This window comes from Balaenoptera borealis (assembly GCF_965194805.1).
Source record: "Balaenoptera borealis genome assembly, chromosome: 2".
NCBI classification, from domain to species: Eukaryota; Metazoa; Chordata; class Mammalia; order Artiodactyla; family Balaenopteridae; genus Balaenoptera; species Balaenoptera borealis.
This window is the reverse complement of record NC_138867.1, coordinates 162,245,047-162,389,225: the sequence shown is the minus strand read 5'-3', so window position 1 is coordinate 162,389,225 and position 144,179 is coordinate 162,245,047. Positions and strand designations below refer to the sequence as shown.

Below are 144,179 nucleotides of genomic sequence, written 5' to 3'. Positions count from 1 at the left end.
CCTTGCATTCCCAATTTCAAAGCTCTATCCATGCTGCCCTGAAGATACCTAAATAACACTGTTTTCGACTGGCCTCTAGTCACTGTAGGCAGCCCTCTGGAAACAAAAGGAGTTTTCTCTAAGGAAACACGGTGCTTCCATAGCATGGGTGGGGGCTCATTCTGTCATGCTCTAGAGCTACAGGGATACTTGACATGAGAACTTGCCCCAAGCTAAGGCCTGAAGAGCCCTGCTGAAGCGAAAGCGTGTAGCAGTTTCCATTAGGTCGTATTCGCAGTTCTGCTTTACTTTAACGTTATTTCACTTATCCAACACTTAGCACCCTCGTGTAGGCACCCTTTTGCCTACAAATGCAGTGAGTACCAGCAGGCTCCTCTGCCCTTCAAAGAAACATCCAAAGGCAGAAGCCTCACCCAGTCACTCTATGTATTCTGACATTAGAGCAACACACTGCACCTTTTCTTTGGAAAGCTACATGTCCTCAGTTCTCCAGCAGCTCCAGGGTTTTTGTTCTCTCACGTCCTACATGCCATGGAAGTCTGCCTCATTGCCCTCATTGGAGCAGCACTTAGAAACACAATCTGCTTCGCCTTCCTTCTAGGAAGTCTTACCCAAGGACCCCGTACTTACAGGAGAAAGGAGGCTTGCATTCCTACTGGAACGAAAGCACAGTTTTTCCTGTTACACAGGAGGACTGTAAAATAGGATTATCCGGAGAGCACACATAGAGCGTTCCAAGGAAGAGGGAATACGCTACATGCAGAGCACCCTGTGAAAAAAAGTTGATTCAGCAAGGGACCAGAGTGTAGCTATAGTCTCTTTTGACTTGTTAGAAATCAGAAGGGTTTCGGCTGCAGGTTCACCGGAAAAGAAGACCTGATGGCACAGCCTTGCATTCCCATTTTAAAAGCTCTATCCATGCTGCCCTGAAGATACCTAAATAATGCTGTTTTCGACTGGCCTCTAGTCACTGTAGGCAGCCGTCAGGAAAGAAAAGGAGTTTTCTCTAAGGAAACACGGTGCTTCCATAGCATGGATGGGGGCTCATTGTGTCATGCTCTAGAGCTACATGGAAGCTTGACGTGAGAACTTGCCCCTAGCTAAGGCCTGAAGAGCCCTGCTGAAGCCAAAGCGTGTAGCAGTTTCCATTAGGTCGTATTCGCAGTTCTGCTTTACTTTAACGTTATTTCACTTATCCAACACTTAGCACCCTCGTGTAGGCACCCTTTTGCCTACAAATGCAGTGAGTACCAGCAGGCCCCTCTGCCCTTCTAAGAAACATCCAGAGCCAGAAGTCTCTCCCAGTCACTCTGTGTATTCAGACATTAGAGCAACACACCGCACCCTTCCTTTGGAAAGCTAGGTATCCTCAGCTCTCCAACAGCTCCAGGGTTTTAGTTCTCTCACGTCCTACATGCCATGGAAGTCTGCCTCATTGCCCTCATTGGAGCAGCACTTAGAAACACAATCTGCTTCGCCTTCCTTCTAGGAAGTATTACCCAAGGACCCTGTACTTACAGGAGAAAGGAGGCTTGCATTCCTACTGGAAGGAAAGCACAGTTTTTCCTCTTACACAGGAGGACTGTAGAATAGGATTAGGCCGATAGCACACATAGAGCGTTCCAAGGAAGAGGGAATACGCTACATGCAGAGCACCCTGTGAAGAAAAGTTGATTCAGCAACGGACCAGGGTGTAGCTATAGTCTCTTTTGACTTGTTAGAAATCAGAAGGGTTTCGGCTGCAGGTTCACCGGTAAAGAAGACCTGATGGCACAGACTTGCATTCCCATTTTAAAAGCTCTATCCATGCTGCCCTGAAGATTCCTAAATAACACTGTTTTCGACTGGCCTCTACTCACTGAAGGCAGCCCTCTGGAAAGAAAAGGAGTTTCCTCTAAGGAAACACGATGCTTCCATAGCATGGGTGGGGACTCATTCTGTCATGCTCTAGAGCTACAGGGAAGCTTGACGTGAGAACTTGCCCCTAGCTAAGGCCTGAAGAGCCCTGCTGAAGCGAAAGCGTGTAGAAGTTTCCATTAGGTCGTATTCGCAGTTCTGCTTTACTTTAACGTTATTTCACTTATCCAACACTTAGCACCCTCGTGTAGGCACCCTTTTGCCTACAAATGCAGTGAGTACCAGCAGGCCCCTCTGCCCTTCTAAGAAACATCCAGAGGCCGAAGTCTCTCCCAGTCACTCTATGTTTTCTGACATTAGAGCAACACAGTGCACTTTTCCTTTGGAAAGCTACATATCCTCGGGTCTCCAGGAGCTCCAGGGTTTTTGTTCTCTCACGTCCTACATGCCATGGAAGTCTGCCTCATTGCCCTCATTGGAGCAGCACTTAGAAACACAATCTGCTTCGCCTTCCTTCTAGGAAGTCTTACCCAAGGACCCCGTACTTACAGGAGAAAGGAGGCTTGCATTCCTACTGGAACGAAAGCACAGTTTTTCCTGTTACACAGGAGGACTGTAAAATAGGATTATCCCGATAGCACACATAGAGCGTTCCAAGGAAGAGGCAATACGCTACATGCAGAGCACCCTGTGAAGAAAAGTTGATTCAGCAAGGGACCAGGGTGTAGCTATATTCTCTTTTGACTTGTTAGAAATCAGAAGGGTTTCGGCTGCAAGTTCACCGGAAAAGAAGACCTGATGGCACAGCCTTGCATTCCCATTTTAAAAGCTCTATCCATGCTGCCCTGAAGATTCCTAAATAACACTGTTTTCGACTGGCCTCTAGTCACTGTAGGCCGCCCTCTGGAAAGAAAGAGTTTTCTCTAAGGAAACACGGTGCTTCCATAGCATGGGTGGGGGCTCATTCTGTCCTGCTCTAGAGCTACAGGGAAGCTTGACATGAGAACTTGCCCCAAGCTAAGGCCTGAAGAGCCCTGCTGAAGCCAAAGCGTGTAGCAGTTTCCATTAGGTCGTATTCGCAGTTCTGCTTTACTTTAACGTTATTTCACTTATCCAAAACTTAGCACCCTCGTGTAGGCACCCTTTTGCCTACAAATGCAGTGAGTACCAGCAGGCTCCTCTTCCCTTCAAAGAAACATCCAGAGCCAGAAGTCTCTCCCAGTCACTCTGTGTATTCTGACATTAGAGCAACACACTGCACCCTTCCTTTGGAAAGCTAGATATCCTCAGCTCTCCAACAACTCCAGGGATTTTGTTCTCTCACGTCCTACATGCCATGGAAGTCTGCCTCATTGCCCTCATTGGAGCAGCACTTAGAAACACAATCTGCTTCGCCTTCCTTCTAGGAAGTCTTACCCAAGGACCCAATACCGACAGGAGAAAGGAAGCTGGAATTCCTACTGGAACCAAAGCACAGTTTTTAGTTTTACACTGCAGGATTTTAGAATAGGCTTAGGACCGATACCACACATAGAGCATTCCAAGGATGAGGGAATTCACTACATGCAGAACACCCTGTGAAGAAAAGTTGATTCAGCAAGGGACCAGGGTGTAGCTATAGTCTCTTTTGACTTGTTAGAAATCAGAAGGGTTTCGGCTACAGGTACACCGGAAAAGGAGACCTGATGGCACAGCTTTGCATTCCCAATTTCAAAGCTCTATCCATGCTGCCCTGAAGATACCTAAATAACACTGTTTTCGACTGGCCTCTAGTCACTGTAGGCAGCCGTCAGGAAAGAAAAGGAGTTTTCTCTAAGGAAACACGGTGCTTCCATAGCATGGGTGGGGGCTCATTCTGTCCTGCTCTAGAGCTACAGGGAAACTTGACCTGAGAACTTGCCCCCACCTAAGGCCTGAAGAGCCCCGCTGAAGCGAGAGCGTGTAGCAGTTTCCATTAGGTCGTATTCGCAGTTCTGCTTTACATTAACGTTTCTTCACTTATCCAGACACTTAGCACCCTCAAGTAGGCACCCTTTGCCTACAAATACAGTGAGTACCAGCAGGCTCCTCTGCCCTTCTAAGAAACATCCAGACCCAGAAGCCTTTCCAAGGCACTGTATATATTCAGAGATTAGGGTAACACACTGCACCTTTCCTTTGGAAATCTAGATGTCCTCAACACTGCAACAGCTCCGGGGATTCTGTGCTCTCACGTCCTACATGCCTTGGAAGTCTGCCTCATGGCCTTCATTGGAGCCGCACATTGAAACACAATCTGCTTCCCCTTCCTTCTACGAAGTCTTACCCAAGGACCCAATACCTACAGGAGAAAGGAAGCTGGAATTCCTACTGGAACCAAAGCACAGTTTTTAGTTTTACACTGCAGGATTTTAGAATAGGCTTAGGACCGATACCACACATAGAGCATTCCAAGGATGAGGGAATTCGCTACATGCAGAACACCCTGTGAAGAAAAGTTGATTCAGCAAGGGACCAGGGTGTAGCTATAGTCTCTTTTGACTTGTTAGAAATCAGAAGGGTTTCGGCTGCAGGTACACCGGAAAAGAAGACCTGATGGCACAGCCTTGCATTCCCAATTTCAAAGCTCTATCCATGCTGCCCTGAAGATACCTAAATAACACTGTTTTCGACTGGCCTCTAGTCACTGTAGGCAGCCCTCTGAAAAGAAAAGGAGTTTTCTCTAAGGAAACACGGTGCTTCCATAGCATGGGTGGGGGCTCATTGTGTCATGCTCTAGAGCTACATGGAAGCTTGACGTGAGAACTTGCCCCAAGCTAAGGCCTGAAGAGCCCTGCTGAAGCGAAAGCGTGTAGCAGTTTCCATTAGGTCGTATTCGCAGTTCTGCTTTACTTTAACGTTATTTCACTTATCCAACACTTAGCACCCTCGTGTAGGCACCCTTTTGCCTACAAATGCAGTGAGTACCAGCAGGCTCCTCTTCCCTTCACAGAAACATCCAGAGCCAGAAGTCTCTCCCAGTCACTCTGTGTATTCTGACATTAGAGCAACACACTGCACCCTTCCTTTGGAAAGCTAGATATCCTCAGCTCTCCAACAGCTCCAGGGTTTTTGTTCTCTCACGTCCTACATGCCATGGAAGTCTGCCTCATTGCCCTCATTGGAGCAGCACTTAGAAACACAATCTGCTTCGCCTTCCTTCTAGGAAGTCTTACCCAAGGACCCCGTACTTACAGGAGAAAGGAGTCTTGCCTTCTTACTGGAACGAAAGCACAGTTTTTCCTGTTACACAGGAGGACTGTAAAATAGGATTAGCCCGATAGCACACATAGAGCGTTCCAAGGAAGAGGGAATACGCTATATGCAGAGCACCCTGTGAAGAAATGTTGATTCAGCAAGGGACCAGGGTGTAGCTATAGTCTCTTTAGACTTGTTAGAAATCAGAAGGGTTTCGGCTGCAGGTTCACCGGTAAAGAAGACCTGATGGCACAGACTTGCATTCCCATTTTAAAAGCTCTATCCATGCTGCACTGAAGATACCTAAATAACTCTGTTTTCGACTGGCCTCTAGTCACTGTAGGCAGCCGTCAGGAAAGAAAAGGAGTTTTCTCTAAGGAAACACGGTGCTTCCATAGCATGGATGGGGGCTCATTGTGTCATGCTCTAGAGCTACATGGAAGCTTGACGTGAGAACTTCCCCCTAGCTAAGGCCTGAAGAGCCCTGCTGAAGCGAAAGCGTGTAGCAGTTTCCATTAGGTCGTATTCGCAGTTCTGCTTTACTTTAACATTATTTCACTTATCCAACACTTAGCACCCTCGTGTAGGCACCCTTTTGCCTACAAATGCAGTGAGTACCAGCAGGCTCCTCTGCCCTTCAAAGAAACATCCAGAGGCAGAAGCCTCACCCAGTCACTCTATGTATTCTGACATTAGAGCAACACACTGCACCTTTCCTTTGGAAAGCTACATGTCCTCAGTTCTCCAGCAGCTCCAGGGTTTTTGTTCTCTCACGTCCTACATGCCATGGAAGTCTGCCTCATTGCCCTCATTGGAGCAGCACTTAGAAACACAATCTGCTTCGCCTTCCTTCTAGGAAGTCTTACCCAAGGACCCCGTACTTACAGGAGAAAGGAGGCTTGCATTCCTACTGGAACGAAAGCACAGTTTTTCCTGTTACACACGAGGACTGTAAAATAGGATTAGCCGAAGAGCACACATAGAGCGTTCCAAGGAAGAGGGAATACGCTACATGCAGAGCACCCTGTGAAGAAAAGTTGATTCAGCAAGGGACCAGGGTGTAGCTATAGTCTCTTTTGACTTGTTAGAAATCAGAAGGGTTTCGGCTGCAGGTTCACCGGAAAAGAAGACCTGATGGCAAAGCCTTGCATTCCCATTTTAAAAGCTCTATCCATGCTGCCCTGAAGATACCTAAATAACACTGTTTTCGACTGGCCTCTAGTCACTGTAGGCCGCCCTCTGGAAAGAAAAAGAGTTTTCTCTAAGGAAACACGGTGCTTCCATAGCATGGGTGGGGGCTCATTCTGTCCTGCTCTAGAGCTACAGGGAAACTTGACCTGAGAACTTGCCCCTACCTAAGGCCTGAAGAGCCCCGCTGAAGCGAGAGCGTGTAGCAGTTTCCATTAGGTCGTATTCGCAGTTCTGCTTTACATTAACGTTTCTTCACTTATCCAGACACTTAGCACCCTCAAGTAGGCACCCTTTGCCTACAAATACAGTGAGTACCAGCAGGCTCCTCTGCCCTTCTAAGAAACATCCAGACCCAGAAGCCTTTCCAAGGCACTGTATATATTCAGAGATTAGGGTAACACACTGCACCTTTCCTTTGGAAATCTAGATGTCCTCAACACTGCAACAGCTCCGGGGATTCTGTGCTCTCACGTCCTACATGCCTTGGAAGTCTGCCTCATGGCCTTCATTGGAGCCGCACATTGAAACACAATCTGCTTCCCCTTCCTTCTACGAAGTCTTACCCAAGGACCCAATACCGACAGGAGAAAGGAAGCTGGAATTCCTACTGGAACCAAAGCACAGTTTTTAGTTTTACACTGCAGGATTTTAGAATAGGCTTAGGACCGATACCACACATAGAGCATTCCAAGGATGAGGGAATTCGCTACATGCAGAACACCCTGTGAAGAAAAGTTGATTCAGCAAGGGACCAGGGTGTAGCTATAGTCTCTTTTGACTTGTTAGAAATCAGAAGGGTTTCGGCTGCAGGTACACCGGAAAAGGAGACCTGATGGCACAGCCTTGCATTCCCAATTTCAAAGCTCTATCCATGCTGCCCTGAAGATACCTAAATAACACTGTTTTCGACTGGCCACTAGTCACTGTAGGCAGCCGAAGGAAAGAAAAGGAGTTTTCTCTAAGGAAACACGGTGCTTCCATAGCATGGATGGGGGCTCATTGTGTCATGCTCTTGAGCTACATGGAAGCTTGACGTGAGAACTTGCCCCTAGCTAAGGCCTGAAGAGCCCTGCTGAAGCCAAAGCGTGTAGCAGTTTCCATTAGGTCGTATTCGCAGTTCTGCTTTACTTTAACGTTATTTCACTTATCCAACACTTAGCACCCTCGTGTAGGCACCCTTTTGCCTACAAATGCAGTGAGTACCAGCAGGCCCCTCTGCCCTTCTAAGAAACATCCAGAGTCAGAAGTCTCTCCCAGTCACTCTGTGTATTCAGACATTAGAGCAACACACTGCACCCTTCCTTTGGAAAGCTAGGTATCCTCAGCTCTCCAACAGCTCCAGGGTTTTAGTTCTCTCACGTCCTACATGCCATGGAAGTCTGCCTCATTGCCCTCATTGGAGCAGCACTTAGAAACACAATCTGCTTCGCCTTCCTTCTAGGAAGTCTTACCCAAGGACCCCGTACTTACAGGAGAAAGGCGGCTTGCATTCCTACTGGAACGAAAGCACAGTTTTTCCTGTTACACACGAGGACTGTAAAATAGGATTAGCCGAAGAGCACACATAGAGCGTTCCAAGGAAGAGGGAATACGCTACATGCAGAGCACCCTGTGAAGAAAAGTTGATTCAGCAAGGGACCAGGGTGTAGCTATAGTCTCTTTTGACTTGTTAGAAATCAGAAGGGTTTCGGCTGCAGGTTCACCGGAAAAGAAGACCTGATGGCAAAGCCTTGCATTCCCATTTTAAAAGCTCTATCCATGCTGCCCTGAAGATACCTAAATAACACTGTTTTCGACTGGCCTCTAGTCACTGTAGGCCGCCCTCTGGAAAGAAAAAGAGTTTTCTCTAAGGAAACACGGTGCTTCCATAGCATGGGTGGGGGCTCATTCTGTCCTGCTCTAGAGCTACAGGGAAACTTGACCTGAGAACTTGCCCCTACCTAAGGCCTGAAGAGCCCCGCTGAAGCGAGAGCGTGTAGCAGTTTCCATTAGGTCGTATTCGCAGTTCTGCTTTACATTAACGTTTCTTCACTTATCCAGACACTTAGCACCCTCAAGTAGGCACCCTTTGCCTACAAATACAGTGAGTACCAGCAGGCTCCTCTGCCCTTCTAAGAAACATCCAGACCCAGAAGCCTTTCCAAGGCACTGTATATATTCAGAGATTAGGGTAACACACTGCACCTTTCCTTTGGAAATCTAGATGTCCTCAACACTGCAACAGCTCCGGGGATTCTGTGCTCTCACGTCCTACATGCCTTGGAAGTCTGCCTCATGGCCTTCATTGGAGCCGCACATTGAAACACAATCTGCTTCCCCTTCCTTCTACGAAGTCTTACCCAAGGACCCAATACCTACAGGAGAAAGGAAGCTGGAATTCCTACTGGAACCAAAGCACAGTTTTTAGTTTTACACTGCAGGATTTTAGAATAGGCTTAGGACCGATACCACACATAGAGCATTCCAAGGATGAGGGAATTCGCTACATGCAGAACACCCTGTGAAGAAAAGTTGATTCAGCAAGGGACCAGGGTGTAGCTATAGTCTCTTTTGACTTGTTAGAAATCAGAAGGGTTTCGGCTGCAGGTACACCGGAAAAGGAGACCTGATGGCACAGCCTTGCATTCCCAATTTCAAAGCTCTATCCATGCTGCCCTGAAGATACCTAAATAACACTGTTTTCGACTGGCCTCTAGTCACTGTAGGCAGCCCTCTGGAAACAAAAGGAGTTTTCTCTAAGGAAACACGGTGCTTCCATAGCATGGGTGGGGGCTCATTCTGTCATGCTCTAGAGCTACAGGGAAGCTTGACATGAGAACTTGCCCCAAGCTAAGGCCTGAAGAGCCCTGCTGAAGCCAAAGCGTGTAGCAGTTTCCATTAGGTCGTATTCGCAGTTCTGCTTTACTTTAACGTTATTTCACTTATCCAACACTTAGCACCCTCGTGTAGGCACCCTTTTGCCTACAAATGCAGTGAGTACCAGCAGGCTCCTCTGCCCTTCAAAGAAACATCCAGAGGCAGAAGCCTCACCCAGTCACTCTATGTATTCTGACATTAGAGCAACACACTGCACCTTTCCTTTGGAAAGCTACATGTCCTCAGTTCTCCAGCAGCTCCAGAGTTTTTGTTCTCTCACGTCCTACATGCCATGGAAGTCTGCCTCATTGCCCTCATTGGAGCAGCACTTAGAAACACAATCTGCTTCGCCTTCCTTCTAGGAAGTCTTACCCAAGGACCCCGTACTTACAGGAGAAAGGAGGCTTGCATTCCTACTGGAACGAAAGCACAGTTTTTCCTGTTACACACGAGGACTGTAAAATAGGATTAGCCGAAGAGCACACATAGAGCGTTCCAAGGAAGAGGGAATACGCTACATGCAGAGCACCCTGTGAAGAAAAGTTGATTCAGCAAGGGACCAGGGTGTAGCTATAGTCTCTTTTGACTTGTTAGAAATCAGAAGGGTTTCGGCTGCAGGTTCACCGGAAAAGAAGACCTGATGGCAAAGCCTTGCATTCCCATTTTAAAAGCTCTATCCATGCTGCCCTGAAGATACCTAAATAACACTGTTTTCGACTGGCCTCTAGTCACTGTAGGCCGCCCTCTGGAAAGAAAAAGAGTTTTCTCTAAGGAAACACGGTGCTTCCATAGCATGGGTGGGGGCTCATTCTGTCCTGCTCTAGAGCTACAGGGAAACTTGACCTGAGAACTTGCCCCTACCTAAGGCCTGAAGAGCCCCGCTGAAGCGAGAGCGTGTAGCAGTTTCCATTAGGTCGTATTCGCAGTTCTGCTTTACATTAACGTTTCTTCACTTATCCAGACACTTAGCACCCTCAAGTAGGCACCCTTTGCCTACAAATACAGTGAGTACCAGCAGGCTCCTCTGCCCTTCTAAGAAACATCCAGACCCAGAAGCCTTTCCAAGGCACTGTATATATTCAGAGATTAGGGTAACACACTGCACCTTTCCTTTGGAAATCTAGATGTCCTCAACACTGCAACAGCTCCGGGGATTCTGTGCTCTCACGTCCTACATGCCTTGGAAGTCTGCCTCATGGCCTTCATTGGAGCCGCACATTGAAACACAATCTGCTTCCCCTTCCTTCTACGAAGTCTTACCCAAGGACCCAATACCGACAGGAGAAAGGAAGCTGGAATTCCTACTGGAACCAAAAGCAAGTTTTTAGTTTTACACTGCAGGATTTTAGAATAGGCTTAGGACCGATACCACACATAGAGCATTCCAAGGAAGAGGGAATTCGCTACATGCAGAACACCCTGTGAAGAAAAGTTGATTCAGCAAGGGACCAGGGTGTAGCTATAGTCTCTTTTGACTTGTTAGAAATCAGAAGGGTTTCGGCTGCAGGTACACCGGAAAAGGAGACCTGATGGCACAGCCTTGCATTCCCAATTTCAAAGCTCTATCCATGCTGCCCTGAAGATACCTAAATAACACTGTTTTCGACTGGCCACTAGTCACTGTAGGCAGCCGAAGGAAAGAAAAGGAGTTTTCTCTAAGGAAACACGGTGCTTCCATAGCATGGATGGGGGCTCATTGTGTCATGCTCTTGAGCTACATGGAAGCTTGACGTGAGAACTTGCCCCTAGCTAAGGCCTGAAGAGCCCTGCTGAAGCCAAAAGCGTGTAGCAGTTTCCATTAGGTCGTATTCGCAGTTCTGCTTTACTTTAACGTTATTTCACTTATCCAACACTTAGCACCCTCGTGTAGGCACCCTTTTGCCTACAAATGCAGTGAGTACCAGCAGGCCCCTCTGCCCTTCTAAGAAACATCCAGAGCCAGAAGTCTCTCCCAGTCACTCTGTGTATTCAGACATTAGAGCAACACACTGCACCCTTCCTTTGGAAAGCTAGGTATCCTCAGCTCTCCAACAGCTCCAGGGTTTTAGTTCTCTCACGTCCTACATGCCATGGAAGTCTGCCTCATTGCCCTCATTGGAGCAGCACTTAGAAACACAATCTGCTTCGCCTTCCTTCTAGGAAGTCTTACCCAAGGACCCCGTACTTACAGGAGAAAGGCGGCTTGCATTCCTACTGGAACGAAAGCACAGTTTTTCCTGTTACACACGAGGACTGTAAAATAGGATTAGCCGAAGAGCACACATAGAGCGTTCCAAGGAAGAGGGAATACGCTACATGCAGAGCACCCTGTGAAGAAAAGTTGATTCAGCAAGGGACCAGGGTGTAGCTATAGTCTCTTTTGACTTGTTAGAAATCAGAAGGGTTTCGGCTGCAGGTTCACCGGAAAAGAAGACCTGATGGCAAAGCCTTGCATTCCCATTTTAAAAGCTCTATCCATGCTGCCCTGAAGATACCTAAATAACACTGTTTTCGACTGGCCTCTAGTCACTGTAGGCCGCCCTCTGGAAAGAAAAAGAGTTTTCTCTAAGGAAACACGGTGCTTCCATAGCATGGGTGGGGGCTCATTCTGTCCTGCTCTAGAGCTACAGGGAAACTTGACCTGAGAACTTGCCCCTACCTAAGGCCTGAAGAGCCCCGCTGAAGCGAGAGCGTGTAGCAGTTTCCATTAGGTCGTATTCGCAGTTCTGCTTTACATTAACGTTTCTTCACTTATCCAGACACTTAGCACCCTCAAGTAGGCACCCTTTGCCTACAAATACAGTGAGTACCAGCAGGCTCCTCTGCCCTTCTAAGAAACATCCAGACCCAGAAGCCTTTCCAAGGCACTGTATATATTCAGAGATTAGGGTAACACACTGCACCTTTCCTTTGGAAATCTAGATGTCCTCAACACTGCAACAGCTCCGGGGATTCTGTGCTCTCACGTCCTACATGCCTTGGAAGTCTGCCTCATGGCCTTCATTGGAGCCGCACATTGAAACACAATCTGCTTCCCCTTCCTTCTACGAAGTCTTACCCAAGGACCCAATACCTACAGGAGAAAGGAAGCTGGAATTCCTACTGGAACCAAAGCACAGTTTTTAGTTTTACACTGCAGGATTTTAGAATAGGTTTAGGACCGATACCACACATAGAGCATTCCAAGGATGAGGGAATTCGCTACATGCAGAACACCCTGTGAAGAAAAGTTGATTCAGCAAGGGACCAGGGTGTAGCTATAGTCTCTTTTGACTTGTTAGAAATCAGAAGGGTTTCGGCTGCAGGTACACCGGAAAAGGAGACCTGATGGCACAGCCTTGCATTCCCAATTTCAAAGCTCTATCCATGCTGCCCTGAAGATACCTAAATAACACTGTTTTCGACTGGCCTCTAGTCACTGTAGGCAGCCCTCTGGAAACAAAAGGAGTTTTCTCTAAGGAAACACGGTGCTTCCATAGCATGGGTGGGGGCTCATTCTGTCATGCTCTAGAGCTACAGGGAAGCTTGACATGAGAACTTGCCCCAAGCTAAGGCCTGAAGAGCCCTGCTGAAGCCAAAGCGTGTAGCAGTTTCCATTAGGTCGTATTCGCAGTTCTGCTTTACTTTAACGTTATTTCACTTATCCAACACTTAGCACCCTCGTGTAGGCACCCTTTTGCCTACAAATGCAGTGAGTACCAGCAGGCTCCTCTGCCCTTCAAAGAAACATCCAGAGGCAGAAGCCTCACCCAGTCACTCTATGTATTCTGACATTAGAGCAACACACTGCACCTTTCCTTTGGAAAGCTACATGTCCTCAGTTCTCCAGCAGCTCCAGAGTTTTTGTTCTCTCACGTCCTACATGCCATGGAAGTCTGCCTCATTGCCCTCATTGGAGCAGCACTTAGAAACACAATCTGCTTCGCCTTCCTTCTAGGAAGTCTTACCCAAGGACCCCGTACTTACAGGAGAAAGGAGGCTTGCATTCCTACTGGAACGAAAGCACAGTTTTTCCTGTTACACACGAGGACTGTAAAATAGGATTAGCCGAAGAGCACACATAGAGCGTTCCAAGGAAGAGGGAATACGCTACATGCAGAGCACCCTGTGAAGAAAAGTTGATTCAGCAAGGGACCAGGGTGTAGCTATAGTCTCTTTTGACTTGTTAGAAATCAGAAGGGTTTCGGCTGCAGGTTCACCGGAAAAGAAGACCTGATGGCAAAGCCTTGCATTCCCATTTTAAAAGCTCTATCCATGCTGCCCTGAAGATACCTAAATAACACTGTTTTCGACTGGCCTCTAGTCACTGTAGGCCGCCCTCTGGAAAGAAAAAGAGTTTTCTCTAAGGAAACACGGTGCTTCCATAGCATGGGTGGGGGCTCATTCTGTCCTGCTCTAGAGCTACAGGGAAACTTGACCTGAGAACTTGCCCCTACCTAAGGCCTGAAGAGCCCCGCTGAAGCGAGAGCGTGTAGCAGTTTCCATTAGGTCGTATTCGCAGTTCTGCTTTACATTAACGTTTCTTCACTTATCCAGACACTTAGCACCCTCAAGTAGGCACCCTTTGCCTACAAATACAGTGAGTACCAGCAGGCTCCTCTGCCCTTCTAAGAAACATCCAGACCCAGAAGCCTTTCCAAGGCACTGTATATATTCAGAGATTAGGGTAACACACTGCACCTTTCCTTTGGAAATCTAGATGTCCTCAACACTGCAACAGCTCCGGGGATTCTGTGCTCTCACGTCCTACATGCCTTGGAAGTCTGCCTCATGGCCTTCATTGGAGCCGCACATTGAAACACAATCTGCTTCCCCTTCCTTCTACGAAGTCTTACCCAAGGACCCAATACCGACAGGAGAAAGGAAGCTGGAATTCCTACTGGAACCAAAGCACAGTTTTTAGTTTTACACTGCAGGATTTTAGAATAGGCTTAGGACCGATACCACACATAGAGCATTCCAAGGATGAGGGAATTCGCTACATGCAGAACACCCTGTGAAGAAAAGTTGATTCAGCAAGGGACCAGGGTGTAGCTATAGTCTCTTTTGACTTGTTAGAAATCAGAAGGGTTTCGGCTGCAGGTACACCGGAAAAGAAGACCTGATGGCACAGCCTTGCATTCCCAATTTCAAAGCTCTATCCATGCTGCCCTGAAGATACCTAAATAACACTGTTTTCGACTGGCCACTAGTCACTGTAGGCAGCCGAAGGAAAGAAAAGGAGTTTTCTCCAAGGAAACACGGTGCTTCCATAGCATGGATGGGGGCTCATTGTGTCATGCTCTTGAGCTACATGGAAGCTTGACGTGAGAACTTGCCCCTAGCTAAGGCCTGAAGAGCCCTGCTGAAGCGAAAGCGTGTAGCAGTTTCCATTAGGTCGTATTCGCAGTTCTGCTTTACTTTAACGCTATTTCACTTATCCAACACTTAGCACCCTCGTGTAGGCACCCTTTTGCCTACAAATGCAGTGAGTACCAGCAGGCCCCTCTGCCCTTCTAAGAAACATCCAGAGCCAGAAGTCTCTCCCAGTCACTCTGTGTATTCAGACATTAGAGCAACACACTGCACCCTTCCTTTGGAAAGCTAGGTATCCTCAGCTCTCCAACAGCTCCAGGGTTTTAGTTCTCTCACGTCCTACATGCCATGGAAGTCTGCCTCATTGCCCTCATTGGAGCAGCACTTAGAAACACAATCTGCTTCGCCTTCCTTCTAGGAAGTCTTACCCAAGGACCCCGTAGTCACAGGAGAAAGGAGGCTTGCATTCCTACTGGAACGAAAGCACAGTTTTTCCTGTTACACAGGAGGACTGTAAAATAGGATTAGCCCGATAGCACACATAGAGCATTCCAAGGAAGAGGGAATATGCTACATGCAGAGCACCCTGTGAAGAAAAGTTGATTCAGCAAGGGACCAGGGTGTAGCTATAGTCTCTTTTGACTTGTTAGAAATCAGAAGGGTTTCGGCTGCAGGTTCACCGGAAAAGAAGACCTGATGGCACAGCCTTGCAATCCCATTTTAAAAGATCTATCCATGCTGCCCTGAAGATACCTAAATAACACTGTTTTCGACTGGCCTCTATTCACTGTAGGCAGCCCTCTGGAAAGAAAAGGAGTTTTCTCTAAGGAAACACGGTGCTTCCATAGCATGGGTGGGGGCTCATTCTGTCCTGCTCTAGAGCTACAGGGAAACTTGACCTGAGAACTTGCCCCTACCTAAGGCCTGAAAAGCCCCGCTGAAGCGAGAGCGTGTAGCACTTTCCATTAGGTCGTATTCGCAGTTCTGCTTTACTTTAACGTTATTTCACTTATCCAACACTTAGCACCCTCGTGTAGGCACCCTTTTGCCTACACATGCAGTGAGTACCAGCAGGCCCCTCTGCCCTTCTAAGAAACATCCAGAGCCAGAAGTCTCTCCCAGTCACTCTATGTGTTCTGACATTAGAGCAACACAGTGCACTTTTCCTTTGTAAAGCTACATATCCTCGGGTCTCCAGGAGCTCCAGGGTTTTTGTTCTCTCACGTCCTACATGCCATGGAAGTCTGCCTCATTGCCCTCATTGGAGCAGCACTTAGAAACACAATCTGCTTCGCCTTCCTTCTAGGAAGTCTTACCCAAGGACCCAATACCGACAGGAGAAAGGAAGCTGGAATTCCTACTGGAACCAAAGCACAGTTTTTAGTTTTACACTGCAGGATTTTAGAATAGGCTTAGGACCGATACCACACATAGAGCATTCCAAGGATGAGGGAATTCGCTACATGCAGAACACCCTGTGAAGAAAAGTTGATTCAGCAAGGGACCAGGGTGTAGCTATAGTCTCTTTTGACTTGTTAGAAATCAGAAGGGTTTCGGCTGCAGGTTCACCGGAAAAGAAGACCTGATGGCACAGCCTTGCATTCCCATTTTAAAAGCTCTATCCATGCTGCCCTGAAGATTCCTAAATAACACTGTTTTCGACTGGCCTCTACTCACTGTAGGCAGCCCTCTGGAAAGAAAAGGAGTTTTCTCTAAGGAAACACGATGCTTCCATAGCATGGGTGGGGGCTCATTCTGTCATGCTCTAGAGGTACAGGGAAGCTTGACATGAGAACTTGCCCCAAGCTAAGGCCTGAAGAGCCCTGCTGAAGCCAAAGCGTGTAGCAGTTTCCATTAGGTCGTATTCGCAGTTCTGCTTTACTTTAACGTTATTTCACTTATCCAACACTTAGCACCCTCGTGTAGGCACCCTTTTGCCTACAAATGCAGTGAGTACCAGCAGGCTCCTCTTCCCTTCAAAGAAACATCCAGAGCCAGAAGTCTCTCCCAGTCACTCTGTGTATTCTGACATTAGAGCAACACACTGCACCCTTCCTTTGGAAAGCTAGATATCCTCAGCTCTCCAACAACTCCAGGGATTTTGTTCTCTCACGTCCTACATGCCATGGAAGTCTGCCTCATTGCCCTCATTGGAGCAGCACTTAGAAACACAATCTGCTTCGCCTTCCTTCTAGGAAGTCTTACCCAAGGACCCAATACCGACAGGAGAAAGGAAGCTGGAATTCCTACTGGAACCAAAGCACAGTTTTTAGTTTTACACTGCAGGATTTTAGAATAGGCTTAGGACCGATACCACACATAGAGCATTCCAAGGATGAGGGAATTCGCTACATGCAGAACACCCTGTGAAGAAAAGTTGATTCAGCAAGGGACCAGGGTGTAGCTATAGTCTCTTTTGACTTGTTAGAAATCAGAAGGGTTTCGGCTGCAGGTACACCGGAAAAGGAGACCTGATGGCACAGCCTTGCATTCCCAATTTCAAAGCTCTATCCATGCTGCCCTGAAGATACCTAAATAACACTGTTTTCGACTGGCCTCTAGTCACTGTAGGCAGCCCTCTGGAAACAAAAGGAGTTTTCTCTAAGGAAACACGGTGCTTCCATAGCATGGGTGGGGGCTCATTCTGTCATGCTCTAGAGCTACAGGGAAGCTTGACATGAGAACTTGCCCCAAGCTAAGGCCTGAAGAGCCCTGCTGAAGCCAAAGCGTGTAGCAGTTTCCATTAGGTCGTATTCGCAGTTCTGCTTTACTTTAACGTTATTTCACTTATCCAACACTTAGCACCCTCGTGTAGGCACCCTTTTGCCTACAAATGCAGTGAGTACCAGCAGGCTCCTCTTCCCTTCAAAGAAACATCCAGAGCCAGAAGTCTCTCCCAGTCACTCTGTGTATTCTGACATTAGAGCAACACACTGCACCCTTCCTTTGGAAAGCTAGATATCCTCAGCTCTCCAACAACTCCAGGGATTTTGTTCTCTCACGTCCTACATGCCATGGAAGTCTGCCTCATTGCCCTCATTGGAGCAGCACTTAGAAACACAATCTGCTTCGCCTTCCTTCTAGGAAGTCTTACCCAAGGACCCAATACCGACAGGAGAAAGGAAGCTGGAATTCCTACTGGAACCAAAGCACAGTTTTTAGTTTTACACTGCAGGATTTTAGAATAGGCTTAGGACCGATACCACACATAGAGCATTCCAAGGATGAGGGAATTCGCTACATGCAGAACACCCTGTGAAGAAAAGTTGATTCAGCAAGGGACCAGGGTGTAGCTATAGTCTCTTTTGACTTGTTAGAAATCAGAAGGGTTTCGGCTGCAGGTACACCGGAAAAGGAGACCTGATGGCACAGCCTTGCATTCCCAATTTCAAAGCTCTATCCATGCTGCCCTGAAGATACCTAAATAACACTGTTTTCGACTGGCCTCTAGTCACTGTAGGCAGCCCTCTGGAAACAAAAGGAGTTTTCTCTAAGGAAACACGGTGCTTCCATAGCATGGGTGGGGGCTCATTCTGTCATGCTCTAGAGCTACAGGGAAGCTTGACATGAGAACTTGCCCCAAGCTAAGGCCTGAAGAGCCCTGCTGAAGCCAAAGCGTGTAGCAGTTTCCATTAGGTCGTATTCGCAGTTCTGCTTTACTTTAACGTTATTTCACTTATCCAACACTTAGCACCCTCGTGTAGGCACCCTTTTGCCTACAAATGCAGTGAGTACCAGCAGGCTCCTCTGCCCTTCAAAGAAACATCCAGAGGCAGAAGCCTCACCCAGTCACTCTATGTATTCTGACATTAGAGCAACACACTGCACCTTTCCTTTGGAAAGCTACATGTCCTCAGTTCTCCAGCAGCTCCAGAGTTTTTGTTCTCTCACGTCCTACATGCCATGGAAGTCTGCCTCATTGCCCTCATTGGAGCAGCACTTAGAAACACAATCTGCTTCGCCTTCCTTCTAGGAAGTCTTACCCAAGGACCCCGTACTTACAGGAGAAAGGAGGCTTGCATTCCTACTGGAACGAAAGCACAGTTTTTCCTGTTACACACGAGGACTGTAAAATAGGATTAGCCGAAGAGCACACATAGAGCGTTCCAAGGAAGAGGGAATACGCTACATGCAGAGCACCCTGTGAAGAAAAGTTGATTCAGCAAGGGACCAGGGTGTAGCTATAGTCTCTTTTGACTTGTTAGAAATCAGAAGGGTTTCGGCTGCAGGTTCACCGGAAAAGAAGACCTGATGGCAAAGCCTTGCATTCCCATTTTAAAAGCTCTATCCATGCTGCCCTGAAGATACCTAAATAACACTGTTTTCGACTGGCCTCTAGTCACTGTAGGCCGCCCTCTGGAAAGAAAAAGAGTTTTCTCTAAGGAAACACGGTGCTTCCATAGCATGGGTGGGGGCTCATTCTGTCCTGCTCTAGAGCTACAGGGAAACTTGACCTGAGAACTTGCCCCTACCTAAGGCCTGAAGAGCCCCGCTGAAGCGAGAGCGTGTAGCAGTTTCCATTAGGTCGTATTCGCAGTTCTGCTTTACATTAACGTTTCTTCACTTATCCAGACACTTAGCACCCTCAAGTAGGCACCCTTTGCCTACAAATACAGTGAGTACCAGCAGGCTCCTCTGCCCTTCTAAGAAACATCCAGACCCAGAAGCCTTTCCAAGGCACTGTATATATTCAGAGATTAGGGTAACACACTGCACCTTTCCTTTGGAAATCTAGATGTCCTCAACACTGCAACAGCTCCGGGGATTCTGTGCTCTCACGTCCTACATGCCTTGGAAGTCTGCCTCATGGCCTTCATTGGAGCCGCACATTGAAACACAATCTGCTTCGCCTTCCTTCTACGAAGTCTTACCCAAGGACCCAATACCGACAGGAGAAAGGAAGCTGGAATTCCTACTGGAACCAAAGCACAGTTTTTAGTTTTACACTGCAGGATTTTAGAATAGGCTTAGGACCGATACCACACATAGAGCATTCCAAGGATGAGGGAATTCGCTACATGCAGAACACCCTGTGAAGAAAAGTTGATTCAGCAAGGGACCAGGGTGTAGCTATAGTCTCTTTTGACTTGTTAGAAATCAGAAGGGTTTCGGCTGCAGGTACACCGGAAAAGGAGACCTGATGGCACAGCCTTGCATTCCCAATTTCAAAGCTCTATCCATGCTGCCCTGAAGATACCTAAATAACACTGTTTTCGACTGGCCTCTAGTCACTGTAGGCAGCCCTCTGGAAACAAAAGGAGTTTTCTCTAAGGAAACACGGTGCTTCCATAGCATGGGTGGGGGCTCATTCTGTCATGCTCTAGAGCTACAGGGAAGCTTGACATGAGAACTTGCCCCAAGCTAAGGCCTGAAGAGCCCTGCTGAAGCCAAAGCGTGTAGCAGTTTCCATTAGGTCGTATTCGCAGTTCTGCTTTACTTTAACGTTATTTCACTTATCCAACACTTAGCACCCTCGTGTAGGCACCCTTTTGCCTACAAATGCAGTGAGTACCAGCAGGCTCCTCTTCCCTTCAAAGAAACATCCAGAGCCAGAAGTCTCTCCCAGTCACTCTGTGTATTCTGACATTAGAGCAACACACTGCACCCTTCCTTTGGAAAGCTAGATATCCTCAGCTCTCCAACAACTCCAGGGATTTTGTTCTCTCACGTCCTACATGCCATGGAAGTCTGCCTCATTGCCCTCATTGGAGCAGCACTTAGAAACACAATCTGCTTCGCCTTCCTTCTAGGAAGTCTTACCCAAGGACCCAATACCGACAGGAGAAAGGAAGCTGGAATTCCTACTGGAACCAAAGCACAGTTTTTAGTTTTACACTGCAGGATTTTAGAATAGGCTTAGGACCGATACCACACATAGAGCATTCCAAGGATGAGGGAATTCGCTACATGCAGAACACCCTGTGAAGAAAAGTTGATTCAGCAAGGGACCAGGGTGTAGCTATAGTCTCTTTTGACTTGTTAGAAATCAGAAGGGTTTCGGCTGCAGGTACACCGGAAAAGGAGACCTGATGGCACAGCCTTGCATTCCCAATTTCAAAGCTCTATCCATGCTGCCCTGAAGATACCTAAATAACACTGTTTTCGACTGGCCTCTAGTCACTGTAGGCAGCCCTCTGGAAACAAAAGGAGTTTTCTCTAAGGAAACACGGTGCTTCCATAGCATGGGTGGGGGCTCATTCTGTCATGCTCTAGAGCTACAGGGAAGCTTGACATGAGAACTTGCCCCAAGCTAAGGCCTGAAGAGCCCTGCTGAAGCCAAAGCGTGTAGCAGTTTCCATTAGGTCGTATTCGCAGTTCTGCTTTACTTTAACGTTATTTCACTTATCCAACACTTAGCACCCTCGTGTAGGCACCCTTTTGCCTACAAATGCAGTGAGTACCAGCAGGCTCCTCTGCCCTTCAAAGAAACATCCAGAGGCAGAAGCCTCACCCAGTCACTCTATGTATTCTGACATTAGAGCAACACACTGCACCTTTCCTTTGGAAAGCTACATGTCCTCAGTTCTCCAGCAGCTCCAGAGTTTTTGTTCTCTCACGTCCTACATGCCATGGAAGTCTGCCTCATTGCCCTCATTGGAGCAGCACTTAGAAACACAATCTGCTTCGCCTTCCTTCTAGGAAGTCTTACCCAAGGACCCCGTACTTACAGGAGAAAGGAGGCTTGCATTCCTACTGGAACGAAAGCACAGTTTTTCCTGTTACACACGAGGACTGTAAAATAGGATTAGCCGAAGAGCACACATAGAGCGTTCCAAGGAAGAGGGAATACGCTACATGCAGAGCACCCTGTGAAGAAAAGTTGATTCAGCAAGGGACCAGGGTGTAGCTATAGTCTCTTTTGACTTGTTAGAAATCAGAAGGGTTTCGGCTGCAGGTTCACCGGAAAAGAAGACCTGATGGCAAAGCCTTGCATTCCCATTTTAAAAGCTCTATCCATGCTGCCCTGAAGATACCTAAATAACACTGTTTTCGACTGGCCTCTAGTCACTGTAGGCCGCCCTCTGGAAAGAAAAAGAGTTTTCTCTAAGGAAACACGGTGCTTCCATAGCATGGGTGGGGGCTCATTCTGTCCTGCTCTAGAGCTACAGGGAAACTTGACCTGAGAACTTGCCCCTACCTAAGGCCTGAAGAGCCCCGCTGAAGCGAGAGCGTGTAGCAGTTTCCATTAGGTCGTATTCGCAGTTCTGCTTTACATTAACGTTTCTTCACTTATCCAGACACTTAGCACCCTCAAGTAGGCACCCTTTGCCTACAAATACAGTGAGTACCAGCAGGCTCCTCTGCCCTTCTAAGAAACATCCAGACCCAGAAGCCTTTCCAAGGCACTGTATATATTCAGAGATTAGGGTAACACACTGCACCTTTCCTTTGGAAATCTAGATGTCCTCAACACTGCAACAGCTCCGGGGATTCTGTGCTCTCACGTCCTACATGCCTTGGAAGTCTGCCTCATGGCCTTCATTGGAGCCGCACATTGAAACACAATCTGCTTCCCCTTCCTTCTACGAAGTCTTACCCAAGGACCCAATACCGACAGGAGAAAGGAAGCTGGAATTCCTACTGGAACCAAAGCACAGTTTTTAGTTTTACACTGCAGGATTTTAGAATAGGCTTAGGACCGATACCACACATAGAGCATTCCAAGGATGAGGGAATTCGCTACATGCAGAACACCCTGTGAAGAAAAGTTGATTCAGCAAGGGACCAGGGTGTAGCTATAGTCTCTTTTGACTTGTTAGAAATCAGAAGGGTTTCGGCTGCAGGTACACCGGAAAAGAAGACCTGATGGCATAGCCTTGCATTCCCAATTTCAAAGCTCTATCCATGCTGCCCTGAAGATACCTAAATAACACTGTTTTCGACTGGCCACTAGTCACTGTAGGCAGCCGAAGGAAAGAAAAGGAGTTTTCTCCAAGGAAACACGGTGCTTCCATAGCATGGATGGGGGCTCATTGTGTCATGCTCTTGAGCTACATGGAAGCTTGACGTGAGAACTTGCCCCTAGCTAAGGCCTGAAGAGCCCTGCTGAAGCGAAAGCGTGTAGCAGTTTCCATTAGGTCGTATTCGCAGTTCTGCTTTACTTTAACGCTATTTCACTTATCCAACACTTAGCACCCTCGTGTAGGCACCCTTTTGCCTACAAATGCAGTGAGTACCAGCAGGCCCCTCTGCCCTTCTAAGAAACATCCAGAGCCAGAAGTCTCTCCCAGTCACTCTGTGTATTCAGACATTAGAGCAACACACTGCACCCTTCCTTTGGAAAGCTAGGTATCCTCAGCTCTCCAACAGCTCCAGGGTTTTAGTTCTCTCACGTCCTACATGCCATGGAAGTCTGCCTCATTGCCCTCATTGGAGCAGCACTTAGAAACACAATCTGCTTCGCCTTCCTTCTAGGAAGTCTTACCCAAGGACCCCGTAGTCACAGGAGAAAGGAGGCTTGCATTCCTACTGGAACGAAAGCACAGTTTTTCCTGTTACACAGGAGGACTGTAAAATAGGATTAGCCCGATAGCACACATAGAGCATTCCAAGGAAGAGGGAATATGCTACATGCAGAGCACCCTGTGAAGAAAAGTTGATTCAGCAAGGGACCAGGGTGTAGCTATAGTCTCTTTTGACTTGTTAGAAATCAGAAGGGTTTCGGCTGCAGGTTCACCGGAAAAGAAGACCTGATGGCACAGCCTTGCAATCCCATTTTAAAAGATCTATCCATGCTGCCCTGAAGATACCTAAATAACACTGTTTTCGACTGGCCTCTATTCACTGTAGGCAGCCCTCTGGAAAGAAAAGGAGTTTTCTCTAAGGAAACACGGTGCTTCCATAGCATGGGTGGGGGCTCATTCTGTCCTGCTCTAGAGCTACAGGGAAACTTGACCTGAGAACTTGCCCCTACCTAAGGCCTGAAAAGCCCCGCTGAAGCGAGAGCGTGTAGCACTTTCCATTAGGTCGTATTCGCAGTTCTGCTTTACTTTAACGTTATTTCACTTATCCAACACTTAGCACCCTCGTGTAGGCACCCTTTTGCCTACACATGCAGTGAGTACCAGCAGGCCCCTCTGCCCTTCTAAGAAACATCCAGAGCCAGAAGTCTCTCCCAGTCACTCTATGTGTTCTGACATTAGAGCAACACAGTGCACTTTTCCTTTGTAAAGCTACATATCCTCGGGTCTCCAGGAGCTCCAGGGTTTTTGTTCTCTCACGTCCTACATGCCATGGAAGTCTGCCTCATTGCCCTCATTGGAGCAGCACTTAGAAACACAATCTGCTTCGCCTTCCTTCTAGGAAGTCTTACCCAAGGACCCAATACCGACAGGAGAAAGGAAGCTGGAATTCCTACTGGAACCAAAGCACAGTTTTTAGTTTTACACTGCAGGATTTTAGAATAGGCTTAGGACCGATACCACACATAGAGCATTCCAAGGATGAGGGAATTCGCTACATGCAGAACACCCTGTGAAGAAAAGTTGATTCAGCAAGGGACCAGGGTGTAGCTATAGTCTCTTTTGACTTGTTAGAAATCAGAAGGGTTTCGGCTGCAGGTTCACCGGAAAAGAAGACCTGATGGCACAGCCTTGCATTCCCATTTTAAAAGCTCTATCCATGCTGCCCTGAAGATACCTAAATAACACTGTTTTCGACTGGCCTCTAGTCACTGTAGGCAGCCCTCTGGAAACAAAAGGAGTTTTCTCTAAGGAAACACGGTGCTTCCATAGCATGGGTGGGGGCTCATTCTGTCATGCTCTAGAGCTACAGGGAAGCTTGACATGAGAACTTGCCCCAAGCTAAGGCCTGAAGAGCCCTGCTGAAGCCAAAGCGTGTAGCAGTTTCCATTAGGTCGTATTCGCAGTTCTGCTTTACTTTAACGTTATTTCACTTATCCAACACTTAGCACCCTCGTGTAGGCACCCTTTTGCCTACAAATGCAGTGAGTACCAGCAGGCTCCTCTGCCCTTCAAAGAAACATCCAGAGGCAGAAGCCTCACCCAGTCACTCTATGTATTCTGACATTAGAGCAACACACTGCACCTTTCCTTTGGAAAGCTACATGTCCTCAGTTCTCCAGCAGCTCCAGAGTTTTTGTTCTCTCACGTCCTACATGCCATGGAAGTCTGCCTCATTGCCCTCATTGGAGCAGCACTTAGAAACACAATCTGCTTCGCCTTCCTTCTAGGAAGTCTTACCCAAGGACCCCGTACTTACAGGAGAAAGGAGGCTTGCATTCCTACTGGAACGAAAGCACAGTTTTTCCTGTTACACACGAGGACTGTAAAATAGGATTAGCCGAAGAGCACACATAGAGCGTTCCAAGGAAGAGGGAATACGCTACATGCAGAGCACCCTGTGAAGAAAAGTTGATTCAGCAAGGGACCAGGGTGTAGCTATAGTCTCTTTTGACTTGTTAGAAATCAGAAGGGTTTCGGCTGCAGGTTCACCGGAAAAGAAGACCTGATGGCAAAGCCTTGCATTCCCATTTTAAAAGCTCTATCCATGCTGCCCTGAAGATACCTAAATAACACTGTTTTCGACTGGCCTCTAGTCACTGTAGGCCGCCCTCTGGAAAGAAAAAGAGTTTTCTCTAAGGAAACACGGTGCTTCCATAGCATGGGTGGGGGCTCATTCTGTCCTGCTCTAGAGCTACAGGGAAACTTGACCTGAGAACTTGCCCCTACCTAAGGCCTGAAGAGCCCCGCTGAAGCGAGAGCGTGTAGCAGTTTCCATTAGGTCGTATTCGCAGTTCTGCTTTACATTAACGTTTCTTCACTTATCCAGACACTTAGCACCCTCAAGTAGGCACCCTTTGCCTACAAATACAGTGAGTACCAGCAGGCTCCTCTGCCCTTCTAAGAAACATCCAGACCCAGAAGCCTTTCCAAGGCACTGTATATATTCAGAGATTAGGGTAACACACTGCACCTTTCCTTTGGAAATCTAGATGTCCTCAACACTGCAACAGCTCCGGGGATTCTGTGCTCTCACGTCCTACATGCCTTGGAAGTCTGCCTCATGGCCTTCATTGGAGCCGCACATTGAAACACAATCTGCTTCGCCTTCCTTCTACGAAGTCTTACCCAAGGACCCAATACCGACAGGAGAAAGGAAGCTGGAATTCCTACTGGAACCAAAGCACAGTTTTTAGTTTTACACTGCAGGATTTTAGAATAGGCTTAGGACCGATACCACACATAGAGCATTCCAAGGATGAGGGAATTCGCTACATGCAGAACACCCTGTGAAGAAAAGTTGATTCAGCAAGGGACCAGGGTGTAGCTATAGTCTCTTTTGACTTGTTAGAAATCAGAAGGGTTTCGGCTGCAGGTACACCGGAAAAGGAGACCTGATGGCACAGCCTTGCATTCCCAATTTCAAAGCTCTATCCATGCTGCCCTGAAGATACCTAAATAACACTGTTTTCGACTGGCCTCTAGTCACTGTAGGCAGCCCTCTGGAAACAAAAGGAGTTTTCTCTAAGGAAACACGGTGCTTCCATAGCATGGGTGGGGGCTCATTCTGTCATGCTCTAGAGCTACAGGGAAGCTTGACATGAGAACTTGCCCCAAGCTAAGGCCTGAAGAGCCCTGCTGAAGCCAAAGCGTGTAGCAGTTTCCATTAGGTCGTATTCGCAGTTCTGCTTTACTTTAACGTTATTTCACTTATCCAACACTTAGCACCCTCGTGTAGGCACCCTTTTGCCTACAAATGCAGTGAGTACCAGCAGGCTCCTCTTCCCTTCAAAGAAACATCCAGAGCCAGAAGTCTCTCCCAGTCACTCTGTGTATTCTGACATTAGAGCAACACACTGCACCCTTCCTTTGGAAAGCTAGATATCCTCAGCTCTCCAACAACTCCAGGGATTTTGTTCTCTCACGTCCTACATGCCATGGAAGTCTGCCTCATTGCCCTCATTGGAGCAGCACTTAGAAACACAATCTGCTTCGCCTTCCTTCTAGGAAGTCTTACCCAAGGACCCAATACCGACAGGAGAAAGGAAGCTGGAATTCCTACTGGAACCAAAGCACAGTTTTTAGTTTTACACTGCAGGATTTTAGAATAGGCTTAGGACCGATACCACACATAGAGCATTCCAAGGATGAGGGAATTCGCTACATGCAGAACACCCTGTGAAGAAAAGTTGATTCAGCAAGGGACCAGGGTGTAGCTATAGTCTCTTTTGACTTGTTAGAAATCAGAAGGGTTTCGGCTGCAGGTACACCGGAAAAGGAGACCTGATGGCACAGCCTTGCATTCCCAATTTCAAAGCTCTATCCATGCTGCCCTGAAGATACCTAAATAACACTGTTTTCGACTGGCCTCTAGTCACTGTAGGCAGCCCTCTGGAAACAAAAGGAGTTTTCTCTAAGGAAACACGGTGCTTCCATAGCATGGGTGGGGGCTCATTCTGTCATGCTCTAGAGCTACAGGGAAGCTTGACATGAGAACTTGCCCCAAGCTAAGGCCTGAAGAGCCCTGCTGAAGCCAAAGCGTGTAGCAGTTTCCATTAGGTCGTATTCGCAGTTCTGCTTTACTTTAACGTTATTTCACTTATCCAACACTTAGCACCCTCGTGTAGGCACCCTTTTGCCTACAAATGCAGTGAGTACCAGCAGGCTCCTCTGCCCTTCAAAGAAACATCCAGAGGCAGAAGCCTCACCCAGTCACTCTATGTATTCTGACATTAGAGCAACACACTGCACCTTTCCTTTGGAAAGCTACATGTCCTCAGTTCTCCAGCAGCTCCAGAGTTTTTGTTCTCTCACGTCCTACATGCCATGGAAGTCTGCCTCATTGCCCTCATTGGAGCAGCACTTAGAAACACAATCTGCTTCGCCTTCCTTCTAGGAAGTCTTACCCAAGGACCCCGTACTTACAGGAGAAAGGAGGCTTGCATTCCTACTGGAACGAAAGCACAGTTTTTCCTGTTACACACGAGGACTGTAAAATAGGATTAGCCGAAGAGCACACATAGAGCGTTCCAAGGAAGAGGGAATACGCTACATGCAGAGCACCCTGTGAAGAAAAGTTGATTCAGCAAGGGACCAGGGTGTAGCTATAGTCTCTTTTGACTTGTTAGAAATCAGAAGGGTTTCGGCTGCAGGTTCACCGGAAAAGAAGACCTGATGGCAAAGCCTTGCATTCCCATTTTAAAAGCTCTATCCATGCTGCCCTGAAGATACCTAAATAACACTGTTTTCGACTGGCCTCTAGTCACTGTAGGCCGCCCTCTGGAAAGAAAAAGAGTTTTCTCTAAGGAAACACGGTGCTTCCATAGCATGGGTGGGGGCTCATTCTGTCCTGCTCTAGAGCTACAGGGAAACTTGACCTGAGAACTTGCCCCTACCTAAGGCCTGAAGAGCCCCGCTGAAGCGAGAGCGTGTAGCAGTTTCCATTAGGTCGTATTCGCAGTTCTGCTTTACATTAACGTTTCTTCACTTATCCAGACACTTAGCACCCTCAAGTAGGCACCCTTTGCCTACAAATACAGTGAGTACCAGCAGGCTCCTCTGCCCTTCTAAGAAACATCCAGACCCAGAAGCCTTTCCAAGGCACTGTATATATTCAGAGATTAGGGTAACACACTGCACCTTTCCTTTGGAAATCTAGATGTCCTCAACACTGCAACAGCTCCGGGGATTCTGTGCTCTCACGTCCTACATGCCTTGGAAGTCTGCCTCATGGCCTTCATTGGAGCCGCACATTGAAACACAATCTGCTTCCCCTTCCTTCTACGAAGTCTTACCCAAGGACCCAATACCGACAGGAGAAAGGAAGCTGGAATTCCTACTGGAACCAAAGCACAGTTTTTAGTTTTACACTGCAGGATTTTAGAATAGGCTTAGGACCGATACCACACATAGAGCATTCCAAGGATGAGGGAATTCGCTACATGCAGAACACCCTGTGAAGAAAAGTTGATTCAGCAAGGGACCAGGGTGTAGCTATAGTCTCTTTTGACTTGTTAGAAATCAGAAGGGTTTCGGCTGCAGGTACACCGGAAAAGAAGACCTGATGGCACAGCCTTGCATTCCCAATTTCAAAGCTCTATCCATGCTGCCCTGAAGATACCTAAATAACACTGTTTTCGACTGGCCACTAGTCACTGTAGGCAGCCGAAGGAAAGAAAAGGAGTTTTCTCCAAGGAAACACGGTGCTTCCATAGCATGGATGGGGGCTCATTGTGTCATGCTCTTGAGCTACATGGAAGCTTGACGTGAGAACTTGCCCCTAGCTAAGGCCTGAAGAGCCCTGCTGAAGCGAAAGCGTGTAGCAGTTTCCATTAGGTCGTATTCGCAGTTCTGCTTTACTTTAACGCTATTTCACTTATCCAACACTTAGCACCCTCGTGTAGGCACCCTTTTGCCTACAAATGCAGTGAGTACCAGCAGGCCCCTCTGCCCTTCTAAGAAACATCCAGAGCCAGAAGTCTCTCCCAGTCACTCTGTGTATTCAGACATTAGAGCAACACACTGCACCCTTCCTTTGGAAAGCTAGGTATCCTCAGCTCTCCAACAGCTCCAGGGTTTTAGTTCTCTCACGTCCTACATGCCATGGAAGTCTGCCTCATTGCCCTCATTGGAGCAGCACTTAGAAACACAATCTGCTTCGCCTTCCTTCTAGGAAGTCTTACCCAAGGACCCCGTAGTCACAGGAGAAAGGAGGCTTGCATTCCTACTGGAACGAAAGCACAGTTTTTCCTGTTACACAGGAGGACTGTAAAATAGGATTAGCCCGATAGCACACATAGAGCATTCCAAGGAAGAGGGAATATGCTACATGCAGAGCACCCTGTGAAGAAAAGTTGATTCAGCAAGGGACCAGGGTGTAGCTATAGTCTCTTTTGACTTGTTAGAAATCAGAAGGGTTTCGGCTGCAGGTTCACCGGAAAAGAAGACCTGATGGCACAGCCTTGCAATCCCATTTTAAAAGATCTATCCATGCTGCCCTGAAGATACCTAAATAACACTGTTTTCGACTGGCCTCTATTCACTGTAGGCAGCCCTCTGGAAAGAAAAGGAGTTTTCTCTAAGGAAACACGGTGCTTCCATAGCATGGGTGGGGGCTCATTCTGTCCTGCTCTAGAGCTACAGGGAAACTTGACCTGAGAACTTGCCCCTACCTAAGGCCTGAAAAGCCCCGCTGAAGCGAGAGCGTGTAGCACTTTCCATTAGGTCGTATTCGCAGTTCTGCTTTACTTTAACGTTATTTCACTTATCCAACACTTAGCACCCTCGTGTAGGCACCCTTTTGCCTACACATGCAGTGAGTACCAGCAGGCCCCTCTGCCCTTCTAAGAAACATCCAGAGCCAGAAGTCTCTCCCAGTCACTCTATGTGTTCTGACATTAGAGCAACACAGTGCACTTTTCCTTTGTAAAGCTACATATCCTCGGGTCTCCAGGAGCTCCAGGGTTTTTGTTCTCTCACGTCCTACATGCCATGGAAGTCTGCCTCATTGCCCTCATTGGAGCAGCACTTAGAAACACAATCTGCTTCGCCTTCCTTCTAGGAAGTCTTACCCAAGGACCCAATACCGACAGGAGAAAGGAAGCTGGAATTCCTACTGGAACCAAAGCACAGTTTTTAGTTTTACACTGCAGGATTTTAGAATAGGCTTAGGACCGATACCACACATAGAGCATTCCAAGGATGAGGGAATTCGCTACATGCAGAACACCCTGTGAAGAAAAGTTGATTCAGCAAGGGACCAGGGTGTAGCTATAGTCTCTTTTGACTTGTTAGAAATCAGAAGGGTTTCGGCTGCAGGTTCACCGGAAAAGAAGACCTGATGGCACAGCCTTGCATTCCCATTTTAAAAGCTCTATCCATGCTGCCCTGAAGATTCCTAAATAACACTGTTTTCGACTGGCCTCTACTCACTGTAGGCAGCCCTCTGGAAAGAAAAGGAGTTTTCTCTAAGGAAACACGATGCTTCCATAGCATGGGTGGGGGCTCATTCTGTCATGCTCTAGAGGTACAGGGAAGCTTGACATGAGAACTTGCCCCAAGCTAAGGCCTGAAGAGCCCTGCTGAAGCCAAAGCGTGTAGCAGTTTCCATTAGGTCGTATTCGCAGTTCTGCTTTACTTTAACGTTATTTCACTTATCCAACACTTAGCACCCTCGTGTAGGCACCCTTTTGCCTACAAATGCAGTGAGTACCAGCAGGCTCCTCTTCCCTTCAAAGAAACATCCAGAGCCAGAAGTCTCTCCCAGTCACTCTGTGTATTCTGACATTAGAGCAACACACTGCACCCTTCCTTTGGAAAGCTAGATATCCTCAGCTCTCCAACAACTCCAGGGATTTTGTTCTCTCACGTCCTACATGCCATGGAAGTCTGCCTCATTGCCCTCATTGGAGCAGCACTTAGAAACACAATCTGCTTCGCCTTCCTTCTAGGAAGTCTTACCCAAGGACCCAATACCGACAGGAGAAAGGAAGCTGGAATTCCTACTGGAACCAAAGCACAGTTTTTAGTTTTACACTGCAGGATTTTAGAATAGGCTTAGGACCGATACCACACATAGAGCATTCCAAGGATGAGGGAATTCGCTACATGCAGAACACCCTGTGAAGAAAAGTTGATTCAGCAAGGGACCAGGGTGTAGCTATAGTCTCTTTTGACTTGTTAGAAATCAGAAGGGTTTCGGCTGCAGGTACACCGGAAAAGGAGACCTGATGGCACAGCCTTGCATTCCCAATTTCAAAGCTCTATCCATGCTGCCCTGAAGATACCTAAATAACACTGTTTTCGACTGGCCTCTAGTCACTGTAGGCAGCCCTCTGGAAACAAAAGGAGTTTTCTCTAAGGAAACACGGTGCTTCCATAGCATGGGTGGGGGCTCATTCTGTCATGCTCTAGAGCTACAGGGATACTTGACATGAGAACTTGCCCCAAGCTAAGGCCTGAAGAGCCCTGCTGAAGCGAAAGCGTGTAGCAGTTTCCATTAGGTCGTATTCGCAGTTCTGCTTTACTTTAACGTTATTTCACTTATCCAACACTTAGCACCCTCGTGTAGGCACCCTTTTGCCTACAAATGCAGTGAGTACCAGCAGGCTCCTCTGCCCTTCAAAGAAACATCCAAAGGCAGAAGCCTCACCCAGTCACTCTATGTATTCTGACATTAGAGCAACACACTGCACCTTTTCTTTGGAAAGCTACATGTCCTCAGTTCTCCAGCAGCTCCAGGGTTTTTGTTCTCTCACGTCCTACATGCCATGGAAGTCTGCCTCATTGCCCTCATTGGAGCAGCACTTAGAAACACAATCTGCTTCGCCTTCCTTCTAGGAAGTCTTACCCAAGGACCCCGTACTTACAGGAGAAAGGAGGCTTGCATTCCTACTGGAACGAAAGCACAGTTTTTCCTGTTACACACGAGGACTGTAAAATAGGATTAGCCGAAGAGCACACATAGAGCGTTCCAAGGAAGAGGGAATACGCTACATGCAGAGCACCCTGTGAAGAAAAGTTGATTCAGCAAGGGACCAGGGTGTAGCTATAGTCTCTTTTGACTTGTTAGAAATCAGAAGGGTTTCGGCTGCAGGTTCACCGGAAAAGAAGACCTGATGGCAAAGCCTTGCATTCCCATTTTAAAAGCTCTATCCATGCTGCCCTGAAGATACCTAAATAACACTGTTTTCGACTGGCCTCTAGTCACTGTAGGCCGCCCTCTGGAAAGAAAAAGAGTTTTCTCTAAGGAAACACGGTGCTTCCATAGCATGGGTGGGGGCTCATTCTGTCCTGCTCTAGAGCTACAGGGAAACTTGACCTGAGAACTTGCCCCTACCTAAGGCCTGAAGAGCCCCGCTGAAGCGAGAGCGTGTAGCAGTTTCCATTAGGTCGTATTCGCAGTTCTGCTTTACATTAACGTTTCTTCACTTATCCAGACACTTAGCACCCTCAAGTAGGCACCCTTTGCCTACAAATACAGTGAGTACCAGCAGGCTCCTCTGCCCTTCTAAGAAACATCCAGACCCAGAAGCCTTTCCAAGGCACTGTATATATTCAGAGATTAGGGTAACACACTGCACCTTTCCTTTGGAAATCTAGATGTCCTCAACACTGCAACAGCTCCGGGGATTCTGTGCTCTCACGTCCTACATGCCTTGGAAGTCTGCCTCATGGCCTTCATTGGAGCCGCACATTGAAACACAATCTGCTTCCCCTTCCTTCTACGAAGTCTTACCCAAGGACCCAATACCGACAGGAGAAAGGAAGCTGGAATTCCTACTGGAACCAAAGCACAGTTTTTAGTTTTACACTGCAGGATTTTAGAATAGGCTTAGGACCGATACCACACATAGAGCATTCCAAGGATGAGGGAATTCGCTACATGCAGAACACCCTGTGAAGAAAAGTTGATTCAGCAAGGGACCAGGGTGTAGCTATAGTCTCTTTTGACTTGTTAGAAATCAGAAGGGTTTCGGCTGCAGGTACACCGGAAAAGAAGACCTGATGGCACAGCCTTGCATTCCCAATTTCAAAGCTCTATCCATGCTGCCCTGAAGATACCTAAATAACACTGTTTTCGACTGGCCACTAGTCACTGTAGGCAGCCGAAGGAAAGAAAAGGAGTTTTCTCTAAGGAAACACGGTGCTTCCATAGCATGGATGGGGGCTCATTGTGTCATGCTCTTGAGCTACATGGAAGCTTCACGTGAGAACTTGCCCCTAGCTAAGGCCTGAAGAGCCCTGCTGAAGCGAAAGCGTGTAGCAGTTTCCATTAGGTCGTATTCGCAGTTCTGCTTTACTTTAACGCTATTTCACTTATCCAACACTTAGCACCCTCGTGTAGGCACCCTTTTGCCTACAAATGCAGTGAGTACCAGCAGGCCCCTCTGCCCTTCTAAGAAACATCCAGAGCCAGAAGTCTCTCCCAGTCACTCTGTGTATTCAGACATTAGAGCAACACACTGCACCCTTCCTTTGGAAAGCTAGGTATCCTCAGCTCTCCAACAGCTCCAGGGTTTTAGTTCTCTCAAGTCCTACATGCCATGGAAGTCTGCCTCATTGCCCTCATTGGAGCAGCACTTAGAAACACAATCTGCGTCGCCTTCCTTCTAGGAAGTCTTACCCAAGGACCCCGTAGTCACAGGAGAAAGGAGGCTTGCATTCCTACTGGAACGAAAGCACAGTTTTTCCTGTTACACAGGAGGACTGTAAAATAGGATTAGCCCGATAGCACACATAGAGCATTCCAAGGAAGAGGGAATATGCTACATGCAGAGCACCCTGTGAAGAAAAGTTGATTCAGCAAGGGACCAGGGTGTAGCTATAGTCTCTTTTGACTTGTTAGAAATCAGAAGGGTTTCGGCTGCAGGTTCACCGGAAAAGAAGACCTGATGGCACAGCCTTGCAATCCCATTTTAAAAGATCTATCCATGCTGCCCTGAAGATACCTAAATAACACTGTTTTCGACTGGCCTCTATTCACTGTAGGCAGCCCTCTGGAAAGAAAAGGAGTTTTCTCTAAGGAAACACGGTGCTTCCATAGCATGGGTGGGGGCTCATTCTGTCCTGCTCTAGAGCTACAGGGAAACTTGACCTGAGAACTTGCCCCTACCTAAGGCCTGAAAAGCCCCGCTGAAGCGAGAGCGTGTAGCACTTTCCATTAGGTCGTATTCGCAGTTCTGCTTTACTTTAACGTTATTTCACTTATCCAACACTTAGCACCCTCGTGTAGGCACCCTTTTGCCTACACATGCAGTGAGTACCAGCAGGCCCCTCTGCCCTTCTAAGAAACATCCAGAGCCAGAAGTCTCTCCCAGTCACTCTATGTGTTCTGACATTAGAGCAACACAGTGCACTTTTCCTTTGGAAAGCTACATATCCTCGGGTCTCCAGGAGCTCCAGGGTTTTTGTTCTCTCACGTCCTACATGCCATGGAAGTCTGCCTCATTGCCCTCATTGGAGCAGCACTTAGAAACACAATCTGCTTCGCCTTCCTTCTAGGAAGTCTTACCCAAGGACCCAATACCGACAGGAGAAAGGAAGCTGGAATTCCTACTGGAACCAAAGCACAGTTTTTAGTTTTACACTGCAGGATTTTAGAATAGGCTTAGGACCGATACCACACATACAGCATTCCAAGGATGAGGGAATTCGCTACATGCAGAACACCCTGTGAAGAAAAGTTGATTCAGCAAGGGACCAGGGTGTAGCTATAGTCTCTTTTGACTTGTTAGAAATCAGAAGGGTTTCGGCTGCAGGTTCACCGGAAAAGAAGACCTGATGGCACAGCCTTGCATTCCCATTTTAAAAGCTCTATCCATGCTGCCCTGAAGATTCCTAAATAACACTGTTTTCGACTGGCCTCTACTCACTGTAGGCAGCCCTCTGGAAAGAAAAGGAGTTTTCTCTAAGGAAACACGGTGCTTCCATAGCATGGGTGGGGGCTCATTCTGTCATGCTCTAGAGGTACAGGGAAGCTTGACATGAGAACTTGCCCCAAGCTAAGGCCTGAAGAGCCCTGCTGAAGCCAAAGCGTGTAGCAGTTTCCATTAGGTCGTATTCGCAGTTCTGCTTTACTTTAACGTTATTTCACTTATCCAACACTTAGCACCCTCGTGTAGGCACCCTTTTGCCTACAAATGCAGTGAGTACCAGCAGGCTCCTCTTCCCTTCAAAGAAACATCCAGAGCCAGAAGTCTCTCCCAGTCACTCTGTGTATTCTGACATTAGAGCAACACACTGCACCCTTCCTTTGGAAAGCTAGATATCCTCAGCTCTCCAACAACTCCAGGGATTTTGTTCTCTCACGTCCTACATGCCATGGAAGTCTGCCTCATTGCCCTCATTGGAGCAGCACTTAGAAACACAATCTGCTTCGCCTTCCTTCTAGGAAGTCTTACCCAAGGACCCAATACCGACAGGAGAAAGGAAGCTGGAATTCCTACTGGAACCAAAGCACAGTTTTTAGTTTTACACTGCAGGATTTTAGAATAGGCTTAGGACCGATACCACACATAGAGCATTCCAAGGATGAGGGAATTCGCTACATGCAGAACACCCTGTGAAGAAAAGTTGATTCAGCAAGGGACCAGGGTGTAGCTATAGTCTCTTTTGACTTGTTAGAAATCAGAAGGGTTTCGGCTGCAGGTACACCGGAAAAGGAGACCTGATGGCACAGCCTTGCATTCCCAATTTCAAAGCTCTATCCATGCTGCCCTGAAGATACCTAAATAACACTGTTTTCGACTGGCCTCTAGTCACTGTAGGCAGCCCTCTGGAAACAAAAGGAGTTTTCTCTAAGGAAACACGGTGCTTCCATAGCATGGGTGGGGGCTCATTCTGTCATGCTCTAGAGCTACAGGGATACTTGACATGAGAACTTGCCCCAAGCTAAGGCCTGAAGAGCCCTGCTGAAGCGAAAGCGTGTAGCAGTTTCCATTAGGTCGTATTCGCAGTTCTGCTTTACTTTAACGTTATTTCACTTATCCAACACTTAGCACCCTCGTGTAGGCACCCTTTTGCCTACAAATGCAGTGAGTACCAGCAGGCTCCTCTGCCCTTCAAAGAAACATCCAAAGGCAGAAGCCTCACCCAGTCACTCTATGTATTCTGACATTAGAGCAACACACTGCACCTTTTCTTTGGAAAGCTACATGTCCTCAGTTCTCCAGCAGCTCCAGGGTTTTTGTTCTCTCACGTCCTACATGCCATGGAAGTCTGCCTCATTGCCCTCATTGGAGCAGCACTTAGAAACACAATCTGCTTCGCCTTCCTTCTAGGAAGTCTTACCCAAGGACCCCGTACTTACAGGAGAAAGGAGGCTTGCATTCCTACTGGAACGAAAGCACAGTTTTTCCTGTTACACAGGAGGACTGTAAAATAGGATTATCCGGAGAGCACACATAGAGCGTTCCAAGGAAGAGGGAATACGCTACATGCAGAGCACCCTGTGAAAAAAAGTTGATTCAGCAAGGGACCAGAGTGTAGCTATAGTCTCTTTTGACTTGTTAGAAATCAGAAGGGTTTCGGCTGCAGGTTCACCGGAAAAGAAGACCTGATGGCACAGCCTTGCATTCCCATTTTAAAAGCTCTATCCATGCTGCCCTGAAGATACCTAAATAATGCTGTTTTCGACTGGCCTCTAGTCACTGTAGGCAGCCGTCAGGAAAGAAAAGGAGTTTTCTCTAAGGAAACACGGTGCTTCCATAGCATGGATGGGGGCTCATTGTGTCATGCTCTAGAGCTACATGGAAGCTTGACGTGAGAACTTGCCCCTAGCTAAGGCCTGAAGAGCCCTGCTGAAGCGAAAGCGTGTAGCAGTTTCCATTAGGTCGTATTCGCAGTTCTGCTTTACTTTAACGTTATTTCACTTATCCAACACTTAGCACCCTCGTGTAGGCACCCTTTTGCCTACAAATGCAGTGAGTACCAGCAGGCCCCTCTGCCCTTCTAAGAAACATCCAGAGCCAGAAGTCTCTCCCAGTCACTCTGTGTATTCAGACATTAGAGCAACACACCGCACCCTTCCTTTGGAAAGCTAGGTATCCTCAGCTCTCCAACAGCTCCAGGGTTTTAGTTCTCTCACGTCCTACATGCCATGGAAGTCTGCCTCATTGCCCTCATTGGAGCAGCACTTAGAAACACAATCTGCTTCGCCTTCCTTCTAGGAAGTATTACCCAAGGACCCTGTACTTACAGGAGAAAGGAGGCTTGCATTCCTACTGGAAGGAAAGCACAGTTTTTCCTCTTACACAGGAGGACTGTAGAATAGGATTAGGCCGATAGCACACATAGAGCGTTCCAAGGAAGAGGGAATACGCTACATGCAGAGCACCCTGTGAAGAAAAGTTGATTCAGCAACGGACCAGGGTGTAGCTATAGTCTCTTTTGACTTGTTAGAAATCAGAAGGGTTTCGGCTGCAGGTTCACCGGTAAAGAAGACCTGATGGCACAGACTTGCATTCCCATTTTAAAAGCTCTATCCATGCTGCACTGAAGATACCTAAATAACGCTGTTTTCGACTGGCCTCTAGTCACTGTAGGCAGCCCTCTGGAAAGAAAAGGAGTTTCCTCTAAGGAAACACGATGCTTCCATAGCATGGGTGGGGACTCATTCTGTCATGCTCTAGAGCTACAGGGAAGCTTGACGTGAGAACTTGCCCCTAGCTAAGGCCTGAAGAGCCCTGCTGAAGCGAAAGCGTGTAGAAGTTTCCATTAGGTCGTATTCGCAGTTCTGCTTTACTTTAACGTTATTTCACTTATCCAACACTTAGCACCCTCGTGTAGGCACCCTTTTGCCTACAAATGCAGTGAGTACCAGCAGGCCCCTCTGCCCTTCTAAGAAACATCCAGAGGCCGAAGTCTCTCCCAGTCACTCTATGTTTTCTGACATTAGAGCAACACAGTGCACTTTTCCTTTGGAAAGCTACATATCCTCGGGTCTCCAGGAGCTCCAGGGTTTTTGTTCTCTCACGTCCTACATGCCATGGAAGTCTGCCTCATTGCCCTCATTGGAGCAGCACTTAGAAACACAATCTGCTTCGCCTTCCTTCTAGGAAGTCTTACCCAAGGACCCCGTACTTACAGGAGAAAGGAGGCTTGCATTCCTACTGGAACGAAAGCACAGTTTTTCCTGTTACACAGGAGGACTGTAAAATAGGATTATCCCGATAGCACACATAGAGCGTTCCAAGGAAGAGGCAATACGCTACATGCAGAGCACCCTGTGAAGAAAAGTTGATTCAGCAAGGGACCAGGGTGTAGCTATATTCTCTTTTGACTTGTTAGAAATCAGAAGGGTTTCGGCTGCAAGTTCACCGGAAAAGAAGACCTGATGGCACAGCCTTGCATTCCCATTTTAAAAGCTCTATCCATGCTGCCCTGAAGATTCCTAAATAACACTGTTTTCGACTGGCCTCTAGTCACTGTAGGCCGCCCTCTGGAAAGAAAAAGAGTTTTCTCTAAGGAAACACGGTGCTTCCATAGCATGGGTGGGGGCTCATTCTGTCCTGCTCTAGAGCTACAGGGAAGCTTGACATGAGAACTTGCCCCAAGCTAAGGCCTGAAGAGCCCTGCTGAAGCCAAAGCGTGTAGCAGTTTCCATTAGGTCGTATTCGCAGTTCTGCTTTACTTTAACGTTATTTCACTTATCCAACACTTAGCACCCTCGTGTAGGCACCCTTTTGCCTACAAATGCAGTGAGTACCAGCAGGCTCCTCTTCCCTTCAAAGAAACATCCAGAGCCAGAAGTCTCTCCCAGTCACTCTGTGTATTCTGACATTAGAGCAACACACTGCACCCTTCCTTTGGAAAGCTAGATATCCTCAGCTCTCCAACAACTCCAGGGATTTTGTTCTCTCACGTCCTACATGCCATGGAAGTCTGCCTCATTGCCCTCATTGGAGCAGCACTTAGAAACACAATCTGCTTCGCCTTCCTTCTAGGAAGTCTTACCCAAGGACCCAATACCGACAGGAGAAAGGAAGCTGGAATTCCTACTGGAACCAAAGCACAGTTTTTAGTTTTACACTGCAGGATTTTAGAATAGGCTTAGGACCGATACCACACATAGAGCATTCCAAGGATGAGGGAATTCACTACATGCAGAACACCCTGTGAAGAAAAGTTGATTCAGCAAGGGACCAGGGTGTAGCTATAGTCTCTTTTGACTTGTTAGAAATCAGAAGGTTTTCGGCTACAGGTACACCGGAAAAGGAGACCTGATGGCACAGCTTTGCATTCCCAATTTCAAAGCTCTATCCATGCTGCCCTGAAGATACCTAAATAACACTGTTTTCGACTGGCCTCTAGTCACTGTAGGCAGCCGTCAGGAAAGAAAAGGAGTTTTCTCTAAGGAAACACGGTGCTTCCATAGCATGGGTGGGGGCTCATTCTGTCCTGCTCTAGAGCTACAGGGAAACTTGACCTGAGAACTTGCCCCCACCTAAGGCCTGAAGAGCCCCGCTGAAGCGAGAGCGTGTAGCAGTTTCCATTAGGTCGTATTCGCAGTTCTGCTTTACATTAACGTTTCTTCACTTATCCAGACACTTAGCACCCTCAAGTAGGCACCCTTTGCCTACAAATACAGTGAGTACCAGCAGGCTCCTCTGCCCTTCTAAGAAACATCCAGACCCAGAAGCCTTTCCAAGGCACTGTATATATTCAGAGATTAGGGTAACACACTGCACCTTTCCTTTGGAAATCTAGATGTCCTCAACACTGCAACAGCTCCGGGGATTCTGTGCTCTCACGTCCTACATGCCTTGGAAGTCTGCCTCATGGCCTTCATTGGAGCCGCACATTGAAACACAATCTGCTTCCCCTTCCTTCTACGAAGTCTTACCCAAGGACCCAATACCTACAGGAGAAAGGAAGCTGGAATTCCTACTGGAACCAAAGCACAGTTTTTAGTTTTACACTGCAGGATTTTAGAATAGGCTTAGGACCGATACCACACATAGAGCATTCCAAGGATGAGGGAATTCGCTACATGCAGAACACCCTGTGAAGAAAAGTTGATTCAGCAAGGGACCAGGGTGTAGCTATAGTCTCTTTTGACTTGTTAGAAATCAGAAGGGTTTCGGCTGCAGGTACACCGGAAAAGAAGACCTGATGGCACAGCCTTGCATTCCCAATTTCAAAGCTCTATCCATGCTGCCCTGAAGATACCTAAATAACACTGTTTTCGACTGGCCTCTAGTCACTGTAGGCAGCCCTCTGGAAAGAAAAGGAGTTTTCTCTAAGGAAACACGGTGCTTCCATAGCATGGGTGGGGGCTCATTGTGTCATGCTCTAGAGCTACATGGAAGCTTGACGTGAGAACTTCCCCCTAGCTAAGGCCTGAAGAGCCCTGCTGAAGCGAAAGCGTGTAGCAGTTTCCATTAGGTCGTATTCGCAGTTCTGCTTTACTTTAACGTTATTTCACTTATCCAACACTTAGCACCCTCGTGTAGGCACCCTTTTGCCTACAAATGCAGTGAGTACCAGCAGGCTCCTCTTCCCTTCAAAGAAACATCCAGAGCCAGAAGTCTCTCCCAATCACTCTGTGTATTCTGACATTAGAGCAACACACTGCACCCTTCCTTTGGAAAGCTAGATATCCTCAGCTCTCCAACAGCTCCAGGGTTTTTGTTCTCTCACGTCCTACATGCCATGGAAGTCTGCCTCATTGCCCTCATTGGAGCAGCACTTAGAAACACAATCTGCTTCGCCTTCCTTCTAGGAAGTCTTACCCAAGGACCCCGTACTTATAGGAGAAAGGAGGCTTGCATTCCTACTGGAAAGAAAGCACAGTTTTTCCTGTTACACAGGAGGACTGTAAAATAGGATTAGCCCGATAGCACACATAGAGCGTTCCAAGGAAGAGGGAATATGCTACATGCAGAGCACCCTGTGAAGAAAAGTTGATTCAGCAAGGGACCAGGGTGTAGCTATAGTCTCTTTTGACTTGTTAGAAATCAGAAGAGTTTCGGCTGCAGGTTCACCGGAAAAGAAGACCTGATGGCACAGCCTTGCATCCCCATTTTAAAAGCTCTATCCATGTTGCCCTGAAGATACCTAAATAACACGTTTTTCCACTGGCCTCTAGTCACTGTAGGCAGCCCTCTGGAAAGAAAAGGAGTTTTCTCTAAGGAAACACGGTGCTTCCATAGCATGGGTGGGGGCTCATTCTGTCATGCTCTAGAGCTACAGGGAAACTTGACCTGAGAACTCGCCCCTACCTAAGGCCTGAAGAGCCCCGCTGAAGCGAGAGCGTGTAGCAGTTTCCATTAGGTCGTATTCGCCGTTCTGCTTTACATTAACGTTTCTTCACTTATCCAGACACTTAGCACCCTCAAGTAGGCACCCTTTGCCTACAAATACAGTGAGTACCAGCAGGCTCCTCTGCCCTTCTAAGAAACATCCAGACCCAGAAGCCTTTCCAAGGCACTGTATATATTCAGAGATTAGGGTAACACACTGCACCCTTCCTTTAGAAATCTAGAAGTCCTCAGCTCTGCAACGGCTCCGGGGATTCTGTGCTCTCACGTTCTACATGCCTTGGAAGTATGGACATTTTAACAATAGTTCATGAACATGAGATGTCTTTCCATTTATTTATGTCTTCCTTAATTTCTTTCAGTAACACTGTAGTTTTCAGTGTACATGTCTTTCATGTCTTTGGTTACGCTTGTTCCTAAGTATTTTATTCTTTTTGATGCTATTGTAAATGGAATTGTTCTCCTAATTTCTTTTTCGGATTGTTCATTGCTAATGTGCAGAAATGCACGTGATGCGTATATGTTGATTTCATATTCTGCAAACAAACTTTGCTAAGTTGTTTTATTAGTTCTAATAAATTTTTTGTGAAATATTTAGCATTTTCTACATCTTTTTCAATCGTTTCCCTTTCAGCCTAAGTGTATCCTTCAATCTAGGGGACATTTTGACCTCCATCTTAGGCTTTCATGTTAATTCTCAACTTATTCAGAGTCTTAGTTGGTTAGTGTTCTCCTTATTGTTTGCCACTTTGGAGAATCCAACAACATGTTCTACTCAAGGTGAGACCTCTTTTCTCTTCCACCTCTGAAGCTGAATATCACTTATTACTTACTTCATTCTCTTAGAACTTAGCATTCGAAGTTTCAATGGTGATCTTTCTTAAAGGAGGTCAATATGCTCACCGAATTCAAGACCTCTGGTGAGTTGTGTCAAGTGTGTAGGAATCATATTAACTTGTTGGCTGTTAGCACCCCTGGAAACATTTCTAAAGTGGCGTTTGAGCTTGATATTCAGGTTTATTGGACACCGCATTAAAGAGTTTAACAGAATAAGAGTAGGCTGGTCTTTCCTAAAGCAGAGTTTATCCAAGGGTGACCTTGTAGCCAGCTGCATCAGGCTCATCCCCGTTGAGTCATTGAGTGCCCTCAACCCCCCTAAACTGTAAACTCCTTATAGGCAAGAATTATGTTTTATAGCTCTTGTTCCCCTTCCCTCTACCTAAACATGCCTGGAATAGAAGGTGCCTCTACGAACAGGTGTTGCTTTATTTTAAACTACATTAAGTACATGTATATGTTCATTTCCCTGTGGGAAAGGAGGCTACATTCCACGGGATTCAAATATCAAGACTTTAAACTTCCTTGAACCCATAGATATATAAATAGTTGCATAACTATCCTCCCTCTATACAACTCTAAGAGGATCATATCAAAATATGGTCATTAATTGTTTTTCATTGCAAACAGATAATAAGCAAAGTGAAAGGAACTTCTTCCACCAAAGTAAAGGCCAAAGTTCAAAAAGTCAAATGAATATGGGATTTGTTACTATTCTAAATAGTAAAGAACACTGACAAGAAATATCACAGTGCTGGTTGCTATTATCATCTTTTCATTTTCCATTCCAGTTGTTTATATTATCTTCATGGGATTTTACTGAAGTTATCAAGGTTTTTTAATAGTCAAATTAAAAAACGAAATCCCTTGAAATGCCAATACAAAGAAAAATGAGTCAGAACATGAAAAAATGTTTTAGACAAGTTGACAACATATATTCTTTGCTCATTTCTCTCTTTGAGACAAGTTCCATCTTATTCACACCCACATGTACAATACACTGAATAAAATACAATCCCATCACTCGATGGTGATAAAAAAAGGAAAGACAAGCTGGTTCCAGAAAATTCCTCTATTTATTCCTAGTATCCTGTTGCATCTGGCAAAAAAGAGCATTTTGAAATATTCTCTAAAGTTTGGTATTTTATTTTATAATAATTTGCTTATTTATCTCAATGTAAATATTAAAAACGCATGAGAAATATTTTAACATTTGGCACTTGACTATTCCTATCTATTTCCTTAATGTTTCCTTTGCCTCGTATGATGATCTTTTGGGATAGACAGCACATACCACTCTCATACTCCCCAGACTCTACAGCCCCATACACATGCAAAATAGCTCATGGGGATGTGTTAACATACACTTGGTTGAGGCAGGAAGGCTGTAGAATACATCGTTTTTACACCTCAACGTTTTAAGTGTTTTTGGAAAGTAACCCTAGTTTGAGTGCAAGATCCATCGATTTATCAAACGCATTTCAGGTATACCTAGGTATGTCCAGTCAAATGGTAAGGCTATATTACTGGGACACTATTTACATGAGCAAGTGAAAAGACATCAGTGAAAGAATATATTATAACCAAGAGTCAGATATAATACATCAGTCAAATAGAATGTAGATCCCAGAAACATATCCACACATATAAGGACAATTGATTTTTCAACAGAGCTGCAAAGCCAACTTTGAGGAGAAAGGATAGTCTTCTTGACAAATGGTGCTGGAAGTATATAGCACACGGATATTGTGCCTAGATAGCCATATGCAAAAGTATGACCTTTGATCCCTACTTCACACCATATAAAGAATTAGCTAAATGTAGATCAAATCATAAATCTCTAAAACTTGGACAAAATCTTTTTGACCTAGGATTAAGCAAAGATTTCCTAGAGATGACACCAAAAACAAGATCCATAAATGAAAAAAAGTGATAAATTGGGTTTCATCTTTGGAAGCCATTATTAATAAAAGAAAAGCCACAGGTTGGAAGAAAATATTTACAAATTATATACCTGAAAAGACTTGTGTCTCTAACACGTATAGAACTCTCAAAACTCAGTAATCAGAAAAATTTTTTTTAATTAACAATATGGGTAAAAATATTTAAAAAGAGATCCTGCCAAGGAGGTGTACGGATGCAAATAAGCACATGAAGTTGCTCAATGTAATGAATTATTATCTAAATGAAAATGAAAGCCCCAGGAGATGCCACTACACACCTATTGAATGGCTAAAATTAGAAAAGTCCAAGCACACCAAGTACTGGTGAGGCAGTGTAGGAACTGGAAGTCTTTTGCACTGCTAGTGGGAAGGAAAATGGTACAGTCACTTCAGTCAACAGTTTGGCTGTTTCTTTATAAGTTGAACATACACCTACCATATGATCCAGCCTTTCTGCACCTAGATATTTATGCAAGAAAAAGAAAGCATATGTTCATACAAAGACTTGTACGTGGATCATCATAGCATGTTTATTTTTAATAGACAGAATTGTAACAACCTCGAGCACCCATCAACAGGCGAATGAATAAACATACTGTGGTATACTCATACAGTGAAACACTACTCAGCAAGACAAAGTGATCAACTATTGATACCCACAAAAATATGAGTTACTCTCAAAATAATTACATTGAGTGAAAGAAGCCAGATAAAAGAGTCCTCACTGTGTGAATCCATTTATATAAATTTCTAGAAAACTGCAAACACATCTCTAACGATAGAAAGCATATCAGTGGTCACTTGGGGATGTGGAGGGGTGGAATGTGGGGAAAAAAAGGGGCTTTATGAATGAGGCATAAAAACACTTGCAAGTGATGGATATGTTCCTTTTCTTGATTGTGTTGGCAGTTCCATGGGTATATGCATATTTCAGAACTTAAATTGTGTTCTTTAAGTATGTGCAGTGTACTGTGTGTCTGTTCTATTTAACAGTGCCATTACAAAAAGGCTAAGAACAGACGCTTGTCTCAACAAATAAATGTAACAAAGAACAGAAAAGTCAAGTACAGTATGATCTCTGTCAGTTGAATTTTCCTATAGTTGAATTCCCTCAAAAAATATATCCCAGTTCTTAAAAGAGATGGGACTCTTAATAAAAGGTAAAAAAACCGGGAAAAGCCATCAGCAGGGTGAGCTCCAGCTACTTTTCAATTGTGAGACACGAGGTGCACGGTGCAGACATGCTAGGATGTTTGTTCTTCCTGCCCAATATTTTAGAGAGGATATTAAACACCCCTGTTAAATGCCTGCAAGTGATGGCCAGAGTGGAGTTTGGAGAGTGATGGCTGTGATCTTTAATATGGTTGTGCCTTTGTAAAGAGTCTCACTCAGAATTTCCAGGGTAATTTTGGAGTCAACTTTTTTTTGTTTTTTGGATGATATATATGTCTAACTCACCTCAAGAATATATCCACGTAGACTTGAAGTTAGGGACCAGCTGGTGTAAATTTGTGTGGTTATCTCCTGACCTAACCTTTTAGCTTCTCTTTGTTCCTTGATTGTAGTTAAGCTTCATCTTGCCTCAGGGCCTTTGTATTTGCTGTTTTGGAAATATTATTTCCAGAAAAATTGTCCATAAATGATTCCTTTCTATTCTTTGGCACTCATCTCTTAAAGATATTTTTCCTTGATTGTCCTACTACCCGAACTCAGTCCCAATTTATCAGATTACCTTAATTCTTTCACAGAATAATAATCAAAACAAATATTATCTTTGGTGCCTCTTTGTATTTAAATGAACTTCTTCCCAAGGAACTCAAGCCCCACAGTGACAGAGGTTGTTACCTTTCTTATCCCTTATTCTGTGTCTTCGGACTGTGTCTGGCATGTAGTAATCACTTGAGGCCTGTTGACTGTGTAAAGAATATGTGAGTAGATGAACAGATTTGGAGTTATTTGAGGTCGCTCTTAATGATGGCTGGTGTTAGTGATTAAATTAAAACTGTAGGTTTTAGAGTTGGAGGTGATCTTGCTGAGTCTCACAGCTACGGCAAAACTCTCCCTACTGTAGCATCCCTGACAGATGATCAAGTCTGAGCTTGAATAACTGTATATAAAAGACCCTAGCCAGGGCAACCTCCTAGCTTTCTTGCAAGCAGGTCACAACCTTCCATGGGAGTTTGCTCCCTATTATTCAGCTGTATAGGAGAAAACGGTTTGATTTACCCAGAATCATCTTCTCTCAGTCTCCTTGTTCTAGTTCCTAGAGAATAGACAGGACAGAGTTTCCTCTAAATTACATCCTTTGGGTTTGCATTCCTGCTTGTAACAAAATAAGCACCGTGCTATGGCAAAATTCCCCTTGATTGTCTGCCACTTGTTGCTACATTGCTTGTTAGTGTTTAGAAATAATTTGTGTTAATGTTCCACATTATAATTGATGGAGTACAGAAATAAAAGAGATCTCGGGGTTATGTCAGAAGCAATCAGACAGACATTTTCACTTACCCTTTTAATGTATTTAATGCTGACACTGTGAGGATTTGAGCAGTATAGTCACCGCGTTATTGCCATTGCTGAAAAAATGTATTTATGGTGAAATTTATGGTAACTTTGAAAGCATTAGCTGATGGGGGAATTGTCAGCTACATCTTAGAGCTCTGAGCATTTCTCAAAAAGTCGTGATACGAAACACCTCTGCCTTTTCTTGTATTTCTGTTTTATTGTATTTATGTTCAACTACTTCACAAAAAGCATTCTTCATATTCCTGAAATAATGATGGGCTTAGTTGAAATTCCTTTGGGTCCTAAGGGAACAACATGTGTGCATAATAGTGTCGAGTTACACAGAGCCTGGATGTTTGGCTCCAGACTGAAAGCCCCATGGAGTCATTTTTTTCACATCTGTTCACCAATGTGTATGAATGGGAGAAAACCAAAGTTCTGGTTTGTTCAGTCAAGGGGAGCCACACTCCTTTTACTTTTGCTGTGACAGACAAGTAAAGAGGTGTAAAATATCTGAAAAGAGTCTTTTCGTGTTTGGTAGAACGCTTAAGTGGGATGTAGAGAATATACAACAAAAAGAAAAGCAAGTGAGTACTGCTGGCAAACTTTTTCAAGGGCAGCTAACAAAATAATAATAGTAGTAACAGCAATAGTAAGATTGATTTTAAAAGACTTAAGAGTGGCATGGATTCCTAAGCACTCTACCTGTATTAACTCCACGCCACAACTCTGTAAAATGGGTGAGGTTATTGTGTTTTTCAAAGAGGAAGTGAAACACAAAGAAGTAACACTCCTGAAGTCCCACCACTAATAAGTGGTGGAGTTGGGGGAAAAAGATCCAAGCAAATTAATTTCAGAGTTAGTGCTCTTAACCAGTAGGTTATGTCCCACAGGTAATATTTGCACATTTTGAAATCACTTTACAAATACTATTTTTACCCCTAAAGTACACAGGGAATACCCAGGGAAATTGGCATTATAATTATTTTTATCTCTTTGCCACTAATCTGTTAACTTTTGGCAGTTCAGTATCCTTCCCCAACTTCTTAAAAATTCAGCCTACAATCCAAAACAATAAGGGCTAGTGAAAATAAATGTCTTGTAAATCCAGTTCAAGAGAGCAACTTAAAACTAAGGTCCCCAAGGATGTAAAAGAGAAAGCAAAAGAAAAGAAGAGAGAAGAAGCCCAAACCCTATGATTAAGCTCCACGTTGTTAGGTAAAGGGGCATTTAATTAATGCTTCTTTAATACCTTGTGCACAGAGGCATGGCTCTACAGAAGCCAAGGAGTCTCCCTTTCATCACGGATTCATGGTATGCTTCTGGCAGGGTCACTTCCTTCTTTGAGCCTCAGAGCTTTTCATCAAGACAGTGAGGGAATTGGAACAAGGTTAGCTCTCACAAGCCAGCTCTCATGTTCTCTCATGTTACCTGTGAGTCTAGGTAAGTGCCGAATGTCTTTAACATGACAGATTATATTTTTTCTTAACCATTTCTCTTCTCCTGATTTTTACATAATTTCTAATACATGGTAGAATAGTAGAAAAGAAAAAATACCACACTGAAAAGTAACTGATACGCTAACTTTCCATTCTCATTTCACTGTCAATTCAGCCAAAAGCCTTCTGTAGAATTCTGATGCAGACCACGAAAACACACTGTAAGTGTTCCAAAGTCTTTTCCATATTTGTTAGTCCTGTGATTTCCATTGGCAGAACTATCTTGGACTGTCATCTGAAAATCTATCAAAAAGAAATTAAGTAATAGGAATTCATATCAATGGTATTGGAGAAAGAAATCCTTGAACTTATCTTACTGTGTGAACCTTCATCCATGTACAAGATCAACAAGAAAGGTTAAACGTTAAAGGCAACATATTCCCATGAATAGAAGGGAGAACATAACACAAATAATATACAATGCTAACATTATGTACATACACATATATACAAGTGGTCTTGAAATATATTCCCAGATATTAATTGGATTAAAGTTTGGGGCAATAAAGCATTTTTTCTCATAGAGAACATTATTCTTTAAGGCACATACAGACACACATATCTGCCCTGCTGGCCTCTCACAGTTTCAGTTGATTCCATTCATGTCCCCAGTTCATTTCCCCATATATTTATTCTCGGATTAGTGATTTTTGAACAGGTGTTCATCTCTTTAGAAATACCTGTGCCATGACCGCAGAGTACTCAGATTTCTTTTTGGTATTTGGTGCCATATGATGGGGAAAGTGACGAGTTGTATGACAGGAGAGGTACAAGGTGAACCTTAGAGTAAGTAAGACTTTATGCATAGTTCTTAATTCCAAAAGGAAAAGAGAAGGATAGCAGTGAAAGTCATTGGAATAAAGGACCTCTCAGATGAATCAGCATTAGGATAATTCATTGGTTACCGACTGTCCAGTCGGTTTAGGTTATAAAGTATTCCTGAGTGACTGCATCACTTTATGAAAGGATCTACCTAACTATAGCTTTCTTTTGCTGGAGTTAGTTTATATGGCAATAATATGCTTAGAGAATGGCAATTGTGAATTCCTGTCTTCCCCAAATAGAAGACACTTGTTAAGGTACAAGTTTCCCCAAGACAGCAAATGATTTATCCGTACTATACTGACTGAGACTGTGTCTTACCATTCTTGTTTGTTAAAGGAGATAACAAGGCTAACTTTGAGTAGAGTAATAGCAGGATACTTAGAAAATACTTTCAGGTTAAGTTTTGTATACAAAGTTCAGTGTTTACCCACCAAAAGGAAATCAGCTCATTTAGTATTGCAGGAAATGCCTTCATACTTTTTCATTGCCACTAAAGGAATTTAAAACACCTGTTGGATATATTCCCTCCTAGAATGCCATTTGTACACTTATTCCTAATTGGACCTGTTATTTTAAATGCAAACTCATACTAGAAGGCTCAGAATTGATACTCAGTATTTTTATTGATCACATGGTTTAGGGTTCTCAGATTTGGGCTCAGACTTGCATTTCAAGCATTGCAATCCGGGCTTGTTAAATGATTTCCTTGCAACCAGGAAAAATTGTTTATCTGAATCTAAAGTCCAATTAAAGAAATGTGATAGTGGTGATAGTGGTTGATGAAGCAGACTAGCATAGCAGCTCGGGCAATTATGGACAAGTTACATTTACCCTCTCTGTGCCTCAGTGTCTTCCTCTGAAACTGAGTTTCTTCATCAATGGTGATAAATACTGGTAACCAATCTGACAGAGTTATTGTAAGAACTGAAGGAGTTCACAGATTTCCTAAAGGCTTAATGTTTGGCTTGTCATTACTAAATGCTGATAATTATTAGTAAAACAATATCCCTCTATTATTTATTATATCAAAATAATAATGATAAGGGCCTGTTATTTTAGTAGTTCTATTTTTTTGGTCTTATAGTTTAGACTAACTCATATTGTTTAAATGTGAAACCAAGAAGAAAAACAGTTTTGTTTTTTTAACCTGGTCAGGGAACCCAAATCACCTAATTCAGAAATGTTTCTAACTTGGCATCTGCTTTGAATCTGTCACAGCCAGAGAAAGTTTATTGTCTCAGAAAGTGACAGCCTTGTATTTGTGTAGCATAAAAAAGAAGATACATGCTAGATAAGATATAGACCCCTTATCATAGTCATGCCACATAGAGTGCAAAACTATTCCTGCTGGGTTCAAACATTGTGATCCAGAGCCTGCCATTGCCTATTATCAGGAGCAGGAAAGCGTAAGAACCGTATGTGTTTGCCCTTAAGTTGGTCTACAACACAGATACTGTCAATCAGCCTCTGATAGTACCCTCCCCGTGGACAACCTTCTGTGCTCTTTTGAGCATGCTCAGATGGAGTCTACCATCAGTGTGGTGGGAATTCACTTGGCTTCAAGTGTGTCCACATTGAAGGGTGAAATTAACAAATACTAACCAAATTTGTGGCTGTCCAAACTAGGAAAATAGTTAAAGAATCAGGACATGAAGACTCAGGCAAATACTCATTTGGCATCAACCCAATAAAAAAGCTTCTTGGTGAGAAAAAAGTTGCCAAAGATGAAAGCCCAGAATAGTGCTACTTTAGCCTAACCACAGTGTGAAAGCAAATAACACACATACACACAAACGCAAAAGGAAGCCCTCTTTACACTAATGCCCCAAAGTCCTTTATGGGTCTTCAAATTGAGCAGATTAGGTAGGTTGATGGTTGTCCTTTACGGACTGGGTCCACCTAACAAGACTGCTTACTAACAGAATATCTCTGTTTTGTCATTTAATAGACATCCCAAACTTAACATACCTTGCAATCAAATACACACATAGTCACTCATGCTTTTCCTGTAGACTTTCCAAAACAGAAAAGGGCAGCTCCATTCTTCCTGGTGCTCAGTTACAAAATGTGATTCATCTTTGACTTTTTCCTTTCTCTCTCCTTTCACATCCAATACAGAAGCAAAATGTGTCGGCCCTATCTTTGAGATAGAACCAGAATTTGACCGTTTCTCGATTTTTCCACTATTACCACTCAGGATTAAGATTTCGTTGTCTGTCATCTTAATTATTATCCCTCTGAAATGTGTCCTTAACACAGTGGCCAGAGAACCCTTTGAGAATCTAAGTCAGAAGAATTATGTGACTTCAGTGTCTTCCCCTTCATCATAGTTGAAGCTGAAGTTCTTAAAATGCTGGAAAGTTGCTACATGATTACCCTCCACATTATATATTTGATCTCATCTCCTCTACCTCTACTCCTTGCTCACTCTTTTCCAAACACCTTATACTCTTTAGTCCTTGATGTTCAACAAGTATAGTAGGCAGACATTTTCACTTGCTGTTCCCTTTACCTGAATTGCTGTTCTCTTTACTATCTACAGTACTCATCCACTCACTTTTTTAGGTCTTTTCTCAAATATCACCATCTCCATTATGAGGCCTTGCTTGGATTCCCTGTAATAACCTGCAGTCCCACTAATACACACTACCTCCTTAGAAGCCTCCCTTCTGCTGTAGAATCTGTTGAATGAATGAATGGAGTGAGCTATGTCTAATTTCCAAAAAAATAAACATCAGCCGTAAACACTTGTTGAGAGACGGGTTCAGGGTATAAAGAATAAAAGAAGTGTAAATTCAGGCCTTACCATTCACCATCCATTCCCTCAGGGTTCTGCTATGGTGTATCTTTGAATAAAAAGCAAAGTTTGATAAGACTAATTAATAGCTTAAATTCGTTAGACTCCCAAACCTTTTAGAGTAGAAATGTGATAAAAATTGTGTCAGAGATTCTCAACAAAATGTTAGCAAATTGAAGGCAAAAAAGTGTAAAAACAATTACATACCATGACCAAACGGGATTTGTGTCAGGTATGTAAGGCTGGTTCAACACTTGAAAATTAATTAATATACATCCAAGACAAAAAAGGAAAAAAAAAAACATATAAATACATGCAGAAGAAGCATTTGACAAAATCCAGCATGCAGTCATGAGAAAAACTCTCAGTAAACTAGGAATAGAGAGGGACTTTCTTAACGTGATAAATACGATCTACAAAAAACCAATAGCTAACATCATACTTACTGGAGAGAAACTCAGTGCTTTCCCACTAAGATTAAGCACAAGGCAAGGATGTCCTCCTTTATTATAACTTTTCAATATTGTGCTGCAAGTCCTTGCTAATGCAATAAGGCAAGAAAAGGAAATAAAAGTGTACAGATTGAGAAGGAAGACATAAAGCTGTCTTTGTTCACAGATGACATGATCATCTATGTAGAAAATCTTAAGAGTTGACCCAAAACTCCTGTAGCTAATAAGTGATTATAGCAAGGTTGCAGGATCCAAGGTTAATATACAAAAGGCAATTACTTTCCTATATACCAATAATGAACAAGTGGAATAGGTTAAAAAAAAACCCCACACTATTTACATTAGCACTGCCAAAAATGTAATACTTCAGTATAAATCTAATAAAATAAGTACAACCTCTATAGGAGGAAAACTACAAAACCATGATGAATGAAGTCAAAGAATAACTAAATAAATAGAGAGATATTGCATGTTCATGAATAGGAAGACTCGGTATTATCAAAATGTCAGTTCTGTCTGACTTAATGTATAGAAACTCAGTGCGATCCCAATCAAAATCTCAGCAAGTTATTTTATGGATATTGGCAAACTGATTCTAAAGTCCATATGAAGAGGCAAGAGACCCAGAATAGCTGTCACCTCACTGAAGAAGGACAAAGTTGAAGGAATGACACTACCCAGCTTGAAGACTTATTATGAAGGTGCAGTAATCAAGACAGGGTGGTATTGGTGAAAGAACAAATAGATCAATGGAACAGAATAAAGAGCCCCAAAATAGACCCACATAAATACAGTCAACTGATCTTTGGCAAAAGAACAAAGGCAATACAATGGAGCAAAGATAGTCTTTTCATCAAATAGTGCAGAAACAACTGGATGTCCATAGTAAAAACAAAAAAAAAAAAAAAAAAAAAATCTAGACACAGACTTTATATCCTTCATAAAAATTAACTCAAAATGAACCACAGGCCTAAATGTAAAACACAAAACTGTAAAACTCCCAGAAGATAACATAGGAGAAAACCTAGATGACCTTGGGTATGGCAGTGACTTTTAAAATATAACACCAAAGGCACAATCCATGAAAGAAAGAATTGATAAGCTAGACTTCATTAAAATAGAAAATTTCTGCTCTGTGAAAATCACTATCAAGATAATGAAAAGAAAAGCCACAGAGTGGGAGAAAACATTTGTAAAAGACACATCTTGTTAGGATAAAGTGGCAACTTGCAAGCTTCTTACATGTGCAACTGGTGTAATTTATTTTGGTATGTAGTGTGAGGTACAGACTTTAGTTTTCAATGGGTGTGTAGTTTTCTAGGCATCAATTTTAAAGATTATACCTTGACTTTATCACAATCAAACTTCCCAGACATACTTAGAACTATTTGTGGATATTCTTTTCTGTTTAATTTGTATATGTGTTCATTCAGGTAGTAATGCTACAATGTTTGAATTGTAGTGGCTTTATAGTTAAGTTATATAGCTGCCTGCTAATTAACAGATACTCGACTTCTAATAAAGTTTATTACTTGTACCTGAATGCCTCCAGATTATGTCCTTCATTCAGACTCTTTACTATTCACTCAATATAAATTCAGAGCTGATATACATTAAAAACTGAACTAAGGTGGCTAACATGTTTTAGTTTTCATCTATATTCCTAGATTTAAAATATGAGAAAGTAATAGAATGCAACATTTTTAAAAACCTCTAATGTCTCACATTTTCTATCTCTAATTAAAACAGAATACCCTGTGGAATATCTTTGCATCATTTACCCGGTTTCATTAATTCTGGCTGCTGAAGTTAATTTAAATTCACTCTGGTAAAATGAGAGCTTTTAGGATACTCAGTGAGACTTACAAATAGTCATCTGCTAGATGGTAAACAGTAAACAGTCTTGTTTATTGCAAATAATCTTAGCCAATAAATGTTATTTATGCTCCATTTAAGAATAAAGATGTTAATCTGAGATCACAAAACGATCTTTTTGTTAAAGCTAAAAGCAATTCTGCTTTAATTAGTTGCAAATGCAAATATTACCCAACTTCTTTCTCCTTCTTTGATAGTTGTATAGAAATAAAACGAAATATAAGTGGGACTTCCCTGGTGGCGCAGTGCTTAAGAATCTGCCTGCCAATGCAGAGGACACAGGTTCGCTCCCTGGTCTGGGAAGATCCCACGTGCCAGGCCCGTGCGCCACAACTACTGAAGCCCACACGCCTAGAGCCCGTGCTCCCCAATAAGGGGGGGCCACTGCAATAAGAGGCCTGCGCACTGCATCTAAGAGTAGCCTTCGCTCTCTGCAACTAGAGAGAGCCTGCGTGCAGCAAGGAAGACCCAACGCAGCCAAAAAATTAAAAAAAAAAAAAAAAAAAGAATGTAAGCCAGGGCTTCCCTGGTGGCGCAGTGGTTGAGAATCTGCCTGCCAATGCAGGAGACATGGGTTCGAGCCCTGGTCTGGGAAGATCCCACATGCCGCGGAGCAACTGGGCCCGTGAGCCACAACTACTGAGCCTGAGCGTCTGGGGCCTCTGCTCCGCAACAAGAGAGGCCGCGATAGTGAGAGGCCCGCGCACCGCGATGAAGAGTGGCCCCCATTCGCCGCAACTGGAGAAAGCCCTCACACAGAAACAAAGACCCAACACAGCCAAAAATAAAAATAATAAATAAATTTAAAAAAAAAAAAAAAAAAAAGAATGTAAGCCAAACCCACTACAAATGAAACTGCACTACAGGCCCAGTATCTTCGATGATTTCTATGCTCAAACCTTCATTCTATCCTCTTTTCCTAAACAGAATTGTTTTGTTTTGTTTTTTGGGTTTTGAGTAACTTTTATTACACAAGGGATTCATATTCTTTATAGAGAAATCATGTAATCAAATAATCCAAAAATAGATTAAAAAGCAGCCATAATTCCACCTCTCAGATATATTATCACTGTATCTATTTTATAGTATAGCTTTCATATATATATTTTTAACATCTTTATTGGAGTATAATTGCTTTACAATGTTGTGTTAGTCTCTGCTGTATAACAGTGCCTCAGCCGTACGTATATATATATCCCCATATCCCCTCCTTTTTGTGTCTCCCTCCCACCCTCCCTATCCCACCCCTCTAGGTGGTCACAAAGCACCAAGCTGATCTCCCTGTGCTATTTGGCTGCTTCCCACTAGCTATCTATTTTACATTTGGTAGTGTATATATGTCCATGCCACTCTCTCACTTCGTCCCAGCTTACCCTTCCCCCTCCCCATGTCCCTAAACAGAATTTTAAGAAGTTAGCCAAGATAAAATGAGAAACTGATTTAGACTTAGGTCCCAAATTACAGCTTCAATGATTTAGGAAAATTCCTTGACAGCTATACTGAGCCTCAGTTTTCACATTTGTAAAAGGGTGAGGATTAAAAAAACTGATACTTCTGGAAATGCCTGTCATTCTGATTGGATATTTTTTAAATGTTAACTGAAATTTAAATGTATAAATTATAAAAAGAAGATGACAAAAAGGCCTATTATCATTTTATTACCCTGGTGGTCCACTGATAGGAGAAGGGGCTTCTCTAAGTAGTTTACTTCATCCTGATTTCTGGACACTCTCTTCTTTAACCTGCTTTTGGAGGCAGCGGGTGACATTTTGGCAAGTTTTATTCAATTTCTTTATGCCTTGATTTTAGGAAAGAAGAATAGTAGCTGTGCTGAGCTCTGCCAGGTCAGATAGAATTTTGGAGTATTCTCTTTCTCTCTCTTGTAGACAGCCACTGTCATTTGGTAAGCCATAAGCCTTCCTTTGCTTTGACTGTGGTTAGTGTGTTTGCTGGATTTCTAAAATATATTTTTAGTGTTTACTTGTTTAGATTGAAAAGATTGGGCTATATTTTTAGAAGTTTATCCCTTCATTTTGGAAGACCTTTTAAGTTGTGTTATTGCATGCAAGAGAGCTAATGAAATTCTGGACTCCATATTTTCGTTTTTACCTTTTTTTTTTCTCAGACTTTGAACCAACACTGGCTAAGAATGAAAGGAACTCAGACCCAAATATTTTTTCCCTTGTAAAGCACAGAGAATATGGGAAAAAATTAAATTGGGAAATTGTTTTGCTCCTCTTCCTCCTCCTTGTTGGTCAGTTACCTTAGTCATCCACCTCACTTTGTATTTCTAGCCTGGCTTCAGAAAGACCTGAATTTGATGAACTACACACTGTTGGAGTAGTAGATTGCTAGAAGGAACCACGATCCAGACAACCTTCAATGGCAGCTTCATGGAATATATTCAAGAAGGATGGTTCAGCCAATTTCCTCACTTCCATTGTGAAAGGAGTTCCCTATTCCTAAGAAAATGGACCTATGTCCGACTGACACAGAAGATGGAGATTTATCCCAGTGCATTTATATATGTATATATATTAAAATTATGTATATTTATATATATATATATAATGCCTAATGGAAATATCTCAGATGGTCTATTTTGTGTTTTTTCTTTAATTTTACTTATAAAATTGTGACCATTTTTTAACTCAAAAGAGGAGAACCTTAAAAATTAATTAAAAAGACATTCTCACTAGTCTAAGGTTCAGAGTGACTTGGCAGAGAAAATTGCTGAATGGTTAGATAACAGTGCTGGTATGCTTGGCTATTGTAACACTTTACATTTGAGTTTCTCTTCCTTGGAATTACAAGAACTATATGACTCAAGAGAAAGATTGATAATTAGGAATATTCTGCTTGCTTTTTATATAGCCGAATGAAGAACATTTTGATTAATTATTTGGAGGTCATAGGAAGGAACCTTCATGATCTAACTTTTGAACAAGTAGTGTTGCAACACAAAGCTATGACTTCAAATTAAAAAGGAAATTTGAAATGACCTATTTCTTTTGGCATCTCAATCCAGATCTCTGTCAGTAAAATGAGTCACTTTTCAGTCAAATGGGTGGTCAGCAATATAATTTTTTATTGGGAAGCTGAAAGACACCATTGCCAAACAGAGCATCTGCAGTGTTAACATCTATATTTGAGCACCTTTCGTTTTCCCAAGGGGTGCAGGTAAGAAGAAGGAAGGCAGAGAAATGCACTTGAATAAAGCTTTTCAAGATGGATAGAACAGACAGCATTCCCAGAGGCAGGTCAAGTTCAACCCAAGAACAACTCTCTCAGTGCTTTCACAACTAGTTAACTCAGCTCTCAAATCAGTAACTCAGCTCTCAAATCAGTGCTGAAATCAAGCAGAAGGTTGTTAATATTGATACGGCTAACATACATCAAATAGGATTACTGAATTTTCTGAATCCAAAAGTTCTCCACAGTGTTGACATTTCCTCACTGAACTCCCAGGATTGTTTGGTTTCAAAGGCTGTTGGGCTCAAGACGCATTTTGTTTTAAATAATCCTTCATAAAAAGTTCAGCTTTCAGTCTAATATGATTGAAACCCAGCTTGAGTGTGTTTTATAATGCACTGAGCTGGAAAGACTATGGGCATTGAATTATTCAAAACATGGTAGGCAAAGGAGTGATATGTGGGGAGGAGGTGATCAAAGAAATCAGTGAGACTTGATATGTCATGTTATCTCATTTTATTTAGCTTTTAGAACTCTTCCAAATATTAGAGGAAAGAAATCAATATCAATTTTCACCTGTCACGTTCCACACTTCAATTATTAATGAATGTCAAATTTGACCACAGTTTTCTGTACCACCTGCTCTGCAATAATATTTCTGAGCCTTTATTAAAAATGTAAAATTGTCATTGAATTTCCAAATATGATTCTGCAGTGGCTAATTCAGCTTGTTTTATTAATAAGCAAGTTCTGATGAGTAATAGTAATTTAATACGCCTGCATGTAAGCTTAAAGTGTAAATTATTGCTGCCGAAGGTGATGAGATATGACTGCGATGTGGTGGTAGGGCACTCACCTTCCTGAACGAACCCTGCAAGCACACAGTTCTTGGGAGAAACCAGTACTTCATAGAGTAGCAAATCTGATATTATTTTGCATGTCTCCTGTAGCAGTGGAATGCACACGCACACACACACACACACACACACACACACACACAAACATGATCACGGGTGAAAAAACACACATGCGCACCTTAGATGCTTGCATTAATTTCTGAATATAGTTCTCCGGAAAGAAAAAGCTTTACTGATGATTTGTATTTTTATAGTTTATTACTTTATCCATACTAAAACACTTCATGAAATCACTTCCTGTTTTGTTGTCCATGGAATCCTTTCAATTTTGAGATGCTAAATAGAAATCGAAATAATGATTATAGTCCTTTGCCATGAAAGACTTAAGTTACAGAGAGCCCGGTGACTGGAGGTCAGAACTGCCACGGAATTATTCCCTGCTCCGGAGACCATTAGAATATCACTGTGTACCCACTTAAGGATAGAATGCTGCTATTGAGAAACTAGCTCTCTTTTATTTATGCTAAAAGGAGAGAACAGTAGGGGACCTTGGCTGTGTGAGTGTATGAAACTTTCTCTGTTTTGTACAATAAGCAAAAACTATACATGAAATAGCCTCGGGCCTTTTGTCTTTTGTACCCAGCTCTTTCCTGTATTGCTCCTGATCAATTACACTTAAATCAACAAGAGTTGCTTGAACATTTTGACAGTTATGTTCCCCATACCCTGAAGCATTTTTAAAGGGTTACTGAGATAAAACTATTTCAAAAAATACTCCCTCCAAATGTTTTCAGGGTGGCATCAATGAAAGTAACTTAGAGGAAGAAAACTCCACCTTGAGTTCCTGGCCTACCACTCTAAGGCCAGGCAAGCATAAACCTTCATAGCAAAACCTAAATTTGCTCCCACTTGAGAATTTGGTTTCCATGGTCTTATATGAAAAGTATATGGAGACTTTAGTTCCCTATAAGCCCTTTCCAAAGAGTAAATACAGTTCATCATTCGTAAGAGATGATGAAAATTACAATTTTGTTGAATAGGTGGAATATATATTATATATAATATATATATGTTTTAATATATATATAAAATATATAAAGTTACTATTCAGAGTCCTAAAACGGATTTTTCTTACTTACCAAGAAGGAACGGTAACTTGATCTCTAAACACAATAAAGCACCTGGTCATAGCAGAATCATAACAAATATTTGATATCAATGAATTCACTGTTCAGGTGTAAAGAGGGAATACCTTCAGCTTTCCTCTTTCTTGTACCTCATTATTGCATCCTGGACAGAGGGGATTTTTCTTGATTTTAATCTAAAGGAGAAATGTTCACTTTTTTAAGATGGAAATTGACAACCTCAGTAGGCAGAGGCACTGTTTTTATTTGGCTGTATTCCTGTTTCTAGTGATAATTCAAGGTGTAATAGGGTTTTCTCTGCCACTCCAAAATCTGAAAATGATAAACATCTCACCAGAGTTTCAGGACGGCCCGTTACCTATTCTGTGGAAAGGATATTCAAAATACCATGCTTCATCAGTGTCTTCTTTGACTTATTCATCAATGGACAACTACTGAGTTAAGACAGTGTCTTATCCTTGCTTCATAAAAACAAAAACAAAAAAAACCCACAAACACAAAAAAACTGTTAACAATGAAAACTTATTATGCCAGGCCTTAGTATGGCCTGACTTGGAAATATAGTTTCAGAGGCTTTTGTGAATATACCAAGGAAAGAGGACCTAGGTGTATCTTATTCCCACAGGCCGCCAATAAATATTTGCTTAATGGAGAAAAAATTAATATATAGTATAGGAGAGAACCTGTCAGATGCTTAACATTAGTGAGTGATAGCAATGCCCAAACTCATCTGTGATCAAACACTATGAAAGTATCCTCCTAAGGATAAACTGATTACAAATAAGAAGTGAAAATTCAATTATGGAGATACTTTCAGTTTCAGCTCTGATATGCAAAAAGCTTGGAAGTTGTCACTGTATCTTGTCCTTACAAGATAATGCTGTACAAAATGAAAATCAATGACTTTTCTCAGACATGATTAATAAAACATGTAACTATGAAAGAATTTCAAAACTGTAATTATGTATGTGTATATATGTGTCTCTGAAAAATCTGTGTCAAAGAAAACTGAGGCTATCAGTATAAACTCATTTAACTTCTATCTCTTCTTACCTTTATTTCCTCCCAAACTTACCAGTATCCATCCAACTCGAAGGATACAAGTGATTTTTACATACTGTGCAAGGTTTTTTTCTTATTCCTATGTCCATGTTTCCCCAGTTCTCTAAATTATTATCTACATCTTCAGGATCTCCTTCATCGGTTCCTTCATTTCAACATATAAAATATAAGTCCTTCTCATTCTAAAAAGTTCTTTTTTGCTAATTATTTTCTCTTTTCATCCAAACTCCTTCAGAGTAGCCTATTCCCACTGTCTTCACTAGCCCTGCCTGGCCCCCACAGGCAGCCCTACACCCTCAATTTATCGCCATCTGGCTTTCTTGTCCACCACTTCACTGAACTGCTCTAAGGTCACTGGGGACCTAACTGCCCAAATCCAATGGACACTTACATTCTCTGAAGGATGACACTGTCATCTACTTCCTCCTTCTTGAAACTCTATCACCTCTCTCCTTCCCAGAATTCTTTCTCTGCTTATTACTTAAACGTTGTCAGTACTCACAATTCTCTGAAATCTCATCCATTTTCATGATTTTAATGACTGCTAAGTGCTGATGACATTCAAATTTTTATCTTTCCATGTCTTCACGTGCAGGTCCAGTTATCTACCAGTTTGTCTCCCGAATTCTACAGGTGCTTTAAAATTCTACATGTCCAGAACTAAAGTCTTTTCCCCAATTCAGTTCTTTATCCCCTATTTCCAAACTCAATGATACCACCACCCAACCTTAGTCACACAGATGGGGGTTCAGCCTCCGCCTCCTACTTCTTCCTTACTTCCCAAGATCAAGTCTTGCTTGTAATTTCCTAAATACAATTAGAACTTATTTCCTCCCTTCATCTATACCTTATTTCAGACCACTTTCTTCTTGCTATTACCTGGTCTAGAAGTTACCAAATTGCTGTTTGGTGGAACGAGTTGTTAGACACTTCTATTAAAAAAGGACTCTAGAGTCAAATAGCTTTGAGGATGGCTGTGTACCATACGCCTGCTGTGACGATCCAGAATGAACATTAGCCTACAGCAGCCCCGAGAAGCTGTGCAGTAAAGAAACCTGATTACCTTTACTTAAGCCAGGTTCTCCCTTCTGCCGGCCTATAAACCTTTCAGTAGGGACAGGAGAGGAGGTGGCAGCGTGAAAGTCCCACTCGAAAATAAAAAACACTGCTCCTCAGAAGAGTGGGGCATAATTGTCTCCAGGCTTCTTCAGATTCCTCATCCATACTGACGTCGGTGGTCTAAAATGCCACCTGAACTTGTCCTTTCCATTCTTAGCTATTTTCTGAGGAAACCAGCTCCATGCACATGGATGGCTAAGTCCCGCTCTCCTCCTCCTCGCTGCCTCCTTTAGGGGCGCTTGCCACTGCCTGGTGACACTGCACTGATGCGCCAGAGCCTGTGCCTGTGGCTTCGTAACACACCCCTCGCACACTCACGGCTCTGGACTTCCGCTGTCCTCTCTGCCTTGAGTGTCCTTGCCCTTCACCGGCTGACTCACCAGTTTTTCACGAGTCCTTTAAGACTTAGCTTAGGGACTGCCTCTTTCGATGACTTTTCTTTGCCTCACAGCTCCCCCTCTTCTTCCACAAACACTGACGAAACGCCCTGAATATGTCCGTCACAGCAGCATGTCACGTGCAGGATGAGACATCTGCTGTGTGTCTTCCCCTCTCACTCCACTGCTAAAGGGCCAACGCTACATCTTGCTCATTGTTTCGCTCCTCTAACACTCAATCCATGACTAATGAACTAACTAGTACTGTAGTAGCCCTCTTAGTAACAATCAGGCAGGAACTTCTAGAAGAAATCTGACACTCCAGCTCTTCTCTGATCTCACCTTTCAGTCTGAACTAAAGACTTATCTGTACATGTTTTACCAGAGAGACATAATTTAATCCAGAGATGTGTCATCACATACTCTTACATACTCTGCCGTTTAAAAATTCGGCTCACGATGGGGAAAGGAGACAGGTGTGCTTTCTGATAGCCCCACTGTTTTGCACTTCTACTGCTCACTGCTCACTGGCTGCTCTCTCGGTGCCTTCCTTAAACCCTTCCTCTCTTAACAAGGAAACAGGATAACAAAGTAATTAAAAGCCTGGGTTCTGCCTATCTGTGAAACAGAAACATAACCAAGGATATAGAGAATAGACTGGTGGTTGCCAAGGGGGAGGGGGTGGGAGAGGGTTGGATTGGGAGTTTGGGATTAGCAGATGCAAACTGGTGTATATACAGAATGGATAAACAAAAAGGTCCTACATGGGACTTCCCTGGTGGCGCAGTGGTTAAGAATACGCCTGCCAATGCAGGGGACACGGGTTCGAGCCCTGGTCCGGGAAGATCCCACATGCCAGAGAGAAACTAAGCCTGATGCCACAACTACTGAAGTCCATGCACCTAGAGCCCGTGCTCTGCAACACGAGAAGCCACCACATTGAGAAGCCTGCGCACCGCAACTAGAGAAAGCCCGCGTGCAGCAACGAAGGCCCAACGCAGCCAAAAATAAAAAAATAAATAAATACATTTATTAAAAAAAAAGTGGATGTATTTACAAAAAACCAAAAAGGTCCTACTGTAGAGCACAGGGAACTATATTCTATATTCTGTGATAAACCGTAATGGAAAAGAATATGAAAAAGAATGTATATAAATGTATAACCGAGTCACTTTCCTGTACAGCAGTAATTAACACACACTGTAATTCAACTATACGTCAATAAAAAATAAAATTTAAAAAAATTGCCATAAAAATCATCACGTAAGGGGGAGTTCCCTGGTGGTCCAGTGGTTAAGACTTCGCCTTCCAATGGAGGGGGTGAGAGTTTGATCCCTGGTCGGGGAGCTAGGATCCCACATGCCTTGTGGCCATAAACCAAAATATAAACCAGAAGCAATACTGTAACAAATGCAATAAACACTTTAAAAATGGTCGACATCAAAAAACATCTTTAAAGAAAATAATCACATAAATCAGAAACAAATGAAACATAATAAAGTCCGTACATTTAAAAAAAAAAAGAGCATGGGTTCGGGTCAAATTGCAGCTTACCACTTACTTATAGCTGTGTAATTCTTGGCAACTCACATAATGTCTCCTCCGACTCCTCATCTATAAAATGGGGATGGTAATAGTTCCCAATCTCATAGTGTTGCTGTAATCCATAAACACGGTTAAGTGCCTTGGTAAATGTTTGAGGCTCTCTGGTTATTGTGAATTAAAATACGTCAATGGCTTCTGGCCATGTGATTTATAATAGTTTGACATTTAACCAAATGGTAAAACTATTCCATTTATTATTCCCATCTCTTTTTACCCCTTACCCTGTTTTGTTGTTTATGTTTTCTCCCACCACAGAGTGCTAGTTCCAGGAGAGTAAAGGCTTTATTTTGTTCACTGCTGAAAGCAATGGCACCCAGAAAAGTACTGTACATATGAAGACCTCAGAAAACACTAGCTGAATGAATGGTGCAAAGTGTCACAAGGAAAAATACACCAAAACTTTCATTATAATAAAAAAGTATAGATAAATCTTTCTCTAATGGCTTCCAGTCAAGTAATTGAAAACACCATGTGCTATAATAAAAACATAAGTAGTTTATTAAAATTTGAAGGCAAAAACATAATTTTAAAAGATTTAGTCCTATGTTAGGCGTGATAGAGTATGGATGCTTTCTTAAAATTCACAGTCAGATCCAAGAGTATCACTTTCAGAATGTTCTAGTAGACTGAGTTTACTTTTAGTTGTCTTTGATGAAACAGTCACTATTCTACTCTCTTTCTTAACAGAAATGTGTTTTTTCAAAGACTCACTTTTAATTGCTTTATTAACCAAAGCATTCTTTTGCCCAATTCCTTTGCTTTTCTGCTTTACAGGTGAGTCAGAGCAGGAATGCAGGTCCTCCCCAGGTTGTTTCTTAGCAGAGTATTTTTTGGTTTATTCACCTGCTTTGCTCATTTTCTCTGAAGAAGACCTGCTATTTCTAGATAATTCCTCTTCTTTTCTTTGACTTCCACTTCCAGAAATGACGTCTGCTGCAGGGAGAACATGTTCTAGCAATGAAATCTTCAAAAGACTCCTGCTGCTGCTCTGTGACTGGGACCCCCAGGTTGTCTTTGGAAGTTTCTAAGGCCTCCTGAGTAGAGACTGGGACATGGAAGGAGTCGAGAGGCAAAGGAAGCCCAGCATCACCTGTAATTTTCTGAAACTGGAGGGAAAGACAAAAGACAAGACAAAAATTCAGTGATGAACAAAGCCAACCATTAAAAAGTAGAGTTCAAAACGTCAATGTTATTCTGTGATCTTATTATTAACACAGTAATTGATTATTCAGAAGATTTCAGAGCCAGTTTTTTTCTAATTATATCTTGCCAAGTGATTCTCAACTTAACCTAGCTATATCCAAGGCTATGTCTGCTACATTTTCAGACTTTGGTGATTGGGGTAGGTATTACCCATTTCCTTTCCCTCACTAAAAATGAAACCCTACTCTGTAAGAAAATTAATTTCTTTTCTATCCTCCAGGCACATGTAAACAGTATATAGTTTGTGACCAGACTGTGTTCTCAAGCTGTCAGTTCCCAAGACCAGTCTGAGATTGGCTGAGGTGGGTGAAGGGGGCTCCAAGTAACGCTAGAGGAAAAGCTGACAGGTTTCCCCCCCCATTCCCATGACCAGGTGAGTCACTATAATATCTTACGTATTAGCTATGTCAAGATTACTTATTTTAAAAATTCTGTCAATACGTGTCCCTTCATTAGTGTTCCTTCATTGTAAGCTGACTGCATACAAATAGAAACCTAGATAAAATATGAATAGAATAGACATTTATACAATTTAAAATTTGGAATATTTTCTGTAATGTTTTCTTTCTTCATTAAGGAGAGTTTGCTTTAACTCATAAATTTTCTAAAGAACTTCCAGTTTTCTTATGTACAACAATACAGTATCATGAAATGGGCCCACATTTACTAATCTCAGATTTGGAGAGGACTCCACAGTCCTCTAGCTCCCGAGCATGTGAACTATTAGAGACCGACCATTATTATTTTCTCTCTGACTTGGTCATTTCCTTTTTGCTAATCACTCTTAGAATCATTAAGTGCTGTCCTGTCCACTTACTTGGAGATTCTGCATTTGTACTGGGGCACTCTGCTTTGATTCTGATTTTTCTTCTTCAAGTGCCTTCTTTTCTTCTTTAGGTGGACTACTAACAGTAGAATTCATCTGGGGACGACCTAGTAAATGAAAATCTGACTGATCCGTACCAGCCATTGTGGCAAAATTGTTCCCGGTTGAGAACCACTGACCTATATCTTCCCTGAAGATTAATAATAATTTTTATGTCTAAGACAAAAATAACTTTAATTCAAACTTATCAAACAAGCAAAATAAATGAAAGATAGGAAAATTCTTATCCATTCCCAAATATTTTCAATGGACACTGCCTTCAATTTAGTCTTCACAAAAAACTATACCTACTAATTACTCTGTCTACAGGTTACTCTTTTATAATGGGTTCCCCACTCTACCAAAGCAGGCTGCCCTATTTGCATTTCTTAAAAAATTTAATTCCTCCTTTTAAAACGTCAACTATATTACCTATAATTACACTAAATTTGGCTAAATATGGCCACGTCAGTGATGAAAATCGCTCCAGTTCCTCAGCAAACTACCGTTATAGTCGCAAAGAGAAGAATGCCATGAAGAGAAATGAACTAACCCAGCATCTTTAAGGAGATCCAAGAAAGCATGGAACTTCTGAAAAGAATTCTCAGTGCTGCCCAAAACACCTTCATCATCCAGGATCATGCTTGTCAATGAGTGGGCATGAAGGCCTTCAGACAAAGAGAATTTTATATTTCTTAACTGGGCATTTTCATGTTCCAGCTATAAAAGAAGACTGAAAATGTCTGACATGCTTTTTTCTCATTGTCATCAAAAGTAGTCTTGTCTAGTTTCAAGGAACAAAACTAAAACACTCAAAATGTAATTAACCTGTAATTAACCTAACTCGCCACCAGTAAAGACAGAGACCATATCACATAATAACCAAAACCCCCAGGCACCCAACAAAGTTTCCTATATAACACTTAGCTGGTACATAAATAAACCAAAGTTATCGTTTTATTAATGATCTTTCACAAAAGATCACATTTCTAACTGGTTAAATTCATAATGGAGCCTCATTCCACATTAGAAAATTACCTGCTTTAAGTTTCCCTTAAATTAGAAAGTGAATTATAGAATCTGATTTGAACAAAACATATTACAACTCTGCTGAATGTTAAGAATTAACTTTAGTGAGCAAACTATCTAATGCTTACGTTTAAAAGTCCTAAATCATAACCAACCCAATTTATTAAATGTACGATCACCAATATTTTCTTTGGCTTCTTGCAAATATTCACTCCCGTGCACTCTTCCCCTTCCGCTCATCACCTATGCACTTAAAACCCCTATAAGCTCAACTCTAGTATTTCTCAGAAAGGCTGTTATGTTCATGATGCCCCTTTTGCCTTATATAAGCAGGTGCTCAACACTTATTGAATGAGTGTCCGGCAATCCAATGGATGCACTTTGAAAAATTCCTCCCTACGTTCAACCTATGATAAAGTATATTTAGATGGAACTTTTTAGATTATGCCCTGCTTTCATGCACATTACCTAATGTAATTCTTATAGTATATATTTTTATCTTGCATTGCATTCGTACAAGTTTTCCAATATCTTAAATTTATTTAAATGATTCACTTTCCTAATTCATTGCCAGGAGAGTCTCATCATGTCTTTTATGCTACTGTATATACAGTATATGCACAAAAAGTGCTTTCTTGAATCAAAGAATCATGAACAGAAAATAAGCTAGTGTCATATGAAAGCACACACACACACACACACACACACACAAAATGAGATTTTCACATTTTTAAAAACATGCTTTCTGGAATATAGATCATATGATCACTAAATACCAGTAAATGCAAAAGTCCATATGATACAACCAATTTGCAACATATTACAGTTTTAAAGTTTACAAACTATGTGTGTATGGCTTAAAATCAAATCAAAATAAAACGAAAACACTCTCAAAAGTATAAGAAATTGTTTGCCTCATTGACTCATTTATCAGCCTTAAGTCTTATTACTCTTTCCTCCTTTAACTGCTTTAGGCACTCCTCCAGTTTTTCCTAAACAAACAGAGTAAATATTATAACTAATTCGTAGTATAATATCCAAAAGCCTTTCCAGCTATAGGACTCATCAGGATTTAGGGGTAGAGCCAGAAGTGAACTCAGGTTTTAGTCTGCTACTGGTAATATCATACCATGCTAGTGAAATGAATTATCAAAATCTATCAAATTAGCATAGTAAAGATTTATTTAAATTCCACTTTTTCCAACATAAATTTGTGGCAGCCCACCATAAAAGGCATATGCGTATAACATAGCAAGTCAGAAATAAATAGTTAAGACCAAGAAAGAAAACTTCTATTTTTATTTGTGGGTCTCTTTATAGTAGGAAGTCCTATTAATGAACATGCTTAATATACCTGAATTGCATAATTGCAGATTCAAAAGCATTTTTTTAAAAAGTAATCATTTTTAAAGCAATTTACAGTCAAGCACTGTTCCTGGAGTTCCCTGGGCATTAAATAATCTAATCATCAAAACCCTAAGAGGGGGGCTTCCCTGGTGGCGCAGTGGTTAAGAATCCGCCTGCCAGTGCAGGGGACACGGGTTCGAGCCCTGGTCCGGGAAGATCCCACGTGCCGCGGAGCAACCAAGCCCGTGCGCCACGACCACTGAGCCTACGCTCTAGAGCCCCCGTGTCACAACCACTGAAGCCTGCGTGCCTAGAGCCCGTGCTCCGCAACAAGAGAAACCACCGCAATGAGAAGCCCGCACACCACTAGGAAGAGTAGCCCCTGCTCGACGCAACTAGAGAAAGCCCGTGAGCAGTATCAAACACCCAGCGCAGCCAAAAATAAATAAATAAAATAATTTATTTTAAAAAAAACCCTACGAGGAAAGAACAATCACTAACTCCATGTTATTTTACAGATGAGGGAAACAGAGGCAGAGAAGTAGAGTAAGTAGAGCAGCACAGCCAAGGTGACACCACTAAGTAGCAGAGCCACACTGTGGACTCAGGAAGCTGGGTGCCGTTCCTGTTCACGGAGGTGGTAGTCTTCCAACTCACCAAGGTCAATCAAATAAAATGAACACTGATAAGCTCTTTTAGGAGTTTTAGGAACTAAGACACTTCGGTCCTTGAAGTGGGGACACTGCTTGCAATAGGCAGAATTCTAACAGAGCCCCTAAGACTCCTACTTACTGAAGTACACAAACCTTCCACTTAAACAATCAAACCCTAAATCTGGGTGCCGTAGTGAAGGGATTTTGCAGACGGAATTAAGATTCAAAATCAGTTGATTTTTTAAGATAGGGAGATTATTCTAGGTGAATGTGACCTACTCAGGCACCCCATGAAAAGGACTTGAACTCTTCCTGAATTGAAGTACAAAAGGGACAAGAGGGAGACTCTCCATTGTTGGCTCTGAAGAAGTCCAATGCTGCGGCAGGGAAGGCAAGCAAGAGGCCTCTAGGAGCTGAGACCGTCCCCCGACTGACAGCCAGCAAGGAAATGGGGACCTCTGTCCTGCAACTGCAGAATCTGAATTATGCCAACAAGCCGAAGAAGCTTGGAGGCATTCTTTCCCAGAGCCTCTGGATGCTAACACAGCCAGACTGACATCTTGATTTCAGCTCTGTGACCCACACAAACTATGGTGAACATCCAACATTTGGGGCTCAGTGTTTACACTTAAATTTCACGTGCTTTAACACTCTCAGGAGGGAACCCACATGTTCCCGTGCGTATCTGAGCAGGAAACCCAGTCACACTGTGCCTGGACTTCAGACCTGCAGAACTGTGAGCTAGTCAAATAGGTATTGTTTTCAGTCAGTGAGAGTGTAGTAAAAGAATTAATATTCTACTCAACCTCCAGGTTCGTGGACAAAATAAATGACTGTCATTGTTTTGGGCCACTGTTTCGGGGTGGTTTCTTATGCAGCGATAAACAGTCAGAATACCTATACTTATGAAAACAGTAAGGTATATTTATACATTTTAACTGCTTTGAACAATCACTTAAAGAATGAGGAACTCTATTATATGCCATCATTGGGAGAGGAACTTGTATCACTTTCTGGAGAGTAGCTTTTGGTACCTAACAACAATCCTACATCAGGAGTTTACCCTAAGAAAATTAAAGATGTGGGCAAAGATTTATCTACCAACATAATGTCATAAGATTGTTTATAACCAAACCCTAGAAGAAAGCTAAGAGCCTCCAAATTGGGATTGGTTTCAATAAAAATAGCTCACCGTATGAAGGAATGCGCTGTGAAGCCACTAAGAAAAGAATGACAAGAGGTCTCAGCCAGAGTTAATGAACGGGCTTCAGGAGTTCTACATTCAAAATATATCTGTGCGTTTCTCCTGGGAGATAATGCATAAGCTTAATCAAATTCTCTGATGTAGAAGAGTATTTAGTGACATGGCAAAATATTTTTGATACTTTTTGAAGACAAAAGAGCAGATTAGGTGTGTGTACATGCAGAGGTGGCTTTTATTTCCTTCAATAAGTTGTTCACTGTTTTCAAAGATTTGCTCAATGAACATATATTTTTATATTCAGAACATGTTTAAAAAATTGAGAGTCTAAGAACTTCAAATTCTTTAATGTTTCATTACTAAAGCCAGTCAAGTTTTCAATGGGAAAAAAGGGAAAAAAATTGCAAAATTCCTCTACTTTTAACATAATTGTTTAATCAATCTTCTAAAACTGATTTCAAAGAAATTCTAAACAAATAAGCAAACAAACAAAAAACCCTCACCACAGTCAGAGGAAAGTAGACTAAAATTCCTGACTGGTTCTAAATAGCACATCAAAGTGCAATTACATGAAATAGTTTCTCCCTCTAATGGAGGGAATTAGAACACAGTGTGAAATTTTTGTGAAAAAGTGTACCCCTCTCCTACAAAGTATTAATAATTCATGTCCCTTACGTGGAAATATGGAACCAAAAAAGTTAGAAAGTAAAATTGCTTGATATTCTATTAAAGTAAGACTAATGATAAGGCTTTGGAATAATTTTCCTTCCTGTCATCTGCTCTCCTTCATCCCTTCTGTACACTGGCTAGGGTGATTTATCTGTGACAAAGCTCCCATCATATTGGATATCAAATTTTATGTTCAACTTTTCTCCACTTAACATTGAAATCAATCATTTCTCATATAATCAGGGGATTCATAACCTTGATTTTTTTTTTGTGGGCTACAAAATATTGCACTGAGTGGGTTTACTGGTTAACCATTTTACACATTTAAATTCTTTCCAACTTTTCAATATTATAAGACAAAATAACCGTTTTTATGCATGAAGGCTTTTTTCCATATTGAGAATAACATTCTTACAATAAATGCATAAAAATGAGTTTGAGATCAAAGCAAATGAATATTTTTAAGGCTCTGAGGTACCTATCTCCAAACCGCTTTCCAAAAGATTTCTGAGATTTTATACTGCCATCAGCGATGTATCACTTGGTATATAACCTCTACTGTAACTGTTGGCTTACTTCCTCACCTAGAGTGCAAGTTATTTGAAGATAGGGGGTGTATTTTATTAAGTGTTTATCCCCAGCACCTGTGCCTAGCACAACGTAGATGGTCAGTAAATAATTGCTTAATAAGGAAAATCCCTGCCGATACAAGATGTACGTGTGTGAAAGACAGACTGTGTGTTTTTCTCTAACTGGATAGATGAAAACTTGTCATCTTCTTTATATAATTAGTAATTAAATTTCTCTTTTATATTATGTTGTAAACATTCAGATTCTCTGAGGCAAATGGGCCTGGCACTACCCGTTAGCTAGATAACCTTGGACAAGTTCTATAACTCTAGGCCTCAACTTCCTCATCTATAAAATGGAGATAAGCTCCCATATCACAGAGCTCTTGTGAGGATTACATGACTTAAAACACATATAAAATTAGAAGAGTGCTTGGTACACAGCATATGTTCAATTAATGCTGAATGAATGAACATGTGAACGCAAGCAGTAGTGAAGGGCTTAAAATGAAATAGTCTCATCCCACTCCCACATCCAGCACTCAAGAAGCGACCGATTCTGTACACAGGTTTTTAATTGTAAAATACGATATGTGTACTGAGAAGTGCACAGGACAAAACTGTCAATGTGACAAATCAAAAGAGAATACTTACATAACCACTACTCGAATCTGAAAGTATTGATACTTGTCAGCATCTCAAAAACCCCCCATATCGTTTTCTCATCACAAGCTCCTTCCTTCTTCCCGGTTAAACACCATCCTCATTTCTGAAAATCATTTCCTTTAACCTGCATGCATCCCTAACAAAAGAGTTTAGTTTTGTCAACATCTAACTTTATGTAGAGGATCATATTATATGAAGTCTTTTCTATCTTATTTCTTTCACTCAACATTGGTTTAAAAGATTCATCCACATTGCAGCCTGTATCTCTAGTTCATTCAGTTTTATTGCTTGATAGTTTTCCCACTGTATGAATACACATAATTTATTTAATTTTTGACTCTTGATGGACATTTGGGTTGTTTTCAGTTTGTGCTAATGCAAATCATGGACAGGAATCCTGCTGTACCGGTTATTCTGGTGCATTTACACAGGGCGGGGGTGAGGGCTGCTGGGTCACAGGCTATTTATATACCGTCAGTTGATGGAGAGTGTTAAATGCTTTCCAAAGTAGTTGTGTCGATTTATACTCCAGTATAAGCAGGGTAGAAGATTCCCATAGTACTCCAGGTCTACAATACCTGATACTACCAGACTTTATTTATGTATTTGTCAATCTGATTGGCATGTAGTTTCATTGGTTTTGACTCACTTTTCTCTTATTACTTAATGAAGTTGTATACTTTTCTGTGTTTACTGGCTGTTTGGATTTCCTTTTTTATGAGGTTGACGTCAACTATTGTTATTTTTTATTCTTATTTTTTAAATTATTATTTATTTATTTTTGGCTGTGTTGGGTCTTCGTTGCTGCGTGTAGGCTTTCTCTAGTTGTGGCGAGCGGGGGCTACACTTCATTGCAGTGGCTTCTCTTGTCGTGGAGCACAGGATCTAGGCACGAGGGCTTCAGTAGCTGTGGCACGTGGGCTCAGTAGTTGTGGCTCGCAGGCTCTAGAGCGCAGGCTGCGTAGTTGTGGCGCACGGGCTTCATTGCTCCGGGGCATGTGGGATCTTCCTGGACCAGGGCTCGAACCTGTGTCCCCTGCCTTGGCAGGCAGATTCTTAACCACTGCGCCACCAGGGAGGTCAAACTATTGTTATTTTGAATTCTTCTCCATTTCCAAGTAATACTCTTACATGACTATTTTCTGACTAAATTTGAGGCATTATCTGTTCACTTTCTGATTTACTAAGTAAGGGTTTAGTTCCTTTACACTCTTTCCTATGTCCACACTGCTCAGTAAAGTTATGTCATCATTAGTTATTCCACTGCTCATGATCTCTTTGACTTTAGTGATATACTTAAAAACCTACATTGTTGATCCACTATAAACTCTCTCAGCGTCACGCTTTGTAAAATGAGGACATTCATACCATCTTCCCTTTTTTCTACCTCCTGTCTACCTTCCAAACCTAGCTTTTACGTTGTCAAAGTTGAAATTTATATTCTGTTCTATGTGCAGTTAAGTCTTCTGTCATTTGAGAGTCAGTAGGGAGTAAGGTTTAAGAGAACAGGCGGAGAGCCTAAACTCAAAGCCTCGATCCAACCCTAAATTCGGTACAGCCTGGGCAAGTTCCTTCCCTGTCTTAGCATCCTTTTCTCAAAAGTGGGAATGATATTAGCACCAACCTCATAAGGCTATTCAGAGGATTAAATGAGTTAATATATGCAAAAACACTTAGAGCCTAACATATACTAAGTACATACTAGTACACAATACATTTCAGTACATACCAAGTTAATACTAATACATACTAAGTATAGTTTAGGTTAGTTATTTGTTATTACATGCAAGTTGACGATAAAAGCTACAAACCAAGACAGTATTGCCATTATTACAATTAAATTAATATTGCCCACTGCAGATGTACTGTGTCTCTGTGTATAGACTACACCTCGTTCCATACTGTGTCAGTGTCACTGCCCTTGTGCAGGGTGAACACATACCCCAAGCTGCCTTGGGCTGTTCCAGTTTATACCTGTTGTCCTGATGTTACAGCATTAGAGCGCCTCCTTACACTATTGAAGTGTAAGGAGTTTGGACAAGTTCTGGTTTGGACAACAAATTAGATAGGTGGTCGTTACCCCTGTGTGTCACTGAAAACGGGGGCATCTATAGTGTCAAGTTTAAGTGGATTCTTCTCTTCCTCACCAATAGTAGGTTAAAAATCAACCGTAGTTTAGTTTGCTTCATGTTTATGTCAGTATAGCCTTTTCTCCTCTGGAGTTCAAGTTCCTTCTCCTCTTCCTCTCCCTCCTCCCTTCCAACAGTGCCTAATACCTAGTAAGTACAATATGCCTCAAGGTGTTTCTAACCTCTCAATCACACAATCAATAGAAGCCTCTCCAATCTAGACTAGCTGCTCTCTGCACTGAATTTCCTATTACCTTCTTTCTTGGTTTATTGCCTCATTTTGCTGGATTATTTCTATAAATAGCTTAAGGTGTAGCACAGGAGGTAAATTTTTCAAATTTCTTTGTGTACAAAATATCTCATTCAGCCTCCACTTATGACTGATAGTTTGGCTGGATACAAAACCCTAGGGTGAAAATTATGCGCTGGAAAAATTTGGAGGTATCTTTCTAATACCTTCCAGCATCCATGGTGCTGATGACAACTATGATAAAGTCAGATTTTAAATTTTTTTTTTTTAGGTGACCAGTATTTTTCTCTCTGGAATGGATGTATCCTCTATTTTATTCTATTTTTCTTTTAATTAATTAATTTATTTATTTTTGGCTGCATTGGGTATTCATTGCTGCGCGGGCTTTCTCTAGTTGCAGTGAACGGGGGCTACTCTTCGTTGCTGTGCACGGGCTTCTCATTGCAGTGGCTTCTTCTGTTGCAGAGCACAGGCTCTAGGCATGCAGGCTTCAGTAGTTGAGGCATGTGGGCAGAGTAGTTGTGGCACATGGGCTTAGTTGTTCTGCGGCATGTGGGATCTTCCCGGACCAGGAATGGAACCCATGTCCCCTGCATTGGCAGGCAGATTCTTAACCACTGCGCCACCAGGGAAGCCCAATCTATTTTAATTTATTTTTTCAGTATTTTAAAGTTTCACAATGAAGGGTGACTAGGTATGAGTCTATTCTTGTTCATCTTGCTCAAAACTTGAGTAACTATTTTCAATCTGAGGCCTGATGTCTACTTTCAGCTATGGGGAATTTTGTTGCCCTTTGACAGCTTCCCTCCATTTTTTGTCTGGGTCTGGAGTTTCTAATAGTAACATGTTGGATCTCCCAGATGCAGCCTCTCTAACATATTGCTATCACATTTTCCATGTGTCATTCTTTTTTATATACTGAGAAATTTTTTAAATTCCTACTGAATTTATTTCAGCAACCATATTTTCATCTCCAAGACACCTCTCTTGCTTTCTGACCATTCTCTTTTTATTTAACACCCTAGTCTTATTTTATAGTTGCTAGCTCTTTTTAAACCTCTCTCAGGATACTAATTAGGGTTTTTGCTTAAACTATTTTGTTCCCTAAATTGTCCCCGGTCCTACCAGGGTATGTTTTCTCTCTTTTTCCCCCTCTCTCACGTTGTAAGCTTTACTCAACTATCAGGCAAATGACAGTTATTTTCTATTTAAGAATGAGCGCAGAAAGCTCCCTGAAGTCAACGATTGATTGGCTTCTTATGCGGGAAGAAGTGGGGAGTGACTGTAATAGGATCCCCCCCAAACACTCTTTTCTAGGGTGTAAAAACTCACACTAGCTGCCCTAGTTCTCCCCAGTTTCACTGTTTTCAAAATGAAATCATCTCATTTCAGGAGCGTGAGGGCGGGGCTGGGAGTCCACTCCTCCAAACACAACCCTTCAATGAGCTCCCCTATTTCAGTCACACTTTTAACTAGCTCCACCCTCTCTCCTACATGCGCATCAAAGCATGAAGCTACTTCTGCAGGTGGGGTCAGAATCCTCCTCAGTTGCAGGTGGTCCCTGTGCATATTCTAGGTGATGCTTTTCCTCTGTTCTACTGTTTCAGTTTCACACTCTTCCATGTGTCTTCCGTCTTTCAAAACTATGTTGAAATCTCTTGACTGTTGTTGGCTTATGTACTTAAACACTTTGATACCATCCTTGTAGTGTCTTGTCAAAATGGAGAAGAGCTGCAAGGGTTCTCAGTGCATTCTGAATCTGCTATTCTGTGGTCCCCGTGTTTAAAGTTCTTGGTCTTCCCCAGTCTATCACTGCTTTTAGAAATACAATCTCCTGTTCTACTCATGAAGGAAACGAATACAACGCATCTAAAATGACAAGGAATGCGGGTTAGATGCTCTAGGGTCTTGTCGTACTCTGCAATTTACTAAGAAACCACTTACGTGCTACAAATTGTAGGTGCTCATTTATAAAACGAAAGGGGGTAACTCTACATGAACTATAGATTTCTCCTACTGTAACATTTCATAATTTTCTAAGTTTTCTTAAAATGTCTCTATATTATCATTAATTTTAATTAAAAACATAAAAATCTAACATTCTCTTTTGAAAATCAAAGAGTAATTACCATAGTCCTACAATAAGGGGATAATTAGTTCTGAAACCTGTCAAGTTTCATGTTTCATAGGAAAAAAGAATCATATTAAATAATTTTTAAAAATTAAACATGGACTTTGTAGCACAAAGACAAGGTTCCCCCAAATGGTATTCCCTTATTTACTAGAAATGTTCAGCTCTGCATTAAAGTTGAAATAAAACAAATATATTATTTTTGAGGTGCAAAAGTTTCTTATGAAAATTAATTTTTCTTTTCTGTCCGTACAAACAAAAGTATGGAATCACATTAGATGTCAGGTTTATGAGGGAATATAATGTAGCTTCTTGAGGTTTTTTATTTTAGGAAAGGAGAATATTAACATCAAAACATTTTTCAACCTTACTTTTATTTAAAATGAGGCCATATTTTCCTCTTATAAAAAGAGAGTTCAACTAGAACTGTCAATTTTCTCATTTGTAAAACAAGAGCACTGAATCAGCTGACTATATTCATTCAGAACTCAATTTCTTTATCTTATGATCACTAAGGTTCTCCCTAAATCGAATATCCTAAGGTTCTAAGGAAAGGAAACTATATTACTAGCGACATGATTTGATTTTTATTTCTTAGAGTTCAAATGTCCACCATTCACCTTGGTCTAAGCTTAAGGAACCATTCAAGGGGATACAATGCAGATGGGAGGAGAAGACAGAACCCTCACTCAAGCTGTGCAGTGTTGCAATCAGGCTTCCATTTGAAAAATAATCTTCTCTATAGCTTTAAAGTGATAACTTCGTACCTGCAATGCTTCTTGTTTCAAACTGATTTTCCCTGGCTCTTCCTGAACACTTTCTGAGGAATCTTCGACCTCTTCAGTTTGTGAGGAGGAAGGACTCTCTACTGTCACAGTCACAGGAAATTCTGATGGACCTGAGTGTCACAAGAAGAAGATAGGAAACCACAGAGGTGTTAAACTGAAGTGCAAAGAAAGAAGACAAGATTGTATAAAAGATAACACAAGCCAGATACCAAATATCCACATATTAGAGGACATTTAACAAAAGTGATCTGACGTATCATTATTTATAAATGTCTCTCACTGCTCCTTAGTCTAAAACAGGCAATGACTAAGTAAAAGTACAGTAACTTATTTTTGCTATGTTACTGTACAGACCTCTGTTGTACATGGTTAGGATTAGTAATGGGAATTGCCCATGTTATTAAGTTTCTTTCACAGAAGCCAAGTGAAGAGCCAAGGTAAACATTTTTTCTCAAATCAACTTTATACTGCAAATGAAAAATTTATTCTTTACCATCAAACGAAAACAGTCTGGAAGCAAATGTAGTTTTTCGGAGGAAAATACATCAGTAAAGGGACTGATGAATAATCAGAAAGTCAACATATCTAAGCTGTGAATAACAGACGTTAGAATTTTAAAAAATAAATCACATACACATACACAACTAAAACTGACCCATCAAAAATTTCATCTTCTCATCACCCTTAAGCCAAAACTAGGGTAAGAGTAATACAATTCTCCTGTCAAGCTTCACTGCCACTGCAATGTTGTTCCATAGGACATTTCCAAACATTTAAAAACTGACCTGGCCACAACCCCATAAAAGTCTACAGATCATACAGAAGTGTGCTGGGATTATATAACTACGCAGAAGACAAGTCACTAGGACATCGTTTTCACAACAAGCAGCAAACCTGCAGCATAGGAAACTCCCAACAGGAGAACGAGGCGCACACCCCTCCCTCTGGGCATGCAAGGGCAGGACTGACACCCAAGGTGCTCTTCTCTCAATCTCAGCAGTGGTGCCTTTCACAGAGCAACTATGCAGTCCCCAAGACCACTGGGAAGGAGAATCTGATACTGACAGTACTAGCTTGCCATGAGGCCATAAGCGAGGGAATGTGTGTGGCTTTGGTGAGAGAGCAGAGGTTTGAGAGATGTTGCTTTATATTGGCTTTCAGATCAGGAATTTGTACATACAGCCTGCAAACAACATTTCTTGAAAACATATGAACATTCTTGAGTATGACAGCTCCATGTGAGGGGTCAGAAATGGCAGTCAAGTTCATTTCACTGGGTAACAGCTGATTTGCAGACTGGAGAACAGGCTTCCTTGTTTACAGACATAACCACAAGGCTGCCAGTTGTGTGCGAAATCCACACAACTACACAGTTGCATTGGGAGAGCGACCAGACAAGTTTTACGTGGATTTATTTCAGAGAGGGAAATGCTTCTTGTAAGGCTCTGTCAGTTTAAAAAGCAAAAAGAATGACCACCCACCTTTCCCAATTCAACCCCTACATATCATAAATACGCACCTGACTACATACATCAAGAGTCTGATGAATGGAAAGCCCCTAAAAAGATATCAACAAAACGAAGTTAGATCTTGATGTAAATACATCACCAGTTAAATCCAGTTAATACAACTATTTAGTATTATGTACAGTATCCATACAGAATTGTGTATAAAAATAAATAAGCTCAAAAGAAGGACCTGGAGGGCTCTGCTACGGAGAAAACTGAACAGAATTCAGCCGACTGGCTTGGTGATAACTCTCTGAACTGCTGAGAGGCCCCTTCAGCTCCTATGTTCAGGATGGTTGAGATTTCAGTCTCACTTCTTTAAATGGTGATATTAATCGTTCTCTAATTTACCACTCTGTGTGATGAGGATGGACCTGAGATTAAGTGTCTCACCAAGAAGATAGGAAACCACAGAGTTGTTAAACTCAAGTGCAAAGACTGGGGATTCAACACTATAGTTTATGCAACAGCAGTTCACATTACCATTTGCAAAAAATTAGTTGGTTGTCCAATAGGGATTATAAACATCCATTTAACATGAGCTACTGAACAGATACTTTACACAGTAACTCCTTCAAGTACTATTTAAAATCAATTCTCTTTGTTTTCTTAAGCAATTGTTAACCCCCAATTTCATGAATACTACCAAGTAAGTCACTTGAAAATCATCTAGAGCAATCTATTTCACTTAGCAAGCCTAAAGCTATAATTCAACAATTTTATTTACTGTTCTATGACAAAAATTACTATGAACAGCTATCCCCTGGATAAGTAATCAGCTAAAGCTAGTTTGACTCACTAAATCTGATTTACTGAGTTAATAAGCCAGTTGATTTAGAATAGGTCTAATGCAGATTTCTCATCCATTCTGCATTAAACTACTTCCCATGCCTAAAATGTCTTTTTTTCCCATTCGTACATATCCAAATTCCTACTTCTGTGCTGCAGGGCTTGGCTCAACTACACCTGCCTTTAGTGAAACTTTTCTCACCTGCACAATTGGAGATAATTTTAGTCTCCTCATGACTCCCACGGGGTTACCTCTGTTGTGACACTTGAGAAACAACTTGAAACTCCCAGTTACTTTTTGTTTTACTTCCTTAGAGGGCTCATTAGGCAGAAGCCATGTGTGAGTTATCTTTTTTCCTCTATAGAAAGCACCAGAGACCGCCCACGTAATAGAAGTTCCAAAATAAAGAATTCTGAACGACTGAAAAAGACAGGGAATGCAAACACATTACCTGTTGCTTTTTGCACGTTCTGCAGTACGCCACGGCAGGAAACCAGACACACCAGGTGGTAGAGGTTCAGGACCATAACATTCTTTACCAGCAGAGTGTTTCCTTCCATTACTTACAGGTTTCTTTGTGGCCAATCCTATGTTTGACAAAGCACGAAAGAAGGAATCAAGATGCACCAAAGGTCTACAGAGCAACTCTCAAAAGTGTACAGTTTGAAAGGAATCAAACAGGCACTGGACAATGATGCCAAGGCCATTAAAAAAAGGATCGTTTTGTAAAAAGGTTTTACATAAGCCAGCATTTTTTAAAAATATAAGTTCTCTACACTAACACGTTATTTTAACTAAAACAAAAGTATTGAGATGTGCAGAAATGAAAAAATAAATTTTTAAAAAATCCCAAAGTATGATCCATTTTATGTATCACGCAGAAACACTCAAGTTTATTGAATCTTAGAACACCTTTGGCATTTCTGAATCTCAAGGATAGCGAAACACAGGTACACCCATGACTTCTGCCAAACAGAATCTTCAGAATTGGACCAAAATTTCAATTTAAGATGAATTTTTCTATGTAAAAACAGTAAAAGTTATAAGACTGCAAGTTGCTGGGTGGTAGGTGAGTCAATGTTACTCTCCTATAAACCTGTCAGCCTTCACTGCTCCTTTGATTTCATATAGAAAACACACAAAAAAACAAATGAAACCCACTGGATAAAAGAGTGAAATGTGGAGACTTATCCTATATTTCAGTAGTAAAGAGGCAAGTATCTTTATATGAAATATTTGGTTGCAAAAACTAGACCTACGTGTTAATATTTTATTTAGAACAAGCCATATATTAAAATTCACATTTAAATATTTAATTTGAATTTACTGAAAACAAACATCATAGGTTAAAATGGTTATTTTTATCCTTCAAATCTACTATTTCATGTTATTTTATTTATTTATTTTAATAGATCTTTATTGGAGTATAATTGCTTCACAATTCTGTGTTAGTTTCTGTTGCACAACAAAGCAAATCAGCCATATGCATACACATGTCCCCATATCCCCTCCCTCTTGAGCCTCCCTCCCACCCTCCCTATCCCACCCTTCTAGGTCATCGCAAAGCACCGAGCTGATCTCCCTGTGCTATGCTGCTGCTTTCTACATTTTAGCTGCATTAGGATGGAGTGTAAAATAGAGTGTATGTGGTAATATAGGAGAAATATTTCATAGAGTGTAGCTTATTGATAATCACCACATGATTCTGTGTGATTTAACATGCCTCTTAAAAATATATAGGAGCTCAGTTCTTTTTGTGCTATTTTATTTTGTTTTTTAACTTAACTACCCTCCAAAAAAAATGTCTGTATGCATGTGGTTTGTATGTGTATACCCTTCCTTTACTTTCAGAAACTAATGCAAATACATTTGTATTAAAATTTTTTTTAATTACACTTTTCGTGTTAGGAGATAAAAAAAAAAAATTCTAATAAAAGTTCCCATCTTTTTTAGGCATACATAATTACAATATAAACGTGACACAATTCACACCATTATCTTACCCCTATACTCACCTGGATCTAAGTATATACCCAGCTATTGATTTGGCTTACCTCTATGTCTCCAAATAACTGAGGCCAATACAAAAAATAGCCCAAGAAATAAAATTACTCTTAAAATAGCTCTATGAGCTTGTATACTTCAGTTACATTTCCACCTTGTTTAATCACGCTAAATAAAAAAAAATTTTTTTTAATTGTATTCTCATTCCATGATGCCGTATTATATACCACCAGGTACTAATATTACAGAATTCCTAATATGTTTTACATATACATGTTTTATTTATATATATTTCCATTTCTAATATTATAGCAAAAGGCAACTTAGCTATTTTAAGAATGCTTTACATATCATATAAATTTTTAATGATAATACGTAATTAGTGTGATACCACAAATCTTAACTTCTTTGTATGTGCTATTTGATTATTAAAATATCACTGTCTTGAAATAACAATTGGCAGACAAATCATAAGCTTTTTTTGACTTCATAAACACTCTTAACAACTTCTATTTAATACACTATTGTCCAAGCAAGTTGATTAATGGAGAATCAAAAACATACATCTTTAAGTAGAAAAAGAAAAGTTGTATTTATGAAGATGTTTACAATAGTTTATTTTAGGTTATTTCCAATTTTTCACCAATTTAAAAAATGGACCAACTCAATGAAACCTTCTGAATCCAATGTTAAAAAGTATAACTATGAATCATAAAATTTAAATTTAGTATGAAAAGATAAGAATGGCAAATTATATTGAAGCTATGTGGAATTATGTTTATAGACAACAGGAAGAGAAAATAAAAATGTAAACAATGGGAGGAACCAAGATGGCAGACTAGAAGGACGTGATCTCACTCCCTCTTGCGAGAACACCGGAATCACAACTAGCTGCTGGACGGTCATCGACAGGAAGACACTGGAACACACCAAAAAGGATACCCCGCATCCAAAGACAAAGGAGAAGCCACAATGAGACGGTAGGAGGGGCACAATCAGAGTAAAATCAAATCCCATAACTGGTGGGTGGGTGACTCACAGACTGGCGAACACTTATACCACAGAAGTCCACCCACTGGAGTGAAGGTTCTGAGCCCCACGTCGGGCTTCCCAACCTGGGGGTCCAGCAACGGGAGGAGGAATTCATAGAGAATCAGACTTTGAAGCCTAGTGGGAATTGATTGCAGGACTTCGACGGGACTGGGGGAAACAGAGACCCCACTCTTGGAGGGCGCACACAAAATAGTGTGCGCATTGGGACCCAGGGGAAGGAGCAGTGACCCTGGGGGAGACTGGACCAGACCTACTTGCTAGTGTTGGAGGGTCTCCTGCAGAGGCAGGCGGTGGCTCTGTTTCACCGTGGGGACAGGGACGCTGGCAGCGGAAGTTCTGGGAAGTACTCCTTGGTGTGAGCCCTGCCAGAGTCTGTTATTAGCACCACCAAAGAGCCCAGGTAGGCTCCAGTGTTGGGTTGCCTCAGGCAAAACAACCAACAGGGAGGGAACCCACCCCACCCATCAACAGTCAAGTGGATTAAAGTTTTACTGAGCTCCGACCACCACAGCAACAGTCAGCTCTACCCACCATCAGAGCCTCCCATCAAGCCTCTTAGATAGCCACAACCACCAAAGGACAGACAGCAGAAGCAAGAAAAACTATAATCCTGCAGCCTGTGGAACAAAAACCACATTCACAGAAAGACAGACAAGATGAAAAGGCAGAGGGCTATATACCAGATGAAGGAACAAGATAAAACCCCAGAAAAACAACTCAATGAAGTGGAGATAGAAAACCTTCCAGAAAAAGAATTCAGAATAATGATGGTGAAGATGATACAGGACCTCGGAATAAGAATGGAGGCAAAGATCGAAAAGATGCAAGAAATGTTTAAGAAAGACCTAGAAGATTTAAAGAACAAACAAACAGAGATGAACAATACAATAACTGAAATGAAAACTACACTAGAAGGAATCAATAGCAGAATAACGGAGGCAGAAGAACGGATAAGTGACCTGGAAGACAGAATGCTAGAATTCACTGCTGTGGAACAGGCTAAAGAAAAAAGAATGAAAAGAAATGAAGACAGCATAAGAGACCTCTGGGACAACATTAAGCGCAACAACATTCACATTATAGGGGTCCCAGAAGGAGAAGAGAGAGAGAAAGGACCAGAGAAAATAAGAGATTATAGTCGAAAACTTCCCTAACATGGGAAAGGAAATAGCCACCCAAGTCCAGGAAGCGCAGTGAGTCCCATACAGGATAAACCCAAGGAGAAGCACGCTGAGACACATAGTAATCAGATTGGCAAAAATTAAAGACAAAGAAAAATTATTGAAAGCAGCAAGGGAAAAATGACAAATAACATACAAGGGAACTCCCATAAGGTTAACAGCTGATTTCTCAGCAGAAACTCTACAAGCCAGAAGGGAGTGGCATGATATACTTAAAGTGATGAAAGGGAAGAACCTACAACCAAGATTACTCTACCCGGCAAGGATCTCATTCAGATTTGATGGAGAAATCAAAAGCTTTACAGACAAACAAAAGCTAAGAGAATTCAGCACCACCAAACCAGCTCTACAACAAATGCTAAAGGAACTTCTCTAAGTGGGAAACACAAGAGAAGAAAAGGACCTACAAAAACAAACCCAAAACAATTAAGAAAATGGTCACAGGAACATATATATTGATAATTACCTTAAACGTGAATGGATTTAATGCTCCAACCAAAAGACACAGGCTTGCTGAATGGATACAAAAACAAGACCCATATATATGCTGTCTACAAGAGACCCACTTTAGACCTAGGGACACATACAGACTGAAAGTGAGGGGATGGAAAAAGATAGTCCATGCAAATGGAAATCAAAAGAAAGCTGGAGTAGCTATACTCATATCAGATAAAATGGACTTTAAAATAAAGAATGTTACAAGAGACAAGGAAGGACACTACATAATGATCCAGGGATCAATCCAAGAAGAAGCTATAACAATTATAAATATATATGCACCCAACATAGGAGCACCTCAATACATAAGGCAACTGCTAACAGCTATAAAAGAGGAAATCGACAGTAACACAATAATAGTGGGGGACTTTAACACCTCACTTACACCAATGGACAGATCATCCAAAATGAAAATAAATAAGGAAACAGAAGCTCTAAATGACACAACAGACCAGATAGATTTAATCGATATTTATAGGACATTCCATCCAAAAACAGCAGATTACACGTTCTTCTCAAGTGTGCACGGAACATCCTCCAGGATAGATCACATCTTGGGTCACAAATCAAGCCTCAGTAAATTTAAGAAAATTGAAATCATATCAAGCATCTTTTCTGACCACAACGTTATGAGATTAGAAATGAATTATAGGGGAAAAAAACGTAAAAAACACAAACACATGGAGGCTAAACAATATGTTACTAAGTAACCAAGAGATCACTGAAGAAATCAAAGAGGAAATAAAAAAATGCCTAGAGACAAATGACAATGAAAACACGACGACCCAAAACCTATGGGATGCAGCAAAAGCAGTTCTAAGAGGGAAGTTTATAGCTATACAAGCCTACCTCAAGAAACAAGAAAAATCTCAAGGAAACAATCTAACCTTACACCTAAAGAAACTAGAGAAAGAAGAACAAACAAAACCCAAAGTTAGCAGAAGGAAAGAAATCATAAAGATCACAGCAGAAATAAATGAAATAGAAACAAAGAAAACAATAGCAAAGATCAATATAACTAAAAGCTGGTTCTTTGAGAAGATAAACAAAATTGATAAGCCATTACCCAGACTCATCAAGAAAAAGAGGGAGAAGACTCAAATCAATAAAATCAGAAATGAAAAAGGAGAAGTTACAACAGACACCTCAGAAATACAAAGCATCCTAAGAGACTACTACAAGCAACTTTTTGCCAATAAAATGGACAACCTGGAAGAAATGGACAAATTCTTACAAAGGTATAAGCTTCCAAGACTGAACCAGGAAGAAACAGAAAATATGAACAGACCAATCACAAGTAATGAAATTGAAACTGTGATTAAAAATCTTCCAACAAACAAAAGTGCAGGACCAGATGGCTTCACAGGTGAATTCTATCAAACATTTGGAGAAGAGCTAACACCTATCCTTCTCAAACTCTTCCAAAAAATTACAGAGGAAGGAACACTCCCAAACTCGTTCTTTGAGGCCACCATCCGGCCTAGCCTAAAAGCAAGTTGGTCCCCTTTCTTTTAAGATCTTATCCTTACTTTGGACTTACAGCTTCCAAACTGAGTAGGGGAGGGACAAGCATTCTGGCACAGGATGGGACCCAGCCAAGGAAACAATATTGAATTTGAAAATTTAAAAAATAATTTATTATGGGCAAATAGTGCAGGGAGAAAAAAAGAAGAAGGTGGGTCAAATTTTAGGAAAAGTAATGAAATCTTGGGAGAAGATAATAGTTGAAGTCAAAAGCAAACGAAAATATAGCATGAGTTTAAATAATTGATAGTAACGATAGAAGTAGGGGCGTCATACCTAGAGAGAAGAAAATACAGTCCTACCATACTCTTGTCCCCAGGACTGAGCAAAACTTAAATAGTTAATATAACTTCTTGGTTTTCAACCCTTGTTGTCAACCTGTAGATAAAACACAGGACCCTTTGCTGTGATTGCATAAGAAAATGTAAATGTGATCAGCACAGACAAACGAAACAAACATGGTATTGACAGAAGGTGAGCTGTACAAGGGGAGAGGAAAGACAGAGAGCTGTGGGGACACAAATAGTCTCAGGCAGAAAGAAAATGATGAGATTAGGGGGAAAGTTGATACCATAAGAAAGTTGAGAGTATAGCTATATACTAGAGCTAATATTTCTTGAGAGCTTCTGGGTGTTGGATACTAAAGGCTGCAAATGCCTTATTATTATTTGCATCGTCATGAGCAACTCCGTGCGATGGGTATCATCCATTTCCTCGGTTTACAGGTGAGGAAACAGAGGCCCAGGAAGGTTATATGAATTACTCAGGATTACAGAGCTAATTAACTGAGGAAGAAAGCTTCCAAGCCATGTGGTCCATGTCCAGATCCAGTGCTTTTAGCTACTATGCTACCACTTCTCCCATCAATAAATCTAGCAAAACTCCATGAAGTTACAAAAGAGAAGCGCATGAGTAATGACATGAATATGATGTATTGGAAAAGAAGAGTGATGAGTAATAGTGGGGGTAGGGGTTTATCTTCCTCCTTCATGTTAGGGTGTTAAAATGGATCTAAAATGGATATAGCAGGATAAACATAATGTTTAGAATTATGGGGGTGACACTGAAGTAGCGAAAACCTGTCTCTGGAGAGGGGAACTGGGGTTAGACGGGTTGAATTTCAGTATTATTTGAGTTGCTATCATGTTCATGTATTATTTTCATTAAAAATAATTTATTTAGAAATAGCTTCAACTGTGTAAATGCATCAAAACATGAAATTCAAAATTATCTTTAAATCTCTCATACATTTGTTAAATGCTTTCCTTATCAGGATTGTTCTTATCAGCTTTGAAGGCCATTTTTTAAAAATAAAAAGCCAAGAAGTATGAGTTTTTAAAATTAAAAATTGTCCCTGATAATATTGCCAGGCACCCCAGAGAGAAGGTGTGGAACTATTAGAAGCAACCTGGATATCAACCCTGCTTCTGGGAGGCAGTTCTGACTACAAGGGCAGGAGATTCTCTGAAGCCAGGTAGCAGGAGTTTGTTTTTTATTTTAACATTTTATTGGAGCATAGTTGCTTTACAATGGTGTGTTAGTTTCTCCTTTATAACAAAGTGAATCAGCTACACATATACATATATCCCCATATCCCCTCCCTCTTGTGTCTCCCTCCCACCCTCCCTATCCCACCCCTCTAGGTGGTCAGAAAGCCCTAAGCTGATCTCCCTGTGCTATGCGGCTGCTTCCCACTAGCTATCTATTTTACATTTGGGAGTGTATATATGTCCATGCCACTCTCTCACTTTGTCCCAGCTTCCCCTTCCCCCTCCCCGTGCCCTCAAGTCCATTCTCTACATCTGCGTCTTTATTCCTGTCCTGCCCCAGCAATCTCACTACTGGGCATATACCCTGAGAAAACCATAATTCAAAAAGGGTCATGTACCACAGCGTTCATTGCAGCTCTATTTATAATAGCCAGGACATGGAAGCAATCTAAGTGTCCATTGACAGATGAATGGATAAAGAAGATGTGGCACATATACACAATGGAATATTACTCAACCATAAAAAGAAAGGAAATTGAGTTATTTGTAGTGAGGTGGATGGACCTAGAGTCTGTCATACAGAGTGAAGTAAGTCAGAAGGAGAAAAACAAATACCATATGCTAACACGTATATATGGAATCTAAAAAAGAACAGAACAGAAAAGGTTCGGGAGCAGGAGTTTTGATCCTCTGGAACCGTAACAAACAACTTAGAGTAAATGAATCAGGCGCCTGGGTGCCTGGAGGAGTCTGGAAGCCTCTCTGTGATGGTGTTCTTTGTTTTTACAGGTCTAATCTCATAAATGTTGCACTAGGCTCAGTGCTGTGCATTTTTAGGCTGTTATATTTTTCCACCTGTGTACTTCATAAAAGTAAGCACTTTTATGCTCCCTTTAAAAAGAGGATCTCCCATTTGAATTGCCAAGTGAAAGCTTTAGAAGGAATTCATTAAGCATACATATATGTGCAGTATCTCCATCTGTCACTGAAGTGAGTATGAATGTATGTATATCTATCTATCTATCTATCTATCTATCTATCTATCTATCTATCTATCATCTATCAATCATTATCTCCCTGTTTACCTATCTGTATCAGTCTGCTTAGGCTGCTATAACAAAATATCATAGACTGAGTGTCTTGAACAACAGACGTTTCACACAGTTCTGGAGTCTGGGAAGTCCAAGATCAAGGCAAATCCAGTTCCTGGTGAGTCCTCCTTTTTTGGCTTGTAGAGCGCCACCTTCTTGCTGTCTCTTCACATGGTGGAGAGGGAAAGCTCTGGTGTATCTTCCTCTTCTTATAAGAGCTAATCACATCATGGCAGCTTCACCCTCATGACCTCTTCTAAACCTAATTACCTCCTGAAGGCTCCACCTCCTAATTTCATCATACATAAGAGGATAGGGTTTCAACATATGAATTTGGTTGGGGGGGGCACAGAAATTCACTCCTTAACTCTACCTATCTATCTATCTATCTATCTATCTATGTATCTCTCTATCTCTCTCTCTATCTCTCTATCTCTGTATCTATCTGTCTATCTATCTATGTTTCTATCTCTCTCTCTCTCTCTATCTATCTCTGTATCTATCTGTCTATGTATCTATCTATATCTATCTCTCTATCTATGTCTCTGTCTATCTCTCTATCTGTCTATCTATCTATCTCTCTATCTATCTCTACCTATCTGTCTGTCTATCTCTCTATCTATCTATCTCTGTATCTATCTATCTGTGTCTATCTATCTATCTGTCTATCTCTCCATCTCTCTATCTATCTCTCTATCTGTCTATCTCTCTATCTATCTCTATCTCTCTCTCTGTCTATCTCTCTATCTGTCTATGTATCTATCTATCTATGTATCTGTCTATCTATATCTACCTGTCTATCCATCTATCCTTATGTATAGAACAGTAACAGTGGCTTATAAGTCACTTCCCTACATTATTTTATCCTTCCAAAACTCTTGAGAGGTCAATAGGCCATAGGAAAAGCACTGAGTTCACTGAAACACTTGAAGGTTGAATTAACTGTTTGTGATCACTCAGTCAATAAATGGTGATGCAGGGAATTCTACACACATCTCCTCTGTCCTCCTTTCCTCCTTCCCTCCCTCCTACTTGCTGACTCTATTCCAGCCACATTATTTACTAATTCTTCCCTGAGGACACTGGCATCCTTCCTCTGGGCCTTGCAGAGGTTATTCCCATGATCTGGAATGCTTTTCCCTCAGATGTCTGACTCATCTGCCTCCCTCTAGACTGTTCAAATTCCACCTTCCCAGTAAGACTTATCCTGTCTACCGTTTACGTTGAAAGCCTTGCTCCTCTCTGCCCACAATCTCACCTCACCATATACTGCTTAATCTCCATAGCATTTATTCCTGGCGAACCTACCAGATAATGTACATGGGTTTCTGTTCTCCCCTCCAACTGGAAGATAGGCTGCACAGACTCAGGAATTTTGCCATTATTAAACCTAGTTGAGGCCCAGTAGAACTCTAGGGCCAGCCAGAACTGGGCACAATTGTCACTCTTGTGATTTGATATTTTAGTGGGTTAGCTCAGAGCCAAGCCAGTTATTAAAGAGGATCTTTTCTGCTATTTTAAGCAACATGGTACATTTGAGGTCAACTTAAATTTTCAATAATTACAGAGCAGGTATGAACTCTTCCTTTGTTTCTCTAGACACATGGACCTGGATGCCAAATCTGTCCTCTCTGGGTGTAAAGGGAATATATGAAGTTGACTGGCCTAAGTCTCAATTGAATAAAAAGATGCCCCAAAAGACATTTCAACATTTTTGAAAAGTACAATCATTAAGTGTGGTTCCTTATCACACATCAGGGATTCTCTAGCCTCCAGTGTGGTCGGAGTGGTGAGGGGACAGAGAGACATATAGAGAAGCCAGAGTGAGTCACCCCATCTCTCCCTCCTCTGGACCTTAGTTCCTCCTGATTGTCACTCGTTACACTGAAAACAGATTTCAGGAGTCAGCACATGCAGCCATAATGTGTGCCTAATTCCACATCCCAGTCACTGGGACACAAAATTTTGGTGTCTTAAGTCTGGCTCACACATCACCACTCACATATGTCAGTTCTTCCTGAGTCAGTGAGTAAAGACACATAAACAGAAGTAGATTAATACGAACAAGGTTTTATTGACATATATATATGTACATAAAGCTGGGAAAGAGAAGGGCCCATTCAGGCAAATGCATAGGGGGAGGGGAAGCATCTGAAAACAGCAGTGGGCATCCTGCCAGTTCCAAGTCTAGGGAAAACTTGGGTCCGCCAAGTTAACAGTCAAGCCAGGGATGGCACAGTGGATGATACAGCCAGCTCTCTTCCATTCTCCTAACTGGAGCTTCTCAAGTCTGGTGTAGTTCTGAAGTGGGCTCATATGCTCCTCACCCTCCAGCACACATACACACACGCACACACACACACAGACACACACACACACACTCTTGCACACCCCTGAGGTGTGGTCCTCCGGCTTACTGTAGGAAGAGAGGAGGTTAAGTTTCACTTAAAGGGGCTGAGCCGCTTTCCAGTGAGGCAAAGTCCATTCATGGTGACACACAGTTTGCAGAATAAGATCTGCTCTTCATTTGTTGAGTTTCTTCATAGAAGAAAGGAATTCGCTGGTGGCTCCTATGAAGCCCTGGGCAGGTTATGAGGCTGCCAGACTCCTGTGAGCACAGGCACAGCTGCCGTGACCAGGGGCCTCCAAACACAATGCTGGCTCGTCTAAGTCAGAGGGGCGTCCTGACTCGGGGACCCCAGTGTCCTTCCTGAGAGTGGAGCTTCCTCTCTAAGTATGGATGCTGCTCTCCCCCATGGCACCACCTGGGTTTTGACCAGGGGGGCCCTCAGGTGCTTTGTATGAATGTGGCACCAGAAGTGTATCCAGTCACAGCAGGTGTGGTGCTGTCCCCCATGCCACCCCCCCGTTCTCTGCACAGATGGGTTCCAAGTCTGATGGCAGTTATTGACACAGGGCCTCCCAGCACCGGTGAGATGTTGTGCCCTCCATCCGCACCACCTGTGTGTTGGCCAGGTGGGTCCCAGTTGTAAGAGGGAATAGCAGGTCCTCCAATCATGGGCATGATGTTGTTCCCTCCTAGACGACCACCACCTAGATTGTGGGCAGGTGGGCCCCTTGTGCTTGGCAATAAGGTAGAACTAGAAGTGTGTTGAAACCCACGGGTGATAACCACACTTGCAACTGCAACAGATGTGGTGTGCTCTGTTAGAAGGTGGAAACTGACATGTCCCTTGACACAGATTTCTTCTCCTTGGTGATGGAACTTTTAAATGTAGATTTTCTACGTCCAGATGGGCCCTGTGTGCAGTGATGGCAAGTGGAAACTCTAGGGCCTCCCATCGTGGGGATAGTGTTGTCCCCTGCCATCACCGTACCACCTGTATTCAGCCCAGGTGGGCCCCAGGTATTTGGATTTAAGGTGGAATCACGTATGTTCCCAAATGCTGGGATGGTGCCTGCCCCTCCTAGTGCAGCAGCCTTGCCGTGGTCAGGTAGATGGCAGGTTGTCTGGCCCAAAGTAGGAACAGAAGCGGTGCTGGGTGCCCCACTTAGTCCTGCCCCGAAGTTAAGTGCTCTGGATGCCTGTGAGTGAGTGAGGCCTGGGGCTGACACACCGACCCCAAGGCTCCCGCGAGCCATAGGGGCTGCAGGTCCCATGAACAGTGGGCCCGGTGTGGTGTCGGCAAAGAGCGAGCCACTGTCCCCAGTACTGGGCATCCTGGTGGCAAGTCCGAAGCCAGTAGCAATGGACACAGCCCTGGGGAGAATGCCTGGGTTGTCGCCAAAGGCCGGCTGCGTGTTGCTGGTGGTGGCGAATAGGGAAGCTGGTGAAGCTGCCGGCATGATGCTGACTCGCGGTGGCTAGGCTGCAGGGGCGACTAGGACATTATCTTGTGCTGAAGCTGCTGGGTTTCCCAACAGAAAATTATCGTTAGGCCTCTGCCCGTCGTTGGCCCCCAATGTGGCCTGAGACGGGAGACCTGGGTCCAAGGAAGCTTGAAGTGTTGGTCTATCTGTTGGCCGGCGTTGCAGGTAAATGAGTCGAGTCATGGGCTGAGGCATTGCTACCACTGGGAGGTGTGTTCCCAGAACTAGGAACAGCCCTGTGAAATGTCTATTGGTTCTGCGTGGAGACAGGGGCAGACTGGAAAATGACAGCCTGGGAAGGAGGTGTGGTGTCCATAGGTACAGTGTCAGAGCTGCTGCCTGCTGAAGCACTGGTGACGGCCGAAGCCGTAACTGGGGGGCTGGGGAAAACAGGAGCCGAATGGAAAATGACAGCCTGGGAAGGAGGTGTAGTGTCCATAGGTACCGTGTCAGAGCTGCTGCCTGCTGAAGCATTGGTGACGGCCGAAGTCGTAACTGGGGGGCTGGGGAAAACAGGAGCCGAATGGAAAATGACAGCCTGGGAAGGAGGTGTAGTGTCCATAGGTACCGTGTCAGAGCTGCTGCCTGCTGAAGCATTGGTGACGGCCGAAGTCGTAACTGGGGGGCTGGGGAAAGCAGGAACCGAATGGAAAATGACAGCCTGGGAAGGAGGTGTGGTGTCCATAGGTACAGTGTCAGAGCTGCTGCCTGCTGAAGCACCGATGCTGGCCGAAGCTGTAAATGGGGGGCTGGGGAAAACAGGAGCCGAATGGAAAATGACAGCTCCGGAAGGGGCAGCAGTGTCCATGTAGACGCTAGGCTGCAAGGTCACACTTCCAGATGCCGTGACCATGCTGGTGGAAGGGATTGCCACAGAAGTCCTGGGCTGCCCAGTTACAATAGGGGGATTGATGGTAGGGGCTGGAAGAGGGGTAGGTGAGTATAAAGGAGGGGTAGGAGCTACACAGATGGGTGTTGGGGGTTCTTTTTCAGGGGATGGTGGCTGGACCTTCCTTACATTCTTGGGGATCTTTTTCCAGCGACACTGAATGTTCTTCTCCAAGGTGCCTGGGTGTTTGGCAGCAGCTAAGCACGGAAGCTTAGGAGGAGGGGGCAGCTCACCTCGATCCCACGTCAGTGCCTCGTTCCCCGACGGGGGCGACCTCAGCCCTGGCAGCGGCAGAAAAAGCGGCAGGGGAATCTTCCTCTTCCAGGACCTACTGCTGGTAGATAGCAGGGAAGGGGAGCTTCTTGTTGGGATGCGTGAAGACTCTTCACGCCGCAGCTCCTTCCCAGACATCAGTGAGCCTGGTGATTTGGGCCGGTGGTCTTCACCCAGCACTGTTTTTGTTGGCTTCTCCAGCAGCAGGGAGCAGCATGCGGTTGGGGCAGAGGACACCACGGCATGGGATGGGACCTTCACCTCCCTCTTCTCACCTCCTTCCCAGGCTGTCATTTTGCATTCTGCCCCTGTTTTCCCCAGCCCCCATCTCCTCAGTGGGAGGTGACTGGATGGTACCGGCTTCCTGATGTTGACTCCCTGCTCAGGGCAGATGGCAGGCGCTGGAGCAGCAGGGTGGTCCCGGTCAGATGTGGCAGCCTCCCAGGAGGGCAAAACCAGCGGGTGACAGCCCACCAGCGCCCCACGGCGGGGCGGGCGGCGGGGCCGGCGGGGGTGGCGGAGCCAGGTACGAAATTTACACAGTAAATTGCCCATGTAGGACCGGTTGTGCGCCAAGCGATCCGAGAACAGAGTGAAACTGGGAGAGCTTCTCCTTAGCTTCACCTCCTCTCAAGGTCTAGCACGCACTGGACACTGGATGGCTCAGCCTGGCGCTTGTGACATGTCCATTGTACTCGTCACAGAGAAAGGGTGGGCGGGGCAGGGCGGGGGGTGCATGCAAGCCCAGCCCCTGGAGAAACCCCGGCCCAAAGGCAAAGGGCGAGGCCCCAGAGCCCGACCCCTTCTGGACTTTCTAGTGGCTGGGACTTCTCGCTGTGGGTGGCAGGTGTTTGGCACCGGATGGACCACCATGCGGAGACTGTTGGGGACTGTGGAAGCCTTCTCCTGCAGAGCTCACCCTGCCTGGGCACCGGCTCTGCAGGCCCCTCAGCCCTGCGTATGTATCGGCCAGCCCTTCCCCCCCAAGGGGCCCAGGGACCAGAGCCTGTTCAGAGCTGAGTGCAGGAGGCACCCAGAGCTTGCCAGGCTGTGGCCCGCCTCCTCCAGGGACCTCCCCAGCTTCTCTGCGAGGCCTGATGACGGGAGCACCTTCTCCAGGGCTGCTCAGCTGCCAGCATCACCATGAGCCAGGTGGCGAAAGTTTCTGAGCAGGGGATGCAGAGCCCTGACCCGCCTGGGTGCTGCAGCCCACGATGTCCCTTCCTGGCAGATAGGTTCTTTCTTCACTTCCTTTTCGAAATTTGGTAAAACAACATTTAAACCTTCGACTGTTCTTCAGGTTATACAGATGGTAGTGGCTTAGCTAGGATTCGAAGCAAGGCTGTGTGATTCCAGAGCTCGTGCTCTGGACTGTGGCGCCTCCTTATCATATATGCTTCATGTGTTACTTTTGTTTTTTTTTTCTTGTGGCCCTTATGGTACTTAGCCCTAAGTGCCATACGTGTGATGAACACGTACACTGCCCTGTAGGAGGTCTTCTTTTGTTCAACGCATGAATTGGTCATCCACCACACGGGGTTCTAGTCTCAGAAGATACAGGTCAGGGAGCACCAGTTGTCAGCATAGCAGTGCCCCACATTTCTAATTGAGGCTTGCAGCCCAGATTTTCCCTTTGGTCTAGTGTGAAGGATCCAGATATGTAAAGCTTATATTCTAGACAAATCATGGGCTATCCAGAAAGAAATTCACCAGTAAATTATTCCAGTTTCTCTGGCCTTCCTGGAGTATATCCCGTAAGGCATCTCATTCATGTCTGGCAAGCAAATATATCATTTATTGCAACTTCATCGTGGAGTGATGTATTGGTTTAAAGTACGATCAACACAATTTGGTCATTGTGAGTATGCCAGCTGGGTCCACTGTTTACTACACATATGTAACTCTAGCGATTCTTATGCCCAAGAGAGGAGACATACTCTTGGGTGTCTAGGGCAAGGGAAACATGTGTTGTTATTCAGGAGCTGGAAGCTTCAGCATGACAGGAAAGAACTGAAAAATCCTGGTCTACACATGACTTTACCTTGTTTGAAACTTGTTTTTTTGGCTTGCTTCATTGGAGTGTTTTCTCTCTCCTGGGGCTGACATTGTGTGTTATGTATCACGCATGTGACATGTAGAAGTTTCAGAACCCAGAGTCACATAGATCAATAAAAATGTATTTATATATTTTAGTTTAAAATCTATTGAAAATAACACTGGGCATAATTCATATATTCCAAAATTAGTTTGACCCTCTGCCCATGAGATTCTTTTTATGATATGTGACAGCTAATTTGGACTTCCATCCCCAATAAACTTTGAGGTTTGAGGACACAAAAGGTTTTGCTCAGACCTAAATTCTGTCTGAAAAAAAGGGCTAAATATTATAAGCCCTTTCTAACCTCTCCAGGAGCAGAAATGATTTACAGCTGTGGCATTGAACCATAGTTCCTTGATCTCATTTGAGAAGAGTTCTGTAAGAAACGATGTCTTGATTTTTGTTTGTTCCCTGTTTTCTTGTCTTACTTACCAACAATCCATTGTAATTCATGAGTTAGTATGGCAGCAGGCTGGGTGTTCCCTGGAGCTCATTAAATGAACTTTTGTTCCTAAAATGATGTTTGTCTCCTTGTTTTCAGCCCCTCTTCTTTCCTCTGCCCTTTACTATAACCAGAGCTCAGCAAAAGCTGACTGGCTTTGTGCAGACCCTACTTAGGGTAGTCTTTTCTTAATTATTTTATTCATGGTTCCTCCATTTCATTGTTTGCCTTCTCAAAATGTGTTGAAATCTTTCTGTGGTTGATGACTTCCACAATGTCTTGGCTTTTATTGGTTGCTTAATTTTGGTATTTCTACAGTTTTATTTAAATATGGTTTCAGGAGGAACAGAAAGTAAATGTTTCCTAGCCTGCCATCTTGAGCTGAAAATCCCTGTTGATTTTAGCATCCAGTGTTCCCATGGGAAAACACCCAACCCTGGCATTAATAGATGTAACACTCAAGATTTCAGCTTTTCTTGAGCAATCACTAAGGATTTAATATGTGGTCATTTCTAATGGGAAAATAATAACTGTCTCATGGAGTTGATTTGAGGATTAAATTAGATAATGAACGTGAAAATGCTTTGTAAGGTTTAAAAATCTATAAAAATGTTTTGTGTTATTATTTGATTGTTTATGTTCTGTTCTGTTCATTCCACAGAATCATCTTGAGAACACATACTGTTTTTTATGTACCTGGTATATATCTCAATTAGTTTGAAGAATTTCCCAGATACCTGTTAATATGTAGTTCTCCAATTCCAATCTTGCCACGTCCTGTACCACATAGGAATTTGATTTCTCTTTCTTTCTCTGGGTTGTTCAGAACCCAACGAAAGAACAATGGAATGGCATCAAAGAGATCAGGGTTCTTGACCCAGATTTACCATAAAATAATTGTGTCCTCTTGGGAAAATTATAGTCATTCTAGGCCCCTTTCCTTTTCTTTACTTTGACAGAGCTGCACTAGATGACCCCAAATAACATTGCACTCTTTCAGTCGTAGCTTAGATGTGATTGGTTTTCTGAAACAAATGAAGACAATGACACGTGAAACTGTGCAACATCTCTGTAACTATGTTTTCTTAGAGTTGCCTCCATTGTACAGATGATAAGATGGCTGAGCACAGAAGCAGATGTTTTGACCAGAGGTTCCAGAGTAAATGGAGCTAAACCACAAGTTTCCTTCTTTCCTGACGCTCACTTAGCCACAACATAGGCTTCTGAATATTAAGCTGTAAAGCATATTATCAGTATAGTTTAAAAGAAGCTGTTCTTCTAGGATTTCCAATTAATAGCAGGAGGTTTTGAAATCCTTCAAAGATCATCTAATTTTGTGAGATTTACGGCTCTATTTTCCTGTCAAGCAAGTTGTATTAGTGCCAGACAATCATCTGAGCTTCTGGATGCTTCTCTGAACCTCTTGAATTTTTCTTCTTGCTATCTGAAATTCATGCCAGATAGCCTTTTTGTAGAGAGTATGTACAGACTTGTCTATTTTCATGTAAGAAAGCGATGCAGTGAGTCAGGATGGGGGTTAAGCCCTCATTCTCAGAATGGTATTGAGCTCCTGGTGAAATATAATGATCATTTCCTCAGAATAGAAAAGCAGTTATCTCAAGTTTTTAATGCCATTAACTATTTATACATTTATGTATAATACATATATTTATTGTACCTACGAGGTGTGTTCTCTTCGGGAAGTACAAAGCTATTTGAGACATAGGTTGTTCATTTTTTTGTTTTCCCACAAATACTGTGACCCTTTGAGCAGGAAGGTCTATATTTTACTAACATCTAGAACAAGCAGCTAACACGGTATCTAAGATGTAGTCAATAAATATGAAATAGATAAATGAACACATTTTAAAGGAAGGGCCAGGACATGAACAAATAGAAAATTTTCATGTTCAGTCACAAAGCCACAACAGACATAAAAATGATACAGACAACAAGTGCTACGGTCATTCAAAGAAGGCATAGAATAGATACAATGAGGATCTCCTCTATGGCACAGGGAACTATACTCAATATTTTGTAATAACTTCTAAGGGAAAAGAATCTGAAAACGGAATCACTGTGCTGTACACCTGAAACTGACACGACATTGTAAATCAACTATACTTCAATTAAAAAACAGACAACGACAACAACAAAAAACCAAAGAGGTCGTAGAAGTTCTTATGAGATTCCATAAGAGAAGAGAAGCCAAATGAGGACAGGAGAGAAGGCTTTTGAATCAGTTCAGAGGAGAAGTCACAGAGGAACTAGTGTTTGACCTGAACTTGAGATTAAGATTAAGATGAATTAATCTTAATTAATTAAGATTGCAACACAGGGATATTACAGATAAAGGTAATCACATAAACTTACTATACTGAAACTTGCAGAGGTTATGAGTGTTGTTCAAGATCCCAACGCAAGTGCATTGTGGAATCAGAATTTTAAATGAGGCCTAATGAACTAAAAACAAACACAAAAACAAGCCCTTCCTGTGATAACCACGTTGCCTTTGAAGTCTTTTTTTTGGTGGGTTGGTAGAAACTGGTTCCAGTGTTTTGCACAACTGTACAGTGTTTCTTGCAGGAATGACTAGTTCTGTCCCCCCGCGGCCCCCAACCCCCGAGTTGATCCTCAAAGTTTCCTTTAGAATGGACTTGCTAAAACGCAGACATGTAAGTATTTATGACGCCTGCGTCCAATCATTTCTCCTGCCATTGCCTACTTCGCTTCTGGATTATAAGAACAATTCACTGTCTTCATTTATGCTTTTCCCTCCTCCAAGAATTCCTTTCTCCCTATGGGGCACCTGGGACACCCACTTCATTTTTCAAAACTCAATTTACATATTATGTCTTTTGTGCACTCTTCTTTTTAGTGTTGTGATCACACGCTCCTTTTTGCTACCCTTGCACTTCTGCATGCCTGATTGTTGCACTCGCTACACTGTATTGTGACTGTATTTTTTACATATCTCTGTGTTCTCCTAGGCAACATTCCTTGGGGCCAGGGACTACCTTTTTACATCTATTGATGCTGCCTTAGCATGTTACTTGTTGTGAAGTAGTTAGTTATAAAAATGAGATTGGAATAAATTAAAAATTGTTATGTACATATTACTTATTATCACTTTACAGATATAACAGGAAAAAATATTAATGTTGGTGCTGAAAGTTCACTTCTAGTAAACGGTGGTGGTACTTGACTCTACTTATAATATTTTCCCCACTATTTTATATCTTTCTACCTGATAGCTCTTCTTTATTTCCATCTATGTTTCTTTATTGCTAAACCAAGAAAAACAGGTATGAGGGTAGGGCTAGGCCATACTTGGCTGGAATAGTAAAGAAATTCTGTGGGGTTTTGGTGAGAAAATCCTGAAGCATACAGGTCTGCATCTTCCCTTTGAGGCATGTGGAGGGGTCTGCTTCTAAAGATTTTTATTAGCAACTAGTCAAGATGCTTTTGCACAAGGCTCCTGATTAGCTGTTGGTATACTAAGAGTGAATCAGAGTTAGCGTAGTTTCTGATTTCTTTTACATTGTCAATGTGGATGATCATTTTTTACTGCTGGGGGTGGTGGTGGTGGGGAGTGAGGGAATGTTCCTTTCCTGCTCCTGATGGTTCAGTCCCGTCAAGAGAGCTCTTAGGGTCATTTCAGCCCTGCTTCTTTACTGACTCTGCCCCAAAGTAATCAAGTGACTTATATAGAAAGCTTGAAAAGAATTAAGTGAGCATGCTTGCCTTGACTAATTCTGTTCTCTCCCTTGAGAGTGTGAGTGAGTGTCTTCTGTTTCTCTCATTCTGTGTATTACGAGTTAGTAAATCTGCCCAATTCTGGGGTTCCGTTATGTGATCATTGCGTTCAAACTGGATTCTCAAGCCAGGGTTATCAACAGTAACAGGAATATTCGGCCCTCCATCTTTTCTCTTTTATCTTATTTCCTAATTTATTCCAAACCAAATGGAATTAAGGCATTGTACTTGCTGGAAGGTAATGAAAAGACCCTAACATTTGGTGCATTACCTGGGAACACTGAGAAATAAAAAGAAAGGAGCAGGCATTTTGGAGAGGAAAATGTCCATGTGGAAAATATTTTGGTACTGCCAAGGAAGGTAGTCTAGTGCCTTGGTCTTTAATGTATGGTGGGAAGTTGAGACCTTTGACTGTTTGAAAATATTTAGGTTTGTGCAGTATACTGCTGAAGCCTAGAAAAGGTTTAATGCATGCTGTATAAGTGTCCTCCGTGCTTGCTGGGAGACTAATAAACTTGGAGGCTTAACACAATAGAAATTTACTATCTCACAGTTGTAGAGGCCGGAAGTGTGATATCAAGGCGTCAGCAAGGCTGCTCTCCCTACAGATGCTCTAGGGGAGATTCTATTCCTGCCTCTTTCAGCTTCTGGTGGTTGCCAGCTTCCTTGGCTTGAGGCCACATCACTCAGTTTTTGTCTCTGTCTTCACATCACCCCCTTTCTGTGTCTGTATCTTCTCTTTTGTCTGTCTCAAATGTCCCTCTGCCCTTCTTGTATAATAAGGACAATTGTCATTCTATTTAGGACCCATCCAGATAATATAGGATGGAAATCCCATCTCAAGATCCTTAATGACATTTGCAAAACCTTTTTTTTCAAACGAGGTAACAGTCAAGGATTAGGACATGGGTATATCCTTTTGGGGGCCACCATCCAACCCACTACACCAGCCGTAAGATACTTTGATTTTGGCTGATGGCTGCAGCTTATGGCGTGGGAGAGTGGCTGTTTCTTTAGAGCCACTTAAGTAAAAGTCTGACATAAAGAAAAGGGGCGTTAGGGAGTTGCAGGTGACTGAGCAATACCTGGAGCGGAATGAATAAGGCACCTGGAGGATCTTTAGTATACAGAGACCTTTACCTGGCACTTGACTTGAGAGTGTGCAGGATTTTACAGGGCAGGAAAGTCTCAGGCAGCCGTCCACCTTGCCTTACTCTTCAGGTAGAGTTTTTCCCAAGCAGGCTTGACGGAGACAAAGACTCAGTTGTAAGGAAAACATGTTTTGTAGAACTTGTCGGCATTGACACATATGGTCTACCGCAGGCTCAAGTGACTCCCTTTACATGTGGACCCAAGCTGACACTGGATTTGTCAATTATGTTGGAGAAAGAAATGTTCTCTTAAAGGCAGCCGCCTTTGGTCTATGCAGTTCCATAGCAGGAGGCAGTGAAAATGGCCATGGCGGCATAGGATTGTCAAATCTACACACCAGAACTGGAGGTGTAATGTCACTCGACAGAAGCCATAATCAGTTCAGTACTGCAGTGTGAACCACAAAGTCATCAAGGAGGAGGGATAACTCAAGAGTCCACGTGTGACAGATGCTCAGGGCTGTGCACTGCACATGGCAAATTCATAGTGACAAATCAACGTGAGGCTAAAAGATTCCTCCTGGTTCGAAGTTGGCAGGTCAGAAATTTCAAATAAATGGCATAGACTAATGGACATCCTAGTGAGGCTAAAACGCAAGAGACTTTATCTTTCTCTCAAATGCCATTGAGTTTCTGCTATGTTCTTTGGTCGAATTCTGTACTGGATTCTGGGAACAAAAATGTGCCTAGTTTCACTCTTCTAGGAGTGGGGGATTGGCTTGCTTTTGAGATTGATTTTTAAATTTTGGGGATAGTGCTGTAAAATCAAATTGTATCTTAGGAACTCTTTAGACTCTTTAAAAGCATGGTTCATGAGGGACTTGATAAACTGATAAAACAACCAAGGCCCTAAGAGACCCACACCCGTGTCAATGACAGAAGTCCAAGCTACAGATACTGAAGGAGCCCTCAGTCCCATTCAGGCAGTTAAAGCCCTGTCACTGAGAATGAACCAAATGTACATTTGGGAGGATTGTTTATGGACATTTAGGACTTTGGATTTTTAACCCACAGTAACAAGGACACTTGATTTCAAAATTGGGCTTTAATACTTTGGGACCTTAATTCATAAGAGCGTTTAATGTGTGCCCTTTTAATTTCTCTGTGAAGAATTTGATACCGGCAAAGGTGTACTTTCAAATTTGCAACATTTCTATGATTTCTGAATTGTATTACTGGATGCTTTTATGTATTTAACCTTAGTGTGTCATTTAACCTCATCAGCTTTCTGTGGTTAGCTGTGCTGTGGATGGCTGGTCGAACAAAAAGTTGTTTCTGATCATTGGATATGAGTAGCCCTGGAGTTAATTTAAATTAATGCAATTTCTCACCCATATCAGAGACTTCTGGGATGAAACTCTAAGTCGTCCACCAGCAGTTCCCGGAGGCCACTCAAATGAGTAGCCCCATAAAAGTGTGAGCAGGACTGTCCTGATAAAGGTCTATTCTTTTTCCTGAAGGGGGAGTGATATTCTGTTAATTACAGGTTTAAAGGCATAGTTGAGTGGGTTAAGAGATTGAAAAAAACAGGGAAGCATTAGTGACAATCTCCCTTCTCATTCCTAATGGTACCTCCATGTGAAGGGAATTTGATTAGTATAACTTTTAACTTCCCTGCTCTTATATTCACTGACACTGGTTGGGTGAGGTGACCTACTTGACTGGCAAAGTTAGGAAGAATAACTGGCCATGCTTTGCTAAGCTCTTCTTTCCTTCCTCTTGGGAGTGAGTCTGGTGATAGAGAGACAAAAGTTCTCTGCTCCACTGTGGACATGCCCCTTTCACATGGGTTTGCCTGGAACCAACTTGCTGCAACAAAGTGTGTAAGTCTGGATAATTCTAGAATTCAGTTGACAGACTCACTTGGCTGTCTCATGAAGCCCCTTTTTCCAACATGGGCTCTAACAGTAAAAAGTGACATAATGTGTGGGCTCCAGTGCAAAATGAAACTATAGTGCCTCTTGTTCAAACTGCAAAGAAAAAGTGTTGTTGAAAGTATTTGCACTGGGGTGCATAGTGTCCTCCCCAAATTCATGTTCACCTGGAACCTGTGAATGTGCCCAAGTAAATTTTTTTTCAGATAGAATCGAGATAAGATGACATCATACTGGATTAGGGTGAGCCCTAAATGGGTTTTATGGGTTGTTCTCTGTTCTCTTTTTCATCTTTTTCAGCCGAAGTGTTTGGCTAATATTGGGAAGTAACACGAGTAAGAAAGGATATGATAAGATTCCTTGGACATTCTTGTTTCTTAAAAAACAACTGCTTTCTTTCTGTGTTAGAAGTAAGTTCAGATTCAGATGGAAAGCATGGCCTCCCGGAGCTGTTAACACCTTCACTTAGTCTTGGATGTGACCAGTAGCACAGAATTCTGGTGGAACTCAGTAAGACTCCAAATGGGTATGAAATAAGCATGTCATGGAAAGCACGCCATAAGCAGGGTGAAAACTAGATGGGAATGGGGCAGCAGGAATGGTGGCAGACACACATATTGCACATGTCTCCTCTGCTCATGTGTATATTTTATTGTCCCATAAATTTTACTTACAAAACGTAAGTTCAAAGATAAAATCATTAAGAATTTCAAGACAGCAATAGCAGAGCATGAAAGCAAGCAAGCGTGGGGCCCTTCTGAGCATGGTTCATGCGGGACTTGATCAACTGGTAAAAGAGCCAAGGCTCTGAGATACCCACACCATGTCAGTGACAGAAGTCCAAGCTAGAGATATTGAAGGAGCCCTCAATGCCACTCAGGCACTGAAAGCCCTGTCACTGAGAATGAACCAAAATGTAAATTTAGGAGGATAATTTATGGACATTTAGGACTTTGGATTTTTAACCCACAGTAACAAGAAAACTTCATTTCGAAAGAAAATGTGAGGTCTTCAAGTTTGCTTTGGTTATTGAGGGTCCTTTGTGGTTCCATATCAATTTTGGAGTCGTTTCTTCTATTTCTGCAAAAATAGGGGATTTTGATAGGCATTGTATTAAATCTGCAGATAGCTTTGTGTAATATGGACATTTTAACAATAGTTCATGAACATGAGATGTCTTTCCATTTATTTATGTCTTCCTTAATTTCTTTCAGTAACACTGTAGTTTTCAGTGTACAAGTCTTTCATGTCTTTGGTTAAGCTTATTCCTAAGTATTTTCTTCTTTTTGATGCTATTGTAAATGGAATTGTTCTCCTAATTTCTTTTTCGGATTGTTCATTGCTAATGTGCAGAAATGCAAGTGATGCGTATATGTTGATTTCATATTCTGCAAACAAACTTTGCTAAGTTGTTTTATTAGTTCTAATAAATTTTTTGTGAAATATTTAGCATTTTCTACATCTTTTTCAATCGTTTCCCTTTCAGCCTAAGTGTATCCTTCAATCTAGGGGACCTTTTGACCTCCATCTTAGGCTTTCATCTTGATTCTCAACTTATTCAGAGTCTTAGTTGGTTAGTGTTCTCCTTATTGTTTGCCACTTTGGAGAATCCAACAACATGTTCTACTCAAGGTGAGACCTCTTTTCTCTTCCACCTCTGAAGCTGAATATCACTTATTACTTACTTCATTCTCTTAGAACTTAGCATTCGAAGTTTCAATGGTGATCTTTCTTAAAGGAGGTCAATATGCTCACCGAATTCAAGACCTCTGGTGAGTTGTGTCAAGTGTGTAGGAATCATATTAACTTGTTGGCTGTTAGCACCCCTGGAAACATTTCTAAAGTGGCGTTTGAGCTTGATATCCAGGTTTATTGGACACCGCATTAAAGAGTTTAACAGAATAAGAGTAGGCTGGTCTTTCCTAAAGCAGAGTTTATCCAAGGGTGACCTTGTAGCCAGCTGCATCAGGCTCATCCCCGTTGAGTCATTGAGTGCCCTCAACCCCCCTAAACTGTAAACTCCTTATAGGCAAGAATTATGTTTTATAGCTCTTGTTCCCCTTCCCTCTACCTAAACATGCCTGGAATAGAAGGTGCCTCTACGAACAGGTGTTGCTTTATTTTAAACTACATTAAGTACATGTATATGTTCATTTCCCTGTGGGAAAGGAGGCTACATTCCACAGGATTCAAATATCAAGTCTTTAAACTTCCTTGAACCCATAGATATATAAATAGTTGCATAACTATCCTCCCTCTAAACAACTCTAAGATGATCATATCAAAATATGGTCATTAATTGTTTTTCATTGCAAACAGATAATAAGCAAAGTGAAAGGAACTTCTTCCACCAAAGTAAAGGCCAAAGTTCAAAAAGTCAAATGAATATGGGATTTGTTACTATTCTAAATAGTAAAGAACACTGACAAGAAATATCACAGTGCTGGTTGCTATTATCATCTTTTCATTTTCCATTCCAGTTGTTTATATTATCTTCATGGGATTTCACTGAAGTTATCAAGGTTTTTTAATAGTCAAATTAAAAAACGAAATCCCTTGAAATGCCAATACAAAGAAAAATGAGTCAGAACATGAAAAAATGTTTTAGACAAGTTGACAACATATATTCTTTGCTCATTTCTCTTTTTGAGACAAGTTCCATCTTATTCACACCCACATGTACAATAGACTGAATAAAATACAATCCCATCACTCGATGGTGATAAAAAAAGGAAAGACAAGCTGGTTCCAGAAAATTCCTCTATTTATTCCTAGTGTCTTGTTGCATCTGGCAAAAAAGAGCATTTTGAAATATTCTCTAAAGTTTTGTATTGTATTTTATAATAATTTGCTTATTTATCTCAATGTAAATATTAAAAACGCATGAGAAATATTTTAACATTTGGCATTTGACTATTCCTATCTATTTCCTTAATGTTTCCTTTGCCTCGTATGACGATCTTTTGGGATAGACAGCACATACCACTCTCATACTGCCCAGACTCTACAGCCCCATACACATGCAAAATAGCTCATGGGGTTGTGTTAACATACACTTGGTTGAGGCAGGAAGGCTGTAGAATACATCGTTTTTACACCTCAACATTTTAAGTGTTTTTGGAAAGTAACCCTAGTTTGAGTGCAAGATCCATCGATTTATCAAATGCATTTCAGGTATACCTAGGTATGTCCAGTCAAGTGGTAAGGCTATATTACTGGGAGACTATTTACATGAGCAAGTGAAAAGACATCAGTGAAAGAATATATTATAACCAAGAGTCAGATATAATACGTCAGTCAAATAGAATGTAGATCCCAGAAACATAGCCACACATATAGGGACAACTGATTTTTCAACAGAGCTGCAAAGCCAACTTTGAGGAGAAAGGATAGTCTTCTTGACAAATGTTGCTGGAAGCATATAGCACACGGATATTGTGCATAGATAGCCATATGCAAAAGTATGACCTTTGATCCCTACTTCACACCATATAAAGAATAAGCTAAATGTAGATCAAAACATAAATCTCTAAAACATGGACAAAATCTTTTTGACCTTGGGTTAAGCAAAGATTTCCTAGAGATGACACCAAAAACAAGATCCATAAAAGAAAAAAAGTGATAAATTGGGTTTCATCTTTAGAAGCCATTATTAATAAAAGAAAAGCCACAGGTTGGAAGAAAATATTTACAAATTATATACCTGAAAAGACCTGTGTCTCTAACACGTATAGAACTCTCAAAACTCAGTAATCAGAAAAATTTTTTTAAATTCACAATATGGGTAACAATATATAAAAAGAGATCCTGCCAAGGAGGTGTACGGATGCAAATAAGCACATGAAGTTGCTCAATGTAATGAATTATTATCTAAATGAAAATGAAAGCCCCAGGAGATACCACTACACAACTATTGAATGGCTAAAATTGGAAAAGTCCAAGCACACCAAGTACTGGTGAGGCAGTGTAGGAACTGGAAGTCTTTTGCACTGCTAGTGGGAAGGAAAATGGTACAGTCACTTCAGTCAACAGTTTGGCTGTTTCTTTATAAGTTGAACATACACCTACCGTATGATCCAGCCTTTCTGCACCTAGATATTTATGCAAGAAAAATGAAAGCATATGTTCATACAAAGACTTGTACGTGGATCATCATAGCATGTTTATTTTTAATAGACAGAATTGTAACAACCTCGAGCACCCATCAACAGGCGAATGAATAAACATACTGTGGTATACTCATACAGTGAAACACTACTCAGCAAGACAAAGTGATCAACTATTGATACCCACAAAAATATGAGTTACTCTCAAAATAATTACATTGAGTGAAAGAAGCCAGATAAAAGAATCCTCACTGTGTGAATCCATTTATATAAATTTCTAGAAAACTGCAAACACATCTCTAACGATAGAAAGCATATCAGTGGTCACTTGGGGATGTGGAGGGGTGGAATGTGAGGGAAAATAAGGGGCTTTATGAATGAGGCTTAAAAACACTTGCAAGTGATGGATATGTTCCTTTTCTTGATTGTGTTGGCAGTTCCATTGGTATATGCATATTTCAGAACTTAAATTGTGTTCTTTAAGTATGTGCAGTGTACTGTGTGTCTGTTCTGTTTAACAGAGCCATTACAAAAAGGCTAAGAACAGACGTTTGTCTCAACAAATAAATGTAGCAAAGAACAGAAAAGTCAAGTACAGTATGATCTTTGTCAGTTGAATTTTCCTATAGTTGAGTTCCCTCAAAAAATATATCCCAGTTCTTAAAAGAGGTGGGACTCTTAATAAAAGGTAAAAAAAAACCGGCAAAGCCATCAGCAGGGTGAGCTCCAGCTAGTTTTCAATTGTGAGACACGAGGTGCACCGTTCAGACATGCTAGGATGTTTGTTCTTCTTGCCCAATATTTTAATTTATTTTATTTATTTATTAATGGCTGTGTTGGGTCCTCGTTTCTGTGTGAGGGCTTTCTCTAGTTGTGGCAAGCGGGGGCCACTCCTCATCTCAGCGCGCGGGCCTCTCACCACCGCGGCCTCACTTGTCGCGGAGCACAGGCTCCAGACGCGCAGGCTCAGTAACTGTGGCTCACGGGCCCAGCTGCTCTGCAGGCTCAGTAACTGTGGCTCACGGGCCCAGCTGCTCTGCGGCATGTGGGATCTTCCCAGACCAGGGCTCGAACCCGTGTCCCCTGCATTGGCAGGCAGACTCTCAACCACTGCGCCACCAGGGAAGCCCTTGCCCAATATTTTAGAGAGGATATTAAACACCCCCGTTAAATGCCTGCAAGTGATGGCCAGAGTGGAGTTTGGAGAGTGATGGCTGTGATCTTTAATATGGTTGTGCCTTTGTAAAGAGTCTCACTCAGAATTTCCACGGTAATTTTGGAGTCAACTTTTTTTTGTTTTTTGGATGATCTATATGTCTAACTCACCTCAAGAATATATCCACGTAGACTTCAAGTTAGGGACCAGCTGGTGTAAATTTGTGTGGTTATCTCCTGACCTAACCTTTTAGCCTCTTTTTGTTCCTTGATTGTAGTTAAGCTTCATCTTGCCTCAGGGCCTTTGTATTTGCTCTTCCCATGTTTTGGAAATATTATTTCCAGAAAAATTATCCATAAATGATTCCTTTCTATTCTTTGGCACTCATCTCTTAAAGATATTTTTTCCTTGATTGTCCTACTAGCCTAACTCAGTCCCAATTTATCAGATTACCTTACTTCTTTCACAGAATAATAATCAAAACCAATATTATCTTTGGTGTCTCTTTGTATTTAGGTGAACTTTTTCCCAAAGAACTCAAGCCCCACAGTGACAGAGGTTGTTACCTTTCTTATCCCTTATTCTGTGTCTTAGAACTGTGTCTGGCATGTAGTAATCACTCGAGGCCTGTTGACTGTGTAAAGAATATGTGAGTAGATGAACAGATTTGGAGTTATTTGAGGTCGCTCTTAATGATGGCTGGTGTTGGTGATTAAATTAAAACTGTAGGTTTTAGAGTTGGAAGTGATCTTCCTGAGTCTCACAGCTACGGCAAAACTCTCCCTACCGTAGCATCCCTGACAGATGATCGAGTGTGAGCTTGAATAACTGTGTATGAAAGACCCTAGCCAGGGCAACCTCCTAGCTTTCTTCCAAGCAGGCCACAACCTTCCATGGGAGTTTGCTCCCTGTTATTCAGCTGTAATTAGGAGAAAACGGTTTGATTTACCCAGAATCATCTTCTCTCAGTCTCCTTGTTCTAGTTCCTAGAGAATAGACAGGACAGAGTTTCCTCTAAATTACATCCTTTGGGTTTGCATTCCTGCTTGTAACAAAATAAGCACCGTGCTATGGCAAAATTCCCCTTGATTGTCTGCCACTTGTTGCTACATTGCTTGTTAGTGTTTAGAAATAATTTGTGTTAATGTTCCACATTATAATTGATGGAGTACAGAAATAAAAGAGATCTCGGGGTTATGTCAGAAGCAATCAGACAGATATTTTAACTTACCCTTTTAATGTATTTAATGCTGACACTGTGAGGAATTGAGTAGTATAGTCACCGCATTATTGCCATTGCTGAAAAAATGTATTTATGGTGAAATTTATGGTAACTTTGAAAGCATTAGCTGATGGGGGAATTGTCAGCTACATCTTAGAGCTCTGAGCATTTCTCAAAAAGTTGTGATACGAAACACCTCTGCCTTTTCTTGTATTTCTGTTATGTTCAGCTACTTCACAAAAAGCATTCTTCATATTCCTGAAATAATGATGGGCTTAGTTGAGATTCTTTTGGGTCCTAAGGGAACAACATGTGTGCATAATAGTGTCGAGTTACACAGAGCCTGGATGTTTGGCTCCAGACTGAAAGCCCCATGGAGTCGTTTTTTCACATCTGTTCACCAATGTGTATGAATGGGAGAAAACCAAAGTTCTGGTTTGTTCGATCAAGGGGAGCCACACTCCTTTTACTTTTGCTGTGACAAACAAGTAAAGAGGTGTAAAACATCTGAAAAGAGCCTCTTAGGGTTTGGTAGAACGCTTAAGTGGGATGTAGAGAATATACAACAAAAAGAAAAGCAAGTGAGTACTGCTGGCAAACTTTTTCAAGGACAGCTAACAAAATAATAATAGTAGTAACAACAATAGTAAGATTGATTTTAAAAGACTTAAGAGTGGCATGGATTCCTAAGCACTCTACCTGTATTAACTCCACGCCACAGCTCTGTAAAATGGGTGAGGTTATTAAGAGGAGGTTGTTTTTCAAAGAGGAAGTGAAACACAAAGAAGTAACACTCCTGAAGTCCCACCACTAATAAGTGGTGGAGCTGGGGAAAAAAGATCCAGGCAAATTAATTTCAGAGTTAGTGCTCTTAACCAGTAGGTTATGTCCCACAGGTAATATTTGCACATTTTGAAATCACTTTACAAATACTATTTTTACCCCTAAAGTACACGGGGAATACCCAGGGAAATTGGCATTATAATTATTTTTATCTCTTTGCCACTAATCTGTTAACTTTTGGCAGTTCAGTATCCTTCCCCAACTTCTTAAAAATTCAGCCTACAATCCAAAACAATAAGAGCTAGTGAAAATAAATGTCTTGTAAATCCAGTTCAAGAGAGCAACTAAAAACTAAGGCCCCCAAGGATGTAAAAGAGAAAGCAAAAGAAAAGAAGAGACAAGAAGCCCAAACTTTATGATTAAGCTCCACGTTGTTACGTAAAGGGGCATTTAATTAATACTTCTTTAATACCTTGTGCACAGAGGCATGGCTCTACAGAAGCCAAGGAGTCTCCCTTTCATCACGGATTCATGGTATGCTTCTGGCAGGGTCACTTCCTTCTTTGAGCCTCAGAGCTTTTCATCAAGACAGTGAGGGAATTGGAACAAGGTTAGCTCTCACAAGCCAGCTCTCATGTTCTTTCATGTTACCTGTGAGTCTAGGCAAGTGCCGAATGTCTTTACCATGACAGATTATATTTTTTCTTAACCATTTCTCTTCTCCTGATTTTTACATAATTTCTCATACATAGTAGAATAGTAGAAAAGAAAAAATACCACACTGAAAAGTAACTGATACGCTAACTTTTCATTCTCATTTCACTGCCAATTCAGCCAAAAACCTTCTGTAGAATTCTTATGCAGACCACGAAAACACACTGTAAGTGTTCCAAAGTCTTTTCCATATTTGGTAGTCCTGTGATTTCCATTGGCAGAACTATCTTGGACTGTCATCTGAAAATCTATCAAAAAGAATTTAAGTAATAGGAATTCATATCAATGATATTGGAGAAAGAAATCCTTGAACTTATCTTACTGTGTGAACCTTCATCCATGTGCAAGACCAACAAGAAAGGTTCAACTTTAAAGGCAACATATTCCCATGAATAGAAGGGAGAACATAACACAAATAATATATAATGCTAACATTATGTACATACACATATATACAAGTGGTCTTGAAATATATTCCCAGATATTAATTGGATTAAAGTTTGGGGCAATAAAGCATTTTTTCTCATAGAGAACATTATTCTTTAAGGCACATACAGACACACATATCTGCCCTGCTGGCCTCTCACAGTTTCAGTTGATTCCATTCATGTCCCCAGTTCATTTCCACATATATTTATTCTCAGATTAGTGATTTTTGAACAGGTGTTCATCTCTTTAGAAATACCTGTGCCATGACCGCAGAGTACTCAGATTTCTTTTTGGCATTTGGTGGCATATGATGGGGAAAGTGACGAGTTGTATGACAGGAGAAGTAAAAGGTGAAGCTTAGAGTAAGTAAGACTTTATGCATAGGTCTTAGTCCCAAAAGGAAAAGAGAAGGATAGCAACGAAAGTCATTGGAATAAAGGACCTCTCAGATGAATCAGCATTAGGATAATTCATTGGTTACTGGCTGTCCAGTCGGTTTAGGTTATAAAGTATTCCTGAGTGACTGCATCACTTTATGAAAGGATCTACCTAACTATAGCTTTCTTTTGCTGGAGTTAGTTTATATGGCAATAATATGCATAGAGAATGACAATTGTGAATTCCTGTCTTCCGCAAAGTGAAGACACTCGTTAAGGTACAAGTTTACCCAAGACTTCAAATGATTTATCCATACTGTACTAACTGAGACTGTGTCTTAGCATTCTTCTTTGTTAAAGGAGATAACAAGGCTAACTTTTTTTTTTTAATCATTCATCATTTTTATACATATCAGTGTACACATGTGAATCCCAATCGCCCAATTCAGCACACCACCATCCCCACCCCACCGTGGTTTTTCCTGCTTAGTGTCCATACGTTTGTTCTCTACATCTGTGTCTCAACTTCTGCCCTGCAAACCGGTTCATCTGTACCATTTTTCTAGGTTCCACATACATGCGTGAATATACGATATTTGTTTTTCTCTTTCTGACTTACTTCACTCTGTATGACAGTCTCTAGATCCATCCACGTCTCAACAAATGACTCAATTTCGTTCCTTTTTATGGCTGAGTAATATTCCATTGTATATATGTACCACAACTTCTTTATCCATTCGTCTGTCGACGGGCATTTAGGTTGCTTCCATGACCTGGCTATTGTAAATAGTGCTGCAATGAACATTCGGGTGCATGTGTCTTTTTGAATTACGGTTTTCTCTGGGTATATGCCCAGTAGTGGGATTGCTGGGTCATATGGTAATTCTATTTTTAGTTTTTGAAGGAACCTCCATACTGTTCTCCATAGTGGCTGTATCAATTTACATTCCCACCAACAGGGCAAGAGTGTTGCATTTTCCCCACACCCTCTCCAGCATTTGTGGTTTGTAGATTTTCTGATGATGCCCATTCTAACTGGTGTGACGTGATACGTCACTGTAGTTTTGATTTGCATTTCTCTAATAATTAGTGATGTTGAGCAGCTTTTCATGTGCTTCTTGGCCATCTGTATGTCTTCTTTGGAGAAATGTCTATTTAGGTCTTCTGCCCATTTTTGGATTGGGTTGTTTGTTTCTTTAATATTGAGCTGCATGAGCTGTTTATCTATTTTGGAGATTAAGCCTTTGTCCGTTGATTCATTTGCAAATATTTTCTCCCATTCTGAGGGTTGTCTTTTCGTCTTGTTTATGGTTTCTTTTGCTGTGCAAAAGCTTTGAAGTTTCATTAGGTCCCATTTGTTTATTCTTGTTTTTATTTCCATTACTCTAGGAGGTGGATCCAAAAAGATCTTGCTGTGATTTATGTCAAAGAGTGTTCTTCCTATGTTTTCCTCTAAGAGTTTTATAGTGTCCGGTCTTACATTTAGGTCTCAAATCCATTTTGAGTTTATTTTTGTGTATGGTGTTAGGGAGTATTCTAATTTCATTCTTTTACATGTAGCTGTCCAGTTTTCCCAGCACCACTTATTGAAGAGACTGTCTTTTCTCCATTGTATATCTTTGCCTCCATTGTCATAGATTAGTTGACCATAGGTGCGTGGGTTTATCTCTTGGCTTTCTATCTTGTTCCATTGATCTATATTTCTGTTTTTGTGCCAGTACCATATTGTCTTGATTACTGTAGCTTTGTAGTATAGTCTGAAGCCAGGGAGTCTGATTCCTCCAGCTCCGTTTTTTTCCCTCAAGACTGCTTTGGCTCTTCGGGGTCTTTTGTGCCTCCATACACATTTTAAGATGATTTGTTCTAGTTCCATAAAAAATGCCATTGGTAATTTGATAGGGATTGCATTGAATCTGTAGATTGCTTTGGGTAGTATAGTCATTTTCACAATATTGATTCCTCCAATCCAAGAACATGGTATATCTCTCCATCTGTTGGTATCATCTTTAATTTCTTTCATCAGTGTCTTATAGTTTTCTGCATACAGGTCTTTTGTCTCCCTAGGTAGGTTTATTCCTAGGTATTTTATTCTTTTTGTTGCAATGGTAAATGGGAGTGTTTCCATAATTTCTCTTTCAGATTTTTCATCATTAGTGTATAGGAATGCAAGAGATTTCTGTGCATTAATTTTGTATCCTGCAACTTTACCAAATTCATTGATTAGCTCTAGTAGTTTTCTGGTGGCATTTTTAGGATTCTCTATGTATAGTATCATGTCATCTGCAAACAGTGATAGTTTTACTTCTTCTTTTCCAATTTGTATTTCTTTTATTTCTTTTTCTTCTCTGATTGCCATGGCTACGACTTCCAAAACTATGTTGAATAATAGTGGTGAGAGTGGACATCCTTGTCTCGTTCCTGATCTTAGAGGAAATGCTTTCAGTTTTTCACCATTGAGAATGATGTTTGCTGTGGGTTTGTCATATATGGCAAACTTTCTGGAGAGTTTTTAATCATAAATGGGTGTTGAATTTTATCAAAAGCTTTTTCTGCATCTATTGAGATGATCATATGGTTTTTATTCTTCAAGTTGTTAATATGGTGTATCCCATTCATTGATTTGCATATATTGAAGAATCCTTGCATCCCTGGGATAAATCCCACTTGATCATGGTGTATGATCCTTTTAATGTGTTGTTGGATTCTGTTTGCTAGTATTTTGTTGAGGATTTTTGCATCTCTATTCATCAGTGATATGGGTCTGTAATTTTCTTTCTTTGTAGTATCTTTGTCTGGTTTTGGTATCAGGGTGATGGTGGCCTCATAGAATGAGTTTGGGAGTGTTCCTTCCTCTGCAATTTTTTGGAAGAGTTTGAGAAGGATGGGTGTTAGCTCTTCTCTAAATGTTTGATAGAATTCACCTGTGAAACCATTTGGTCCTGGACCCTTGTTTGTTGGAAGATTTTTAATCACAGTTTCAATTTCATTACTTGTGATTGGTCTGTTCATATTTTCTGTTTCTTCCTGGTTCAGTCTTGGAAGGTTATACCTTTCTAAGAATTTGTCCATTCTTCCAGGTTGTCCATTTTATTGGCATAGAGTTGCTAGTAGTAGTCTCTTAAGATGCTTTGTATTTCTGCGGTGTCTGTTGTAACTTCTCCTTTTTCATTTCTGATTTTATTGATTTGAGTCCTCTCCCTCTTTTTCTTGATGAGTCTGGCTAATGGCTTATCAATTTTGTTTATCTTCTCAAAGAACCAGCTTTTAGTTATATTGATATTTGCTATTGTTTTCTTTGTTTCTATTTCATTTAGTTCTGCTCTGATCTTTATGATTTCTTTCCTTCTGCTAACTTTGGGTTTTGTTTGTTCTTCTTTCTCTAGTTCCTGAATGAGATCCTTGCCGGTTGGAGTAATTTTGGTTGTAGGTTCTTCCCTTTCATCACTTTAAGTATATCATGCCACTTCCTTCTGGCTTGTACCGTTTCTACTGAAAAGTCAGCTGTTAACCTTATGGGAGTCCCCTTGTATATTATTTGTCGTTTTTCCCTTGCTGCTTTCAAGAATTTTTGTCTTTAATTTTTGCCAATTTGATTACTATGTGTCTCGACGTGTTTCTCCTTGGGTTCTCCTGTATGGGACTCAGTGCGCTTTCTGGACTTGGGTGGCTATTTCTGTTCCCATGTTAGGGAAGTTTTCGACTATAATCTCCTCAAATATTTTCTCTGGTCCTTTCTCTCTCTCTTCTCCTTCTGAGACCCCTATAATGCGAATGTTGTTGCGTTTAATGTTGTCCCAGAGGTCTCTTAGGCTGTCTTCATTTCTTTTCATTCTTTTTTCTTTAGTCTGTTCCACAGCAGTGAATTCCACCATTCTGTCTTCCAGGTCACTTATCCATTCTTCTGCCTCAGTTATTCTGCTATTGATTCCTTCTAGTGTATTTTTCATTTCAGTTATTGTATTGTTCATCTCTGTTTGTTTGTTCTTTAATTCTTCTAGGTCTTTGTTAAACATTTCTTTCATCTTCTCGATCTTTGCCTTCATTCTTTTACCAAGGTCCTGGATCATCTTCACTATCATTATTCTGAATTTTTTTTCTGGAAGGTTGCCTATCTCCACTTCATTTAGTTGTTTTTCTGGGGTTTTATCTTGTTCCTTCATCTGGTATATAGCCCTCTGCCTTTTTGTCTTGTCTATCTTTCTGTGAATGTGGTTTTTGTTCCACAGGCTGCAGGATTGTAGTTCTTCTTGCTTTTGCTCTCTGCCCTCTGGTGGAGGAGGCTATCTAAGAGGCTTGATGGGAGGGACTGGTGGTGGGTAGAGCTGGCTGTTGCTGTGGTGGTCAGAGCTTAGTAAAACTTTAATCCACTTGACTGTTGATGGGTGGGGTGGGTTCCCTCCCTGTTTGTTGTTTTGCCTGAGGCAACCCAACACTGGAGCCTACCTGGGCTCTTTGGTGGGGCTAATGACAGACTCTGGGAGGGCTCACGCCAAGGATTACTTCCTAGAACTTCTGCTGCCAGTGTCCTTGTCCCCATGGTGAGCCACAGCCACCCCCCGCCTCTGCAGGAGACCCTCCAACACTAGCAGGTAGGTCTGGTTCAGTCTCCCCGGGGTCACTGCTCCTTCCCCTGGGTCCCGATGCACACACTACTTTGTGTGTGCCCTCCAAGAGTGGAGTCTCTGTTTCCCCCAGTCCTGTCGAAGTCCTGCAATCAATTCCCACTAGGCTTCAAAGTCTGATTCTCTATGAATTCCTCCTCCCGTTGCCGGACCCCCAGGTTGGGAAGCCTGACGTGGGGCTCAGAACCTTCACTCCAGTGGGCGAACTTCTGTGGTATAAATGTTTGCCAGTCTGTGAGTCACCCACCCACCAGTTATGGGATTTGATTTTACTCTGATTGCGCCCCTCCTACCATCTCATTGTGGCTTCTCCTTTGTCTTTCGATGAGAGGGTGTTAGAACACATCCCTGGACCCAGGGCAGTACAAAGTGTATTATGGTTAGACCCAAGGACTCAGCAGGCCCGTAACTTTGGTCTGTTCTCTCCTGTCTACCTTCCTACGTCTCCAGCTGTCAAGATTTGACAGTCGAACCAGCAGATGTGATGTGTTCAAAGCATTTGCTTCTGATGTCAGATAAGCTCCTTTCCCACATCTAATTTCTCTGTACAAGCAGAATTGTCGTGTTATTATGTGTATTGTAATAATGCTGCTTAGACTTCTTAGGTTAGAAAACTGGTGACTTGCCAAAGACCTCCAATATAGAAAATGTCAGTCTCTAGCACTGTCCCATGTGACTTGAAGGGCAAACCTAGATAATATCAGATGGTCACACGCTATCTATTTCATTCCTACCACAGGATTAGCTGTGTAAGTCAGGAAGTCTGTAGGTTTACAGGTGGGTAGTAAATGCCCTGTTACCTGCTAAAGATGAGTATCCGTGATTTGCTCTAAGGCAGGGTTTCTCAACCAAGGCATTGACTTTTGGGGCCAGGTAAACCTTTGCTGTGGTGTGTGAGTCCTGTGCATCGTGGAGTGTTTAGCAAGGTCCCGACCTCTACTCACTAGGTGCCCGTAACATTCCCTCTCTCTCCTCCCAGTTGTGACAACCAAAATCACCTTCAGACTTACCCAGATGTTCCCTGGGGGGCACAATTGCACTCAGTGAGAAGCAATGGACTCAAGGCTACCAATATCTTTGAGGTAGACTTGACGTCCTGTTGTAAAAGACATACTCATTCTCCTGTTTTTATTTTGGAAATTAGATGCCACTGTTCATGATCCTTATTCAGATATCTGTAATTAAGTTGAGTCAGACTACCCACTCACAGGTGGGACACTGAGACAGAGCGAAACAGCTTGTCCAAATCACATGGCCACATCCCTTGCCTCCTAAGGAAACGTGTCACAAGGGAAAGCAAGCTGGCTCTTGTAATATTGACACGTCTTTTTTTTTTAAACAAATGTGCCAGTTTTAGAGTTGTTCTTTGCCCTCTAACCTTTTGGAGGGCTTCCATAGCCTTCAAGCTTCTAAAGAAACGAACTGGGGCACTCTTTCCCAAGCAGGAAGCAGTTTCACTGGCAATGTGTGAGAGGCCTTGGGGACTTGGAGGATGAACACTTGTCGCAACAGGGTTTATCCCGATATGCTAGAGTAAGGCTCAGTGCACCACACCGGTGTTATCAGGTGGTGTTTGTCAAATAAGTAGTACTACAGAGAGAATCTTACTTTAGTCAATTTAAAGTTTTGAGATCTCACTATGTTTTTTAAAACAGGTATTAAATACATGCATTTGGTAAAACAGTACAAAAGGCTGTTTGGTACATAGCAGCCAAAGAAAAACAATGTGGCTGTTCCGTGCTGAGCTATGCTGTGAGCGTTATCAAATAGATACTGGATTCTGAGGCCTTTGTTCAGGAACAAAAAAGAATATAAAATATCTCATTACCACAACTAAGGAGCTGGCCTGTGGCAACTAAGACCCGGCACAATTAACTGACTAACTAACTAACTGACTATTTTTTAAAATCTCATTAATAGGTATTTAATATGATTTTTAAAAATTTATTGATTGATTTTATTTATTTTTGGCTCCGTTGGGTCTTCCTTGCTGCGTGCGTGCTTTCTCCAGTTGCGGTGAGCGGGGGCTACTCTTCGTTGCAGTGCGTGGGCTTCTCATTGCGGTGGCTTCTCTTGTTGCGGAGCACGGGCTCTAGGCGCACGGGCTTCAGTAGTTGGGGCACGAGGACTCAGTAGTTGTGGCTTTTGGGCTCTAGAGCGCAGGCTCAGTAGTTGTGGCGCACGGGCTTCATTGCTCTGCGGCGTGTGGGAACTTCCCGGAGCAGGGCTTGAACCCTTGTCCCCTGCATTGGCAGGCGGATTCTTAACCACTGCGCCACCAGGGAAGCCCAGGCTCCAACCTTTTAAAAAATGTGTTCCTTCCACCTTCATGGAGCAGGCGTAGGGGACGGGGAGGAGTGAGAACCCGATTGGCAGGGGTCCGGTCACAACCCCGGAAGGGGACGGGGGAGGATCTAAGAGGTGGCACTGGGCCACAGTCGACCCCCAGTGACAGCTAACAGGTGCACTGCTGCCCCTTCCTGCCCCAGGACCTGAGCTCAGGTCCCTGGGCGGCTGGAGAAACGCACTGGTTTTGGTGAGATGCTCTTACTTACTGTGTGGAGCTGCTCCGGCTGCCCCGGCGCCCACACCCCTGCAGGGCCCTGTGCCCATCCTCCCTGCCCCCTGCCCAGGGCTCGGGGAACAGCGGTCTCTGTGGGGCAAACTGCCTCCCAGTCCTTCAGTGACCTCGGAGGAGGGGGAACGGGCTGGGCTGCCGGAGAGCCTGGGCATGCAGCACCTGAGCTCAGCCCTGGGGGCTCACGTGAGGGCAGGGGCTGGGGGCGCGGGCGGTGAGCGGAGGGGCCTCCAGCCGGCGTCAGCCTGGGCCCTGGACCCGGGGAAAGGCCTCACCCTCTCAGTCCTGACCTGCCGCTCGGGAACCCTGTGGCCCACCAGCCCGAGGCCTGTGGCGCCCGCCACGGACTGCCTGGCACACGGCTGGGGTGCCAACACCACACCTGGATTTTGCACGGGGACCATCAGGGGGCTCGGTGCACGGGAAGACGAGCAGCCCCCAGGCCCCGACACGCCCCTTCCATGTCCATCGAGAAGTGCCGGATGGAAGGCCGGCTGTGCTCCTTTTCGAGCCCCAGGGAATTCGCAGGAACAGCCCTCCCAGCCATGGGGTGCCTGCCCACCGGCTCTGGGCCTGCGACCAGCCCAGAACACAGAAGGCACAGAAGTAGGTGCAGGGAGCTGAGCCGGGTCTGCAGAAGGGCAGACACCACAGCCTGGTCCACAGCCGACTGGCCCAGGGCGGGTGAGAACGGGCGGGCAGGCTGAGGGGAGGACAGAACGTGGCACAGCCTGCGCGCCTGGGCCCCGGGGAGAAGGGCGGGGTGCTGCCCGCGCCCTCGCTCCGCTGCCTGGCGTCCTTGGTGGGGGCGAAGGGCCGGAGGCAGGGCTCCCAAGGAGCTCAAAGGCCAGGGAAGGACACACGGGACGGTCCAGAGCCACCCTAGCGCTCCAGTGGTGCAACACCCTCTCTGAATTCCTACTGCCACCAAAACACATCCCTAAGCCCTTTGGGCAGAATCGCTAGGACCCAGGAAGGCGGCCCCTTGCTGTGGTCCAGACTTCACCAGCTGCCAATGAGCGGAGGGAGCCAGCCGGCTGGCCGTGAGCAGGAGGACAGCACACGGGACAGGGACAGCCACAGCCGGGCTTCCCGCAGCTGTGCCTACCGCCAGAACCGGCTGCAGCCAATCACAGCCCCCGACATGCCGAACAGTGCCGGGCGAGAGGCCGGCAGGAACCTGACACCCCCTCGCTGGAGAGCCGGCCCGGCCGGGGTTGGGGGAGCCATCCGCGTCTGAACTCACCTCACAGCTCAGCCATCTCCCAGTGACCCAGACGCTACACCAGCAGAGAGCAGCCTGCAACGGCCGCAGGGCTGATCCCCGACCAAGGTCAGAGCTCCCCCCAGTGTGACGGCCCCCATGCCGCTCCTGTGGTGGAAGGGACAGCAGGCAGAGAAGGAGTGGAGTCTTTTTATTAATGGCTGCATTCTTAAAGAACTGTTTTGTAAGCAGTAAAGCTCCCCAGGAAGGGATTGCATTAGTGCAACAAGGGGGAGCCTTGACGCCAGGCTCTCCAGACACTTCCAGGTGGAGACGTTTGGCCGAGGCCGGCCGCCAGGGACTCAGGGGCTGGGAGGACACGCGGCCACTTCCCCGCCCCGGTGGGGCGCTAAGGCACCCGGCCCGCCTGGATGGGCAGAACCCTGTGCCATCAGCAGGCCGGCAGCTTGCAGCCCTCAACCTGCAGCCCTTTGCTCAGGAGGAAGGTGTCCTGGGTGGGGTCACAACCCAGGAAGAGCTTCACAATGCCCTTGGCACCCTTGGAGCCCCCTGGCCTCAGAATGCAGCTTCTGTAGTCCATGGCAACCTGCCAAGAGGGGGTGGGGCTGTAGGAGGGTGGAGCTCCGCCTTCACTGAGGGTGTGGGTGTGGCCACCTCTGCTGTGACTCAACAAAGGGCAGGGGAGCAGGAGGTCCACGGCAGGGCCCTCAGAGCCTGGCAGGCCCAGGCGGGCGGCACAAGCATCTAGGCCCAGGCCAAGGACCTCCGTGTTGGTCTGCGCGGCAGGACGGCCTCTCACCTTGACACTCAGGACGCCCTCCTGCTTGAAGCGTGTGTGGAACGTGTCCGCGGAGTACACCTCGCTGCACAGGTAGCCATAGGACTGGGCGTTGTATCTTCCTGCCAGGCGGCCGAAGGTCGCAGGCAGGTGGGTCCCTGGGACACACGCGGAGAGGCTCCTGCCCGGCCCCCTGGCTGCTCCGTGCCCCTTCCCCAGAGCGGGGGCCTCAAACAGCCCTGTCTGAGTCCCCTGCCACTAGAGGGAGTGTTGGCCCAACACTTCTAGAAAACAGGGACCTTGCGGGCAACTCAGTGGAGGGACACAAATCAATCTTTGCCGACTTTCTGCTGAAGCTCACGAGGGTTCACTCCTAAGCCTCTTACAAGGTCAGCTGCCGAGGCTCCGAGGGATGAGTCAGGGCTCGCCCTCCAGCACGGGAAGAGCGCGGGTGAAAGCGCTCACGAGGGAGTGAACCGCGTGTCCGCACCGACACACACGGGCAAACCTCGTGGACGTGTTCCGTCCGGGCTATGAAGCCCTCTCCTGCCTCTTCCAGGCTCTGCAGAAAGCACGTGCAGATACGCCCACCCCACCCTCGGTCTCCGCGGGCCACAGCTGGAGGGACCAGCCAAGGAACCGAGGCAGGAAGAGGCCAGAGGTCACCGGGCCTCGGCCAGAGCCTGTCAGTCGGTCCCCTTTCACACACCACCAGACGATCCTCTTGACCTGGGCAGTAGCCGCCAACCGATGGCTAAGGTGGGCCCAGCTCGCGCTTGGCTACCTGGCATGGCTGGGCCCCCGAGGATCTCCTGGCAGAGGCGGGCATTCTCCTGGGCCGGGTCCGCGGGCGTCTGCGTGTGCAGGGCCTGGTCCACCTCGGCCAGGACGATCTGGCGCAGGTTGAAGAGGCCTGGGGGGCGGGAGGAAGGAGACGGGGGGATGGCACTGTGTCCAGGCCGCGCTTTCCAGCTGGGCCGTCCGGGCGCCCCCTTCCCTTCCCTCGGCCCGGCCGCACCTGGGTTGGCCTGCCAGGACTTGATGAGCTTGTCCCGCAGCCCCTGGGGGACGGCGCTGCCTATGCCCCACCGAGACTGGCAGCAGCGCCAAGGCCTCACAGGGTGCGGTGCCCCCGGCCCCAGAGTCTTCCCTCTGGTTCTCATCACTGGCTGTCACCAGACTCGCAGGAAACATGCCTTTCTTTTCTTTTTTCTTTTTTCCGGCCCTCAGCCACGCAAATGGGTGAAGCCCTGACACTCGCTGCCACGTGCATGGACCCTGAGAACACAATGCTCAGCGAGAGAAGTCAGACACAGAAGGACACACAGGGTGTGACCCTACTGAGGGGAAACGTCCAGAACAGGTAGATCCACAGAGTCAGAGAGTGGGTTCCTGGTTGTCAGGGCCTGGGGAGGGGAGGGAGTGATAACTAAGGACGTGAGGGACATTTTTGGGGTGATGGAAATGTTCCAAAACAGGGCAGTAGTGACGGCTGCACAGCTCAGTAAGCTGTCCCCACGCGCTCCGGTGCAGCCTGTGAGAGCATCGCTCTCAGGACGAAGGGCTGACCCCAGGAAGACTGAACGAGCAGTGGGTCCTGGGCCCAGACGCTCAGCTGGGCCCCCGCCCCCCATGGCGAAGTCACTGGGACTTGCTGGGCCTCCACGGAGACTGGCAGCAGCCCCAGGGCCTCACAGGGCGCGGCGCTCCCGGCCCCGGAGCCTTCCCTCTGGTTCTCATCGCCGCCTGTCACCAGACTTGCATGCAACGTGCCTTTCTTTTCTTTTGTCTTTTTTTAAGGCAACTCTTGAGTACATGTACTTAACATGCAGGGAACCAGTCCTGACTCCTTGATCTGGGGTTTCCAGCCTCCAGAGTCTCGAGGACATCCATTTCTATTGTTTATGCGCCCAGTGCATGGGCTTTGATGATGGAAGCTGACACCGAGGGCGTCGCCACGTGCGGGGTGACATCAGCGGAAGAATCCCGTGGCGAGGGCCTGCCTGAGGACCACGCGCGCCCGGGCCCTCCCCAGCGCCTGCCGGCAGCCCCGCGCCTGCACCCACCTGGGAGCGGGGCTGGTGCATCGCTTGCCAGAACTCGTGGAAGTAGGTCTCCAGCTCATCGTGCTGCAGCAGGGAGGGCGGGTCGGGCGTGGGCTTGGTGAAGTTGGCCACCACGGCCACGATGGTCATCTGGCGGCTCCCACCCTGCTGCAGGCAGCCCGGCTGCCGGCCGAAGCAGGCCGTGTGCCCGGACTTCCCTTCCCTGGGGAGGGACGCGGGGTGAGGCCCAGCTTCCGCAGAGGAGCTCCGGCCCACGGCCGACAGGTTCCCGCACGCACGCACGCACGCACCGAGGGTAGAGGTCCAGGTAGAACTTGCCGATGGATGACCTTGCCCGAGGCCGCGTCCCGGACCGTGCAGAGCCTCACGTCTTCGTGACACACGTTGGCGCCCTCCTCCAGGTCGAAGGTCAGCCCCAGCACCTCCTGGGAGATGCCCAGCAGCCCGCGCGTGACTACCTGCATGGGGAAGGACTCATTGAGCAGGTACTGGTCCTCGTGGTAGCGCGTCTCCTCTCCCTGGTTCATGTAGTAGCGCAGGTCCCAGGTGTTGATGGGCCCGTCAAAGTGCAGGCCCCGCCTCTGGCACTCGGCCTTCTTTAACTCCAGGATCACGGCCGCTCCTGCTCCCCGAGGGGCTTCAGCTTCTGGGCCAGCTCATTTGCGGGCGGAGGGGAGAGGCTCGGCTATGTCCCTGTGGCGGCCCCCCCAGCCGCCCCCCACCCTGTGCCCCTCAAGGCAGAATGAAGGGTCTGGGAAGGTGACCCCCAAGGGCTGACACAGTGGGGTCTCAGGCAGCACCACGTCCAGTTAAGGTCCACCTGACGCCCTCCCCACTGGGACTCAGGTGGAGGCGGGGTTACCTAGGAAAGTGGCCACCACCTGGCTGCTCTTGGCCATGTTCATCTCCAGCACGGAGTCGGCACGTATGCTGAACCCCAGCAGGCAGGACTTCTGGGCCTGCAGCCTCACCAGCTCCCCGAGGATCGTGCAGTTCTCCTGGAACCCAGAGACGGCCGGCGCTGGGGACCGTGGGCCATGCCCTCCCCGTGGGGCCCCGGGCCAGGTCTCTGCGGGCGGGCAAGGCTCTCAGGCCACTGGCGGGCACAGCCAATTCCCCTCCCTCCTCCTCCTGGCCCGGATTTCTAGACACTTTGGTGCTGTCCTAACACGTGGTCTTTATGAACACAGGTCCTTTTGGAACCAGAAATGGCGTGAACCGTGATGGGCTCTAAGGCCAAGGGCAGGAAGAAATGCGGCCAGGCTCTCCAGGAGCCACCCAGGGGCCTCCCCGGGCTCAACAATACAAACTCGGCTGCCGTGCAGACAGCAGCTCATCCCCACGGCGCCCAAACACCCAGCCCCTGGACGGCGAGAGGCCTGTTGCTGCAGGTGGCCCGTGGCTCGCTGGTGAGGCCCGGCCCCAGGCGTACACCACCTTCTCTGGGGCCACCTCTCCGGTTCTGCGGTGGGGTTCTCCTGGGAGCCCCCAGTCACCACAGGACTGTTCCCCGTGCCCCCCGCATCACCCGCGAGGCCCGGCAAGCACCAGTGGTGTCTGCGGGGAAGACAAAGGGCTCGTGCACAGCCCCCATCTACTGAAGATGCTGAACGGGAGAAGCACAGGCTGCAGCCACACGCGGTATGGACCAAACGCAAGTGTCCTTGCAGGAACCGATGTCTGAATGTCAAGGCCGTGCCCAGGCCACAGTGAGAAGGCCCAGACCCCACGCAAGGCACAGAGAGGGGATGGGGGGAACATCTGCGAATCTGAGCTCATCAGGCATCACCCCAGAGGGAGAGGGAGAGAGGCAGAAGGAGATACGGAGGAAGAGGGAGAGAGAGGGAGGGAGAGACTTCTCTCCCTTCCCTGGGGGTTCTCTAGTGCAGCCAAGGCTGAAAACCACTGCATTTCGGGAAATGGGTCCTCGTAGAAAAGTTAAATAGTAGCTCATGGCATTATCGACACATATTAAAAGGGCCCCAAATCTTGGGGAGTCAGGGAGGGAAGCTGGCGGCTGCCTCGTAAAGGAGGAGAGATTGGGCGTCAGAGGAGGTGCCTGTGCAGCCCGCTGCCCAGGGCCCCGTAGACTTCATCTCCCAGCTGTGGTCCAGGGCTGGAAGTCAGCGGGGAGGTCAGGCCGTCCAAGCATCAACGTTGACTTCAGGGCTGATCTAAGAGGTGCCTGGTGTCTGTTGAAGCAGAAAAAAGAGAAAGCAGTGGAGAGAGCATGGGAGGGGGAGGGAGCCCCCCTCCTCAGCCCTTCTCCCTCTCTTCCTCCCTCCCTCTCCCTCCCTGCCTCTCACTCTCCCTCTCCCTCCATCTCTCCCTCTGCCTCTCTCTGTCCCTTCCTCTCGCTCTCCCTCTCTCCCTCTCCCTCCCTCTCCCTCCCTCCTTCCCTCCCTCTCTCCCCCTTCTCCCTCTCCCTCCGTCTCTAGAGGGAGAGACGGAGGGAGAGGGAGAAGGGGGAGAGAGGGAGGAGGGAGGGTGATGGAGGGAGAGGGAGAGAGGGTGAGGGAGAGAGGGAGAGAAGGAGGAGAGAGGGAGAGGGAGGGAGGAAGAGACCTCCCTCACTCTCCCTCTCTCCCTCTCCCTCCCTCCCTCTCGCTCCCTCTCCCTCTGAGTCTCCCTCTCTCACACTCTGTCTATCCTCTCTTAGGAAAGAGTGGGAGCAGGAGGGAAGGAGAGGCAGAGAGGGAGAGAGACAGAGACAGACAGAGAGAGAGGAGAGGAAGCAGGGAGAAAACAGAGAAAGAACACACCATCTACATTTCTGTCAAATGACACCGGGGATCCTTACACAACCAGGAGAAAATTACACAGCGAGGCTCTTTCTCAGCTGGAACTGGAACTGCAGATGGGGCCAAACACCACCAGGCTGGCCACACATGTCCAGCCACCGCTCCAGCCCCGTCAGCCGTGAGTCCGATCACCAGGGCTCTGAGTGTCTGCTCCAGGGAGCTGGGATTCACCCTCTCACCCGGGAGGCCGGGCCAAGCCAGTAGGGCCCCAGGCTGGACACATAGGGGGAAAAGCATCCCCATAGGACAGCTTGTGCGAGCAGATTCAGCTGCCAGATTCTAGAGGCCCGGGATCACCCTGTGGCCCGTGAAACCCAGGAGTCACGAGGGTCTTGCATCGTGATTCCTGTCCGTTGGACTGTCAAGTTTATGTAGGGAATCTTGGAAACAGTGGTAACAAGACTGAATTGGAACGAGCTTTAGGCTATTATGGACCACTCTGAAGTGTGTGGGTTGCTAAAAACCCTCCCGGCTTCGCTCTTGTTGAACGTGAAGATCCCCGAGATGCAGCCGATGCTGTCCGAGAGCTAGATGGGAGAACACACTATGTGGCTGCCGAGTAAGAGTGGACCTGTCGAATGGGGAAAAGAGAAGTCGAAATCGTGACCGCCTCCTTCTTGGGGTCATCGCCCTCGAGATGATTATCGGAGGAGGAGTCCTCCACCTCGCCACACATCTCCGAGATGGAGAGCCTTCTCTGTCAGCCAGAGCAGGTCCCTTTCTAGATATAGGAGAAGAGAGAGATCACTGTCCCAGGACAGTGAGAGAGAAATCACAAACCGTCCCGATCTTTCTCTAGGTCTCCTAGCCGATCTAGGTCAAATGAAAGGAAATAGAAGACCACTTTGCAAGAGGAGTGGTGTACAGGAAATAACTTCATTTGACAGGAGTATGTACAGAAAATTCAAGTTTTGTTTGAGACTTCCAAAGCTTGGTGCACTTTTTAAATGTTTTAGCTGTTCACATTTGTTTGTCTTTTGGGACAGTGACACATAAAGGTGTCATCCTCTATGGTTTGAAATGGGTCATATGAGGCATGTAATATGAAGAATTGTTACCTTACAATGTTCCCTTAAGCAAAATTGAGTTTGCTTTGAATTTTTGGTCTTGCCTAGACTGATAATAAAACTCTGACTCCTGCCCAGCTAAAGTGTGATGTTTACTATTATGGAAACAACACTGGCAAACACTGAAAAGGCTTTGAAAAGGTATGCAGCAGTAGTTAAGCAAGCAGTCTTTAAAAGGTGCTGTGAACACAAGCCAGCAGGTAAAAATTAAAGCTGCACCCTTACCCTAGATTAAAGGTTTAAAAATTCCACTAGTCTTCACACCGGACAAGAGGTTGTCCAGTGACTTTAGAATCTAAGAAGTTTCAAGAAAGTTAGTTTACCTTTGATTTAGGTCATAAGTCCCCTGTGTGATTGCTGTACATGAATACAGAGCTCTTTGTAATATTACTTGGGAATTTGAGAGTATTCAAGACACCAATGTCCTGCCAGATTAAGCGTATATTGTAGAGCTGAACTTTGAGTTACTGTGCAATTTTTTTTTCATGCTGTCATTTGTAATATGTTTTGTGACAATCCTTGGGATTAAAGTTTTGGTTCCAAAAGAAAAAAAAAAAGAATCCGCCTGCCAATGCAGGGGACGCGGGTTCGAGCCCTGGTCCGGGAAGATCCCACGTGCCGCAGATCAACTAAGCCCGTGGGCCACAACTACGAGCCTGCGCTCTAGATCCTGGGAGCCACAACTACTGAGCCCCCGTGCCACAACTACAGAACCCGGCACGTCTAGAGCCCGTGCTCCAAAACGAAAGAAGGCACCGTAATGAGAGGCATGTGCCCGCAACGAAGAGGAGCCCCCGCTCGCCGCAACTAGAGAAAGCCCACGTGCAGCAACGAAGACCCAACGCAGCCAAAAATTCATTAATTAATTTTTAAAAGAAGACCGCCATTGGGACGGCTGGGGGACAGCTCCACGCTCTGCTTCCCGAGGGGGGCCTGCACCCGGGGACTCGGGAGGCGCCCTTGCTCCCGGCGATGCGTCCAGAGGCCCCAGCGCAGGAAAAGCACACATGGCATCCACGTAGGGAGGCCGGGCCCGGGGAGCACACGGGGTCTCCCTGGTACTATTCTTGCCACTTCCCTACAGGTGTGAAGTTTTCAAAATAAAGCATTCGGGGAAGAGGACAGAAGCTGAAAAAGCCGCCAAGGCCCTGGCCCTTCAAGACCCCACGCCGGGTCAGGTGCGGGAGGACCCTGTGAGATTAAAGAAACATCACAGAGAGCAGGGGCGGGGCGGGGTCTCGAGGGACAACCTCCTTCGGGGCAGAATCTCGGTAGACAGACTGCCACCTTCCCCTAGGAAGGATCCAGAAGCTTGGGACCCAAACACTCTGAGCGCCTCAGGAGAAGAAGGCCCTCCCGGAGGCAGGGCACACGGACGCCTCTCGACCACCCCGCGGGGCCCGCACGCACCCAGCTCCTCGCGCGTGAATGGCAGGAAGGTCACGTCCCCGTTCAGGTTCTTGTTGAAGTCGATGCACAGGAGACTCAGCTTCTTTTTTTTTATTTTTAAAAAATTTTTTAAAAATTTATTAATTAATTTATTTGTGGCTGCATTGGGTCTTCGTTGCTGCACACGGGCTTTCTCCAATTGCGGAGAGCGGGGGACACTCATCGTTGCGGTGAGCAGGTTTCTCATTGTAGTGGCTTCTCTTGTTATGGCTCTAGGCGCACGGGCTTCAGCAGTTGTGGCAAACAGGCTCAGTAATTGTGGCTCACGGGTTCTAGAGCGCTGGATCAATAGTTGTGGCGCACGGGCTTAGCTGCTCCGTGGCATGTGGGATCTTCCCAGACCAGGGCTCGAACCCGTGTCCCCTGCATTGGTAGGCGGATTCTTAACCACTGCGCTAACAGGGAAGTCCTCAGCTTCTTCTTGATGCTCTTGATTTTCTGAAGGAAGAAGACGGCCGTAAAATCGGGGGGCGGAGGCACAGAGGGGGGGTTCAAGGAGAAGAGGTGGATGAGGCGGACGAGATGAGGGAGGTGGGAAAGAAAGGGCCTTGGGTCCTAACTGTTAGGCCCCTCCTCAGGACAAGGTGACAGCCTAAGCTTCAGCCGTTTCAACGGAGCTAAGTTTCTGTCCCTTCAGGGTCTATCTGGTTTGCAGAAACAGGTAGAAATGGACCAGCCTGGGGGAGGGAGCGACGTGGGGCGCAGAGGAAGGTGCCGGTTCCCCGGGGCCCCTGCCGGGCCAGCAGCAGGCGGGGCGCCTCGAGGACCTGTCCAGGCTGCGCCCCCTGCCCAGCCCAGGACTCACCGCGCCCGGCCCCGCTCCCGGGTTGAGCAGACGTGCCTGTCCGAGGACAGGAGGGGCGCTGGGGTAGCGTGCCCGCTGGCTCTGCCAGGCGCAGGGGCTCGTCGGGCACGCCTGGCTCAGAAGCAGCCCGAGGGATGCCAGGCCTCTGCGGGCAGCAGGCGCCGTGCCGGGCACTGGCCTCCCTGTAACCTCACGGCCCCACCGGCCACGACTGGGCAGGAGCACAGGGCGCCCTGGGAGGGCGGGGCGGCACTCAGGACCCCGCCCCGCGCCAGCAGGCCGCCTCTCCTGGGCGCCCCCCTCCACGGGCGTCCCCGTGGTCCCTCGGGCCACTGGTTCTCAAGTGTCAAGGCAGTCTGCGCAGCCCCACTGTGCACACCCTCACCTCCCCCAGCCTCGAAACTCCATGTGCCTGCCACTCCGGAGGACTTCGGGGCCCACGTGCCCGGGCCCCACCCTGGAGGCCGGAGTCCCACAGTCCTCTGAGTCCCGGTTTCCTCCACCGCAAGGCACAGCACCGGCCGAAGCGGGACAGCGTTTGTGCTGAGGAACAAGAGCTGTCGCTGAGCCCTGGGTCGGGCCTGGTACCCGCGTTCACCGCGTCTGTCACTTTCTGACGCAAACCAGCCAGCGCAGGGCTGCACCCCAGCCCCTTCTGTACGGGGCTCCCACACTCGGGGCCACCGTCCCCCTGCCCTCATCACCCCGGAGAGGCCCGGAGCCCCGGGGTCATTCTAGCCAATCCTGAGCCTGCTCCTTCCCGGGGACCCACACCTCAGGCTCCAGTCCCCAGCCACCCCTCCCCTCATTCCTGCCGAACCCTCGTGCTCCTGGGAGGCCCTAGAGGACAAGGCGTGCCCCTGCCCAGAACCATGAGTGACAAGCTCTTTCCTCATCTGCTGGCCTCACTGTTCTCTGTCCTCCGCACAAACCGACTCGGTCAGCCCTCACGACCACCTGTGAGGGGGTCCTCGGGTCACGCACGTTGCAGATGGTGAACAGGGACAATGGGGTCCAGTGACAGGCCTCCGGGGACCCAGCCAGTTGGTGGCAGAGCTGGGTCTGATCCCGGACATCAAGATGCGTTTAGCCATGGCGCCCCACGCCACGCACCGAGGTGATGCGCTCGACCATGGGTGACTCGCAGTGCCCGCCCCCCTCACCACCCCATGGGGCTGCCTCCCGGGAGGGGCCGGGCTGCCCATCGCCCGCCTGTCCAGGGTGCCGCAGGGACCCCCGTCCTGCTGGACCAGGAGTGGGAAGAGCTGAGGGCTCTGGGGTCCACGCTGGGGGCAGAGGGGTGTCAGGCAGCCGGGAGGACCTGAAGGGACAGGCCCCCCAGGGGGGGCCCACTGGGAACCCGCGCGGCCGCAGGGCTCAGCCAAGAGAGGAGAGAGGGGGTGAAGGCGGACGCCACGCTCTTCAGCCTCCCGTCGTCCCCCAGCCTCCGTGCCCAGCAGGAGCCGCGCTGTGAATTACGGGAGAAAGGGGTCAGGTCTTGGCCCCCAGTCCAGGCACACAGCTCCTAAACCTAAAGCCACAGGCCGGGTTGCATCTTACAGCCCCCCTGCCTGCCCACCTCCTGCGAGGGGAGAGGGCCAGGGGTTGCAACGTGAATCCGTTGCCCACGGCCCCCGCTGTAATCGTGCTCATGGAACAAAATCTCGGTAAACACGGGGTTCAGAGAGCTGCGGGCTGGGTGCCTGCAGGCAGCCTGGAAGCCCCGCGCCCCGCCCCACGCCTCCCCACCTCCTCCTTCCACCTGGCTGTTCCTTTCTAATAGCCCGGTGCTCTAGTCCGTGGACTGGGTGCCTGTGTTCTGGGGGCCCGCGCTAGCCAACGAACGGAGCTCGGGCTGGGGGCGTGGGAACTCCTGACACAGCCTGTCGGCCACAAGCGCAGAGGACGACGTGGCCCTGTGGCTGGCGTGGGCCGAGCCCTGACCTGTGGGCTCTGACTCCGGGTAGATGGAGTCCGAACTGAACTGCAGAAACCCGGCAGTCCCAGCGCTGCCGCTGCGGGAGCCCCACAGGCCTGGCGTCGGGACGGAAGCTGAGGCGTCGGGAGTGGGGGCTGAGGGTGGAGTAGGCTCGGAGGAGGGGGTCCTTCCTTGAGACCCTCCCACCAAAGCCACGGGGGGCGGGGGGCCCGGATGAGGCGGGGGTGGGGCAGGACGCAGGGAGGGCCCCACGCCGCCCGTGCTCTGGGGAAGCCCTGTGACCCTGAGGACCGAGGGCACAGCAGGTGCAGAGGGAGCGCTGGTCCACGTGGACCTTCCCTCCTGGGGTTGAGGTGGCAGAGAGATGGGCAGAGGCCGGCACGCGGGGCTCAGGCCAGGCGCTCCCCTACTGCGAAACTTCCTAAAAAAGCAGCCATCGCAGGACTCGGCAACTGCAGTCATGGGCACTTACCCCGGGGAAATGGAGACTGAAGTCCACGCAGAAGCTGTACACAAACGCTCGCCTGACTGGGAAGAGCCCCAGACCGAAAGCCGCCAGGGGCCTTCCCAGGGCAACGGATGACAGGGGCAGTCGTGTCAATGTCAGGATCCTGCTGGGACGCTGATTTGACTTTCACAAGAGGTGACATTGGGGAAAAGTGGGCAATGTAGTTTCGCTTTCTAGGAAGCTGGCCAACCCCTTTCCAGAGTGGCTGCACTGTCTTCCGCTTCCTCCAGCGACGACTCCCCTGTTCTGTGCTGCTTCGCCAGCACTGGGCACCGTTTCCGTGCTCTGCTGTGAGCAGAACTTAGGTTTTCTTGTTCTAGGAGAAGCTCCAGAGTGACTCGCTAAGGCCATTAGCGAGTAATTATTTCCCAATGAGTGGCTATTTCCAGTTAAAACCAAAAGCCACCTAATTATTGTTTTCCCATAAAATTAAATATGAAATCTACATTATGTAATTGTACACTTATTTCCCCCTTTGTGTATTCTAATTTCTTCCTGAGAAACCTAAGATGCCATCTTGCAGACTGCCCACAGTGGCTATGATTTGGGCAGCAGCAAAGGTCAACTTTAAACATTTTGCATCTAAAGTGGCTTTGGATACCTTTGGATAGAAAGTACAGTCTGAGCCATTTTACCAAATGTGCGGCCATTTTACAAAACAGCTTGACAGTTCCTGCAAGTGTTAAACATAGAGTTACCCTATGACCCAGCAGTTCCACTACTAAATATATACCTAAGAGAAATAGAAACTTATGTCTGCACAAAAGCTTGTACGTGAATGTTCATAGAAGCATATTTCTAAAAACAAAAGGTGGAAGAAATTCAAATGTCAATCTGACAAATGAATAACCAAAATGTGGAATATCCGTACGATAGAATAGCATTCAGCTACAAAAAGGAATGAAATATTGATCCATGTTACAACATGGATGAACCATGAAAGCATTCTGTAAAGAAAAGCAGCCACTCTCAAAAGATCACATATTGTATGGTCCCGTTTATATGAAATGCCCATAATAGCAAATCTGTAGAGACAGAAAGGAGATTAGTGGTTGCCTAGAGCTGAGAGGGTTGAGAGAATGAAAAAACATTGTTAATGTGTAATGGGTTTCTTTGTGGGGGGACAGAAATCTAAATTGGATGGTTGTGATGGTTACACACGTCTTTTAGTGGTTACACTAAGAACCACTGAATTGTATACATTAAAGGGTTAAATTATGGTATGTAAATTACATCCCGATAAAGCTGTTAAAATTACAATTTTATATTTAGAAATTTGAAAATTCATCCAAAATTACAAATTCTTAAAACACGCAACCTAACAAGACTAACCCAAGAAAAGAAATATCTAAAAAATCTCTATCTACTCAAAAAGTTGTTTGTATAATTAAGTACCTTTACAGAAAATGATTTCCAGGGATAAATGGCTTTCCAAGTAAAGTCTTCCAAATATTTAGGGAAGAAATATTGGTAATCTTACATAAAACCCTTCCAGGAAACAGAAAATAATATACTGCTCAAAATTTTTATAAGGCCAACATAAGCTTCAGATCAAAAGTAAAAAGAATATTACAAGAATAGAATCATAGGCCAGTTTCTCTTTTGAACATGCATGCAAAATTTGTAAATAAAAGCACAAACTGTATCCATGGTATGTAAAACAGTAATATATCACAATCGAAGTGGCTTTATTCTAGTAATGCAAGGTTGGTTTACTGTTCCCACATGAAACTGATCCCAGGAATGAATCAGAGTGGGAAAAAAAGTCATTTAAAAAAGGAGTCTTGGGAATTCCCTGGTGGTCCAGTGGTTAGGACTTGGCGCTTTCACTGCTGGGGGCCTGGGGTTCAATCCCTGGTCAGGGAACTAAGATCCTGCGAGCCATGAGGCAGGGCCCCCCCCAAAAAAAGAAAAAATGAAGTTTTAACCAGGAGAAGCACAAGAGTGAATAAACATAACAGATAACGCCTTATGAAAAGTAGGTGAAGATTATGGAATATTCTAAACTTTTAAAACAAACAGAAATTGCTAAAGATTCAAGAGGATGTGACAAATGTTGTACATAGGCAAAAAATAAAATAAAATAAAATATACAAATGATGGGAGCCCAAAAATCCAGATGCCCAAGTCCCATCTCTGAAAATCCTCATTCAATGGGTTCTGGATTTCCTCTACGTTTAAAAACCTACAGGTGATTCTGATACGATTCATAGACACAATCTAAAGCTTCTGCTTTACAGGAAATAATACCAGATTGTTTTGTTATTTTACAGTTATATTAACAGGCTGTACTATTGACGAATAAATCTGATGTCAAAATGCACTCCCCACTAGGGTTAAAAAAGGAACTAGTACTCTCTACTGCTACTTGGTGGCAGCACGCATATATTGCAATGGCAATTATTGTAGGAAGCCAAATTAATGGAACATTTTAGAATTGGAAGACTACACAGAGGTCACCTAGTCAAACTTCCAACTATTATAGTTGTGAAAACTAAGGCCCATATAAATGAAATGATTTATCTCCAAAGAGGGTTAGTGAAAGAGTACGAAATAAAAAATATCTCTGAACTTTTAATTTAGTGCTATTTTTATTAATCTCAATATTAGGTCAAACTTCAGTGTGACAGATTTGGGATTGAATTCTTGCTTGAATTTAGTGGTTGCGTGCCTTTTAATAAGTTACTAAAACACTTTTAACTTCGCTTTTCACATATGTAAAATGGTGAGCCTTGACTGATATAGAGTATGAGATAGCCTAGCACTGTTTTTAACACAAACAAGTACTTAAAATTTTTTGCCTCTCATCCCTCTTAAACAACCTCTATCCTCTTAACAATAAAAGTGTCTTTCAGCTAGCAAAGCACCGCAGAGCTGACCACGTTCTGGCAAGAGATATAGGATTCCTTTTCTTACTGAGGGCTCTTTATACCTGATATTTGAACTGCACTGAAACATGAACATCTCTTGTTTATACTGTATTAATGGATTTGATAGATGAATTTTAAAAAGTAGTATGCAGGAGTTAAGCTGCATTAGTCTCAAGAAATATAATTCGATAGTGGTGGCTAGAATGATAAACAATGTTTGGACAGGGAGTCCATATTGGATATGAACAACCTGTACTCCCATTCGTCTATTAAGAATAAATAAAATCCTTTCAAAATCTGTTTTAAAGGGCAGTTAGTTTCTTCTGCCTCATTTAAGTTACCTGCAAGAAAAAGACAATCTCCTGAATCCTTGTTTAAAGGCTTTTAATCTAAAGCAAATAACTTTTTGCAACATTTCCCAAACTTTTCATTATCAAATTAGCTGAGGCCTGTCAACGATTATCATTTCACAACAATATCTCCATTTTCACCTTCTTTAAATGAATTGGCCTAATAGATGTGCCATTAAAACAGAGCTTCACCCTCAGCATATTTTAAAGTTTGTATTCAAACAGTATGAAGAAAACAGGATCAGGGAATTCAGCCATAAAAGTGAATGGATTACTGATACATGCTACATCATGGATGCAACTAAGTGAAAGAAATCAGGCACGAAAGGCCACATATTGTATGGTTCCATTTATACGAAATGTCCAGCAGTGGCAAATCCATACACACGGAAAATATTATACATTAGTGGTTGCCAGGGGTTTGGAAGAGAGGGAAATAGGGAATGACTGCTTAAAATGGGTGTAGGTTTCCTTTTGGGGTGATGAAAATGTTTTGCAACTAGGCAGTGGTGACAGTTGCACAGCATTGTGACAGTACTAAATTCCACTGAATTGTACAGTGAATTGTAAAATGAGCAAAGTGGTGAATTTGATGTTATGTTCATTTTACTACAATAAAAAGGAGAAAGAAATAGGGGAAAGACTTTGAGTTTGGGAAAGTAAGGTGAACTGGTCAAGAAAAAGACAGCCCTACTATTCAGTTTTCTCTCAGCTCTCCCAGTGCATTAATCGTCAGCAAAAAGTAGCCTGAACTTGTAGATGACAGTCATTCAACAGAGTCCAGGGAAAAGTAAATAAAATAAAACCCAACTATTCTGATTTAGCACATCTATGACAGGTTAACTTCCTGCTCAGCCACATGGACATTCATGAGGACGTTTCAAGTTAGGTGTCCTCTACTCCAGTACTTTACTCACAGCTCATTCACACATGTATGCAACAGCATTTCTTCATTTAATGGCCTCTGCAGTGCTGGTTGTGATCAGTCTCACGAAAAGGAAAGGAGGAAAACGCCTCCACACTGGCTTGGTGGTCTTGGGATGAAATGGATGCAGAAGACAGCTTGATTGTCAAACTGGAAACTTTTATTTTCCTTTTCCTCTTCTTTTTATCTTTCCTATCAGGTCTTCTGTCCACTTCCCACTGCCTTCTTTCAAACAGGAAAGACACTGATTAGCTGCTGGATTTTTTTTTGTTGAAACAACTATTGTTTTAGATTTCTCGTTGTTCGCTGAATGTTATTGTTTTTACTGCCAAATGAGCTTCGGTGGTTGATGTAGGGGGTCTCTTGGGAATTTAACTTTTTCAAGTTGAAGTGGAAAAGTTTTTTGTTTGAATTGGCTTTTACTGGGTGCTTCAAGATCTGCTCTTAGCTCTTTGATGGGGGACTGAATAGCACTATGTTTCCTTTGAGGTCCCAGTAAATAAAGGATCCCATGTCCTCCTGGGCACTTTATCGGGATTTTGCTGTGTGTGCTCTCTAACAGCCAGATGCAGATTCCAGGAAAATGACATATAAGTGAATATAAATAATCTAATATTTTTAGAATTTGCTTTGGCCATACTCCTGGTCTCACTCTACTTCTTGTAGCAGATGGCTTTAAAGAGCATTAGCTATGTATATATTACATATAATATACATATACCAATATTAAATATTATATTGGTGTATGAATGTAATATATTACTGTTTCTATGAATGTATAACAATTATGTATTATATTAACATGTATTTTTGCATAGCATATATTGTACACAAACTATATGACTAATGCAATGTATTTATATGTTTAATATGTTCACAGTATTAATATGATATATCATGTAATATTGATTATAAAACAATTATATCATAATATAGAAATATATCATTATTATTATCTGATATAATACATTATATTTAATGTATTCTATATAACACAATACATAATGTATTACTAAAAAGACAAGTATATTATATAATATAAATATAATACTTATATAAAAGTATATATATTTTAATTATACACTACACATACAAGTATGTATAACTATTTATAATTTTATTTACGTAGGAACCTGTTCATAACAATTGACGTAAAAATATGCAATATTTTAAATCAAATGGGCCATATTCTCACTACCTACACGTAACTACTTTTAAAATCTTGAACCCTGTCTAAATCATGCTTACATATCTCTCAACCCGTTTTTCTACACATGCACATATACACACATTTATACACAGTATATATGTATACTACCACTTTTCAGTTCAATGTATATAAATATATGATATATATAATCATATTCTTGTGTATGTAGACAAATATAAATCAAAGGTATGTGTATAGGTATGTATTTCACATATTTATATAAATATATCATGTAAATAATGTATGTGTATATAAATACATGATTATATACATACATACACAGAAATATACTTATTTAAACAAAAGAGACCTAAATAAACATAGTTCTCGAAGAATAAAACTAGTTATGTCTCACCGTTTCAAGAACAGTTTATAGTTTTCTACTGTATGTGCTTCTATAATTGTTATGAACAATTCCCATTTGTTGAATGTTAAGTTGTTTTAATTTTTTGCCATTATTAATGAAGCTCTGAAGAATATGGTGGGCAAGATTACTTGAAAAACTCTCCTAAAAGAAAAGAGTTCGGTATGCTAGGTGAAACGGAAACAACTTATTTTTAAGTGCATGTCTGATTTTTGAAGTGTGCAGTAGAAATTTCCAGGACCCCTGAAAGAAGGGGGGTACATGTGTGAGAGTTATAGCTATATTAAGAGTGGATTGAAGATCTTGATAGCTTAGAACAGAAGCTGGTAATCCTGTTTTTATGGAGAGAAATAGCAAATATTTTAGGCTTTGTGGACCAAAGAGGCAAAATTGAGGATATTATTTAGGTACTTAAGTAAACATTTAAAATATCACCAGTTAAAATGTGAACATTATTCATAGCTCATAGGCCATAAAAAATAGGCAGCTGTCTGGATTTGGAATACAGGCCATAGTTTAATGACACACCTGACCTGACACAGAGACTTGTTGTTAAAATGGCCATGACCACATGGGAGGCAGGAGATAAGACTCCATCCCTCCTAGATGGGAAGTTAGAACTAAACCTATCTATCCCTAGGTTCACCTTTAATGAAAGGGTGTGCCAGTAAAGAAAATATCTGCTGGCAAAGGGAGACTAAGACCAAATTCTCTTGCCTCTGCTCTGGGTAGGAAACAGGTAGGCAATCTTGAGAATTCTGAACCCCAGATCTGTGTTCACAGTGTTTGGGTTGCAAATTTATTTGCGGTCTTGCAAACAGAAGGTAAGAAATTACTTTAAAATGCTCCCAGATGGGTGGTATTCCAAACACAGAACTAAACACTCTCTGGAGAGGTAGACCTTCAACCCAGGCCTATAGCGTTCCCACAGATAAAGTTTAGCTAAACATGAGCTCATGATCTAAATTTACACAATAATGAAGAAATCAGCTACAATGGGAGAGAATCAGCAAAAACAATCAATACCAGAATTAGATTCCCAAGGCCATCCATTGAATGTTGGAATTATCAGGTGCAAGGCAGAAAATAGACATAAAACTAGAACTGAAACAAGGAACAGGATGTTTTCAAAGAGTGGGTAGGCTCTTTAAAAAATTTCGAAAGTACATGTCATTGATAAAGCGAAAAACTCAAAGGTTGTGTAAAACAGCAGATTAATCATGGAGAAGAGTGAAATTATGCTGTTTTTAAAAATATGGCAAATCAGATTTTCTGCCTAATTATATAAGTAGATTTATCTTTAAAAAATACACATATTTTAAAGACTTATTGGCTGTAAAATAACTAAAGGATATTTCAGAGGGCTTCTCTCCAAAGAAAAGTGAGAAGTAGCAAAACACAGAAAGTCGAGGGGAAAAAATGTCAATATATACATTGCTATAGGGTGCACTAAGGCTTAGGCCAGCAACAATGTGGAGGTGCTGACCCTTAGATACTTACAACTAAGCTGGCATCTTCAAAAAGTGCAACTATTTATAACTAAAAATATTTATTAAAATTAATAACCAAGTGTTTTAATTGACATCAGAAGAGCAGAACAATAAACCCTGAGAACACAGAAAAAATAGATAATAAAGATATGAGCAGAACTTAATAAAACAGAAAAAAGTATAAAATTGAGGTGATTTAGTAAGTCAAAAGAATACTCTTTGAAAAGATTTTAAAAACACACTTTGATTAAGCAAAACAAAAACATAAGTAAATAATACACAGAAAGAATCAGGACAACGTTATAGCAGAGAGTACAAACAGAAAATATATGAAATGCCAGTAAATTTGAACATTTATGTAAAGTGGACAATTTCCTAGCTCCTAAGGTTTACCAAAACTGACACAAGAGGAAGTATATAGCTGGAGTTCTTTCACCAGTAAAGGAATTAAGTCAATAGTTTACAATCTTTCACCAAGAAAATACCAGACCCACCCAGAACGTTTGGGTGGGGAATTCTATCAAACTTCTATTAAACAGATAACATCAGTATTAATAAAGAAAAACTTCTAGAGAGTAGCAAAGGAAGAATGCTCCTTTATTCATCTTAGGAAGTCTATATAATCCTAATACTGAAAATAGATTAGGACTGTAAGGAAAAGAAATTTACAGGTCAAATTTACTTGTAAATATAAAAGCAAACATTTTAAGCTATGATATTAGCTACTCAGGTTCACTAGAGTAAGAAAAAGCATGAACAAGTTAGGTCATCCAATGAATGAAAAGGTAGTTTAATGTCAAGAATATATATCAATAGATTGAAATCTCCACATTTTATTTCTTTCATCTGTCTCTTTAAAAAATTGATAAGTACTTCTATTGATCTCTCTTGTACTAGGCACTATCCTAAGTCATTTACATATTTACTCCTTTAAACCTTCTATTATCCCTGGGGGAAGGTTCTATCTTGCTTCCATTTCTTAGCTAAGACTCTAACCCCCAGGAAAGTAAAGCAACATTTGCAAGTTTTTGTGGATGGTCAGTGATGGGACCAGTACAGGAACATCCAAAGTCTGTGCTTGGAAACAGTGCCCCATGTTGACACTCACATTACAGATGAAAGGAAAGGAACCATGCACTTACCATACAGAAGAAATCTCACGTTACAGGTTAAAGGAAAGGAACCATGCACTTACATTATAGGTTAATACCCACATAACAGGTTAAAGGAAAAAGAAACATGTGCTTTTCTCAAAAGTTGTAAAGAGAGCATACCTATTTCTAAATATATTTCCCAATTTCTTTTGCTTGTTTTCTGACCTTTGTAGTGCATTTTGCCATGAGGAAAATTTTAATTCTTATATAATTAAATGTATCCTTTTTTCTTTGTACCTTAGAAAGGTGTTCCTCATGAATAATTTATTTCAAGTCTCCCAGGTTTCTGATACTTTTACAGTTTCATGATTTTTTTAGTTTTAACTAGTTGCTATATCTAGAATTTATTAATGATAGCCATATTTTCCCACTTTTGTTGAATAAGTTTGGCTACTGATCCAAAATGTCAACTTTATTTTAATCTCAAATCCCTTATGCTCTTGCATCTAATTTTAAGATGCTTCCTATTCCACTGGTTGTTTTGTCTATCTGAAACAAAATGCTACCTTAATTATAATGTAATTCTAATATAATAAATGTAATTAGTAAACATAATACCATATATAATAAATAGCATAATATAAAATAACAAAATATAATTTACCATATAACAAGGTCAAAAGAGAACAAAACTATACAGTTGAAATATCCCCCAAAGACATTTTATAAAATTCAATATTCATTTCTAATTTTAAAGAAATAGTAAAATAGGGATTGATGAATGCTTACACAGTAAGAAGAAATTATATATCTAAAAGAGAAAGAGGTAAATGATAACCTTTAGTAACACTGGCAATAAATACAGGACAAGATGAAGATGCCTGATATAATGTTAAAGAAAAACTATTATGTAACATTGTCTTTGCAGCACTGATGAGTTCAGTGAAAAGAGAATCTCATAGAAAAGAGTATCTCGTTCTTCTTAATGTCTGTACACTTGTCCATTGCATGAACAGAACAGCTTATGTAACCAATATGTTACTGATCTGCATCTGGATTTCTAGGTTTTCATGGAATTTTATTATGCACAATTGTTACAAACTCTAGGACTTCCTCTTATGTTTATATCTTTTGAAATAAACAATATCTCCACAGATGATTTATCTGGGCTGGCTGCTAGCCCACTATGGCTACTTCTCAGTTCTTCCCTTTACATTCCTAGTCAATATGAAAACGGAAGGCAGGAAGGTCTTCTGTTTAGAGACTGTAAAGATAGGTCTTGATGATAAAGTCTTGGTGGTAAAGGCTAAACAGATCAACCCAGAACAAGTGTTTTTCCAGCTGTAACTATGTGTGATTCCCTTGGCTTGAGTCTGTAGAGAATGTAAGACAAGACTGTAGGATCTGCCCTCAAAGTGCTTCCAGTAAGATGAGCTAAGTCAAGTATGGTGGCATATCTAATTCAAGACAAAATATAATGGCTCCTTTTCTCTCATAGCAAAACTTCGTGGAGTGAATGCACAAGTCACTGTAGGCTCTTAATTAAAGGAACACAATAAATCTTGTATTGGAAGGTGATTATTCTGGTCTCTTCGTAGAGATGAATTGGAAATTGTCTAGAAGAAGGAAAATTAGCTTAACCAAAGTTAAACTCATAAATAATTGAGCATTAATTAAACATCTGTGGCCTATGTTTCTCTTTGATCATAATTTCTCCCAATTTATACACCTCTTTGATACCCGATTAATCATTGTCAAAGATGCAATTAACAATGATTATTACTGTGTATTAGGTTTTGCCTGGGCCCTGAAGAAACCATCCTAAATTACGAGCTATGATTGTCACTTGATTTTCTCACAAAGAACAATCAGAGCTCCTGGTCTTAAGTGGCTTGGAATGTGAAACTAATGAGTCTCTTAGATATTATTAGAGGACCCTACAGAGCCCATTGGTGAAAGTTTGGAAAACACTGGGCTTCTTAAAATTAATTCTTGTAGTGTGTTACGAAAGATGACTGAACCAAAAGGATAACGGTGTTTCTGGTTCTGTTGTTAGCGTTCTCCATGGAAACATCGCGGAAGCTTCTGGACTCAATTTCCTTCCCCATGTGTGAATGTCACTGAAAATATCCAACTCCATTCTATCCCCATAGAACTTCAGAAACTAAGCAAAATGAAGACTCAAAATTAATTTCAAATAATGAAATGAAAATATAATGTAGAATGGAACTGGGAAAATACCTGGTTTAAATTCTGGAAAGTACTAACTATACAACTCTGGATAAGTTGCTTAATCTTGTTTAGTCTGATTTCATGCAGATCTCACAGGATGTTATGATGATTAATTTAATACCTTTGTATAACGTACAGTGTTATGTAATTTCTTCTTGTTCTTCTTGAGTAAGTTCATATCCTTAAGCAACTCACTGTAAACAATAGTTACTTACTTGCTTAAATTACTCTTATCTTCTATTATCAGCTGAATTGTGTCCTGCTCAAGTTAATATGTGGAAGTCTTAACCCCCAATACCTCATAATATGACTGTATTGGGAGATAAGGCCCTTAAATAGGTAATTGAGGTAAAATGAGGTCAAATGGGTGGGCTCTAATCTAATATGACTGGTGTCCTTATAAAAAGAAAATATTAGGACACAGACATGCACAGAGAGAAGACCATGTGAAGACAAAAGGAAAACATGGCATCTACAAACCAAGAAGAGATACCTCAGAAGAAATCAATCCTGGTGACACCTTATCTCAGATTTCTAGCCTCTAGACCCGTGAGTAAGTAAAGTTCTGTTGTTTAACCTCCTCAGTCTCTGGTACTTTGTCATGGCAGCTCTAGGAAACTAATACAACTTTTTATGGCCTCCCTGTCTCAAGTTGAAAGTTCAATATTTGGCATCATAGCTAGGAAACAAAAATATCATCTACATTCCTTGTTATAGTCTTTCTTCCCCATTCTGATTGCTAGTAATTTCCATACTTGGGTCTGTTTTCTGTATCTTGTAAACAGAGCATTATGCTCGTTTCTAGTCTTACTGCCAATATACAATAAATGTGCAGAATCTGAATAGATTTTGGAGAAGTGCAACATATAGTTGGTACATGTGTGTATGTGTGTGTATTCATATAATTTATACTTTTTCTCTATTTTCTTCCTTTGGTGTGAGCTAGGATTCTCTGCTTTTGTGACTAGTACTCCTGAATACTAATCCCTGAATTTAATTCACGAAAAATTGTCAAAAATAATAATAATATGGGGAAAGAGAGCGTGATAGAGGGAGAAGAACAAACAATCAGGCAAGGGCAGTACTGTGAATTATTAGGGTCTTATGAATAAGATTATGTTAGTCTAGAGGAAATGACCATAAATATCATCAGTGAGCCCAGTTGGTCTTTACTGACTGCTAGACACATCCCTGAGTTCTGTTCTTAGTCTCCAACTGTATGATTACTACTGTCTGGAAGTATTATTTGAACAACTAAAGTCACTTAATGGAAAAGGAATATGTCTTTAGAAAATCAACAGTAATTTTTCTATCTAATTAAAAAGCAATGTTGACTGTCTGGAAACCTCAGTCATATTTGTAAGCAGGAAAGCATTGGCTATTAAAAGTGGATGATGTAAATAGATGAGCAGAAACTTTGGCAATAGGTATACCTGGATTTAATTCTCACTTCTACCACTTGGCAGCTGGATAGCCTTAGGCAAGTTTCATACCCCCCGGAAATTCACTTAATTCAGTCTGTAAAATGGCATAATAACTTACTATAGCATCCTTTTAGGAATTTTAAATCAGTTATTGAAATAAAATTACACAATATATAAACAAGTATGGATTCCTCAATAGGTGTTTGACCTTTCATTTCTCCAGTATCCCACCCCCATCAAATAAAGAAAAATACTTTTTAAAATTTATGAATACTTCATTGTTCTAAAGTTAAAGCCATAAAAATAAAAATAATCGAATGGCTTACTATCATACCATTAGAAGAACAAAAAAATAGGTGTTCATGAGAGTTCCAAATTAGAATACAAGTTTTCATTAGGCACCTGTTTATGTATGCTATTCTGCTCTTTACAATAAATAATTAAATTTAAAAGACTTAATTCCTCACTTTTAAGACTTTATTAGTTTACAAATTACATATCGACCTATGCTAAATTTTATACCGACCCATGCTAATGAATTCAGCACAGAAAACAAAAACCACTGCACTCAAGCAAACTACATATATATATATATATATATTACTTAAATACATTTATATCTTACTGTGTCTCATAAAGCATTGTGGTAACTCACCGGAATACACACAATCAAATATAATGGCAAAAGCACTTAATATAAACAGGGCCAAGGAAACATAGACAGAAGATGAAGAAAAGATGAGGGAAATGTGAACAGGAGGAAGTGTAGTTAATCGAGTTGTATGTTCTGACTTTAAGATTCTCTGTGGATAAAACAACATGTAAATAATTGATTACAAAGCCACATTATTTGAAGGTGCCAGACTGCACATTAACAGTCTGACACAAAGGGACAACACAGGAAAACTATTCAAAGATAAAGATTTTTAAATCTTTGCAGTTTGAAACCTGTTAGAACAAGTATAATGAGCTCGCCACACATTTCAACAACATTTCAATATCCCTGATATCTAAAACTGATCTGTGATGTGTAAAACTCAGGAGGTATTGATATCCACTTTTTGGCATCTGAACAGGAAACAAAGTTGTTTCACAGTGATAATAAAGAATGAAGTAAATGCAAAAGGATACAAAAGACAAAGTACTGAGGGAATGTATTAACAAAACGAATCAAACTAAATTCTGGTGACCTGGGGCCTACGATTGTACACACTCCATGGAAATACCCCAGCCTAAATACTGGCATAGGAAGAAGGGTACTGCAAAGCCCATTACCGTATAATCCTTTTAAATGTCCCTTTCAAGGTTGGCGCCACTCAACACTGAGTATAGGAAATCTTCCCATCAGGCAGAAACACTGGCTGCCCAATGATTGACCAAGAACCTAACACACTAATGAATAAATGATGCTAATTTATTTCTATCCCTGACAACGG

At 43.3% G+C, this 144,179-nt stretch overlaps 2 protein-coding genes, 1 long non-coding RNA gene and 1 pseudogene across 7 annotated transcripts; 3 read left to right on the top strand and 1 right to left on the bottom strand.

Annotated features, from left to right (window-relative positions):
• Window positions 1-63,681: 63,681 nt before the first annotated feature.
• Window positions 63,682-81,799, bottom strand: LOC309623768 (centrosomal protein of 78 kDa-like). Of its 4 annotated transcripts, XR_014241605.1 has the most exons (6): window positions 79,456-81,799; window positions 78,226-78,264; window positions 76,686-76,816; window positions 65,828-65,942; window positions 65,227-65,342; window positions 63,682-64,312 (listed from the first exon to the last, which is right to left on the bottom strand). XR_014241605.1 is itself a non-coding variant. In XM_082380956.1 (3 exons), exons 1-3 carry the CDS (start codon window positions 79,562-79,564, stop codon window positions 64,088-64,090), a joined length of 465 nt encoding a protein of 154 aa, XP_082237082.1. In that variant the 5' UTR covers window positions 79,565-81,799; the 3' UTR covers window positions 63,682-64,087. The 4 variants fall into 4 exon arrangements, 1 of the variants encoding a protein (XP_082237082.1); XR_014241606.1 differs by lacking the exon at window positions 78,226-78,264; XR_014241607.1 differs by lacking the exons at window positions 65,227-65,342; window positions 78,226-78,264.
• Window positions 81,800-81,901: 102 nt separating this feature from the next.
• LOC309623765 (uncharacterized protein) lies at window positions 81,902-126,329 on the top strand. The gene is made up of 6 exons (XM_082380951.1): window positions 81,902-81,988; window positions 86,635-90,821; window positions 121,380-121,512; window positions 122,064-122,257; window positions 122,617-122,700; window positions 123,406-126,329. The coding sequence occupies exons 2-5, from the start codon at window positions 90,647-90,649 to the stop codon at window positions 122,667-122,669; spliced, it is 555 nt and encodes a 184-aa protein (XP_082237077.1). The 5' UTR covers window positions 81,902-81,988; window positions 86,635-90,646; the 3' UTR covers window positions 122,670-122,700; window positions 123,406-126,329.
• On the top strand, window positions 96,847-105,058 carry LOC309623790. Its single transcript, XR_014241646.1, has 2 exons — window positions 96,847-98,053; window positions 100,458-105,058. It is a non-coding gene; the product is annotated as an uncharacterized lncRNA (long non-coding RNA).
• On the top strand, window positions 123,113-126,329 carry LOC309623508 (serine/arginine-rich splicing factor 3 pseudogene; annotated as a pseudogene). Its single transcript has 2 exons — window positions 123,113-123,140; window positions 125,335-126,329. The product of its transcript is annotated as a serine/arginine-rich splicing factor 3 pseudogene (transcript).
• Window positions 126,330-144,179: the final 17,850 nt, after the last annotated feature.

Bases quoted from the DNA above. Each gene is read 5' to 3' on its own strand.
- LOC309623768 (XM_082380956.1), bottom strand. From the start codon at position 79,564: ATGGAAGGAAACACTCTGCTGGTAAAGAATGTTATGGTCCTGAACCTC. The intron at 76,817-79,455 runs GTAATGTGTTTG...TGTGACACTCAG, and splicing joins GAACGTGCAAAAAGCAACAG to GTCCATCAGAATTTCCTGTG. The intron at 64,313-76,685 runs GTACGAAGTTAT...CTTTCCCTCCAG, and splicing joins TGAAACAAGAAGCATTGCAG to TTTCAGAAAATTACAGGTGA.
- LOC309623765 (XM_082380951.1), top strand. From the start codon at position 90,647: ATGAATGTGGCACCAGAAGTGTATCCAGTCACAGCAGGTGTGGTGCTG. The intron at 90,822-121,379 runs GTGGGTCCCAGT...TCCGGCCCTCAG, and splicing joins ACCACCTGTGTGTTGGCCAG to CCACGCAAATGGGTGAAGCC. The intron at 122,258-122,616 runs GTAGGTCTCCAG...GCCCTCCTCCAG, and splicing joins GCTTGCCAGAACTCGTGGAA to GTCGAAGGTCAGCCCCAGCA.